Source organism: Peromyscus californicus, unplaced genomic scaffold (assembly GCF_007827085.1).
Source record: "Peromyscus californicus insignis strain IS unplaced genomic scaffold, ASM782708v3 Scaffold_16__1_contigs__length_79575227, whole genome shotgun sequence".
NCBI classification, from domain to species: domain Eukaryota; kingdom Metazoa; phylum Chordata; class Mammalia; order Rodentia; family Cricetidae; genus Peromyscus; species Peromyscus californicus.
The window spans coordinates 33,196,458-33,340,636 of record NW_026294458.1 but is presented as its reverse complement, the minus strand read 5'-3'; the positions used below and the strand labels follow the sequence as shown (position 1 = coordinate 33,340,636).

General features: G+C 40.4%; 2 protein-coding genes across 2 annotated transcripts; one reads left to right on the top strand and one right to left on the bottom strand.

Annotated features, from left to right (window-relative positions):
• Nucleotides 1-61,098: 61,098 nt before the first annotated feature.
• Ift57 (intraflagellar transport 57) lies at nt 61,099-120,760 on the bottom strand. The gene is made up of 11 exons (XM_052740840.1): nt 120,423-120,760; nt 117,938-118,100; nt 117,020-117,138; nt 112,254-112,344; nt 105,719-105,787; nt 90,939-91,061; nt 66,914-66,985; nt 65,872-66,003; nt 64,310-64,372; nt 62,598-62,664; nt 61,099-61,474 (listed from the first exon to the last, which is right to left on the bottom strand). The coding sequence occupies exons 1-11, from the start codon at nt 120,632-120,634 to the stop codon at nt 61,296-61,298; spliced, it is 1,290 nt and encodes a 429-aa protein (XP_052596800.1). The 5' UTR covers nt 120,635-120,760; the 3' UTR covers nt 61,099-61,295.
• LOC128112089 (lysine-rich coiled-coil protein 1) lies at nt 113,150-114,841 on the top strand. The gene has a single exon (XM_052740841.1). The coding sequence runs from the start codon at nt 113,499-113,501 to the stop codon at nt 114,267-114,269; it is 771 nt and encodes a 256-aa protein (XP_052596801.1). The 5' UTR covers nt 113,150-113,498; the 3' UTR covers nt 114,270-114,841.
• Nucleotides 120,761-144,179: the final 23,419 nt, after the last annotated feature.

The following is a 144,179-nucleotide window of genomic DNA, read 5'->3' as shown; positions in this document are numbered from 1 at the left end:
TCAATATCCCACTTTCACCAATAGACAGGCCATCCAGACAAAAACCAAGCAGAGAATTGTGGGAGATAACTGATGGTATAAATTAAATGGACCTAACCCGTATCTACAGAACATTTGACCCAAATACAAAAGAACCACATGGAACTTTCTCCAAAATTGACCACATACTCAGACACAAAGCAAGTTTCGACAGACAAGGAAACTGAAATAACTCCCTGCATCCCATCCAACCACCACAGATTAAAGCAGGATCTCAATAACAACAGAAACAGCAGAAAGCTTACAGACTCATGGGAACTGAACAACTCTCTACTGAACAAAAAATGGGTCAAGACAAATTGAGAAAGAAATGAAAAAGACTTTCTAGAATTGAATGAAAATGAATACATAGCATACACAAACTTATGGAAACAAAATGCAGGTGGTTCTAAGGGGCAAGTTCATATCACTAAGTGCCTACATTTAAAAAAAATGGAAGAAAAGGAAATTGAGAGACCTCATACTAACATTGTACCTGAAAGCTCTAAAAGAAAAAGAAAAAAATCACAGCCAAAAGAAGTAGACAGCAAGAAATAATCAAACTCAGGGCTGAAATCAATAAAATCAAAACAAACAAACAAATACAAGAATCAATGAAATGAAGAATTGCTTCCTCGAGAAAATCAATAAGATAAACAAAACAAACCCTTATTCAAATTAACTAAATGGTAGAGAGAGAATATCCAAATTGGCAAAGTCAGAAAGGAAAAGGAGACCATAACAACAGACACCAAAGAAATCCAGAGAATCAGATGGACATACTTTAAAACCTGTACTCCACCAAATTGGAAAATCTAAAAGAAATGGATAATTCTTTCGATAGGTACCACTTACCAAAGTTCAATAGAGATCAGAGAAGCGATTTAAACAGACCTATAAATCTTAGTGAAATAGAAATAGTCATTAAGTCTCCCAACCAAAAAAAAGCCCAGGGCCACATATTGTTTTAGTGCAGAAGGTGGGGAGGAACTGGGAGGAGTAGAGGGAGGGGAAATCATTATCAGTATATATTATCTGAGGGAAAAAACCTCTATTTTTAATAAAGGGAAAAAGACAGGGAAAAGGAAGCAGGAATTAAAAAGTAACTGAGCAAAATGGAGATAATGGAGGTAGGACTGTGACATTTCTGATGGAAACAAAAACTGTATCAAGGCTGTTTGTGTGACATTCCTTGGGATAATGGATGTGATCATCTGGGGCTGAAGAACCAATTATGATAATTAAATGGCCAGCATCCTTGAGGCAAAGTCTTCTGGGAAGCATTTTTGCAGAGTCAGCACACAGAAGCCATGCCGCAGCAGGGCCCGGGATGCCTCTTAAATCGACAGTCTGATTTGGCAGTGTGTGAGAGTCTCTCGTGCGGTACTGGTTCCAGTGGCACGGAAGCTGTAAAACTGAAATGGTCATGGAAAGAAACTGAGGCTTGGAATCATGTGGCAGGGTTAGAGTCGCTAAGGGAAGCCAGGAGACGGCACTAGTGAGGGTGAAGTCTCGCGCAACGGAGGTCTCAAGAGATTGTAGATACCAGGACTGTGGGTTACCAACAAGAACAGTGACAGATATGGAATGGCGCCATCCTGAGCCTGTGTGTGCTCTTCAGAGAGCAGAGCCAGAGAAAAAGAGCTACTCAAGCCCTTTGGAGCCAGAAGATCACGAGAAAGCCCCTGATGTCTGAAGCTGAGCCAACTATACTATTGGAATTTGGTTTTACTTAAGTGTGATTAGAACTGTCCCTGGTTCTTCCATTTTGGAACTAGAAAGTATGCAATTTAGGTTTGATTTTATAGGAACCCTCAAAGTAAGAGGCTTTGGATTTTTAAAGAAACATTGGACTTTAAAAGTGTTGAAAATTTTAAAGCCCATGAGACATTTGAAGTTGTGTTGTGTTTTATATTGTTACATTAACATGTGATCTTGGATTAAAAAAAAAAAGTAAAGGTTATAGTTTAGTGGTGACGTGTTTGTGTGTCGAGTTGACAAGGGGTAGACTTGTGATAGCTAATCTTGGTTGTCAATTTGACATACTTAGGAAGAGAGAACCTCACTTGAAGAGTTACCTCCTTCCAAGTGGCCTGTGAGCATGTCTGTGTGGTGTTCTCTAGTTTACTCATTGATGTGGTTGGGCCCAGCTCACTGTGGGTGATACCACTCCTGTGCGGGTGGTCCTGGGTTGCATAAGAAAGCTGTCTGTGCATGAACTAGAGAGATAAAACCAGAACAGTGTTCCTCTGTGGTTTCTGTGTCAGTTCCAGCTCCCAGGTTCCTGCATTGGCCTCCTGCTCTAACTTCCTGTAATTATGGACTGTAACCTGAATGAACAATTTTCTTCCCAGGTCATGGTGTTTACCACAGCAACAGGGGAGCACACTAGAACACTAAAGGTTTTTCAAATCTTGTAAGTTTTAGAAACTTCCTGGGTCTCGTACAATTTTTAATTTCATGAGTCATAGGAACCTCCTTCCTCTCTCCAGGAGGGAATGTTTATACTAAGGGGAAATGGCTGCAAGTTTCCCAGATTATAAATCCCTAGCAATGGTGAATCATTAAAGTTCTAACCCCCCTGCCTTCAATTAACCATAAAGAAAATTTCCAAACTACCTTAACCTGATAATAACATCCTCCTTATTCTAGAAGAGTTTTGTCTTAATTCTCTAGAGAATTCTGCACAGAGGGGTTCAAGTGGATCTGGATACACAGGCCTTGCTGGGTTCCTCTCCCAGCCTATAAACCAGCATGCCTATGTAATGGACCTTCATAAAACCTTTGAAGTTCAGAGAGCTTCCGGTTAACCAAACACATGGACATTAGTAGAGAGGGGCTGGAGAGGGCTTAGAAACTCATGGCCCTGTCTCCCAAACCCACCCTACACATTTATTCATTTGTATCCTTTATAGTAACACACCTGCAAATATCAGTAAATGCTTCTCCAAGTTCTGTGAGTGACTCAAACGAATTAATCAAATTCAAGGAAGAGGTATGGGAACCATCTCCCTGTTACTCAAAAGCTCAGGTAGAATAATCTTGGGGTGTGCCTGGAATCCAAAGCAGCCTTGGGAACTGAGCCCCGATCTGTGAGGCCTGATACCATTTCCAGGAAGGTGGTGTCAGAATTAAATGGGATTAGAGGACAGGATCTGGATTAGAGTGGAGCAGCTGGTGTCCACTGCCGCAGGACTGCTTGCTGCTTGGGGAAAACTTGTGTTTTGAGGTCACAGAAATTCTGTATTGACTGCGATGTGAGAATGGATGGAAGCAGGCAGTTTTCTTTTTCTTGACACAGGGGTTAAACTAAAACATGAATTTGGGGCAGGGACAAAAACATTTAAACTACAGCATCTTCTTTGATTGACTGATTGATGATTGACAGAACTACTCTCCACAATATGCATCACAGGTATTTTAACTGACACCTAGAACTCACTGTCTTATAAGGGCATCATCTTACTACACACACACACATACACACACACACACACACACACACACACACACACACACACACACACACACACACCTCTCTAATTTTTAGATAATTATTTCTAATATTAAGCCGAAATGTCTTTTCTAAAACTTGTTTTTGGCTGTCTCAGGTCTTTCTTGTAAAACCATATGGGAAAGTCTATTTCTTCCCTCTTTAAAACAGAATCTCAACTCCATTAAATCAGCTACCATAACACTAGGGTTTTCACTTTCCCATGTGAAACACAGTGTTTCCTCACTAGTTCTTCATATAAATGGAATTAATATACCTCACCATCTAGTTACCTTCTCTTACACACACTCTGTTTAACATGCATTTTTAAACTGTGGGTTGTCTTAATCAATCAGTACAGAAGGAGGAGGAGAAATGGGGTAAAATAACACCAGGGTTGTTTGATAAAACCCCAAGAAATCATAGTATTTCAAATTTACCTAAAAGTATTCTATATTTATGTATATCTTGAGGGAAGTAATGCCACTTGGGCTGATCATGTTCCCCACAAAAAAACACAGACTAACAAATACCTCAGTACCAGTCAGGAGAAACCTCCTTCCCAGTGGTTGGTCAAGGCAGTCCAAGAGACTCCCAAAACAATATGGACTATTGATGTCACCCTTGGCTGCCTCTCTGAAGCTGAAGTTAAGCCCCTGCTGATAAGAACACAGGGTTTGGATTATTTGAGCTGGATCTAACCTGAAAACTCCCTTGCTGGAATTTAGTTTCCATAGTACCAGAAAACCTATGGAAGTTGCCAATGGAGGGAAGCAATTAATAGCTATATGTAGCAGGGACACCTATGAACCACAACAAGGACCAACATGGCAAGACACCCCGAAAGGTGCCTAAGTGGCATTCACATATTGGTGATAGCCCACAGCTGTCAAATTGGACTTACGAGCACTCAACAGGGGGGAAATCATGTCTGGTACCGGAAAGCTAGCCAGCATCCTGGGTTAGTGAGAGCATGTCCTTGAGAAAAGAATCTGCTACCGCCTCTTTGCTAGACCAGAAAAGTTCCTAACTACATTCTAAACATTATTCTTATACCCACAGGTAAGTGTAGCTGCCACGCCTCATCAAAGAAGCTTTTCTTTGCAGCAGATGGAGAGACTATCACAGAAAACCACAGCTGGACACAATGCTAGATCAACACATTGTGGTTAGCCCAACCTCAAAGAATACATCTCCATCACAGCTCCTGCTTTTATGACTCAGGGAACATCATGGAAGAGGGGACAAAAAGATTGTAAGAGGCAGAATATCAGGAAATTAGCTATGAAATATTCTCTCCTAGAAATCGTTGCATAAACAAGACCAGAACAATGGCAACATCAACAGACATGCTGATGTGGAAGGGGGAAAAGTTCAAGGATCTCACCCCTAGACAAAGAATTGCAGGTAACTAATGACTGTTGAGGAGAGAGAATTAGCCTTTCTCAGGGATAGTCCCCTTATTAGTTAGCAATAAAAAATAGTCAACCCTGAGCCCATATGTACACAAAAGACTAAAACAGACTCAGAAGTTGTATTTATGTATTTGTACACACACACACACACACACACACACACACACACACACACACACACACACACATGTAATAATAATAAAGAAAAAAGGATAATTTGAAAGTTGGTGGGGATAGAAGAGTTTGGAGGAAGGATACCTGGGAGGAGCTGAAGGAGGAAAGTTATATAATTCTGTTTTAATGTAAAATGTATACAAATTAATAATGATGAAAAAATAATAAATAGGTTGTACTAGTCAGTTCTTTGTCACTTGAGGCAACTAATTAAAAACAAAAGACTTATTTTGGCTCATAGTTATGGAGATTCCAGGACAAAATTGATCCCCGCCCCCTGGCTTGGGGTTCTGTTGTAAGGGTGACACCTCATGTCAGGAATGCACGGCAAAGGACAACTTTGACCCCATGCTCCAGTAAACAGGAGGAAACAGACAGAGAGCATGGGCCTACAGTCCCATGGCCTAGTAACCTCCCAGAGGTTCTTCTTCCTAATGGTTCAGCCACTTCTCATCAATACCACCCTGGGGAGCAAGCCTTCCCTACATGGCGCATGAAAGACATCCAACATCCAAACTCTAACAAGGTTATTAAACTACTTGCATTTTTAAATATTCAAAAGTAGTTTGCTTCACCAGCACATGAAGTAAGGGCACAGCTTTGCCCCTCCCCACTTAAGTTCAAATTCTGCTAATGCCTTCTCAAATTTGTAGTAGTTTCTGTTCAAAATAATATTCCCCTTTTTGACTCTCATTGAACTTTAAATCTTCATCAAGTGAACTACTGTCAATCTGAAGCTTGCCTACCTTGTATTTAAGTAGTTGATTCTTTGAACTTGGATGCAAAACTTAACATTTAACCCTATTAAGTGTATATTGTTAATTTCATTCCATTCTTCTCCTTTTCAAGGTCTTTTGACTTAAGTTTGATTTTTTTTCAATCTAGTTTATCAGCTTTACCTCTAACTTTCCATCATGTGTAAATTTGATAGGCCAAGTTTTTTGTTTTGTGCTTTTTGTTTTTTAATGAGACAGGAACTCAATATGTTGCTCTGACTGGTCTGAAATTCACTGTGTAGACCAGGCTACCCTTGAACTCACAGGAATCTGTCTGTCTCTGCCTCCAGGGTGCTAGGATTAAAGGTGTGTGTTGCCGCACCTGGCCAGCCTGGGTGTATATTAGAATCCAAACTACTAACTGATTAAAATGTTGACAATTTTAGGAGGGTGGAGAATGACTTCACAGAAGTTCTCAAACTTGAGAGTGTTAAAGAATCACTCAGGACATGTGTTCAATATGCTTGATCCCTGAGTCTCATTTCCTGAAATTTGGATTCAGTGAGTCTGAGACGTGACTCCAGGAATGTGCATTTTTAACAAGCACCATATGCTATTCTGATGCTTTTGGTCTTAGGCCACATCCCCGAAGCATCTTCAGAAAGTTTCCTTAGGTTGAAGTGGATGATGCGCTCCCTAGTTTGAACAGGGTGCTGTGGCTTTCTGGCACAGTGTAGAATAGAGAATTACTAGTGACTGAGTGAAGGTGTGAACAAAGGAAGGAATGAATGGCAGGATGGTATGCGGCCAATAATTGAGCTATGGTTTCCAGCTTACTCGCGAAGCCAATACGATCAGCCTTGTCAATTCCTCTGTGTAATTAAACTAATTGATACCGTTAATGCTCTTCACTGGGAGAAAAATAAAGAGGGAGGTTTTGCATGACCCATGCTTCAGGAACATATGTTGTCTCTTAGTGATCACTACTTTTCCTTTCCAAGTGCTCAGAAATCACATACTGCATCTGTCGGGACTCTGAAAATTAAGCAGTGTCTTGTCTTAACCCCCAGAAACTTCCTCCAATGCTTCCTGCTTCCCTTGCAAAAAATTAGGGTGTAGGCTTAGGTGGCATTGTCTGTCCTCTTTTAGTGTGTGTGTGTGTGTGTGTGTGTGTGTATACGCGCTTCTAGAGACTAAAGCAGTGATTCTCAACTTTCCTAATGCTGTGACCCTTTAATACACTTCCCCATGTTGTGGTGACTTCAAGCATAAAATTATTTTGTTGCTACTTCATAACTGTAATTTTGCTACTGTTATGAATCATAATGTAAATATCTGATATGCGACCCCCCAAAAGGTTTGCATCCACAGGTTGAGAACCACTGGGCTAGAGGATAATCTTCGTCATTGTTCCTCAGGCACCTCACATTTCCCTTAACACAGGGTTTCTAACAGGCCTGAACTTGTCAAACAAGCCAGCAAGCCCCATGCTGGGTCACATGTGTGCACCACCATGCCTGGCTTTTTCATGGGCTCTGGTGACCAAACCAAGATCCTCATGCTGCAAGGCAAGGACTTTATCAACAAAACCATGGCCCTGTCTGTCTGATTGTCCTTACTTCTTTTTTTTTGCGGGGGAGGGGGTTTCAAGACAGGGTTTCTCTGTTTAGTCCTTGCTGTCTGGATCTTGTTCTGTAGACCAGACTGGCCTTGAACTCACAGAGATCTGCCTGCCTCTGCCTCCGGAGTGCTGGGATTAAAGGCGTGCACCACCACCGCTCGGCTGTCCATATTTCTTAATATTTCTTCAGAATAATAAGAATCTAGGGAAGAGGTACTTTAACCAGTCAGCATTTTTTAGTATCCCCCAACTATATCTTCAAAGAAATTTTAAGGATCACAAGAAAAACTCAGAAATAAGACACCGTTCTTAATCCAGATTAATGCTTGTTTGCATTTTGCCCTGCCTGTGAGGCTTTTTCCTGACCCAGTGGATCCTTGTACTTCTTCAGTCCCCTTTTAGAGAACAATTCCTCGGCCCTGTTTTCGGCCTTCCCAGATGGGCACTTGAGTTCTCAGAGTGTACTTAATTTTGTTTGCTTACTTTTTCCAGTTTTGTTTTTTAGATCAAACAGTAAAACGAAAGAGACTTTACCAAAGCCAAAGTTAAACATTGCTCCTGCAGGGAGAGTAGGGTTGTACTTAACTCTTCGCCACCAGTATGAAAGCATCTAGAGAGGGCTGATCTTAAAGGAAAAGAAGAAAGGAAGGCTGGAAGGAAGGATCTAGGCCACTGGGGAGTCAAAGGACACAGGAAAACCCTAAGGGATTTCTCCAACAAAGTCAGCTAAGGGATCTATCCCCACCTCACAGGAAGGGGCCTGCATAACTATCTCACTAGTTGAAAACAGTGGTGGGAAGAGTGGCCTGGACACAGACGGGTTGTAGACCCTAGTCCCTCAATCTGCAGGAGGAGACCCAGGTGTTGAGTCTCTCAGCTATGACACAAAGCCCCCATTTCATTCTCTGGGTGACTCTCTTCTGATTGCTTGTGGAGACACAAAAGCCCCACTCTCACCCCAGCTTGGGACAGATGTGGAAGCTTCTCCCTGAGGTTCTGGGAAGACTGCATCCCAGCTCAACTGCCCATTCTTGTCAGCCTGCCTTCTACTCTTCCTGGTTCTTGGTACTCCTGAATTTCGGGGCACCTTTCTGCGTACCCCATCTACAGGCACTGCTTTGAACTCTTGCTGCCAGTATAAATCTTTACAGCCCTGTGGTGTCCGTGCCAAGAGCACCCTCCATCCATCGTATTCCTCAGGTAACTGAGGCTCAAGAGAGTGGGCATGTAGCCGCTCCAAGGCGCTCCCGCCACGGGGAAGTGCAAGAGGCGGTCCTTCTGATTCTTTGCATCCCTCTCACCTGCCATTCACTGTGCCTCTTATTGACACGGAGACAGCAGTTGCTTCACAGGGCACTACAGAGGAGCGTCCTGAAGACCAACCGCGGGAGAGGGTTTGTTGCAGCTGTGTAAGACCGTCTGTGGGAAAGTCGGTGCTCGTCTTAGTCTTTACTCTTCCACAGAGCCTTATGGGGGAGGCGGGACTGGCATCATCAGTCCAATGCATTTCCCAGGGCTCAGCTTTCCCCTGGCAACTGGAAGCCAAGTGCCACTCACCCTCTCTACACAAGGAAAGCATATACACAGTGCCAGAATGAGAGACAGACAGGCAGGCCCCTCTTCCTCAACACAAGAGTGACCTACTTGAGTGCACATTGAGACTGAGTGATGTAGCTAAGCCGGGTGGACAGTCTAAGCACTCTACTCATTATTAACGAGCGCTTTAGGAGGTGACTTAGGCAGAAGTCTGCAAGGCCACTGTAGCCAAAGCTATATGGAGACTGAAGCAATTATTAAGACAGAGGTTGACATTTAGAGGGGAAATATTTTTTATTAGAATGAGGCTCTCACTCCAAAGGTAGGATCATGACCACCTGTCCTCACTTCCTTGAGGATTTTGCAAAAGCAGAGAACCCTTGATGAACTGGGATAGTTGGTGGCACTACAGTGAACATTATATGGCTCAGCTTTTGTGGCTTTTAACTATGGAGTGTCTTCCCCTGTATTGAAGATACTTTCTATTCTTTTCAACGGTGTTTATATGGCATTGTTCATCTAGGAAACTGCCTACTGAAACTGTAACAGGGAACAAAATAGAAAGTGAAAACTATCAGAGCTCATACTATAGCAACCACTGTTTAAACCTTCCACAGCTTCCACATGTCCCTATGTGCATGTGTGTGCATGTGTGTGTCATGAATATAAAATTGGGCAGTGCAAATACTTTTGTGGGCCATTTTCCCATCAATAAACATTCTTTAAAATCCCACTGCTAATGGTTGTATGACCTCCATTGAGGATGCTCAATACTTTAACCACTTTCCAGTTGTTCAATATTTAGGCTAATTTCCACTATGAAAGGTAATGTTGCTGTGAATATTTTTAGGACTCTAATGATTTCTTTTGGAGAAGCTTCCGGGACTTTATTGAACAAAGCCTTGGAGGTATAATTAAAAGCCACTGTATCTTATCTCTAGAGCACCTCTCTGAAGGCTGTACCTCACAGTGCAACCCCCGCTTGACTACCGCTAGTGTCTAGGTTTTCCATGTTCAGCAGCCCTAGAGTTAATAGAAGAAAATTTCTCTGCACATTCTTCATTTCTTTGTTTACTAGCACAGTTCAAACATCTTTCATCTCTTCCTCATTTGAAATTTTTTCCTAAAATTGTTTGTTCATACACTTTCCCAGAACTTTTATTGAGTTTTAAGATCTTGCTTCTCATTTGCCTAAGCTAGTTACAAACTTGCTACAATAAATCTTTTTATGACATCCTTGTTTTGAACACTTTCTTGACTGGAGTTTGGCAGACGTTTTAAAAAGTGCTGTCCCTCAAAAATGTTAACTGTTTATGGTCTTTAAAGGAGTTAAACCTGTGCACATATCTCCACTGGAGATTCCTCCTACCCACTGTTAGCTCACTAGCACTGACTGAAATTGTTTTATAATGCCTGAAAACAATATGTCACATACATATGATGAGGAGCTTGAACTTATCAGCTGCACTGTGCTGCACCCCTCCCCGCCCCGCCCCCACGTAGACCTTGATATTTCCAACATGGGACTACCATGCCACTTGTGTTGTTATTGCTCCCTCTGCTTCTAACTCCTACCCCTAGTTTTATGATGTATGTTTGTTCCTCTAATCATGCATGTGCTTTTCTTACCTTTGAGCCTCAGGGGAAAAAAAAATAAATCTTTGTAGTCTGAAGTTTTCCTTTGTCCTGCCCAGTCCCGCAGCCACTGGGGCCCAAGTAAACACACAGAGGCTTATATTATTTACAAACTGTATGGCCTAATGGCTCAGGCTTCTCGCTAGCTGGCTCTTATATCTTAAATCAACCCATTTCTATTAATCTATGTTTTGTCATGTTTTCTGTGGCTTTACCAATCTGCCGGCATCTTGCTTCTCCTTTGGCGGCTGCTGGCGGCTGTCTGCCTCTCCTTTCTCTTCCTCCTATCTTCTTGGATTTTCCTGCCTGGCTCCACCCTGCCCTGCCATAGGCCAATGAAGCTTTATTTATCAATCAATCAGAGCAACACATATTCACAGCATACAGAAAGACATTCTGCAGCAGTTCTTCACAAAAATTTATTTTTTTATCTCACTTATTTTATCTGACTTATTTTTCCCCTCTGTGGGTATAGAGTTTATCTATATTTTATAAAAAGATGTGGCTCAGTCATTTTCACCAGTGGATAATGTTTTGTTTTCTAAATATTGGTGTGCATATTCTTGGAGCCTATGGGTGAGGGTTTCTCTTGAGGCTACATGTAGGAGTAATATTACTAGATGGAAGTGTATTTGCATGATCTGTTTTACAAGCCAGGGCCAAGTAGTTTTTTCCAGTGGTTGTGCTAATTACATCCCCAACTGCAGACTTTAAGATCATGTTGCTGGGTTTCCTTGCCAATACTCTGATATTTTCAAGTATTGAAATCTGCTAGCCATTTTCACCCAGTGGATTTGCATCAAGGTTTTAGGCTTTTTTTTTTTTTGTCCAAGTTCCTGACACCTGAAAAGCAAATCTCAAGAACAAATCAAAGCCCTCTTGTTTGGCTTTTCAGTTTCTCTGTAAGGTCAGACACTTAGCAAACTATTCATACCTGTCGTGCTGAGCCTGGTGTTGGGCCCTGGGAAGAGCCAGTCACATCAGCTGGGATGAGTGAACAGTAGATTGAGTAGAAATTAAGAAGCCGGTGTTCTAGCCTGCTTCCACCCCTGACGCTCTGCAGGGCAGGCATCTAAGTCACATCACCTCTGCATCTTAGTCACAACAGAGCTGACCTCTCTCCCCTCCCGCTGTGAGAATGAACACGTTGCGTCCCCCCACTCCGCACAGCACTTTGAAATCTTTGGATGACAAGCAAGACAGAAGCGCCAAGTGTGATTGTTACCAGTGCCAGCAACACTAGAAGACAGCGTAAAAATAGGAAGCAAAGAAAATTTCCCGTTGTACAAGCTTCAGTGAGAAAATTGGCTGGTCAGAATGTCATTCCCTGTTTTGGGTTCCATAGACATTGGCATTTATAAAATTAAGAGGAAAAAAAATAATGTGCACATGCTTTTTTTTTTTTTCTTTTCCTTTTTTATTTTGGTCAGGCAGAAGTCTTGTGAGTACTCTGATTCTTGTGAGACCAGGTGAGTCACTGCTTCAGAAGGAAGGGTGATGCCTGAGGAGCTCCGGTCAAAACAGTTCTTATGGATGCCCTTCACACTCCACCTTTCATCCCAAGGTATCTAAGCCATAAAGTCTGAGAGGATGTTACAGGCTGAGGACTGGGGAGAGTTGAAGCCTTGATACTGTCAGAGAAATGGTACTTAATCTACTTGCAGCAGAAACAGATCATCCTTTGGCTGTGGCCTACTACATTCCACTTCATCTTCTTAGACCTCTTTCCTGCCCTGTATGTGAGAACATGAGAGATGCAGAGAGGAGACGTTTTTCAGCAACCTTTGATATATTGGGAACCACAGAATAAGATGAGTCATGCCCATTAATGTGAAGGCTCATTCTAAAATTGCCTTAACCGTGATTTTAGTAGCTCATATCCATCTTGCTCTGCTGCTCTAAGTGAGTTGTGATGGGCCATAATCACCTTTACTTATAAATTCGATGGGCTGTGGAGACAGTTCCAAGCCACAGAAAAGGCGTTTCCCACTCTGAGCTTGGAATCTGAAATAGGAGGTTTCATTTGATTTTTTTTCCCCTCTGCTCTAGGTCTTTACACTGGAGATTTTAAGAGTCAAAATTGCACGGAGTGGTTTGGTTGCTGCACCCTACAGAGAAGTTCAGAAAGTAAAAGGTAAGGAGGTGTAGCCTTAGGCTTGTAAGGGGGATGTGAGTGACGTGTGTCCACCCCCAGGAACTGTTCTGTGAAGTTATGAATCATAGAGTACTCGACTCCTAATTTTCACCCAGGAAGGGAAAGCTACCGAGCACTCTTGAAATGTTTTGTTCAAACGTTTCCCCCAGAGAGGGTCCTCATAATGCCTTCTAGGGTGAATGTGTGCTCTAATGGATGTAATTAAATTATTGCCATAGAATTGGTGTGGTGTGGCTCCAGTAGGAATCCTTTCCATCAGGAAACATTTCTTAGAAAAACATTGTCCACTCTGGTATCCAGTCACATGGCAAAGTGTTTATCCAATTCTTTTACCTCCTGAGGAGGTGCTTGTTCAACAGATTTGGAATCACCTCACTGAAGAAATTAGTTGAAAAATGGAATGCCAACCTGCTGGTAATTTCTTTTTCTGCCCACACCTAATAAATGGTTGAAGTGATCTTTCTCTTTAAATTGACAGATTATTTATTCCCGTGTGAGTTACAATGTTGCTTGAATCTTTTCAAAACTTGTGTGTGTGTGTGTGTGTGTGTGTGTGTGTGTGTGTGTGTGTGTGTGTTTTAAGTTTAAAACTGTTCACAGTAACCTCAAATTCAGTTTCCCTTTACCAAGTTCATCTTTATCTGATTTCTTATCAATGACAAGAAAGGAAATAATCATCCAGCCTTGTAATGTCACCGTGATGGAAGGTATGGAGAAACATAGGAAAGTGATACAATGCTAAGTGGAAAACACCCTGACAGATATCCAATGGTGTGCTGTAGTTACAAGGTCCCTCCCGAATGCATACTGACATGGGACGCTATTATAATCAGTTTTAAGGGGGTGCCAGGCTTAAAAATGTGATTGGATCACAAAGTCTTTCGCGAGTGAATTAAAACTGTTCTGTGGGAGTGGGCTTTTGATGAAAGAAAAAGACCTTCCCCCGTCTTACTCTATTGCATTCACTTACCTCGCCACCATGTTAGGACATTAGCCAAGAGAGCAACCAGATGACAGTACCTGTCCTTGGACTTCCCACCTTCCAGAGCCATAATTCCTGTCGTTCATAAATGACCCAGCCTGCAGTATTGTGTTACAGAAGCATAACACGCATGAAGGCATCATGGTTTTGGCCTTATAAGTTGTGCATGTGAGTAAACATTGAAAAGAACCCAGAGAAGAGAGAGACAGATGGCTGGTTAAGATGGCGGAAGTGTGAGAATTCCCTTCACCTTTTGTTTCCCATCAACATTCTTACACTATTGCTCGTATAATAAACATGGCTGTAAAGGTATTCAGGTAAATGCAACAGAAGATATATAACGACGCTAATAAGGTGTAGGTTACAGGTCCCTTCCTGTTCAGGGTGTTTGGTGTGAGTGCCTGGGTTGCTAAGGCTCCAGGTGGAGAGAGGAAGCCGGGTTATAATCAGCAAACGTTTCTGTGTCAGCATTTCTGGCAAAATCACTTGTAGGGATTTTTAGAAGAAAGGGACCTAATTCTCCAGCACTCCTGTAATTTGTCATGATATAATTTCTCATTCTAAGTAAATATTCAGTTTCATGTCTAATTCTGTATTTGTAATTCCGCATCTTTTTCTTAACGAGGGTTCCTATAATTGGTTCAGCATCATGTCTCACAAACTCTGAAGGTGCCTTTGGTTAGGTGGGTCATGGGAACACAGCTATGCACAGTGAACTGAAAAGCAAGCCCTGGCTCCCACCCCTGCTTTTCCTGAGTATCGCTATCGCGGGACAAAATGCTACCGTGGCCAGTGCTTCCTACCTCACCACATCCCCTGATTTCCCTGGCCTTCGAAGTGGCTTGGAGGTCTTAGTCACAAGAAAGTCGGCTGGAAACACTGGTTTAGGGGAGGGGTGCGGGGGGGGGGGGGACGGGGCGCACAGTGACATCATGTCCAGACATTCTCTTTTTCACTCTTGCCTTCATTTGAGGGGTCTCTAGCCCAAAACCTTTGGTGTAGGCAACTCAAAGAAAGAGTTTCCTTTTCTGAAAAAACCAGCTAGCCGCCACTGGTGTTATTGTAAACCTCTGGACTTGGTAGAACAAATTTAATCAAATTAGATGATAGCGGCAGAGGAAAAGAGAAAGAAAGGAACATTAGCTCCCCCCCCCACCCTGATTCCTTGTTAGTCATGCTGTGTGGTATTTGATTTAACCTCAATAACATTCTGAGGAGGGTATTATTATTTTTAATATCTAAGATTGCCAGATTTAGCAACAAAAATAGAATAAATTTGACCAAATCAATTTGAATTTCAGATAAGCATAGTTTTTTAATATATGGTTCGGATAAGCATCGTTTTTTAATATATGGGCTCCCCAAATCAGAATTGATTTGTGTCACACATTTTGCCAAGATCTCAGGTCATTATTCCCATTTGGGAGCTGATGAAACCAAAGTCCAGAGCTTCCTAAGAAGCCCAGCTGGTACTCAAGCCCAGGGCTCTGCCTTTTAAGCACAGTTTTAGTGCCCCCTCCTCATATCACGGAATTTTGTAATATCAGCTCTCCTTCACCCCTAGATAAATGAGAAATTAATTGGCCCTTAGAGGAGATCTTCCCAAGCTTTGAAAACAACAAGTGAACTCTTTGCTGAGAGAGTCCCCAGGAAATTGCATCTCAGAATTTCAACATTGCAGATAGGATTCCTGGGGAGAAAGCAACAGGGCCTCAGCTGGAGAAAACACTGAGAGTGTGTGGCTTTCAGAGGGAGAAATTCGAACAGGGGGCTGAAAGCCCTGAGCAGTTTTGTTCCTGGAAAGCAACCTCCCCTGTGGTCCTGACAGTGGGAGGGGAAAGAGGCTGGGGAGTTGTGGGTCTTCTCACCTAGGTGTTACTGGAGCCTGAGGCCCACTCACATTTCCTGTCACCTCTGACGCTGCTGATTTACCTTCTACTCCCGTTCTACACTCTGCAGAACTAATTGCCTGCCTAATTGCCAAAACTAATTGCTCTGACGCCCATTGTTCATCTGCTCCCTTCTCCTGCTTGAATCTGGGCAGACTGGCTCCCCAGAGGGAAAGGCTGGGATAATTCTTGCTTTGGGGATAGGGCGCTTCAGGCCCAGGAGTTTTTTTTTTCTTGTGGGTATTGACCAAGGAAGCATCTCCCTCACTTCAGGAAGGACAAAAGCTCTCAGCGGGGTGGAAAGGCTTCCTGTGTCAGTCATGCTGTTTTATTGTACTTCTGGGGTGTTTCTCTCTGATTGAGTGCTTAGCATTAGAGCTGGTGATTAAGGTGCCGAGACCCAGAAAGGTTGTCGCTGTTCCCAAGTCACAAACCCCTCCTTCATGGCAGGGTTGCATCTGTGACTTAATATTTCTCAATTCAGAGTCCAAGATTACTATTGTCCCATCCTGTAGTTATTAGAGTTATAGTAATAATTCTTTTACATTTCCATGCAAACATTTATTAAACCACTTTTGAGTAACATTTTCTTACTTGTAGCCAGAATATGACTCATTCACATCTATTGAGTTGTTACAGCTATTAAGCCTTTTCTAGGCATTATTCATATAATTATTTATATAATCATATAAAAAATATAAATGTCTACTTTAAGTAAGGGGAAACCGAGGCAAAGGATGGTTAATAACTTGCCGTGTGCATACCATTCTGCTTACAGCTTCTGGATTCTGATTCATGGATGAACTTGTGAAACCATTTTAGTGCTGAAGCTGGAGCAACTCAAAATTAACCAAACTGTGCAATATTATGTAGAGGCAGGAACCTTGTGTTCCCATGCTTCTATATTGCTGAAATAAATACAAACGATTACAAGACCAACTTGTAATGGACTTGAGGAGGTGTGAAGAATTTCTGCAATTTCCTGGGTAGTGGAAAATCCAGTGAATTGGGGGCGTGAGCTAGGTATACAGCCCTGTGGGTGCCTATGTGCCCCAGTTTCCTCAATTCTGAAATGAGGGGATTAGGCTCCATGGTCTGAAGACCCTGCCGGTCCGTTCTTCTCAGATGAGTGGAAGCGCACGATGTCAGAGGCTCACAGTGATCTTCACTCTATTTCTCTAGTGGCTGCAAATGAGAGTCTTATCATTTGATGAGCGGTCTTCTCCCACACTGTGATGGAAAGAATAATAAAAGCAATGACACTATAGTTTGGAATAAGCATTTTCTCATCTAGAAGAAAACGATGGCCTTTACCTACAGTAACCATCGGGAAGGATCAAAAATAACTCGTATAATTCATTGAATTTTGAGGGAAAAGAAAGTTATGATACAGGAAAAAGAGGTTTAAAAATGAAGAAAAAAGGTTTATCATTTCATTGGCTAAAAAGGACCTACTAAACAGTAGTTATGTGCACCAAGAAAGCACTATTTCTTAAGTGGCCTTCTTTTAAGCGGACCTAAAAGGGACAGTCTAGGCACATAATACGAGCATGGTGTCGGGGAGGGTTTTATTTTTTTCCCTGGAGGGGGAGGGCTGTCTTTATGAAAACCAGAGGCTTTAAAGTAAGTATTTTTGTCATTGGTTGTCCTGTCAGTAGTTTTGGGTGACTTTATGAAGTGTCTGTGACCTTTGAACTTCCAAATCATTGCCTGTAGGAGGAAGAGTGGTAAGACACAGAAGACAACCTTGGCCTCAGGAGGATGTGCCTGCAGCCTGTAGTGCTGGAGACTCAAGGAAGTGGTGTGCCTCAGAAGCTGGGGGATTTTTCCTGCTCTGTGACCTTGGGCAAGTCCAGCCCCTCCCAGGGTCTCTCGGTGCTTGTCTTCCTATATGAACTTCTGGGACTGAACCCATTTGAAGTCTCCTAGGTTACATCTGGGCTTCTAACTGTATAACAGGATAGCATTTTCTGGTTAGAGGCTGTTAGTCATCGAGGTCAAAGCCATGAAATCTCATCTTTAACACTGTTAGGTAGAAAGCGAATGTTTATATTTATGTTTGTGTTTGTGTTGTGGGAATCCTGGTAATAGAATCAGTTCTAGAGTGGTCCCACTGCCTTCCATCCTGAAGGAGAAGAGAGGCAACTTGTTTTCCACCCTTTCCTGTATTATTATGGTAGCACAAAACCCGGCCCCCTTAGAGCAGTGGGACACGCATGTAATTGTCATTTGAAACTGCTCTGTGTGCAGACAGAGGGATAATCATTCTGATCCCCACTCCCATCTCAGAGTCAAACAACACAGACAGGGTGACTGCTTGCAATCTGGAGGTTAGAAAACCAAAGTCAAGATGTCAACAGGGTTGATTTCTTCTGAGGCCTCCTTCCTTGGCTCGTCGATGCCTTCTCTGTCATCCCCTTGTCTCATCACAGTGAGTTCACTCTTAATGGGTCTGCCTTTCTGCCCCTCCCCCCCTTACTTAATAATATAGAAAGAAGTCTTTGTAGAATAGACATCCTAGCCATCTCCTTTACGTTTTTACTGTGTGCCATTCACTTTGTGCGTGTGAATGTGTGTAGGGGTGTGGGGGGTGGGAGTATGGGTACATATCATGCATGGCCTGTGGGTTGAGGTGAGAGGACAACTCATAGAAGTCTGTTCTGTATCTTCACCATGTAGGTCCCAGGAATAAAAGTCAGGTCATCAAGCTCAGTGGCAGGATGCCTTTACCTGCATCACCACACACACACACACACACACACACACACACACACACACACACACACACACACACAGAGTCTGTGAATAATGTGATAATTTTTAAAGGAGCTTGCTAGGCTGTCTAGTCTATAAAGACTACCATTCTATTTTTAGAAAAGCCATCTCACTAGCCCTAACAACCTTTTAATTTGATTACCTCCGTAAACGCCCTTTCTCCAAATTGGCTTGCATTCTAAAACACTGGAGGGCAAGGCTTTAACTTATCATTGGGAGAGCATCCAATATAACCATAACATGATTCACAAGGAAGAGACTTCCTACCGGTTTATGTTACCTGGAATCTGTCGAGAGAGCCTTCCTCTTCCTATGTGCAAAGGAGAAAACAATTCACTGCTGGCACTTTGCTCTGGCAGCAGGAAATTGCTGTAGGACACCGTTGGGGGAGCACCCGCATAATTCAGTTGTGACAGTAACTATATTTCCTCTCACAAGCCCTGGCTGAACTTCTCCATCTTGGGGATACAGCATGTTCAGCATGGCCACTGTGAGCCAAGCCCGCGCTTCCGCTGTAGGCTGGGCATGACACATGGAGCAACTGTCATCTGGTGGGAGGCAGAAGCTGCCTATCAAAGGGAAACACCTGCCATAGAAGACTCACTGAAGCCTAAGAAAATAAAGGTCAAAGACTCTGGGCTGAGCCACGACCATTCTCCACTGTTATTCCAGGGCAGAAGGCAGCTATCAATTCATAATGCTGTGAAAGAAACTAAGAAAAGCCAGGGTGGTGAGTGCTGTCCTACAGAGATAATAAGCCCTGAAGGAGGGAGTCTGAGGAGCTGGGACTGAGGGGAAGTCAGGGAACATGATTAAGGGCATTGGAGGGGTTGGATGTAATGGCCTAGGGCCTTATGCCTCTCTCTCTAATGGCATGAAACCTGAAAGTGTGTGGGAATGTGTGTTTCATATGCATGTGTACAGGGGTTGTGAAGTATGTACACCTGTTTATCTGCGTGAGTGACTGTGCGGTAGAAGGAGGAGGAAGAAAGAAAGGGAGGGAGAGAAAGAAAGTGTTAAAAGTACAACACGTTGATAAGTAGCTAAAACGTTTAATTGCTACATAGTGTTCTGAGGTCTTATTTACAGTCAACTTATCCAAACTCTAGGTTACTACACTGTAGATGTCTGTGAAACTAGTTTAGTCACACGGGGGTTCTTAATCTGAGGGCTGTTGACATGGACCCATTCCTCAAGGTCCAAGAAAAGAACTGACTTTTAATATAATTATTTCCTTTCATGATCCTATGAGTTTTATTTTTATATGTTGTAAAACATTCAAAGTAGGGATGCACAGTCTTTATCATGTTGGTTAGAAATGGCATACACATATACAAAAAAGGTTAAACATTGCTAGATCAAAATTAGTATCTTAGCCGGGCGGTGGTGGCGCACTCCTTTAATCCCAGCACTCGGGAGGCAGAGCCAGGCGGATATCTGTGAGTTCGAGGCCAGCCTGGTCTACCAAGTGAGTTCCAGGAAAGGCACAAAGCTACACAGAGAAACCTTGTCTCGAAAAACCAAAAAAAAAAAAAAAAAAAAACAAAAAAAATACAAAATTAGTATCTTAATTAGGCTGAATAGAATATGTTAAAATGAATTAAAAATGTGAATCTTGACCATAACAAGGAAAAAATGTTCTGTGCAACTTTTGTTTTAGGAATGCAAATATTTAAATGCTTATAAATATGTATATTGTATATATTCATGTGATTGTATATTTATTTCCAGTTGTAGAACATGGTAAAAAAAAATGTTTGATAGCCAGTAATCTTCAGGCTACTAGACATCAGGGCGAAGACAAATCAATCCATTGTTCCAATGATGAATCAGGACTGTGGTGAGTCTTTTCTGGGTTAGACTGAAGTGGTCTGCTCACTTTAGGCATATTCTGGCGACCACAGCCAGTAGAAGATGGCAGTATCCATCCTTGCTTTGCTAAGACCCGAGTGAATCTGAGTGCCTCTGAGACATGAGCCAGTTCCCAAGTCTGCAGAAAGTGTTAGAATCAGAGGCCCTGTTTCCTGGGTAGAGGCTCTTCCTGCTATTGCTGCCAGGAAGTACCATCTTCTGGGCAGAGACATCAATGCCACCAGAAGATGCAGAGTGAATGGCTTCTTGGGAAGGTGACAGCAAAGGAGAAAAGCCAAAAGAAGTAGAGGGTAGGGAGGTGAGATGGAGCAAGCATTCAGGCAAGGAGGAGGAGGGTCACGAGCAGGGGAAAAAGAGGAAGTGAGTAGAATAAGTAGCTGGGCTAGTTGAACTGAGAGTATAGGAGGAATCTACTGCACCATGAGGGTAGTGGTGGTAGTGGTGGGGCTGTTAACCTCCTGCATGAGTCACACCATTAGGAAGAGTGGGATATAGTAGAGTAGTACAGTGGGATATAGTAGAGTAGTACAGTGGGATAGAGTAGAGTAGTACAGTGGGATATAGTAGAGTAGTGTAGTGGGATATAGTAGAGTAGTACAGTGGGATGGAGTAGAGTAGTACAGTGGGATAGAGTAGAGTAGTACAGTGGGATATAGTAGAGTAGTACAGTGGGATATAGTAGAGTAGTACAGTGGGATAGAGTAGAGTAGTACAGTGGGATATAGTAGAGTAGTACAGTGGGATATAGTAGAGTAGTACAGTGGGATAGAGTAGAGTAGTGTAGTGGGATATAGTAGAGTAGTACAGTGGGATAGAGTAGAGTAGTACAGTGGGATAGAGTAGAGTAGTACAGTGGGATATAGTAGAGTAGTGTAGTGGGATATAGTAGAGTAGTACAGTGGGATATAGTAGAGTAGTACAGTGGGATATAGTAGAGTAGTGTAGTGGGATATAGTAGAGTAGTACAGTGGGATATAGTAGAGTAGTACAGTGGGATATAGTAGAGTAGTGTAGTGGGATATAGTAGAGTAGTACAGTGGGATATAGTAGAGTAGTACAGTGGGATATAGTAGAGTAGTACAGTGGATATAGTAGAGTAGTACAGTGGGATATAGTAGAGTAGTACAGTGGGATATAGTAGAGTAGTACAGTGGGATATAGTAGAGTAGTACAGTGGGATATAGAAGAGTAGTACAGTGGGATATAGTAGAGTAGTACAGTGGGATATAGTAGAGTAGTGTAGTGGGATATAGTAGAGTAGTACAGTGGGATAGAGTAGAGTAGTACAGTGGGATATAGTAGAGTAGTACAGTGGGATATAGTAGAGTAGTACAGTGGGATAGAGTAGAGTAGTACAGTGGGATATAGTAGAGTAGTGTAGTGGGATATAGTAGAGTAGTACAGTGGGATGGAGTAGAGTAGTACAGTGGGATAGAGTAGAGTAGTACAGTGGGATATAGTAGAGTAGTGTAGTGGGACATAGTAGAGTAGTACAGTGGGATAGAGTAGAGTAGTACAGTGGGATATAGTAGAGTAGTGTAGTGGGATATAGTAGAGTAGTACAGTGGGATAGAGTAGAGTAGTACAGTGGGATATAGTAGAGTAGTGTAGTGGGATATAGTAGAGTAGTACAGTGGGATATAGTAGAGTAGTACAGTGGGATAGAGTAGAGTAGTACAGTGGGATAGAGTAGAGTAGTACAGTGGGATATAGTAGAGTAGTACAGTGGGATAGAGTAGAGTAGTACAGTGGGATAGAGTAGAGTAGTACAGTGGGATAGAGTAGAGTAGTACAGTGGGATAGAGTAGAGTAGTACAGTGGGATAGAGTAGAGTAGTATAGTGGGATGTAGTAGAGTAGTACAGTGGGATATAGTAGAGTAGTGTAGTGGGATATAGTAGAGTAGTACAGTGGGATATAGTAGAGTAGTGCAGTGGGATGTAGTAGAGTAGTACAGTGGGATATAGTAGAGTAGTACAGTGGGATAGAGTAGAGTAGTACAGTGGGATATAGTAGAGTAGTACAGTGGGATATAGTAGAGTAGTACAGTGGGATGTAGTAGAGTAGTACAGTGGGATAGAGTAGAGTAGTACAGTGGGATGTAGTAGAGTAGTACAGTGGGATAGAGTAGAGTAGTACAGTGGGATATAGTAGAGTAGTACAGTGGGATAGAGTAGAGTAGTACAGTGGGATATAGTAGAGTAGTACAGTGGGATAGAGTAGAGTAGTACAGTGGGATGTAGTAGAGTAGTACAGTGGGATAGAGTAGAGTAGTACAGTGGGATATAGTAGAGTAGTACAGTGGGATAGAGTAGAGTAGTACAGTGGGATATAGTAGAGTAGTACAGTGGGATAGAGTAGAGTAGTACAGTGGGATGTAGTAGAGTAGTACAGTGGGATATAGTAGAGTAGTACAGTGGGATAGAGTAGAGTAGTACAGTGGGATATAGTAGAGTAGTACAGTGCGATGTAGTAGAGTAGTACAGTGGGATATAGTAGAGTAGTACAGTGGGATAGAGTAGAGTAGTACAGTGGCATATAGTAGAGTAGTACAGTGGGATATAGTAGAGTAGTACAGTGGGATATAGTAGAGTAGTACAGTGGGATATAGTAGAGTAGTGCAGTGGGATATAGTAGAGTAGTACAGTGGGATATAGTAGAGTAGTACAGTGGGATAGAGTAGAGTAGTACAGTGGGATAGAGTAGAGTAGTACAGTGGGATATAGTAGAGTAGTACAGTGGGATAGAGTAGAGTAGTACAGTGGGATATAGTAGAGTAGTGTAGTGGGATATAGTAGAGTAGTACAGTGGGATGTAGTAGAGTAGTACAGTGGGATATAGTAGAGTAGCACAGTTGGATATAGTAGAGTAGTGCAGTGGGATATAGTAGAGTAGTGTAGTGGGATATAGTAGAGTAGTGTAGTGGGATATAGTAGAGTAGTGTAGTGGGATGTAGTAGAGTAGTGTAGTGGGATGTAGTAGAGTAGTGCAGTGGGATATAGTAGAGTAGCACAGTTGGATATAGTAGAGTAGTACAGTGGGATATAGTAGAGTAGTATAGTGGGATATAGTAGAGTAGTACAGTTGGATATAGTAGAGTAGTGCAGTGGGATATAGTAGAGTAGTACAGTGGGATATAGTAGAGTAGTACAGTGGGATATAGTAGAGTAGTACAGTGGGATAGAGTAGAGTAGTACAGTGGGATATAGTAGAGTAGTACAGTGGGATATAGTAGAGTAGTACAGTGGGATATAGTAGAGTAGTACAGTGGGATATAGTAGAGTAGTACAGTGGGATATAGTAGAGTAGTGTAGTGGGATATAGTAGAGTAGTACAGTGGGATAGAGTAGAGTAGTACAGTGGGATATAGTAGAGTAGTGCAGTAGGATGTAGTAGAGTAGTATAGTGGGATAGAGTAGAGTAGTACATTGGGATGTAGTAGAGTAGTACAGTGGGATATAGTAGAGTAGTGCAGTGGGATATAGTAGAGTAGTACAGTGGGATATAGTAGAGTAGTACAGTGGGATATAGTAGAGTAGTGTAGTGGGATATAGTAGAGTAGTACAGTGGGATATAGTAGAGTAGTACAGTGGGATATAGTAGAGTAGTGCAGTAGGATGTAGTAGAGTAGTATAGTGGGATAGAGTAGAGTAGTACATTGGGATGTAGTAGAGTAGTACAGTGGGATATAGTAGAGTAGTACAGTGGGATATAGTAGAGTAGTACAGTGGGATGTAGTAGAGTAGTGCAGTGGGATATAGTAGAGTAGTACAGTGGGATATAGTAGAGTAGTACAGTGGGATGTAGTAGAGTAGTACAGTGGGATATAGTAGAGTAGTACAGTGGGATGTAGTAGAGTAGTACAGTGGGATGTAGTAGAGTAGTACAGTGGGATGTAGTAGAGTAGTGCAGTGGGATATAGTAGAGTAGTACAGTGGGATGTAGTAGAGTAGTACAGTGGGATGTAGTAGAGTAGTACAGTGGGATGTAGTAGAGTAGTACAGTGGGATAGAGTAGAGTAGTACAGTGGGATATAGTAGAGTAGTACAGTGGGATGTAGTAGAGTAGTACAGTGGGATATAGTAGAGTAGTACAGTGGGATAGAGTAGAGTAGTACAGTGGGATATAGTAGAGTAGTACAGTGGGATGTAGTAGAGTAGTACAGTGGGATGTAGTAGAGTAGTACAGTGGGATGTAGTAGAGTAGTACAGTGGGATATAGTAGAGTAGTACAGTGGGATAGAGTAGAGTAGTACAATGGGATATAGTAGAGTAGTACAGTGGGATATAGTAGAGTAGTACAGTGGGATATAGTAGAGTAGTACAGTGGGATGTAGTAGAGTAGTACAGTGGGATGTAGTAGAGTAGTACAGTGGGATATAGTAGAGTAGTACAGTGGGATAGAGTAGAGTAGTACAATGGGATATAGTAGAGTAGTACAGTGGGATATAGTAGAGTAGTACAGTGGGATATAGTAGAGTAGTACAGTGGGATGTAGTAGAGTAGTACAGTGGGATATAGTAGAGTAGCACAGTTGGATATAGTAGAGTAGTGCAGTGGGATATAGTAGAGTAGTGTAGTGGGATATAGTAGAGTAGTGTAGTGGGATATAGTAGAGTAGTGTAGTGGGATGTAGTAGAGTAGTGTAGTGGGATGTAGTAGAGTAGTGCAGTGGGATATAGTAGAGTAGCACAGTTGGATATAGTAGAGTAGTACAGTGGGATATAGTAGAGTAGTATAGTGGGATATAGTAGAGTAGTACAGTTGGATATAGTAGAGTAGTGCAGTGGGATATAGTAGAGTAGTACAGTGGGATATAGTAGAGTAGTGCAGTGGGATATAGTAGAGTAGTGTAGTGGGATATAGTAGAGTAGTACAGTGGGATATAGTAGAGTAGTGCAGTGGGATATAGTAGAGTAGTACAGTGGGATATAGTAGAGTAGTACAGTGGGATATAGTAGAGTAGTACAGTGGGATATAGTAGAGTAGTGCAGTGGGATGTAGTAGAGTAGTACAGTGGGATAGAGTAGAGTAGTACAGTGGGATATAGTAGAGTAGTACAGTGGGATATAGTAGAGTAGTACAGTGGGATATAGTAGAGTAGTGCAGTGGGATATAGTAGAGTAGTACAGTGGGATGTAGTAGAGTAGTACAGTGGGATGTAGTAGAGTAGTACAGTGGGATGTAGTAGAGTAGTGCAGTGGGATATAGTAGAGTAGTACAGTGGGATGTAGTAGAGTAGTACAGTGGGATATAGTAGAGTAGTACAGTGGGAATAGTGGGACTGGGAGAGACAAGGCTGTTCGGCTGGAAAGCTCAGCAGAAGCAAATCTTGGAATGGAGCCATGCTGCTACTATTAGAGTTGAAGGAAGGCCGGATTACGGCTGCCGGTTACTGGCTGTGGTTAACCTACTAGTACATTTTAGCTGACTCGTGATTAGTTGGTTAATTTAGGAAATGTCAGATCCATCAGAGCAGGACCCTTTTCCTTCTCATTTCCTCAGTATTCCCAGGGCCTTGGAGAGGCCTCAGCCTACATTTGAAAAGGAATTTAAATGGTCTGCTGGGAGCTGCTTTTGGAAATTACTGGAAAGAGCTGGAGAGACAGTCCTATCAGCAAAGGACATGTCACATTAGGACCCAACATCCATCCCTCAAACCCATATTAAAAAGCCAGGCATGGTGATGAACACTTTTAATCTCTCAACACTGGAGAGCAAAGACAGGTTGATCAGCAGTATTCACTGATCAGCCAGCCTAGCAGAATCAGCAAGCTACAAGCCAGTGACCCTGTCTCACAAAACAAGATGGATGACTCCTGAGGAATGACACTCAAGGTTGACTTCTGACCCTATACACAGGCTCACATACACCCGTATGTGCATACACTGGCACATGCAAGGACACACACACACACACACACACACACACACACACACACACACATAAGAAACTACTTGAAATAGTAGCAATACTAATAACTAAATTTAATATATCATGCTTAATAGTTAGAAATCAATTTCATGCATATTATCTCACTTAATCCTTACAGAATTCCATCAAATATCACTGATACGTTTTTCATTATAAAGTTGAGGATGCTGGTTTCGCGACACTCTATGACAAATGTCTGGGATTTAATCAATATCTAATATCAAAGCCGACTTAGCATTCGGCCTATTTTTGCATGTTGGATATAAAAGCTTTATGGATCTGAGGAGGTGTTTCCCCAGCAGGCTTTCTGTTACTGTAACAAAATGCCGGAGATAAAAAGATGCTGCCTCCTTATAAAGAGGAAGGATTTGGCCAGGTGGTGGTGGCACATGCCTTTAATCCCAGTGAGTTGGAGGCCAACCTGGTCTACAGAGTGATTTCCAGGATAGGCTCCAAAACTACAGAGAAACCCTGTCTTGAAAAATCGAGGGGCGGGGGAGAGGGAGAGAGAGAGAGAAAGGACTTGTTTTGGCTTACAGCTTGGAAGGTCTTTGTCCATGGTTGACTGGTTCCGATGCCTCTGGGCCTATGATGAGGCAGCATTCACAGAGGAGAGCCCATGGAGGAACAAAACCATTCACATAGGTCATGGTGGCCAGGAACTGAAGAGAAGGTGAGGACAATCCATATCCTACACTCTCCCTCCAGATCCTGCCCCAGTGATATAGAATTAACCACTTTTTAAAGTTTCACTACCCATGATTGGGGACCAACCTTTTACAACAAGAACGGGCATCGGGGCATACTTCAGGTCTAAACTAAAGCAGAAAGTGTGTATACTAGTCTGGACTCTCCACAAAGCAGGAATCTCGATGGAGTTAGGAGTGTCTGTGGAAGAGAGGTTCCCAAGTGTGAGCCACGATGGTAGTGAATCAGGTGGACAGAGATGCTTACTTGTCAATTACCTCTCAACTATAGGAGCAGAGGTAGAAGGAAGTAGAGTCTGTCTAAGAATACTGTGGGTTATGACGCAGATCTAATAATGAGATTAGTCAATACACTGAGAGTCCCAGAGAAAAGTTGTCTGCAGCTGAGTCCTGCATTAGGTAGAAAGGCCAAGGTGTGAGTCTCCACCACGACCAGTCAGTGTTGGGTCTTCCAGACACCCTGGCCTTGGTGTGAAAGCTGAGGTAGATTCTCCAGCACTGTGGCTAAAGGCCACAGCTCTTTCCCTCTCTCCTTCCTTTCTAAATTGTGTGTGTGTGTGTGTGTGTGTGTGTGTGTGTGTGTGTGTGTGTGTGTATGTGTGTGCATGAACATGAATGCAGGTGTTTAAGGGAGCCAAAGGCATTGGGCTTCCCTGGACCTGGAGTTACAGGAAGTTGTAAGCTCTCTGGTCTGGGTTCTAGGAACTAAACTAGGGTCCTCTGCTGGGTCATCACCTAATAGCACTTGTTGCAAATGAAAGGTCAGTTTTCTTGAAGGGAGGGGCAAGCGGCACATTCCCACAACATCACAGCATAGAATAGTTGTTTTGAACCATGACATTTTCTCTACAATTTCAACTGAAGTAGGTTGGTAGAATGTTGTTTTAGGTGGCATAGTATCACTTCCTAGTTTGTAAACTGGTTACCACATAGTGACTAAATGTCCCAGTTTGAAGACAGTAGCTTCCCACCTGCAGGGTTAACAGGGGAGAAAGGATTACAATTAGGATGAGCAATTAAACTTGATAGGCTGGACCAGGCCAACTGTTACAAAACAGAAATGCATCACTCCATTTGTTCAGATGCATGGCAGAGTTGGCCAATTGATCACAACACTCTTCCTTATAAGTTGTGTTGTCTGCCTCAGAATTATTCTCAACACAGTGATCCAGACAGCCACTACCCATCTATCAATGCTGACACCTGAGATGAAACCAATTTATCATCCTAACACTAGTGAAGAGGGCAAGTATAGGTCTTTGAGCAAGCGTGTGTGTGTGTGTGTGTGTGTGTGTGTGTGTGTGTGTGTGTGTGTGCATGTGTGCTAGCAAAAGTTCAAGCTTGGGGAGATATAATGAAAGCAAACACTTGAGTTTGTTGAACAATTAGAAGTTTATGTTTCCTTTTTTTTAAAGAGAATTATGCATCTGTTTGGAGGCAGAACACCTTTCTCTAGAAATAATTCTCTAATAAGGATTAGATGCAAAGTCAACAGCTAGATTTTCTTCTCACCCATACCTAACTATCAGCGAGATGCGTTTGGACCCTAAAAGCCTCAAAATTTATTGACCACAATGCACAAGAGCTTATAGGTTCAGGCTTCTAATTACAAATGCTTACAGTTCAATTACTGCCTCTTTCATAGTTGTAGAATGGTATCTGTTAGTCCAGATATTGCTTCCAGTGCTGGAGAAATCCAGCATCTCCCCCAAGGGACTTCACGAACCATATAGGATCACATAACTGTCCTGGTTTTAAAAATTAATAAAACTCTTATTTTATTTTCCAGTCTCTGTGGTAAGAGGCACTGATATAGAAAATGTTAGGAGTAGCTTTTGGATAGTTAACTGGTACATGAAGGCGCTTAGAGCTAAAAGACAGATATATTTATATTCTAGAGTAAAAATGACCCTTAGATACTTTTGAACAAGGGGAGAAAATGTTCTCTTTTCATTCTTCTACTAATTCCCACTTTCTGATAAAAAATGAACTAGACAGAAATACACGTCTCTGTGCATTTATTGGACATTATTGGACAAGGGTAGAGTCTAGAGAGAGGTGTTTTAACAAATCTTCTGTTTTGATTTTCAGTGTAGCAATGTTTTAAAATCTAATCATCAGGTAGTTTTAAGCCCAAATATTATTAGTATGTTACTATTCTTCATGTAATTTAAAAAACAATGTAACACAAACTTGAACAGAATTTAAAATTAAATGAATAACGTGTTATGCTTAAAATAGCAGAAATTGGAATCTTCATCCCACACATGACAACACTCAAAATATACAGCATATTTACTACAACTTACAGACATTCCAAAACATTTCCAGGTCTTTAAATGAGTCACATACCAACATGAACAGCCTTTTGGTGCTATGTGATCTTCGTAGAATATAGAATAAGTCCTGTGGAAACTCTGGTAATATGCTCATTTTAGATACCTTAATCTTTAGCCACACATAGTCAACCACTAGAGAGAAGCACTTCATCCTCCACAGGAAAATCCAAGACATTGTCTCCTGACATTTGCTTCACAGCACTAAAGAAAAGACATTGTGTGTGTGTGTGTGTGTGTGTGTGTGTGTGTGTGTGTGTGTGTGTGTGTATGTGTGTGTGGTGTGAGAGAGAGAGACAGAGAGATAGAGGGAGGGAGGGAAGGAGAGAGAGACAGAGAGACAGAGGGAGGGAGGGAAGGAGAGAGAGAGAGAGAGAGAGAGAGAGAGAGAGAGAGACAGAGAGAGAGAGAGAGAGAGAGAGAGAGAGAGAGACAGAGAGAGAGAGACAGAGAGAGAGAGACAGAGAGAGAGAGAGACAGAGAGTTAGTTTTGGGTTCATACACATCATAAGTAACCAGGATATATTTGAAGAAAGCACCAGTTTGAACTGAATTTTTGGGAATGGCCCTGAAGTCCTTCATAGCCTAATTTCCTTATCAGGTCAGAGTACTAACACAAAAGTCTATTTAAAACTAGGTTTTAGGTGGAGCCATTTGTTGGAAATTTCGGTCACCAAGTTGGTTCCCCTAAATGTAATTGCAGGAGCAAGGGCCTGAATCAGTTCTCGAAGCTCTTACCCATGACTAGTGTTCTTGTTCATATGTATTCTGTACCATGCGTGTCTAGAGGTTATAGAATAAAATGCAGCATATTGAAGGCACCAAAAGGCTATTTCTTTTGAATATGCATAACAACCCCCAAGCCCCAAGTCATTCTCATTTGTCTCTAATGGAAATTCATGGAGGCAGATGACTGCCTTCTCTAGGGATTAAGCCCTCCTGGAATTAATTTGAAGGAGGGACCCACAAAGTGTCAAGATACACAACTGTCCCAAAGTTTTCCATTCTGTCCCTCTATTATCCCCTGGCTAGTACTATGCATTAGCTCAGGCGTGGCATGCTGGTGTGTTGGGTGGCTTGCTTTTTGTCTCTTAGAATCATTTTACTCTCAGATAATTCATTCTATGTTCACAGGAAACATCTCTTTCCTCACCACTTCCAGTTGTATGTGTGTGGAAGGGCAGGGCATGCCAGTAGAGGCCGGTAAACAAATCTCCCCGTATCCTCTTCTTTCCTCCTGTGTGAGACAGGCTCTCTCTTTTCGTTGCTGGCCTGCAAGCTTCCAGGGATTCTCCCATCTCCACCCTTATTTCATCATAGGTGTTCTAGGATGGAAGATGTATGCTACCACTCCTGGTCTTCCATGGGTTCTGGGTCCTTGAACTCATGTCCTTGCACTTGCATGCAAACCTTTTAATTCACTAAGCCATCTCCTCAGCCTATCACTTTCAGTTTTAAAAACTTTCTTTGTTTTTCATGGTAAATGTGTATTCAACAAGGATCTTTAACATCTCTCTGTTCCTGGACTTATTGGACTGGATGGAGTTAACAAGTTAACGATGCTTGGAAATTTTTTCTCAAACAAGGTTTTCAAATGTAAGGAATGCAATGATGGTGGACAATACAAAAAGCAGCAATATAGATTCCAGCATCATTGCTGGCCCATGTAATCCTCACAGGCAGATCCAGTTTTATTTAAAGACATCCATCCACAGGTTAAAGTTGGTAAACAGAACAACATCTGTAACTAGTCTTCTAATTTCACAGGTTTTTTATTGGGTTAAAGTGAATGCTGTCCAAACTGTGAAGTGACATTGAAATCTTCCCACAGTTCCACACTGAGGCACGATAAACAGATCTTTGTGGTGCAACAGGATTGTCAGCTCTAAGTTGGATTTCCTCGAAGATGGGAGAGAGAGGGTCCTGACTCACAGAAGTGTAGCCTCACTCACAGCAGGAGGCCAAGTAGAAGCAAAATGTCTATTATGGATAGCTTGTGAACACCTTTCATTTGTCATGAAAACACCTTCCAGAACTTGCTTAATAGAGGGCACCTTTGCAGTCAATCACTCCACAAGAGTTCCGGATTGGATCAAAAAAGGACACAGGTTAAGATTAGGGTTAGAGGTTTTATATCACATCTCTGAGTGCTTATATAATTACACTGTGGTGATTTTTGAGTTGAAAGCTTGTAGATAATAAACAGAGGATTCGTTTAGTGGTTCTTCTGAAGCACTGTGGGAATCAGGACACATCGGTGCTGGCACATGCTCCTGTCAAGCAGAGGATAACGAATTTTTAGGCTGAGTCTCCAGTCACACAAATGATACAATGAGGAGCGGTCCAAGAGACAACCCGAAGGAGGACAGAATGGGAAAACTTCCAGGCACACTTGTCTTGGCCCACAACAACTGTAGACACTTCATCAGACTTTTAAAAGCCATTTCCCTCTTCCCCTTCACTTCCACTATGGAAACCAAGCTGAGTATTTATTTTCCCTGCTGAGTGGGAGTGTCAGGAAGAGCTCAGGATTAGAGGAGGCTGAGGCAACACTGTAACGTAGGTGAGATTGTTGCTGCAGTGTGCATGTTGTCTCTGTGTTTTGGCCCATCTGTACCACCAGCCACCCCACCTCTTCAGATGTAAACTCACCCACAGAAATGCTCCCGGCTCTTTAAACAGCGCCCTTGACTTGATCTCTCTCTCTCGGTGCCATCTAACATGTAATGATCCTAATATTTATTTATCCAGGGCCTTGGCTTATGGACATGAACCTGTGCTAATATTTCTAGAATTCCTATGCTCTTAATAGCATTGCTGGCAAATGGCATTTAATTTTTAAAAGGCAAATAAATCCACGACGAGACTGGTGAAATAGCAATTCCTCTAGGAAGCTTCTTCAGCCCACCTTATCTCCTGGGTTAGAGGCTGCCACTAAGGCTCCCCCACGTGTGTTTCCTGTCAGGCACATCAAAGAGATCCCTTGTGTAACTGTCCCCTCCCAATTCAGCTGTGTGCAGCCTCATGTGTATTCATGTACATAAACCATTAAACTAATTCCCGCTGCCCAGCGCTTTGACTGAATGGTTGGAGGATGTTAATAAATATCTTCGTAGAACACATGAACCATGATGAAGATCTCAGGAACTACAGCAAAGTGACGGGCTAGGGGAAAGCAAGGCGGTATTTGAAGGCCAGATGGCATTTCCTGATGCCTCCTACTTAGTTATTTTATAAGCCTCAAAAGTCCTGCTGATGAACTTCTGAAAATGCCACTTGAAAATAACAGATCTCAAGAACCCCTTAAGTGCCTCAGAAGCCCCTTCAGCGTTAGAGGTAAATGGCTAAGGAACATAACCTTGATCTGCTCTGTTTGTTCATAAGTACCTTTAATACACAGAAAATATTCCTCAAGTGTTTTGGTGTCTGTGCTTTATCCAGTGACAGAGTCTGTGCCTTATACGTTGAAACAATACCTTCTACCAAAATAGGGCATAACACAGAAACAAAAATAAAAATAAAATCTCCCCGTGGCCACAATCACAACACAAGTCTTGGTGCAGGGCAGGGGAGGACAGAGAAATATTTCAGTGGTATCTTAGGTAAATACACCTAGGCGTTTGGGCTCAGTGTGCCATAGGCACGAATCCACCTTAATAACAGGGAAGGCTCAGAGAGCTAAGTGAACTCGGAGGAAGTGAATTAGAATATGAGTGGCTAAGAACTCAGCCTCCCAGAGCATGCAGGGAAGGCTCGACTGGGTGAATATAAGAAGGAGAGGAGAGCTTGTCCCCTACCAGAGAGTATGCTACTCAATGCTCCCACGGAGTCGCGGTCTCTGGTGAGGAAGTTTGCAGTTTATGCTGGAGTTTCACTGTCTGGGACTAAGGTATGTGCTTCTAAGGAATGGCCTTCAGTCACTTTTGATCCCCAGCCTTGTTTTTTCTTTCTTCTTTCTTTCTTTCTTTCTTTCTTTCTTTCTTTCTTTCTTTCTTTCTTTCTTTCTTTCTTTCTTTCTTTCTTTTTAAATCACTTCCTCCTCCATCTTCCTATCTCTCTTTGTCTTCTTTCTTGGCTTTCTTTTAGTGCCTCAGTTGATAACTATCTACGGAAGTGGTATACCACAAAAAACGTAGTACGTAAAACTCAGCCCAAACCTTTAACTGCAGCTTTCTTTCAATCTGTTACATGTTACACACACACACACACACACACACACACACACACACACACACACACACTGTTCGGGCTAGTTTTCTTTGACGCAAGCTAGATTCTTCTGAGAGGAAGAAACCTCAATCGAGAAAATGTCTCCCTAAGATGGGTCTATAAACAAGCCCTATGGGGCATTTTCTTAATTCGTGATTCATAGGGTAGGGTCCAAACCATTGTCTGTGTCCGACCCATGAACTCTGATCTTGGGGTAGGGGGGAATATAAGAAAGCAGGCTAAGTAAAGCCCTGAGGAACAAGCCAGTAAGCCCCACTTCTGGAGAAGTAATGGCCTCTGGCCTCGGCTCCTGCCTTCAGGTTCCTGCCCGATTTTACTTGATGATGGACTGTGACAAGGAAGAATAGGCAAAATAAACCCTTTCCTTCCCAAGTCGCTTAGTTCATGGTGTTTACACACAACAATAGAAATACTAAGACACATACACACACACACACACACACACACACACACACACACACACGGATCACTTAATTTCTCCCAAGAGTCTTACTCTCTAGTAATTTCGTGTCCATGTCATTAGAATTAGTAAACAAACTCAGGTTAATTGATTTGACAGTGAAAAATTACTAGAATACAGAGCCCGAATTTTAAGTTATGCAGTCTGGTTTCAGAGTCTGTACCTTTTTTTTTTTTTCTTTTATATCTTGGGACATAACAGATACAAAGTAGGTAAAGAACAAACTTTTCCTTTTTTTCTTTTTGTGGTACTGGAGAGTGGAACCCAGACTCTGACACATGCTAGGTAGGATCTGCTACTGAGTCTCATCCCCAGAATTCAATGGTGTATTTATTGTTTGCCTTGGATAATGATGCAATGTTTTCATTGTGGTCTATACTTCTCAATTTTGAATGAGAACATTGTTTTTAAAACTATAAGATATACATGAGAACCCAGAAGCTAAGGTATTTCGACACCCAGCAGCTTCATGATGTACTTCTGAGACTGGTCTGGGCTGGGCTGATGGACAGAATGCCTGCATTCTTGGCCTGGAGAGGTTAGCCACATCGGTGTTCCTGAACGGGGGTCTAGGGTTCCAAGGATTTGGTGGGTTCCTCCAGTGCAGCATACCTCATGGCTTTCCATGGACTACTTTCCCAGGTGACTGGCCTGCTTCAGGTACTGCTACAGCTCCTGTTGCTCCTACTCTCCCATCTTTGACTTACACTGTGACTTGGAACAGGATCAGAACATTGTTATCATTTGATGTACTTCTATGACAATTTAGTGTTCTTACTTGCAGCTCTTAGAATTGATGGGGACCAATAATTTAGAATTCCTATGGGTGGGCCAGGCATGTTGGCACATGCAAATAATCCAGGCACTTGGAAGATTGAGACAGAAAGATTACCACAGGTTTGATCCCACCCTAGGATAGATATCATGTACCAGGATAGTCAGGGCTCTAATAGCATGATGCTATCTCATAATAATGATGATGATGGTGATGATGATGATGATGATGACGATGATGATGATACACAAGAGAAAGACTGCACACATGTGAACACTATGAAGAACCTTGAGCTTCACCTAAAGAGGAGATACAGAAGACATTGCACTGAGAAAGTGTTGAGGAATGGCAAATGGAGAGAAGAAACATTTTGCTTAAGAAAAACAAACTGATCATAAACCCTTCATCCTGCTCAGCACATGATTTAACAGGTGTGTGATTTATTCATTTATTCACAGACTGTCTGACTAACCATTCCATCACAGCGCTATTGTCTGCAGAGCAGAACACATTCACAGCAAGCTGCACCAGCTTCACAGAGAGGCGGAATTAGCCAATCTCTAGAAATCCTTTGTTTCCCAAAGAAAAAGAAGGTTAACATCACCAAAACAATGACCCTAAAAAAAAAAAAATTAAACATTACCTCAGTAAAGTCGCGCCCATTGTAGAATTTTGGGTCATCCCACATAGCCCGCTGTAAACAGTGCTTGATATTGAAGAGGAGAAAATAAAGCAGTATGTTATTTTCATTGACAAAACACAAGACTTTCTCCATATGCAGCCAACATCATCAGGGTCCTTCGTGGATAAGAAAGGCTTGCCTTTCCCAGGTAGCTCATCTCTTTCCTCAGGGAGTCATTGTTGGGTTTAGTTTAGTTATTGGGGTTTTGTAGAAGTTATATAAGCCTGCCTCAAGTTGCCGTGGTCAACTTGCTCCAGCTCCATCTCTTGAATTTGCTTTTCACTTGAAGGTGGGTGACTAGGAGTATTTTTGAGGTGTTTGGATGTTGATGTGCAGCCAAAGAAACTGGGGTCCAGCTGGTTTTCCTGCATGGTTTAAGGAAGAAACCTGCCCTCTCAGGTGAATTTTGCCCAGCTGATCCTGTGTTTGGACCGCACACCATATTATCCCATCCAGCTTCAAGCTGATACGTTGCCTGGGTCCTCTGCCTTTTCCTTTGGCCAGGTCCATAACTGTAAGGGACGTGATGGTTGGATGAGTGATTTTTACCCTGCCCCCAAACTCCAACGGAAGCAAGGGTTCCTGAAGAGACGCAGGACAGCAAGGAGATTGGGAATAAGGAAGAAGGGATCCTTAATGTGTACACCTGTGGGTGGGTGTGGAAAGAGCTACTTTTCAGTAGCTGTCTGACTTAAATGCATTAGATTGTCCTAATTAAGGAAATGGAAGAGCTGCATCTGACAGTGTTCCCTGTGGCCACAATATGGTTGGCACAGTGGGAACCAGGCAATCAATAAGTAAACAGACAGCGCCAGCCTGAAGACCTTTCAGAAAAGCATTTCTATGGGGGGGGGACTTAGCAGTGATTTTAGTCTCTTTAAATGTTCCTCAAGATCTTTTATATTTCAAGTGACACTGTTTTGCCTTTAAACAAGTACCCTTCACCCCATGCTTGTCTTTGGTAATGACCTGAGCTAGAGACCACTCAATATTCAACCTCTGAGTGCCTCAGCATCAGACCCGACCCAAAGAAATTCACATGCAGTAAAATGAATTTTGCTTACCAAGACAGATTCACTTTTTGCTCCCTTCAACAATCCATCAATCTAATGGGAAAAAGAAAAGCTCTCATAATAATGGGAATAGACTTCAAGGAGCATGAGCTGATATCAACACTTTGTTTATTAATGTCAATTCTATTGCTGTACATTTGATGGCAATCCAAATTTTATTTTAAACAAGTTTTCTTGTCATTCTGAATCTCTCTCTCTCTCTCTCTCTCTCTCTCTCTCTCTCTCTCTCTCTCTCTCTCTCTCTTTCTCCTGATACCACACTTTACTAGCCTACTGTTGATGATGTTACTACCAACATTATCAACATCTTAATAAGCATTTCTAGAACAGTCTAAATTTCTCTTTCAGCTGGGTTTTAGATCATGTAAAAATTTCTTAGTTGACATAATACAACCAGAAACAAAAAAATATACACCTTTAAAAATAACATAGAAGAACAAGGTATGAATGTAAAAATTGCATACTGTTATAACAGAATTTATACAATATAGGTCACTTAAAATTTGTTAATGGGTACATTGACATAAAAATTACTTACAAGATACTAGGAAATGTTTTCATGCACATATACATTATATAATGTTTAAACTGTTACAGACAAGCCTCTCTTCTCAAACATTTGTCTTTTAAGGTGAAAACTTTCAAAACCCTTTCTTCTACCTTCTTGAAGTGTATAATACATCATTGTTATCTGTACTTACCTTACTGTGCATACTATGTCTTCTTGCTTATAGATGTAATTTAGCATCCATCAATTCTTCTTGAGCTAACTATGAAACATTGGGTCTCCTCCTGTCTTGGCCTTGGGTCATACTTACTGTGTATTCTCTGAAAGCAGAGATCTGCTCTTCTTGAGTGATTGATAAAGTAGTTTCTAGACACTCAGAATCAAGCTAAAAGTTTAAATGAATCGAACCATTTAGAACTCCCAGTACTATTAGAGAGCAGTAGTGAATGTTTTGTTTCTGTTTTAGAGATAAAGGAAATTTCATTGAGGATATCTTAGTAATTTTTTCACCTGGTCTCATGGCAAGGAAGTAACAATGGTAGATAAAAATACAAGCTGTTTAGTCAGATCCTGTGCTCTGAACCAGTGTGGCATATCACCATTCATTAGGGTAAAGATGTTGAGGTGATTTCAGTCACACTTGAGAGTCCAAGTACCTTGAAAAACACCAAGGACTTACAAGTTTCAGTCACCTTCAAAAATCTGCACTCCAGTGTCTCAGAGACTCTTCAAACTAAACACACCCCAAAGTGAATGCCTATTCAGCTCTTCAAATTCACTCTTCTCCTTTGGTTTGGTTTGGTTTGGTGCCACAGTACCTTGCCCTGTAGCTCAGGCTGGCCTTGAACTTGCAATTCCCTAAACTTGCAATTGCCTTAGCCTCTCTTCCAGTCTTCTTAATTAAGTATTCTCCTATCAGCAATGGAAGCCATCTTCCATTTGGAGGTATGATCCAGACACCTAGGCACCATCACTTACCTATTCCAGAACCCCGATAAGTATGCCTGGAATCCTCTGATCATTGTCTTAAAGCAACAGCTAGCTTGGATTCCAGGAACAGCAGGGATTTCTACACTCTTCCAGCAAGAACAGTCATGTCATGGAAATAAGCATAATCCTCAAGTAATAAGGCCTTCTTCAGGACCGCCTTGCTGAACAAGAACTGAGTTAATAATCACCCAGACCATGCTTTGACCAAGAGTGTGGGACTATACATGCCTCTTGCTCTGCCATGATTCTTCCTCTATTTAAACCCGGAGTGCATGTCAGTAGCTCAAAGATGGAATTGGGGTCACCGGACCCTTTTATCTATAGTAGCCAATGTGAGCACATTAAATAAACCTTCTTTCTCTGTCTCTCACTGCTGCTTGTCTCTTTAATTGGTGGGTTAGATGAGTGGCTGAGTCCAATCTGTTAGGGTTCCTGGAGCGGGGCTTTTGTCTTTAAACACCAGTAATAATACTCAATTTCAAGGAATTCAACTTTTTTTCTGGGTCAAAAATTTCCCTTTTGACCTTCGAAACATGCTCCAAATATCTCACTGAAGAATAACCTTCCGAAAGGCACCTACAGTCCTTTTTATTTTCTCAATGGCCTTCAGCATGAGGCAGCATGAAGCAGCTAGCCTGGGTCACCATCTCCAGATTCCCAGTTTCCTGCCTTCATGTTGGGACCTACTTGGCCGGGGAGATTCTTAAGATTCTCTTCTTGTTTTACTCTTGGATTTTGTGTCTCTGCAGCTTTGGTGAGGATGGGGAAAGGTGGGTTTGATTAAGATGGGATACTATTGGTAATACTGACAGCTGGATTGATCCCTCAGTGTATGAATATCTGACCTGAAATCCAAGAGGCCTTTGAGGAAAGCATGGAGTAATAGAATTACATGTGAGCGAGAAAAGTTAGGAAGAGTGACCGTTTTCAGTGTATGTAGGGAAAATGACCCATGTGTTTCTCTTCTCTGAGACTGGTCTGGAAATCTGGATTCAAATCCAGCCCCATCCCTTTTATATACCTTTTATTGCAGCTTGAGCTAACACTAGCACAGTGATAGCTTTTATTCAAAACAATGTTAACACATTCTAAAAACAAAACAAAATGAAAAGACAGAAAACAAAAACTCTCTTCTGTATTTTCCTCTCAGTTTACTTGCTTGGCACAGCATGACACATGTCCTACACGGGCTGATCTCTAGGACCCTCCTGAGAAGGAATATTAATAGGTATCATTATGTTTGCATTCTAAGATGCACAGAGATTTTTCTGTGAATCTCAGGAACATCTGTCAACCAACAGCTGCTGCTCTATATAGCAGGTGTATGCTAGAGATTGAAAAGATTAAAAAAAAATCATATGATGTCAGCTCAGATCACAACTTGCAGCCTGTCACTCCCGCCAAATGGGTCAGTTGAGATGGAAACCACACATTGAGCAGATGTCTATTAATAATTTGGGGAAGTGTCACAATTGAAGTTTACAAAAATATAGAGGAAGGAGAGAGACGATGTGAAACCACCCAAGAGCCTCATTAATTCTTCCCCATTTTAAAGCTTTCATTCTCTCCTTGATCTTCTATAAGTATTAAATACTTCCAAGACATTTTGCTTGCATACACACACACACACACACACACACACACACACACACACACACACATATATATATATATATATATATATATATATATTTTTTTTTTTTTTTTCCTGAGACAGAATCTCACTATGTGTCCCAGGTTGGCTTTGAATTTTTGGCTATCCTCTGCCTCAAGCCCACTGAATGCTAGCATTATAATCATGTGCCCCAACCCCTAGATTTCCCAAGACTTGATGAAGATGTTTGAACAAAAGGAAGCATCTATATAAAAGTAGATGCATCAGGAGTTGGATGAACCTGCATTGTCTAGTTCACACCTTTCATTACATACATATCTGAAGAAATATACGTCCAAGGACATGATCAAGCAAGGAGAAGAATGTGTTATCTATTATTATATCTGGAGCCCAAAGCAAAGCTAGAGTCTTAAGTGCCAAGCATAGCTCATTATTCTTTCTACACTGCCCTAAAGTCATGTAAAGAGCTCCAGGCACAAGGTATGTTTAATAATATTGTCTCAAGTTCAAGTGTGCTGCCTGTGCTGTCGTCTATGGTAACCTGAGCATGCAGTATAGTGACAGACACATTCTGAGGACTTGACAAGTCTCCAGAAGGCCTACCTTCCCCCGCCCCCTCCAAAGCTTTTTTCTTTGGAGCTTCTGAAAACCTAGAGCTGACTGTCCAAGAGTCCATGTAGGTGTACCCAGTTGAATAGCATCCTTCAAATTCCTGACCATCCACAACCTATGCATGCAACTCTATTAGGAATTATGGATTTTTAAATACTTTAATCAAGTCAAAATGAAGTCCTACTGGGGTGGATATACCCAAATCCAATGTCTGGTTTCCCTCTCAGAAGGCAGCATCAAGACATATGAAGAGAAGGCCTTGTAGTATGAGAGACAGATACTGGAGTGATGTAGCTATAAGCCAGGAAACATCACAACTGTGCCCAGCCATGGGCAGCTAAGAGCAAGGAAGGATTTTTCAGCTAGAGTTATCAGAAACACACCTTAATTTTGGACTTGCAGGTTTCAGAACCGAGAGAGTAGACATCCATTGTTTCAAAACACCCAGCTTGTGGTTCCTCAGGAAATAAGAAAAGTCTGGAAACCGCATGGAAAATGAATAAAGAGCAGTTTTGCAGCAGCCTGGGGTGAATCTCTTGGATAACTCTAACCCACTTGTGTCTGACACAGCTACATGAGCGAACTCTAAGTAAAATAAACAGAATTGTTAAGGGCTTCAAGCACATGAGCATCCTGGCATGAGACGTCTTAGACATTCTAGCTCAGTTGAGCCTCCTGATGATCAAATTTCCAGCTGTCGTCATGTGACATCGAAGAACTACCCCACACACTGAAGTCAATATACTAAATTGTGAAAGGTTTTTAAAAAAAAGAATTGTTTTGATGAGAACAGCTTAGGTTCCAAAGGCTGGTTCTGAAAACAGGAAGTGGTTATTTTCGGAGGAAACGTGAAGCAGAATGGGAGAAGAGCGACAACAATGTGAGAAAAAACTAACAGTGAGAATGTATCGTCAAGTGACCATCTGGGGAGGGCAAGTTTGACTGCATCCTTCAGGGAGCCATGTTCATTCTTGTCCCCATCAAGGTCAAAGACCCTGGAGAACCCAAACTGCCCTACCCTTCAGTTATTGGTTAAGGACTATTCCAAAGATGCATAGATGGGGACTTTTTCTCTGAGGAGTAAGTGCAGAGGGTTGGACTGCAGGAAAGACACCCTCTGACAAGGGCATGAGAGATGGGCTTTGGGGGTGGATATGTACTCTAGGTAGCATGTGTAGAAATGGTGAGGGTGGGTGGGCAATATATACTGGTCGTCTTTGTAGTGTTCACATTTAACTCCAAAAGTCATTATTCTGGAAACTCATAATCCTGGGCAAATGGTATAGTTGGTCACTATAGGAAGCCATCCCAGGAGATGTAGGTAGAGCTTGATGGTATTGTCTCTAATGGATATAGAAATTTCTCCAAACTAGAAAGACACTCAGACTCCTCCAGAGGTGGCATGTAGGAGGCCACGCATGCTAGAGGTCAACAGGGAACTGAGCCCACTTTTAATAATAATAACTTGCCACCTGTGACAGGTATAGTGTAACTGTAATTCTTGCTTGATATGTGTACTTTTACTAGGTTAAAGTCAAAACCTCCCCTTTTTTTTAGAAAGAAAAGGGGAAGTGATAGGGGAGTGTTTTCCTGTATGCTGTGAAAATATGTTGCTCTGATTGGTTGATAAATAAAGCCGTTTGACCTATGGCAAGGCAACTTGGAGGCTGGTGGAAAATCTAAACAGATAGAGAGGAGGAGAAAGACAGAACAGAGGAGATGCTGCCAGGTGCTGCCATGAGAAGCAAGATGTAAAAGTGCTGGTAAGCCACAAGCCATGTGGCAAAGTATAGATTTATAGAAATGAGTTAATTTAAGATATAAGAACTAGATAACAAGAAGCCTGTCATGGCCATAGTTTAAAAAATAATATTAGCCTGTGTGTGTTTATTTGGATCCCAGTGGCTGTGGAACTGGCGGGTGAGAGAGATTTGTCCTGACCGCAGGCCAGGCGGGACACAGGAAAACTTCTAGCTACGGTATAGAAGGTTTTGCATAGCTTTAAACACTGTAGAAGGGCAGAAGGTGATAAACATCTTTTAGTTTGCCAATACAAGCATGGGTGAGGAAAGAGAAAAAAGCATTGTGCTAAGTCTAAGAGCTGGGCTAGAGTACATTACTCAACAATGTGTAGATACAACATCATCCTTAGATGCAGATGTAAAAAGAACATGAGCCTGTCCAGAAAGTGGGAGATAGAGGGAGGATGGAGAACAGGAGGAGAGGACTCAACTGTAAGAATTTGGTAAGAGGATATCTCAAGTCAGAAGGATCATTTTATGAATATTTTCTAAGAGAACAGTTTATGGGTAAAACGGTGCTGTGAGAGAGTTGCGTGTGTGTGTGTGTGTGTGTGTGTGTGTGTGTGTGTGTGTGTGTGTGTGTGTGTGTGTGTGTTTGTGTGTGTGTGTATGTGTGAAGATAATGGCTGGTGGCTTTAATGGAGGAAGGCATAGAGTCCAAGTCATCTTTGCGACAAGTAGGGAAATGTTTACTTATATCAATTTGTAAAGCTAGCATGATGGAAATAAGGCATTTGTCATTAGGAACCAAAACTCTTCAGTGACAGGAAGCCAAGGGGAAATTGTCCTAAGCATTATAGAAAAACACATGGGTTGAGGGCAACAAAAAGGCATATGTTCGTTGACTCTCAGCCTATGAAAGGAAAAGGGGTTTTTGAAATCAGGAAGGGCATTCCTAAAGGGGTAAACAAGAAGAATCCTACTTTATTTGACTCCCACGGGGAAATACATAGAAAAGTTATGCTAATAGGGCACAGCACTTACCGTGAATCTATCAAAGAGATCAGCCCAGATGGGAAACTTTCAGTTAAACTATACATATACGTATACACAGATTTACATGTATTGCAGGCATTTTCAGGTAGAGAAATCATAGTAATGGTTCCTTATGACTTTTCAGACATCCTTATTGTTGTTTTACCATCCTCTCCCCTTCTTTGTATTTATCTCCTTCCTCCTTTCCTAATTAAAGTCCCTTTGCTTCCCATTTCTCTCTCTGATCACTTATACACTGCTCTCCCCCCCGCCCCAAAGGTCTCTTTTTACTCCCCTGGTTTCTGTAATTATTCCAGGTAATAGAGTCACATCTGAGGATTTGGAGCTAGGAATGTCAGATGATCAAGAACATGCAGTGTTTGTCTTTTTGGTTCTGGGTTAACTCAATTAATATGATCTTTGCCAGCTCCATTCATTTACGTGTTAAAGTCATGATATCATTTTTCTTTTCTGCCGAATAGTATTCTGTTGCATATGTGTAGCACATTTGCATTATTCAGTCATCGTTTGAAGGACATTTAGGTTGTTTCCATTTCCTAGCTGTTGGGAATAGAATAGCAATAAACGTGGCTGAGAAAGTGTGAGGTAGGATGGTGAGACCTTTGGGCATATGGCAATGAGTAGTATATCTGGGGTAGACTGAATTTTAACTTCTTGAAGATTCTTCACATTTATTTCTAAGGAGAGTGGCTGTACCAGTTTGTAATCTGGCCAACAAATAAGGATTCCCTTTCTGCCACTTCCTCTCTAGCATGTGTTGTTCATTGTTTTGTTGATCTTAACCATTGATTGGAGTAAGGGGAAATCTCAGAGTTATTTTGATTTACATTTCTCAAATTGCTAAGGACAATCAACATTTGTTTTTGAGATATTTCTTAGTCATTTTAATTTCTTCTTTTGAGAACTCTCTGTTCCGCTCCCATGTTCTTTTATCTGAATAGGTCTTTTCTTAAATTTTGACTCTTTGTCTTTTGAGTTCTTTATATATTTGGGATATTTATCTTCTCTCAGATGTATAGCTAGTAATGATTATCTCCTATTCTGTGCTCTACCCCTTGGCTGGGTGGTGGGAAGGAGAGGAGGATCCCAGGATGTCATTGGAACACCAGCCTTGCTGAATTGGTGAGCTCCAGGTTCAGTGAGAGACTCTGTCTCAAATACTACAGTTGGAGAATGATTGAGGAAGATGCTTGACATTGACCTTTGACCTCCACATACACACACACATACATACACACACACACACACACACACACACACACACACACACACACACACACGCATGCACACACTGACACTGATGCTTTTTTGTTTCCCTCTTTGTTTTAGCTTTATGTGGTCCTGCTTGTCAGTCATTGACCTTAATCCTTGTGCAAATGGAGTCCTATTGAGAAAGTCCTTTCCTACATCTATATCATGTGGGCTACTCTCTGTGTTTTCTTCTAGCAGTTCTAGTGTGTCAAGTTTCCCATTTAGGTCTTTGGTCTATTTGGAGTTAGTTTTTGTGAAAGGTTATGCATATGAGTCTAATTTCATTTTTATGCATATAGACATCCAGTTTTCTCAGCACAATTTGTTGAAGATGTTTTCTTTTCTCTAGCATATGGTTTTGGCATCTTGGATAAATATTAAATGTCTATGGTTATATGTACTCGTGTTTAGACCTTTGATTTTTTCCTTTGTTGGTCTACATGTCTGTTTTTGTGCCAGTACCATATTATTTTTATTACTGTTAATATTAATAATAATATCATGTTATTATTATTATTATTATTATTATTATTATTATTATTATTACTATATCTTGAGATCTGGAATTGTAATCCCTCTAGCATTATTCTTTTTGCTCGGGATTGTTTTGGCTCTTTAGGTCTTTTGTGGTTCTATATAAATTTTAGAACTTTTTTTCATTATATGCTATTGCTGTTGTCTTTGATTGACCCCAGAGGTAAAAGTTAAGTCCCTGTTGCTGAGCACATCATGCACTTTGATCAAAGGACCCAGAGGACTTTGAAAGCCTTCTCCTTGAGGACTAGCTTTGATGGTTCTAGCAGACACCATGCAAAATTCCAATGCATGGAAGAAACCAATAACTCTATCCAGCTATGATGCCTATAAACCACCACAACAGTCAATATGACAAGACAACCCTAAGGGTGCAATAGTGGTATACATACCTTTGTGGTAACCAATAGCTTTCTAATTGGCTTTAAGGCTCACTTAACAAGAGGATTTTATACCTGATACTGGAAACCAGCCAATAACCCAGGGTCAGTAAAGTCATGGATCTTGGAAGATAACCACTTTATTAAACCAGTGTAATCTCTACCTACATTCTAAAGACTTATCCTAATATCCACAGATAAGTGTAGTTTCTCACCCCTCATCAGAAAAACTTCTCTTTGCAACAGATAGAGACCATTACAGAAAACCATAACTGGCCAAAATGCAGTGTTGTGGGGCCCTGTCACAACTGATACATCTACAGCACAACTCCTGCACTTAAGGCACAGAGATCATTATAAAAGAGGGAAGAAAAACTATAAGAGCCAGAGGATCAAGGAGTTTGCTATGATTTTGTGTCTTCTAGAAAGGTCAGAGAAGCTACACCTATGAAGTCTCAACATGGCTGTCTCAACATGACCTGAACAAGGGTGACATCAATAGACATGCTAGTTTGGATGGGGGAAGGCTCACAAGGCCTCAAGTCTAGACATAGAATTACAAGCAATTAAGGAACACTGAGAGTGGGAGAAACAGTCTTCCCAAAGAATTACAGGCAATTAGGAACACTGAGAGTGGGAGAAATAGTCTTCCCCAGGAAAAAGCACATCAATTGTTTACCCAATAACAAATGATCAGTTCTGAAAACATACACAAGTAACATAATAAGGACTGAGCAGGTTGTATGTTGTGGCATATTAGTGTAAGATATGTTACATTCATTTACCCTGTGTAATATTTGTTTAATGATGCAAAGATGTGTTGCATTCTTTTATGCTGCATTTGTTTAACTCTGTAAAGCTGTGTTACTCTGCCTGCCTAAAACACCTGATTGGCCTAATAAAGAGGCGAATGGCCAATAGTTAGGCAGGAGAAAGGTAAATAGAATAGAATAAAGAAAGGTAAAAAGCCCAGAGGCAAAACACAAAGAGAAATGGGATAATTTAAGTAGGTTAGAAAAGCTGACTAGAAACAAGCCAAGCTAAGGCCAGACATTTGTAAGTAAGAATAAGCCTCCATGTATTTATTTGGGAGCTGGGTGGTAGGCCCCCAAAGACTAAAAAAAAAAACCAACTACAGTTGTATTTATGTAATTAGGAACACAGGCAAACAGAAATACACATACAATTTTCATGTGTATGTATAACAAAAATTAAAATACAAAGAGGCCATGAGTTTAAAAGAGAGGAGTGAGGGGTATCTGGGAGGGGTTGGAGGGAAGAAAAGAAAGGTTGGAATGATATAATTATATTATTATCTTAAAAAAATTTAAAAATCAAGACAAATTTGGACAAACTAGTGAGTGCAACTCCATATTAAATTAATGAGAAAAAGTACTTATTATTGTTTATTCATTTTTAATTTTGTATTTTTCTTGTCTTAATTATTTTAAAGATATAAAAGCCCAATATAGGCCCAGTCTCTGCTTTTCCTAGGAGGAATCACCATTACAGGTTTCTTGTGTCCTCTCTAAGATATTGAAAATACTTACAGAACAAATATGTATTGGCTTCTTGAGGGTCAGGAAGTTTGGTGCATTTTCTTTCCTGCTGTTGTGTCCCCATGAGGAAGACATTTCCTCAGATATAGATGTCTAGTAAGCTAATGTGAAGTGACTGAAAATGTTCACTCCCAGCTTTCACTTGAGTATATTTACACTTGAATGTGCTCATGTTCCATCATTGACTTTCCGGTGCATCCTGGAGATCACTCTTAATGGTATAAGAAGATCACATTCGTCTTTTTTTTGTTTTTTTTAAGAACTGATTTGTATTCCATCATATGAATGCACCACATTCTACCCAGTCAATTTCTTATTTGTTCCTAAGTTTTTGCCATTACAAAATCACTGCAGTAAATACTTTGGTGGTGTTTGGATCATGAAGTGAAGTTCTTACACTTCAACACTAGCTTTTAAGAAGCGATGCCCTCCTACAAATGTTTCAAATGCCAGTGGTAAGGGTCTGAATCAGGTAAGCACAGATTTATCTTGCATGACATTTTTCATATGAAAGACTGTGACATATTGGAATCGGCGAGATTGCTGCCAGGATACTCAAGATCATATCCGATGATTACAACAGAAATCAAACACCCTAGCTCTTGGGTGGTCCCTGCTTGGATTACTAAGCTGGCTTTGCACAGGGTGTTTAGGTTTTAACGTCACCGTATAACACTACACTTCTGTGATTTTAATGTTTTCAAAGACATTTGGGCATCTAGGCCAATCCATAATGTTTCTTTAGTCAACTTTCCTTCATCATAGCCTTTCATCTCCGTTAGAGCGTGGGGCTTTGAGCTTATTATTTTGATCGGCCTCTGACTGTGGGGACATCAGGCTGAAATGACAGTCTCCTCTTCATTTTATCTCAGCATTTCTTCTTGCAAGGGAGAGCAAAGCCGAATCAGACATGGATGACAGTGCTAAAAACAAACAGGCTTAGAATTTTTAAGCCAGACACACACGCTATGCTTCTTTTTGTGCCTTGTTTCCAAGTGACATGGGTAGATAGAGGCACACGCCCACACCCTTGGAGGGTGCAGTGGTGAATATTAATAACAGATGTTTCCAATCTCGCTTGAGCTCCTCAGGCCTGAAGTTCTTGATAAAATTGGGTTATAGAATTACTGAGATAAAGGAGTACATTCAAACCATGACCATATTTCATTACAGACTACCTTGACAGCTGCTTTAAGCCTCTTACTCCAACACAACATCTATGAACTTTCCAATAGAGTGCATATGTATTTTTAATATTCTGCTCTAGCTTCTTATGTTCTTACTTCTGGGAACTGTGGAGTTCATTCACTCAGATGTCTTTTAGACACTCAGTCAATTCTGGTGGATGCATCAGTCTCAGGAAGAGCCAGGGTCTGCCAGCCTGGGGAGTTACATTTCTCTGACTCCACCCCAACCAACTGAATGGACTTGAGGAGGAGCCTCAGGTCCTTTCTCAGGGAATCATATCAATGACTTCACTGTAAATACAGAACATGCCCCTTGCAATTCAAGGATCAATGAGGAGTAACTTTATTACACAAATATGTTCAACAGAAAATCAATTCAAAAATTAAGATTATTATTATTGATGTCTACATAGAATATTTCTTCAAATTATAAAGGAAGTTGAGATGTTGTGAGACAAGGCCTACATGTTTAGTCCAGGACTTCCTACCTTCAACTAATCTATCTAATTTTCTACTTTGATATGTAATAATCATATGTGCTTATCTATACATACACAGTAAAATATATGTATACACATAAATATATGTATAAAATATACATACACAGGAAAATATATGTATAAAAATGCAATATGAATACAAAATCTAAGGATACCAATACTTTAGCATCAGCAGTCAGCAACAGCAGAAAGTACATTCAGAGCCAAGCATGGTGGCGTGTGCCTTTAACCCCAGCACTGGGTAGGTAGAGGCAAGTAGGTCTCTGTTGAGTTCAAGGCCAGCCTGATCTATATAGTGAGTTCCAGGCCAGCCTGGGCTACATACTGAGACCCTGTCTAAAAACTCTGGGGAAAACAAAAATGGTATTTTTGGCTTTAGTTCACATTGAACTGGGATAGCAAGGGAGAAGTTTTTCCTCTCACCTGGAAGAGTTGGGAATTGTCAAAGGACCTAGTGCCAAGCTCGAGTATATTCTGTTCCATGGCCTTTGGATGGTCTCAGGAGCCTGGTACCATGTTTCTTGTGAGAGTTCTAGGGAAACATAATGGGAAAATAACCTATTGATCTTTTTTCTTTTCTTTTTTTTCTTTCTTTTTTTTTCTTTAGTGGTTGGCTAAGTGGGGACTGATCTGGTAGGCATGGTAGAGAGTATAGTCAAATAGGCAAGTAAGAATTCCCTAGACTGCACTTAAACGCCAACAGTGCCAGGGCAGAGAATGCACAAGCATAGAGCAGGGAAGCCCAGCATGTGTATCATCCACTTTCGCTGTGTTCAGTGCTCAGAATCGCAACTGCTTCATTTCCAGGAGGCAGTAGGGAGTGGGGAGGACTGAAGTACAGAGCAGAGCCTTGCGCTGTTGGCTTGATCTGGATTTTGATGGGAATTTTTTCTTTTCTGAACGTTAGCGTGTGTGTACCAGTGCCTGTGCAATCCCAGATGGTCATGTGTAACAAGCTGACTGTGCAATCCCAGATGGTCATGTGTAACAAGCTGACGTGACTTTCTTGGGGACCTATGGGTCCTGGAGTGGTGGAGAGGAGGGGCCCCGGGACCCTGGTGATCACTGAGCACCAGGGTGACACTAAGTCTACCTGCTGTTTTCACTTATTTCCAGGAGCTGCACCTGGATCTCCAGGGACCAAGTGGGGGGCTTCTTGGCCATCGTGCAAAAGCCTGTCCCTTCCTGGGGACTGGCAGACAGGAGATGCTGTTTCTGAAATGCTTTAGCTTCTCCGTGACTTGCCAGTTCTTCTGGACTCCTTAGCGACAGGCACTGAAGGTGTGTAATGGAAACATGCTCCGAAGGCTGCGGGAGTTTCTAAACTAAACTACATAAGCTAGGTTATCAGAAGGGTGGGACTGTGAAGCAGAACTAATGATTACCCCTATAATAATGAGCACCAAGCTGCTTCTAGTAAAGAGGAAGGTGGGTCTAGTAAAGAGGAAGGTAATAGGTCGGTGATTACCATCTTTGTACTTGGGCGCTGAAGTAGAGCAGCTAAGCAACAGACCTCTCCCAAAGTGATTCTGGGGAACTGGTTTGTTCCAGTATTAGAAGGATAAGTAGTACTAAATGATTCATTGTCTTGTTTCTTTCCCTCCACGAAACGTTCCTGAACGCTAAGCAACAGGAAGGAAACTGAAGAAGGCATTTCAGTTTCCTGATTGTCTCAATTTTCTCACCCATGAAAGGGCAGAGACAAAGAACGCTTTCCCAACGTTCGGTAAACGCTGATTTGGAAACCAAAGGCTGGATTCTTTTCTCTTTCTCTTGGTGTATGGAGAAATCACCCACACCCAGTTAAATCAACCCCATTTCTGTTTGATGATAAGATCAAAGGACTAATAATCCACAATGAGTAAGATGTGTAACCTCAGGGAAGGGGGAAGAGGCCCCAGCCCTGGAGGCGGTTCCAAGGAACGCAAGTCGAAGGTTCGACTACACACCTTTTCCCATGCGACTTCCCTGTGACAGAGACAGCGAAACTCGTCTTACCGTCAAGGGGTTTTCCTTTAGAAGCTTTGTTTCAATTACAAGTCAAAGCTGAAACTAAATCTGTGATACCTAGGAAATGAGAGGAGAAGATAAAGATGGCTTAGGAAGCATACTCTCCTCACACTGTCTGCTGAAATCTAACCCTTTCCCCACACTGGCCAGTCCTTAAGAGTAGGGATTCCCAGCCCTTTTGGCCCTGTGTATTTTCTGAGCAGTTTCACTCTTAGCTCAAGATGCAGTTTCTAAAATCTATCTCTAGCCCTGGCTCCATTCTAAGTCGTAAAGTCTGGCCAACCCCTGCCACACTCAGCCACCACGGGCGCGTGTAAATGTGTGGGGCTTAACTGCTCACGTATAAGTGGTATGTGTTGGAGCCAGCCCCAGTGAGATTTTACGAAACAGCATCGATTTAAACCAAGAGGTCAGGCTATTCCTAAAGGTAGCACTTTTAGGCCAGCTACATCCCCTGGAAAGCTGCTGGTTGACAAATGGTTTATGAGGGCTGTGCATAATTTAATTTAATGAGGGAATCATACCCACCCTAATAACCCTACTTACTCCCTACTTTCCTACCGGCGCTGGGCCTGGGAAAGGCACATCTCACTTTCAACCAGCTCAGCATTTTGTAGCACGCTGACTCTAATAGCTGGTTTGTTACTGCTTAATTCAAATTCTGGAATTGCCACTTCTTGATTTTGGAGCTAATCATGACAGCCCTGAGCAGATTTGGTCTTTGCCCTGTTGGTCTCATCTAAAGAAATGGAAGCTTGGTCCAAGTTCTCATATTCCATTTTATTTTGTAGTCAAATTGTCCTACCATCTCTCATGTTAAACTATCCCACCCCAGCCTTTGATGGAAAGTATCTGCAATTGTCTTTTTTAGCATACCCGTGTGGATGCTTCCAATACACTTCAACGGCATTCACATCTCCCTTCTCACACCAAATATCCTGAATATTAGTGTGTGTGTTCCTTTTCTGTGGAGCTCCCTGTGCTGTGGGCTTTACCTAAGAGTCAATGGCAGTGGATATAGAATACAAGTGTAGTCATTCACCCCTCTCAAAAGTTCTTGGCTGCTTCTCAGTTGATACCTCTTTGGACAGCCATAATTGATGGTATTCTTCATGCCTCTCTTCCATCCCCAATCCCTCTGCCTTTTCTATGTGGGAAGATTTTCTAATTTTGACATTTCTAATTTTCTAATTTGATCTTTTTTTTTTCACCCTTAAGATTGTTGTAATGGTTCAATACATACATAAAGGTCCTTGTACAACAGTATTCACTCAATAAAAGGTAATTATAACTTGGAGAATCTTTTTACATCATAAACAATTGGAGTTACTCTTCTCCTCATGTATCACATGCGAGACACGATGGGCTTACATCCTTTGGTATTTAGCTTAGCTTCTCTGGATCGTTTTCATACGTGCAAATGGAAATAACGCCTCCCTTAGTTACACAATAAAATGGGAGACTGGATCTGTGTCGGTAAGCTTTGCGTTATTGTAACAAAATACCCGCGAAAAGCAACTTAGAGGGACGAACATTTATTTTTGCTCGGTCGGTTTCAGAGGTCTGTGGTTGTTTGATTCCGTTGCTTTGAGCCTGAGATGTGGCTGGATAATCATGGTGGAGAAGGGATCATGGATAAAGCCTCACTGTGCCCTTGAAAGAGAGAGGAGGAGAGGGAGAGAGGGAAAAAGAGAGGGCACAAGAGGCAGAGATAGAGAGAGACAGACAGAGACAGAGAAAGACAGAGAGGCCGAGACAGAAAGATAGAGACAGACACAGAGAGAGACAGAGAGAATGCCAGGGCCAAGGATGACTACAACCTTCAGAAGCTGAGCCCCATTACACTTATATCTCCAGCCAGGCCCTACCTTTTGGATTCTTGTGTCTTCCAATAGAGGTGTTAAGTTCAGACCAAGCTTTTATTTCTTTAGAAAGATTATATTTGTGTATTCTCTTGTCTCTGTCTCTGTCTCTCTGTGTATATGTGTGTGTGTGGGTGGGTGGGAAGGGGTGTCAACTTGTGCTACAAGCATGTATGTGGAGGTCAGAGGAGTTGAGTCTTTCCTTTTACCATGTGGGTCCTCAGGATTGAACTCAAGCAGTCAGGCTTGGCAGCAAGCACTGTTACTCCAGTGAGCCATCTTGCCAACTTGAGGACCAAGCATTTAGCAAACAGCTTTGAGAAGACATTTACAGTCCAAAGCATAACAACAACATAGTTAGCATGGTGCAGGGACATCATCACTGTTTCTGTTCTCGTGTCTTCTCTCGTGCTGGTTCCATTTCCTGTCACTTCTTGTCTTTCTCAATCTGAAAACTTCTAGAAGCCTCCATTCTACACATCTCTTCAACTATGTTCTGCTGCATGCAGCTCTACCATCACATTATCATAATTTACTATCCAGTGTCCATTTCCTTCTTAAACTTTTTCTGCAGGGATTCTCGACCTTCAGGTCCCCCCTTTCATCTCCCTTTTCTTCTAGTGTCCTGTTAACACCCACCCTTGTGACTCCATGATGTCCACCCACACCTTCATGACTTCATGTCTCATTGTCTGTGTGGCATATCCCTGTTTTTCCTTGCTATTGGAATCTTGCCATCCTTCAAGACTAATGTGACAACTATTTCTTTGTTTTCTTAAAGTTAGAATTATTTTCTTATCCCAGTTTCAACTACTGTTTATCTCTCTATCATGAAACTTACTATTACGAACATTTTAATTATGTGTGAGTATCTTTCCCATTGGACTGTGAGCTGCTGAAGAAAATGATTATGCTTCATTTGTATGTGGCTCCCTTAATACCTCATACTGTATCACAGCAAAGTGGTTATCTGTCAAATGTTTATTGACTCTGTACCACATATATGTACTAAGTGGCAGCTGCCTAAACCAAGAGGCTAGAAATATAACTGAAAGTAGTTTTTCTAGGTCACCAGCAAGCTCTGTGATGCTGGTGGACTGCTGAATGGTTCTCAGGGGCAGAATGAATATGATGGCTTAAATTCATCACAATATCTCTCTGAAATAAAATGTCTGGTCACGAGCAGAAGCAGGGACTAACACTTAATGACTTTCGAAGTCCAGAAAGTACATGAGAAATCAGGCCATATGCAAGACAAATGGATCAGTTAGAATAAGAAATACTGAATAAAGCCTGGTTGTGATAGTTTTTAGTCACCACACGTAAGATAGAGTCCTTAGTGAAATGTATGGTTATAGAAAAGTGGCCGTTTCCATTTTCAGGACAGTTGGGTCAGGGACGTTTCCTGTTATCAATAGGAAACTGCTGTACAATTAAATGGATCAATGATGCAGTGAACTAAATTAGGTTTTTTTATAGTCAAATAATTGGACTAGCTCTGCATTCTACATTATTTCGGTTTGTACGAGCACGATCTTTGAATCCATCGTATAGGAAGATGCCTGGACTGCTCTAACCTATTGATTTGAGAAGCAGTAAAAGGTGATAGCTGGGAAGGGCCATGAAGTAGTATCAATAAAATGGTTCAGGGGATACACATCTGATACACGGAGTGGCTTTATGTAGCCTTAATGATTTTTTTAGAACAATTTACAAATCTGGCCTAATTCAACCAATACTACAGTAATTTACCTGAAAATACGGCGCAACATACTGTTTTGCATTTCCTGTGTTTAGGCCAGGTTTATGGAACATTGTACTGCTTGTGGTCAGTGGTATGTGAGTAAACTGGCCGTTTGTCTAAAGCCCTGATTTGTAGTGCTTTTCTTTTTCTGTGGTGTAAACACTCATAGTGGGCTGGTGATAAACTATTTACAGTTACCCTGCTCCCCAAATTTCTAACTATCCAACAATGAGCTTCAAAGATGGGAGGAGCTGACTCTAGAAGACGCCTTACAAGTTAATGCACACGATGGCAAGAGACTGGACATCGTGCACTTTGGGACTACAAGCCTTTAGACCATCCCAGCATGGCCAGTCACTTTAGGAATGCTTTGTGCTTCGACTAGCGCATCTGGACTCATGGGATAGCGTCCCAGGCAGAAGCTTTTACATACGGTAAAAGAAGAGCAACTGGCCATGAGTGAAAACGTGACTCTAGCCCCTTGCAGGAGAAAACGGAGGAGCAGGGATGGCTCAAGAGCGGAGCAGAAAGTTCTTAGCTGAGATATTGTGACACGGGAAGAAGCAAGTTTGACCGTTGGCCTGAAGTTCCTGGCCTGAGTTTCTAAATGGTTTGCAATTTCTTGAAATGTTGAGGGTTTCAAGCACACATAATGAAACCTCTATGAAAAACTAAAGGGGTTCAGAGTCTTCCAAGTGGGGGAACCCATGGAAATGTTAGGACAGAGGTATGCCCGAGGATGGCAAAAGGATGTTTCACCCTTTTTTATAATCTACCTGGTGTACGACACTATTTTTGGGGTGTTTTCTGTTGCTCTCACAGAATGATACAGACTGGATAACTGAGAAACAATCAAAGCTTTTTTGGCTCATGGTTCTGACTGAGAAGTCTAAGAACATTCCTTGTACTGTTATTTGACAAGAGCCAGTATGCCGAGTCACAGCATGGCAGAAGGGCCAGTGAACACGTGCAAGACAGAAGAAATGAAGTATAGGGGGCCAGGACGCTTGACTGGTGTCTGCGGTGGGGGCAGACTTGGGGACAGCCTTTTCCTAGAGGCCTTACTAACTCCGAGTAGGTAGTTGTCAGAGTTGTTGGACACCAAAGAGCTTTAAGAAAATTGACGGTCAGGAAAAGTCCATATATTTAGTGCCAGAAGTGTTGGGGCTATAAAAATATTTTTCTTCCTAGCAAACTTGGAACTGGAATCTGGTTGGCTGGACTTCTGAGGCAGTGTTCTATGCAGAAGCTTTTGATAGAGGAGCTGGGAAAGATCACCAAGGGGCATGCGTGGAAACAGGATGTGTGATCTAGATAAAGAGTGTGGATGGGACAGTGTGAGTGGGAGGAGATGTGGACCTGAAGTTCTCCCCAGAGAGGTCGGGGGAACAAGCTGGGAGAACTACCTGGCAACAGGGAAGAGAGTAACAGACTTTGGTTTCTAAATGGGTAGCAGATTCTTTTCTCTTCTCCCTTTTTCTTTTTCTTTTCCTTTTCCTTTTTCTTTCTTTCTTTCTTTCTTTCTTTCTTTCTTTCTTTCTTTCTTTCTTTCTTTCTTTCTTTCTTTCTTTCTTTCTTTCTTTCCTTTCTCTCTCTCTCTCTCTCTCTCTTGTTTCAAACATTGTGTGTTAATTTATCTATACTACTTATTCCCCAAGGTGGGGCTACTATTAAGGCAATCCATAGGGTACATTTTAAGAAAAACAACTTTAGGTCCTCTTTAGAGGTCTCCTCATACTGAAATGTTTTGCTACTTGTAACCAGGGAGGAAAATCTTTGGATGGGTGATTCTGTAGATAATTGTATATCAGCATTAGCTGAGGAGCTTTAGAAAATCCCTGATAACCCTCCCCCAGTTAGAATAAAAACAAACCCACCCACGGCTATGAGGTACAAATTGAGAAGGGGACTTAGGCACTTAGGTATTTTCACTAATTCTTTGACAGTTCCCTACAATGTATTTTTATACACTCACTCCTCCTTCCTCAACTCCTTCTGGATCCAGCTTTTACCTCCTTACCCAACTTCATTTCTTTTTAAACCCACTGACCCCAATTTGCGTCGCCCAAACACTTTTTGATGTGGGGACATTGAGAACATGGTAGACCTAGGAGGGTCACACCATTGAAGAAAACTGATTCTTCCCCTCTGTCTTAATTACGTTCTATGTCTGTGAGGAGACACCATAACCAAGACAATTTATGGAAGAATTTATTGGGGCTTACAGTTCCTAAGGGTGAATCAGTGACCAACCATCATGGCAGGAGCAGCAGGAGCTTGGCATAGTACTGGAACAGTAGCTAGGAGCTTACATCCTGAGACAACCAACATGAGACCAAGACAGAGCCAACTGGAACGGTGTGGGCTTTTGAAACCTCAAAGCCTATCACCAGGGACAGACCACACCTCCTAATCCTTCCCAACGTTTCCACCAATAGGACCAAGGGATCAAACATGGCAGCCATTCTCACGCAAACCACCACTCCCTCCCAGAAGCTAGCAGTTGCCAATAGCTCCTTAGCTAGGGATGGGGGCATATGGGTGTTTTGATGATGCAGACAATGTGAGGACTTTCCAGCTTGTTAAAGAGAGCGCCTTGCAGGGCCGGAGAGTAGTAGCCAGGCAATAACTGCTGAGTCCTACAAAAGGGGCTATGCACAGGACCTTGAAGATATCCAAGAGCTTCTCGGAGCAACAATTTGGGCAGCAGTGGCTGTAGAGTGCAGTTTGAAAGGGTCAGTGTCTCACTTAGTGCAAGGACAGAGAATGAGGGGGACAGTCCAGGCCTGAAACAAGGTGCTAGTGGTGAGGCAGCAACTCAGGTTGGAAGTTTGGGTCTCAATTAAAAGCATGCAATTCCAGAACTCTAAAGCTTGAGACATTACGTAGACATGTTAATATGAGCATGATCATCAATGCTCTCCTCTACTGCATTTTCAATTATAAAAAAGTTTGTAAAAATGTGGATTCAAACCAATTCTACTCATTTCAGAGAGTAAATTTCTAAATAAAAAAATATAATAAACAGTTTAAGGTTTGTGGTTTGATTGTTAAGACACATGTTGAAAAAAGTGAAGCTATGATAACCGTTGCAATTTGACCACAAACAGGGCCATATAGTCTGCCTTCTAAAATTCTATTGCAATATATATATATATATATATATATATATATATATATATATATATATTTATATATATGAAGGTGGTGTTGCTAGGGACTCAGCTGATGGCCCTATGCATGATAGCCTTGCAGTTTGCCACTGAGTCACACCCCCAGTCCCCTGACGACAGTTCTTACTTGTACACAAAGTTTTAAGTAGAAGATTTGGCTTTGGAATCTTAGGTTGGCCAGTGAATACATACCCTCCATCTTTGGGCTATTGCATACAGGGAGCATGGAATGCTTGCATCCTTGACCCTGAGTCAAATCCCACTGGTGTCTCATCTTCTCACAAAGGCTATTAGAACCAATGAAGGGATGGAACAGGGAACCAGACTGCCTATGATTATTACACCTATTTATATATAGGCTTGTTCTCTGTGAATTCTTATGAAAGATGTTCTGAGACTATTAAAAAAACTAATAAAGCACTCCCTGCAAATTTAAGGAAGAGGACAATAGGGAAAAAATTGTTTTGAGTGATCAAGAATTTGTTCTGCTTGGTCAGTGAATACAATTGAAACTTTGTTTTACACAGTGAACTACAGAATTTCAATGGAAGGGCATACTGTTTTAATAAATGAATTGGGCAGTTGAATGGTGAGGCTGTGAAATCTGTGTCACCCATAAGAACTATTACTTCAGATCTGCAAGAAAGTTGAAACAGTCTAATAGATGTCTACATATCCCTTTCCCAGATTCTCAAGATGTTAACAATTTATCATAATTTCCATTGTTTCTTAGTGAAAGCTTTTAATGATTAGTTAACAATATTATGTCACAGTGATTCTTTTATATTCAGTACAATCCTAGGCACCTGCTGGGAATAGACTTGAGGGATAGAATCCAAAAACCATTCAGAAAAGAATTTTTACTGCTATGGTTTTTAATTAGCATATAAGTTGTACATATTAATGGAGTACAGTATGTGATTTCTGATTTCAACACATGAATACAATGTGCACTGAAATCAAATTAAGGTAATCGGGATTTAACTATTATGTCATGATTTATCACTTTCATCTTTCTCTGTACATGCTTAACTGCATACATACACAGACACAGACACACAACACACACACACACACACATACACACACACACACACACACACACACACACACACACACCCATTTCACTCTCTGAATCATTTAAGCTGCTGCCATGACCCTTTATACCTAAATCATTATGTGTATTATTATTAATAAATTATTTTCAATAGCCACAGCTCAAATAATCCAACTCAAGAAGTTAAGATGCAATTATCTAATTTACAAACCTTACTCAACTTTTTTCTGTTATGTCAAGACATACATTGTAGCTACAGTCCCTATATTCTCCCTGGTCCAGGGTCCAGTCTAGAACTACTGTTACATTCAGAAGTCGTCATGCCTCTGTCTCCTTTAGTCAGGACCAGTTCCTTGGTCCTTATCGCTCATCACTATCATTTTTGAAGCACACAGTCTATTTTGTACAATTCTCTCCATTGTCTGACATTCTGTTATTAGATTCAGGGTATGCATCTCCAGTAGGATTCACGTAAATGCACTCTCTTCAGGAGGAAAATGATATTTGCTCATTGGCTGGTGATGTTAACTTTGATCAACTTAATGTGAGTGGTGTGCACCAAATTTTCTAGTGAAAAACTGATGATTTTCTTTCTTTGTGTAGTATCTTTCCTACATTGAGACCATGCAGTCACTCCATTTCCCATCAAATTTCCACCCAGTAGCTCCAGCATTCATCGATGACTCTCACTCCAATTAGCTGCCGTGCTAGTGGCCAGCTGGGATGTTTCTACACCCAGCATTCATTTCACACATTCACACATCAGCCATTCAACTGTAAGAAGCTCATTCCCATCTCCTCATTTATCCACCCATTTATTTATGTCTGTATGGGCCGGTGGTCGTTCTGCAGTTATGTCATCACTATGATGCTCAAGTCGTCTCTGAACCTGGCTGTCCACTGGACATTTCCCCATCATTCTTCGAGTACTTTCTTTACGGCAGAGACAGATATTTTTTGGCACATTATGCTTTCCTTCCCAGTTTGGGAATCAGTTTTCTAAAAGGAGTAGTTTGGTTTGTTTTTTTTTTAAATTTTTTTCTAAGTAGAGAATTTAGATATCAAGGTCTAAAATCCAGGTATTGCACATACTTGCAGTTGGGCAGCCACTGCCTCTAGACCCTTGCCGAGCACATCACTAGGAAATGGGCTGGGGAGATGGTTCTGTGGGCAAACTGCTTGTGCATGCACGAACATCCCTAGCACCCAACACAAAGCCTGGTGTGGTCCAATGTGTTTGTAAACCCAGCACTGGGAGACAGTGGGGACAGGAAGATCGTTGGGGCTCACTGGCTAGTCAGGCTATTGGTGATATCCAGGCTCAGTGAGAGACTTTATCTCAAAATTAGGGTGAAGACCCATGAGGTAGATATCCAGACACCTAATGTTGACCTCTGGCGTCCACAGCTAAGACAGAACCTAGGCAGGGAAGTTCCCAGGGCCAACTGCTGTGCATCACATTTTCTGCTGGGCTCCTGCACTGAGCACAGTACAAGAGGATTTTAGACTTTCATGCTGCCTATCGCCCCACTGTGGATTAGTCCTCTTTACAAATTAAATAAACTGTCTTATTTGTCATTGTATTGATTGTCATCCTCTTGGGTGGTAGACATCAATTTTCTCTTATCCAAACTTAGAGAGTTTTAGTGAACACAAAAGATGTGCTCGTGTGTGTGTGTGTGTGTGTGTGTGTGTGTGTGTGTGTGTGTGTGTGCTTTTGTTTCTTCAAAGTACTGAAGGCTATCTCTTGCTTTGTGATGCTCTCACTAGTTTTCCTTGCCCAGGTTAAAGACTGTTCTTTTGTTTTTGCTTTTTCTAAGACAGGATCTCATGCACACCTGGCTGGCCTCAACGTACACTGTCCAAGATGTCCTTGAACTTTTTAAAAGTTTAACTTTATTTATTTATTTATCTGTGTGTGTGTGTGTGTGTGTGTGTGTGTGTGTGTGTGTGTCCGTGTGTGCATGCATGTGGACCATGGTGCTTGTGTGGAGGTTAGAGGACAACTTTTGGGACCTGGGGATAAAACTCTAGTTATCAGGTTTGGTAGCAAGTGCCTTTACCCACTGAGCCACCTTGCAGGCCCATGAGTTTGAACTTGTGACTCTCCTACCTCCACCCCGTGAGTGCTACATTACAGGCGTGAATCACCAACCGGTTTACACAGTGCTAAGGATCAAATCCAGGACTTAGTGCCTGTTAGACAAGAACTCTTGCTAACTGAGATACACCCCTGGCCCCTAAAAGCTGCTCTTCAATATTGCTTATTTGTCTGATTTAGAAATTCTAGTCCAGAAAATCGCTGAGGAAGGTTCCTAAGAAAAGAGTGCCAGTACCAGACGCTGACCCTAAGACTCATTATGGCGGGTTCCACAGAACACTGCTTAGCATAGCTAATTCCGCACAAAAGGGTAGGACGCAGACACAGGCACACTCACCGTTTCCCTCTTTCCAGCAGCTGAGCCAAACATGGCTGAATTAGTAATTAAAGAAAAGTAAAACGTTGCACATGTCAACATGGATACTGTTTTTTGTTTTTTATAGTTAAGGTGGTAATATCATATAAGTGTAGAGCTGAGGCAAGGGAAGTTTGGCTTCCTATGAAGAATTCCACCACCTATCCTCAGCTTCTCTAATACATAAGGACTAGTGGTCACTGCAGAGGGAGACCAGCTCTGGAGATCCCCAGAGGTACCAGTCCTGTGTCAGTAGTCTAGGCCATGACAGCAGCAGTGGACATGTGATACATGGGTCATATACACAAGGAATACTAACATAATGAGCTAATTAATACTAAGAGTAGGACACTGGGAATGACAGTGAAAGCTCCTTTGAACATGAGAATTTTTAAGTACTTTATTAAATACTAGATTCATTGTAATGGCTTTAGCCATCATAATCACCATGATACAATACCTGTGCAAAAATATCCACTGAACATGCTTGAGAGGTATAAATTGTGTTTGGAAATCCATGCAACATTAAAAAATAATTTGATAGAAAAAACCAATAATCAGAAGCATGAAAGCCCATATGTTTTAATAGAAGCCTATCGCTGACTCTGGGGTAACAGCCGCATGCATGTCTCTAGTCATATTGCTTTTCTCCTTCAGCTTGGACTGCAGCAGGGTGTGCTCCACAACCCCAATTCTAATGTCCATCTGAACAGTTTCTTGCTTCAGCTTGGTTAAGCTCTGCTTAATCTTCACCAAAGGAGCTGTAGAAGAAAAACAGCATGGAAGAAAAATGTTCATTTGGAGAATCCGTTTGTTAGAGACTGGCCTGACATTTCCCCCACTTTGTCTTAAGCCAGAAAGAGGGTTAAAACACAGCCAGTGACTCGTTGACATTCTCACCGCTTTGCATTGGTATTTGAAACACCTGAGACTTTCAGGATGGGAACTGGTTCAATATTTGATGCACTGAGGCTGAATTTTCTAACTGTTCTAGGAAAAGAAGCGCTAAGTGGGTATTTAAGGATGTGTTCAACATGGTTTTGTCTACAGGAACAGGGAACAGAATACTTAGAGAGGGAAGAAAGATATATTTGAGATACAAACAATGAGCCCATTGAAAACAGTGCAAGAAAATTCCCACACCCCACTCCAGATTCCCAGTCTGCATGCAGAGCATCACAGCCCCAGACAATCTGACATGAAAAGCCTGAGGTGATGACCACTGGCCTGTGTCAAACCAAACAGTTGGTAATGGAGGATAATTACTGAGAGATTAATTCTTCTCCACTTGAACCCTGCTCTGTCAGGACTTCCTGGAAGGAGGGGGAAGCCCCAAGGGCCATCACATCACTGTCCTGGTGTCATTTGGGATATTCTTAAAGTCTTTTGTACATAAAATGATGAAAACAGAATAATATATTTTTAAACACTGTTAGAAGAAAGCACTTACTTGAAATTCTCCACTCTATCTTTGAGTTATTAGCTAGAATCAATAAAAACTAAACTAGAGTAAAAAATTTTCTCAGTTGACTTATAACAAACTTAGCATTCTGAAGATCAGACATCATTTTCATACCACACCTCCCCCTTAAAACAAGTAAAAATAGATTATTATTTATTTATGTATTATTTATATCGATATGTGCGTGCACACGTGCAGGTGCGCACACGTTTGCACCTATGCGTGGACGTCGGAAGGCACAGATTTCAGGAGCTGGTTGTCTCCTTCTCTCATGGGATCTGAGACAGAACTGAGGATGCCAGGCTAAGTGGCAAGCGCCTCCACCCGTGGGCCCCGCGGCTGACGCACACAGACGTCAGCTGACTTTGTGAAGGCGATCTTGCACGTGACCCAAGGTCAGCCCGAAGGGAACGTGTACTCACTGCCGTCCGTCATGCTGCTGCCCTTCTCCTCCATTTCCTGTTTTACCTTTTCTAATTCTTCCGTAACCTTTTATTGAAAAACAACAAACAACAGCAAAAAAAAAACCTCCTGTGAGTGCTGAATATTCATAAACCTTGAAATGTTTTGAATGCTGTACTGAGGAAAATCAATTTAGATATAAAGAAATCAAACATTAAGAATATCCAAATAAAAGATAATGTACGCAGAAACACAAAGCTTTTCATTTTTTAAGAACTGCTTATAAAACACTAGCAAATTACTTTCACATTAGCTTCCTCATGCTGCGATATTATAGAATGAAAATCAAGTTGTTTGCAGTACGAAGCCCTCAAACTGTGCAATTATCACTAGCATTTACCATATTGCTCTCCAAAAATTAGTTATTAGTAAATACAATGTTACTAGAACCCCGATTTGGCTTTCTAGGGATCTTTCTTAATAGTATAGTTATTTGGAGACCATGTTACCTTTCTTGTCTAGGCCAGTAAGAAAATGCTTATATCCTATGAGGAGATACAAAAGTGCTCTAGTGCCTTCTCCAGGCCAGGAACTCTGAACTCTAGAGATGGAAGTGCTCTCACCAAGATTTCAGATGAATCTGCACTTGATATCAAGACACACCACTGCAGGCGAAATTCTACGTCAGCAGTATAATCTCTAAAATTATATAGGAAATATAATCTCTGAAATTTGAGAAGTTGTTTTTACATCATCTGGGGCTATGCTGTAATTACAGTAACTTAGTAGGCTTTATTTCTATCATGCTGGTGAGTAAAACCTTCCCAGGGAATAAAGTGCTCATCCAGGCAAAGCAAATTAATTTCTTCCAGGCACCTGAAACATCACAACTGGGGACAACTACCGACTCCAGAGGACTAAGTGGTCCCTGGACGCCCTTCCAGCGTTCATTTACCCCACATTAGTGAGTACTTTCCTTCCGAGGAATGTTTTATTTGCCTAGAAACACAACAGGACTGGAGTCTAAATATTTCTAATGTTCTACGTTAAAATAAATATTTCTGAACTGCTCTTCATAAGAGAAACTCAATTCCTCCACCAAAGCTTATGAAAACTGTGCTGCTCTGTAACTCCAGACAGTCTCAGATCTTAGTCTCATACTGGCTTCTGACATAGCTGTAAAGTCTTTGTACTTTTGAACCTTGTCATCTCCCGTGAAAAATGAGATTATGTATCAGGTCATTCTTCTCTTGTAAAACCAAGGGAACAAAATGCAATGACATTGCAAATATTTTATAAGTCCCTGAATGAAGAGGTTTCCAGTATTCTCGATGGTGGATAGAGCTGTCCTCTGGATCACACACACGATTAACAGCAATCACTGACAATAAGCTTTACATCACAAAGCGCCACATTAACACTGGCTACAGACTCCTCCCATGGTACTTTGTCTGCTCTTCTATTATTAATTACTGTGTTAAATAAAGATTAGGAAGGTTATCAATGTGCTGATAATACGAGCAAGTTTAATGATTAATTTAATTCAGCAACTTTAGCCGTCTTAAAGAAACAAGAGAAGGATAATTGGTTCACTTGTTAGGGGACTTCTAAAGCTGATGACTGCAAGTTGGGAGAGGAACTCATTGGAATCAGAAGTGTTCCGTCAGTGGATGGCTGTGCCTGGCTCGGGCCCAGCTGACAGGTGACATCATATCAGGGTGCTGGTGTGTACCTCAGACAGGAGTCTGGTCCTTTCAGTCACTCCGCCATTCCCCTGCTGGTAGCGCTCCCTTGCCTGAGGAGGAGAGAACACTGTGTTTAATGACAAATCTCCAACATGAGCAGATTACTTAAATATGACCTCTGTGTGCGCGCGGTTTCTGCACAACATTTTATGACACCCCCTTATTTGTGAATACATTTATGAAAGTGACATTTAACTGTAGCTATTTCATGTCCTTATTAATAGGGCCATGCATTTAAGTGAAGCACTATAATATGATGAACTACTGCAGCCTTCCCACGGCAGCTGAGTAACTCGAATGGGCACGGCTGACAATAAAAACTGCCCTCCACCCTTTCTAAACACTCTGGGAGGGTGACTCTCGGTCAATCAAATTTGTGTGCTATGCAAGAGAAAATTAGTTCTAAAAAGAAAAAAAAAATCAATCAAAGTAGAGTATGAAGTTCAGCAATTAATAAGGATTAATAAAGTGGATGACGGTGCAGCCAGCTAGAATATGTTCTCAGGAACTAATCTAGCAATCAATTATTCAATGCTAGTGTTAGATACACAGTGGTTTTAACCAGAGGGCATTTTTAAAGTAAAAATGCTCAGGAATTCATGTATATATAAGGGAATAATGAATTCAATGAGAATATAATAAACAGTGAAAATTATTTTTAACTCGATCTTTGAGAACTTCTGAAATTACCAGTTATCTCAAACTTATTTTCATTTTATTTCTATAAGTATTCTTTAAAATTATCATTTGCTGACAATTTCATAAGTGTCCATGCAATGCATTCTGACCATTTTTCACCCTCACTGCCTTCTCCCAGCCCCCCTACTGCTGAACCCCTTATTTGCATGTATTCTTACCAGTCTAGCTTAACCTCAGCACATACGGATTTTCCTTATACATTCCCAAGGAAAGCTATGGGATTCCATGGTTATCTTCAAAAGCTGGGGATTTTATTTTTTGATCAAAAATTCTAAAGCATTGAAAGATTGAAAACCGGTTTCATCTAATTAATTAAATTGTTTGTCTCTGAATTCATCTTGCTTTTGTGTTCCTTAGTCTGTAGCTGTACGCCATTGTGGCAAGGGCTGTTTCTTCCCTTGGGTACATGTAAATGCACACTGTTCTTCTCCTACTTTTACAGTGAATTAGGGACAGACTTAGAAATGAAACACAGCATCCTGACACTCCTTGTTCTAAGGCATGATCGCTAGCAACAAACCTGTATTTATCTAAATAAAACAAAGAGGTGTGTTTCGGGACTCCTAGGGGATAATCATTTCTATCATCTATATGAAATGGAGAGTTCTCTTGCCCCCCCCCCCCCGCCCCCCCTTGGCTTCAAGTGGGCAGAATGTATATACTTCTGTTGATGAAAAATTTTAGACATTATATATTCTTTGATCACTTTACACTTGGATACAATGTATTTAGATCATATCCACCTCAAGCTCTCCCCCTTTCCAATTTCACAATTTATGAACAAAACACGTTGTTTTAGGGATTAGGGTCATGAATTGGAATAAACCCCTGAAAAGCATTCCTAAATTACCTCACTCAGCTGGGCCTGGGCCCCACGATATTCTTGAACCAAGTGCTCAAGTTGATTGTTGATGTACTTTTCTCGGCTACCAATCTTTTCCAGAGTCCGGCTAATTTCATTATGGAGCTTGTCCAAAAATCCCTAGAAATTCCATGAGATTTTAGTAGATAAAAGAATATATAAGTTTTGCAAAACTGGTAAAAACAAGTTAAATATTCTTCAATCCACTCCACAAATGATCAGTCATGTGTGCAAAAGACGACAGTTGGAAGCTTCAACAGTAAACAAAGTTTATGATTAGAAACACTTTAATCACACCACATTTTTTTTTTTAAGGAAGCCAGATGTGATGGTTCAGTTCTGTAATCCAAGGACCCTGGAGGCTAAAGCAAGGGACCTTCACCTGGACCCTGTCTCCAGAAAAGAAGAGCCCTGGCTGTGTTAGCCACCTCTTGCCCTCATGTACACCTAAACACCTACGGCTTATGTCGTTGTAATAAGTTGTATGTAAACTTCAAAGTCAAAGTGGCTAAGGAATAATATGACTTAATGAAGTCACAGTTCAAAGCTGATAGGAATATCACAGTTATAAGGAGAGTCCCAGATCTGCAGCTTGTCTAGCCTGGGACCCATAGCCTTGCACTCAAGCTTGCTTCTTTGTGGCATTGCCTAAAGATCCCACTTCTGCCATGGAAACAAGGCTGGGAGAGCTACAAGTGCTAGCCATTGTCAGCCTGGGGTGCATGCAATATTGGGAATCGGAAGAAAGACTGATTTGTGTCTAAAACATCTACTAGATATATGTGTGTAATATGTGATATCCATATATATATATCACATATATATATAAAATACAAATGGATTATAAGAGTGTACTACCATGTCTGACTATAAATAGCTTTTATATAAGTAGCTTGATTTCCTTGGTGTAGGCACCAGGGCTGTGAAGATGTAATGTGGTATATGCAATTAATCATCTCCTGAAAGATAAGGATTATATCTGTTCTAGATGAGCAAATCCATGTTGATTTGTCTGAAGTAATTCACATACCTTGGTTTCCTTTAGAGCAGATTCAATTCCACTTTTGTGCTGGTGCATTTGGTCAACATGGATCCTCCAGTCCTGTTAGCATAAGCACACACAGGAACCAAGTGAAAGACACCACATTCCCTCCTTTCGCCTGTCTGTCGGTTAGCTGCATTCTTTATCCTCATTACTTGGTAGCTGTCCTATTTCAGGTGACGGAGGGAGTCCTATATATAGCTTGCAATCAGAGTGTAAAGAAGCATGCATAGGGCACTTTAGGATAAAAGGTCCTAAGTAAATGTAAATTATTTTATGTGTTCACAGAGTGATATCTGGTAATTTGAATACAAATTATTCCTGCACTGCTGGTGGTTAATATTTATGACTACCCATCAAAATGAAAAAATCTAATTATTAGCAAAGAAATACTTGCTTAAGCAGTAACGATTGTGTTTGTCAGAAGCGACTATCAACTCTTTACTCAAATATCATGTATCAAAGATTAGTTTGTCTCTCGGAAAGGAAAATAGGCTTTTTCTTCAGCAAGACTTCTGAATTCCATCCTTAATAAAGGAAGTCTATACTGATTACTAGAGCCCAGTGCTACTGGCTTCATTTTAAATTGATGTCAACTGTGTAGTCCCCTAAACAATACCTTCAAAATATTTCAGTTTATAGCATTATAAGTAAACACTTTAAATGACTTCAGAAATACCAATCATGAGAGGTAAATTGATGTAAGTGATGGGACTAGGCTATTCTCAATCTCATAAATCTGTTTGCATAAATTGACAGGCTTGCTTGCGTTATCTACAGAACTTTCTGAAAGAAAAAAAATGTGAATAGCTCACTCTACTGACTTTTTCACTTTGAAACATGCCAATGGCAACAGGGTGTAAAATGTCTTGGGTGCTTCAAACATACCAAATTTCAAGTTATAATGTATCTAAGCTGCAGAGACCCCAAGAAGCACCTCATCTCACACTCCTCATCCCCCAGAAAAACCAGCAGAGGCCTGGCCTCAGGAGAGGGCGCAGCCAAGGACATGTGCATAGTAGTCTAAGTTCCTGCTCAACACATACTGCCAGTTCAGGGGTAAGGGGACAACAACTGTCACGTGACACTAATGAGGATGGCAAAACTGAGAACAAAGAAGCACTGTCCTTTTCTGGATCTTTCTGCATCACTAACAAAACATCTCAAAACACAAGGGCTGGAGAGGACCTTCAAGGTAATCTCCTTACCCACTTAACAATTAGGTAGCTTAGCACTGCATTTTACAGTCCAAAGACCTCTTTAGCACCCAGGTCTGACTGTGCATGTCTGGCACAGGACAAAGTCCTTTCCACTCGGCAAGCGACACTGGAGAAGTAGGTGCAGAAGCAGGAGACGGGCACTCAGTCAGTCCAGGAATACCTCCATGGAAAGAGGGAGCCTGAGGACTGCCATATTCATTAGAACAATGGCAGCACAAACAGGACTCCAGGGCAGTGGGGGGGATCTGGGAGGAGCTCAGGAGGGAGTAAATATAATTAAAACACATGATATGAAATTATCAAAGAACAAATAACAATTTAAAAGAGACACTATGATCCAACACCTCCCAAAATTATTCGTATACCTTGGTACCCAAAAAGCTTTTAATAGTCTTAATGAATACCAAGATTAAATATTTATACATTTTTCTCTCTACCTTTCACTCTATTTCTGTCTTTGTCTGTTATTCTCCAAATAAATGTATACAGAAACACACACACATGGTCCTAATTTATTATAGTGGAAACATTTAAGGTAGTATGTGGTCTCCTTTTTCTACCCAGAATTATACACACAAATATATTTCTGTAAGCACTGACATTCAAAATATTTTGAAGTCGGCAACTTGACTCAACCATGTTAATTATGATAACTTACGTTGATATAAAACTCTACAGAAGAGGTAGAGTTTCTATGGCGCCTTAAAGCACACGTAACATCTCAATAGGATATACAAGAGGAGAAGAAGGTTAGGTTGAAAGAGTGACGCAAATAAGAAAAACATACGGAACATGTCAGTGTAGGCTGGCTCAAGTATAAAACACAGAACTCTGGAGTGGGAGGTAGAAAGGCTTGATCATGAAGAAATAAAACTGAAGGGGTGGAGTAAATCGTTTCAGGGCTTTGTTCCTAACAAGTGAGGAGTGTGGCTTTTATCACATGGACAATGGTACGCTATTAAATGTTGTTTTGAATTTTAAAGTCAAGTCTGTGTTTTGAAAAAGGACCCACTAGAAAAGCCAGATTCAGAAGACCGGTGGGAGACGAGTCAGAAGGCTGTGCAGTGGTCCAGTCGGGAGGCTGTGCAGTGGTCCAGTCGGGAGGCTGTGCAGTGGTCCAGTCGGGAGGCTGTGCAGTGGTCCAGTCGGGAGGCTGTGCAGTGGTCCAGCTAGGAGGCTGTGCAGTGGTCCAGTCGGGAGGCTGTGCAGTGGTCCAGTCGGGAGGCTGTGCAGTGGTCCAGTTGGGAGGCTGTGTAGTGGTCCAGTTTGGAGGCTATGCAGTGGTCCAGCTAGGAGGCTGTGCAGTGGTCCAGTTTGGAGGCTGTGCAGTGGTCTAGTTAGGAAGCTGTTTAATGGTCCAGCTAGGAGGCTGTGCAGTGGTCCAGTCGGGAGGCTGTGCAGTGGTCCAGCAAGGAGGCTGTGCAGTGGTCCAGTCGGGAGGCTGTGCAGTGGTCCAGTTGGGAGGCTGTGCAGTGGTCTAGTTAGGAGGCTGTGCAGTGGTCCAGCTCACAGATTTGAAAGCAAGAGAGGGATATAGCCAAGGAATTTGGTTTTGAACTTGCTAAATTTCTCTAATTTTTAAAGTACAATACTAGTCATTATTTAGAATTATCTGCCAGAAAAATCCAAATATATATCTTTTTAAAATCTCCATGGACACATTTACTGACGAACACTAATTTTAAAGAAAACAAACAAGCCTTTAAAATATTCTTATCTTTTAATCCAGACATTTTAACTCCAGAAAGTATTCCCACCCCAAACTGGAAACACACATAGATTCATGTACATATTTTCTGTTAAAGTAAACACCAGAAAATAATATTGCTAATTTTGTATCATTCATTCTACTATTACAAACAATGCACACAGTATAAAACAATTCTTATAAACTTCAAAACCAAGCAGAACTCAGCAATACACTGTTGAGAGATACACACAGGTAAATACACCCAGAAAAGTGGGAACTGCAAAGAACAGTCCACAGACTTGAGGATGGTGGTTACCATGGATGGGGAAGGAAAGGATACAGAAGAACACACAGATAACTTCAGGGTGCTCAAAACTCAAGTCAGGAAATGGGATGATTTTATTTTTGAAATCTGAAAATCTGCATTTTCATTACATATACATTAATATGTATTAAATGATAGGTTCATGTCTATTTAATGATTAGCAAAAATGTATGCTTACTAGCATACAGATAATAGAAAACACAGCCCCCAAAGACTAGGTATTTAAATTATTAAAAGTTAGTATTATATATGTTTAAGTATATATATATATTATGGTTATGCTTGTGTGTTTTTACATTAAAATATAGGTTTGAATATAGAGTAATTTAAGTTTCATTCTTATTCTTTACATTTTTCTAAGCTTTCTAGAGAATTTTTATCACATTAATTATCAGAGGAAAAAGAGAGGAAAAAAAAATTTTCATAGTTGCCCAAGCAGTTCCTGCGAAGGTTTTAACATAGTTATAATGGGAAGTAAGTGTGATTCTAACTGTGCCATTTTAAAAACATGAATATAAAGGAGGGAAGGCATACGTCTGAGAACCGACAACTGAGATAGCTGAAAGCTTTACAAAGCTTTGTGTGCTAAGAATGGAGAAGTGATGGGTTTTAATGATACGTAAGGACGTGAAGCCTACCTGGAGTCTAGAAATAAGTAACATTAAAAGGAACTATTCAACGGGGCTAGCAATTCAAACATTGGTGGAGAATGCATTAAGTTACAACCACTTTAATGTAACTTTACATATTTGAAACACAAAGGTTTGGAGAGATAAGTAGATACTGTCTTCTGATCCATTTCTCCCTTCTCTACACAGTTTAGTGAGACTTTCTGGCTGCTAATTGGAGGAATGGACTTCCCTGCTCCACTGACGGTCTTGGCTGTGCGATTCTTTTTCAGTGGAACGACAGACTGTATAGAAGTTGGGAGGGGTATCCACCTAAGAGTGCCCTTGTCCTATCTTTCAGCCAAGACAAGGAGGCTGTCTTACTCTGATGTCTTTCAGCTTGAGCTTAGGACTGAGAAATTCTCACTAGAATTAAGCGGCAGCTGACCACACATCTGCAAACGTTATCTGGAGCCAGTATGATTGCTATTGTTATGGTAAGCCACTGTGGTTTGGAGCTGTTTGTTGCAGAGGAGACAACTACATACACTTTATAGTGAGAAACACTAGGAGTCAGGTAGGCTACAGGAACTTTTCAGTGTTCTGTCTGGATAACATACTTCCAAACCTGTGGATTTTCATATGTCATATATGATTATTTTTGTGATCAAACAGACTGCCATGGAGTTTATAAGGTTGAACTATGGCCTCTTTATGTTATGTATCCAGTGAGCTGTGTGTGCTACTGGAGTCTACTGGTCTCCTAGCCTACATGCTCTGAGTCTACTGGCCACCTAGCCCATGTGCTCTGAGTCTACTGGCCACCTAGTCTACATGCTCTGAGTCTACTGGCCACCTAGTCTACATGCTCTGAGTCTACTGGCCACCTAGCCTACATGCTCTGAGTCTACTGGCCACCTAGCCTACATGCTCTGAGTTTACTGGCCTCCTAGCCTACATGCTCTGAGTTTACTGGCCTCCTAGCCTACATGCTCTGAGTTTACTGGCCACCTAGCCTACATGCTCTGAGTTTACTGGCTACCTAGCCTCTGTGTTCTGAGTTTACTGGCCACCTAGCCTCTGTGCTCTGAGTCTAATGGCCACCTAGTTTCTGTGCTCTGAGTCTACTGGCCACCTAGCCCATGTGCTCTGAGTCTACTGGACACCTAGCCTACATGCTCTGAGTTTACTGGCCACCTAGCCTCTGTGCTCTGAGTCATGGTTTAGTGTTCTTTAACCATTTATCCTGTCTGCTGAAGATTTCACTTCATTTCACAAACTTTCTCTCTCAATGGAATGGAGAGCAATAAGGATCCAGCATACCACTTTCTTCAACTTGCTTCTATTTGCAGTGTTTATGATTGAACCCTGGGCATTGAGCATGCTGAGGACTAACTATTCATCTAGAGTCCCAGTTCCTTAGGCTTGTTATCTTTCAAAATCATTTCATACAAAATCTCCTATAATTCTATCACTCGTGAGGATCAATAACAAAGGTATTCAATAACAAATATTTTCCTTCTCCTCACTCTGAATTCTTTGGCACTAAATTATATTCCAAATCTCCTCCTTCTAGAAGTGGAGAATTGTGAAGAAGTATGTCTAGCTGGTGATCTACAGAACAACATACAATCAAAATGGATGCAAGCTGGCTGCAGCTATTAGGTGGCTATGAGTGTACAAGGTTCTTATCACCTGTCTGGTCTCTTTTGCATATGCAGATTCAGTTTAGTGTATTTTTCTTTTCTGGGAGGGTGGGTAGGTGGTGGTTCCAACTCAATGACTAAAAGCTTCTCTTCGAAACTATGGGGCAAGGGACTCAAGGATTAAACCATTGAGTTAGTGTTCCTTGTATGTCTGTCGTATAAGTTGTATTAACATGTAACTCGTAAAATGTTGTAGAATATTATTTTAAGGTGTGTTACTTTTTTTTATATTGCATTTGTTTAACTCTGTGGAGCTGTGTTACTATGCCTGTCTATAACACCTGATGGTCTAATAAAGAGCTGAATGGCCAACAGTGAGGCGGGATAAAGGATAGATGGGGCTGGCAGGCAGACAGAATTAATAGAAGGAGAAATCTGGAGAGAAAGGACATAGCCAGAGAAGGAGGAGGACTCCAGGGGCCAGCCACCCAGCTACATAGCTAGCCACAGAGTAAGAGTAAGATTCACAGAAGTAAGAGAACGGGAAAAGCCCAGAGACAAAAGGTAGATGGGATAATTTAAGTTAAGGAAAACAAGCCAAGCTAAGGCCAGACATTTATAAGTAAGAAAAGCCTCTGTGTATTTATTTGGGAGCTGGGTGGCAGGCCCCACAAAAGAGTAGAAAAAAACAAACAACAGTGAAATGTCTGACTCTCCCTCCCATGTTAAATCAAGCTGGAGCTTCTGTTAGCTTTAACACAGCGTTGAAGTCTGTGACACAAAAGCCAAAGCAGGAGCCTTCTGTGTGCTGGGATGTATTCTAGGCACCACACAGTAGAACCTACTAGTTCTTGGGGTCTACTGGAAGCATTTGCTTATCCCCTCAGAGCAGGAACAGGCCCAAAACTCTGCCGTATCTTGGATCACTACTTCACAAGGACAACAATGTCACCTCTGTTCTGCCATAGGCCTCCTTTTCTCTTCTGTTTTCACTGTCTCTACACCGGATCCACTGCTGATAATTACTAGTGAAATCTCAATTCAATGAGGCTTTGCAGTTGCAGTTTAATAAATATAAGAAGTGTGTATTAGGGCTCCTATAGGCTCTATTTTAGACAGTTATCTCATTTTCCCCATTCAATTTCAATTTCTCTAGAAGTTTTCATGGTTACTGTAGTGTATAAAGGAAGAAATCCTGTACTCCAGCTCACAGGCTAGGAAACAAGCTGAGGCTGTTTGATTTTCACAGTTTATCATTAATTGAAAAGGAAACCAAATGTCCTTTTCTGTCACAGATTTTCCTTTATAAAGCAGTCACTTGCATTTTCTTATCCTGTCCCCAGTTTCAAAAAGAAAAACAGAGGTTAAAATAATAACTCCCTATTCAAACATGCACACTGAATGAAATCATTTTCCTGTTGTTTGGCTAAAGTATAGACACTGGAGAATTTTACTGCTTCTAATCTGTTCCAGATGAACAAACTAGATAACCCTGCTAGGACTATCTCTAACACAAAATAAACAACTTACAAAGATGGATTATGGGACTTTCCTACAAATAAATGAGCTTCAGTAGATATGTACATGTGTATATACATATACATAAATAAATAATACACATACACACATATACATACATATATAATACACACAGACATATGATAGACATACATGTACATATAATACACATTCACACATATGCATATCTACATACATACATAATACACGTATACACACACATATATATTCACACACACATAATACATGGGTGCACACCACATGTATGCATTTTGGTGACTCAGAAGCCTTTCTGCTGCTGCCTTGCTTTAGTGTAGATTAGGATCTCAACAGTCACAAGGGTCCTATAGTCTCTTTAAGTCTAATGAAGACAACCACAATGTTAACAAGCATTACATTTCATATATGTAAGCATTATGCTAAGAACTACTGGAATCTCAGGACATATATTTTGTCTAGAGAGTCTATTGAAATGCAGATATGAAGACTTAGCTACTTTTAAGTAGAAGCCCCGAGTCACACAGGTAAATCCATCATCAAACTCAAAACGACACTGACTATCTAACATAAATTTTCCAATGAAAAATGCACTAAGATATAACTTGAATTTTAAGAGGACAGTAGGTAATCATGACTGTAATCTTATTTGTGGTAAAATTTGCATCTTCATAGCTTCTAAAGTCTCAAGCCCTGGGGCTTGATTTCTAGGAGGCATTAGGAGGGGGTAGAAACTTGAAGTGGGGCTAGTGAAAGATGTCTGGGTCACTATGTGCAGGCCCTTGAAAAGGGTAGTGGGACCTCAGCCTCTTCTCTCTCCCATGTTCTGGCCATGAAGTGAGCTGTTACCACACTCAAATGAGCCTTTCTCTCTACCATGCTTCTGTTAGCATAAAGGCAAAGTTAACACCATTTTTTAATATTTGAAAATCTATGAGTTAATCTATATATCAACTGTCCTAAAATGAATTTAAAATGTTCACAGGATCAACAAATATAATTAAAAACATTCTCATTAGGAAATATCCAGACCCAGATGGCTTGAACAGTGAATTTTCAAACAGTTAATTAAATAGGAAATAACAATCATGTACAAAGTCTACTGCAAAGTAGAAAAAAGGAAGGGGTGGAAAGTGGGAGGAAGGAAGGGAGGGGAAGGGAGAAAGGGAGGGGAAGGAGGAGGGAGGAGAGAGAAAGAGAGAGCGCCAATTTGTTTCACGAGGCTCATATAGCATTACATTAAAACCTGACAAGGGTACCAGAAGCCAAAACCAGCCAACCAGGCAACAACAAATTATAGATCAATACCTTCTGTACCTTTTATAAAAGTTATAAATATACTAAACAAAAAAAATTACCAAATCAAATGTAGGAATGAAAGGACAATAAAAAGATAATAACTTAGTATGCTCAAGTGGAGTTTGTATTTAAATTTATTTCAAAATACAAGATTGGTTTCATACTCAAAAATTGGTACTTAAAAGAAAGGGTGACATCATCAAGTTAGGAGCTTGACATGCTTTCCTCAACACAAAATGGCCATAAATAAATAAATAGATGAAATAAAGAAATCGATCTGCTAGTCTACAAGAATATGAGGAAGATTATTGAAGTTCAGTAGCGATGTGGCAGAGATGTGGCCTTAGAAAGAAAGGGACAGAGTCCGAATCAGTCACCATGTTTCCTACTCTAATTTAAACCCTGAACCAAGAGGGACTCCACACGGCAAAACTGGGTAAACAGGAGGCCAATGTAATTTCCTACTAATACTGTGGACTCTTGAAACATTTGCTCCTTGAGAAACTTGCACTCATCCCTCAAGTTCTAGCAGAGTTTAGGGAGCAGCTGGGGACACAAGCTCCTTCAACAGCTTGGAGAAAGAGTTTAGACCATGTGTCTTCTCAAGCTGCTCTATAGAGAACCATCCTGAGACGTTAGCACCTTTGACACTAGAAAGCGGCCAGAGGGAGAGCTAGACTCAGGTACCAGGCAGCAAGTATATCTCCATTCACCTGATCACAGCTTTTGCAAAAGCTCCTCTGCAGCCCTTGAGAAACAGTGGGCACCCTCCCCCTTAGGCCACTAGTGTGGTCCAGACTATGGAGCCAACAAACACTTTGTTCCTGCTGCTAGGAACATTATCTGCCGAGGACCACCAGAATGGCCCGATCCTCCATTTAGCATGCATACATTAATATTATAGGTGCTCCATCTCTGCTCTTGAACCAACTGTATCATGCCTACCCGAACCTGTCTATCCCTCCTTTCCTCTGTGCATCCTTCACAAAGTGATGGTGATCCCAGCTTCACTGATGTGTACCATTCTGAGATCACTTAGCTGGACAGGCAATAGCACAGACTCCTGCAGCTGAGATCACTTAGATACTTGCAGGCATTGCCAACACTGATTGCAGCTAAAGAATATGGACAGTTAGTGTACTACTGTGTCCACCTGAGACACAAGTCAGTGTACCATATACAATTGATATCAAAGGACATGCTGCCAAGAGAAAGCCTTTTGCTATAAAAAGCCCTCATATGGGTTGACAGGGTCAACAGATCTGATGCACAAATAACATATGTACAGTATGGAAAAACAAGGTTAAATCATGCCTCCAAAGAAACACAAATTAACTTTCTAGCAATGGACCCTAAAGAAAACGGAATCGATGAGTTATTTGAAAAAAAAATCTAAGTGATGTCTTTAAAGGAAGTCCAGTGAAATATAAGAAATTTGGAAAGTTTAATAAAGCAAGAAAAAGAACTTTAATCTGAACAAGAAATTTAGCAAGTATAAAGAGATGACAATAAACTAAGGTATAACAGGCTGAGGAGATGGCTCAATGGGAAAGCGCTCGCTATGCAAGCCTGAGGATCTGAGTGTGGATCCTTAGCCAATGCTGTGCACATAGCACTGATCTGTAACTCCAGCGCTGGGGCTGCAGGTGTGTGAGTAGAGACAGGCAGATCACAGAGGCTTGCTGGCCAGCCAGATTAGCTGACGGAGTGAACTCCAGCTTCAGAGAAAGTCTCTGTCTCAAAGGTTGCATTCACATATGACTGCATGTCCATATTTATGTACATACACACTATTCACCATGATCAAATGAAATCTATCAAACCAGCAAGATGGCTCAGTGGGTAGAGGTTCCTGCTGTGCAAGCCAAGTCTGGTGACCAAAGTTTGATTTCTGGAACTCACGTAAGTGTGCATGGAGAAAAATCAACTCCATATAGTTGTCCTTTGACCTCCGAATGCATGCTGTGGCAAGAAAGCTCTGGGTCGTGTGGATACACACAGCAGCAGTGGTTGTCTAAACAACAGCTGCACAAAATCAAGACAGTTAGCATCCTAGCAGGGATGGGGAGGACAAGGAAGCCTCTACCCTGAGCCAAGTAGGTACTGAGAGTTGATAGCTTCTAAAAAAAGGAGAGTCAGTTTTCATCAGGGGTGTGGTCCATGGTAGGCTGATCATGCTTCAGTGAAAGTCCTCACAACCATGTGCTGTATAACCCAGTACTCAATGAGTTATTAAAAAATAAACAGGGCATGAAGTTGAAAGGGGCACATGGTGGGAGAAATCCAGAAGTTGGAGCAATGCATGAAGAAAATGTACATAATTACAACAGAATGCTTTGTAGCATTAACAGGAATGGGGCTTTGGCATCTGCAGTAATAGTGATGGAATAGAGGACATTATGTTAAGTGGAATAAACCATTGCATTAGTCAGCTTCTCATCAATTTGACAAATGACTCAAGAAAAATCAACTGAAGGGAGAAAGCATTCTTTTGCCTCATGGTTTTACTCCCTGGTTGGCTGTTTTCACTGCTTTCAGACCTGTGGCAAGGTACAAGAGTCCACTGGGGACCTTTGAACACACACACTGTGGAAGCCGAAACAACTGTTGTACATATCTGTAGTGTGTGTTGTAGTTGACTTGTTTCAGAGGGTGTGGGAAGAATCACTAGTAATGTTTCTTTGGGAAGTTCCTCTTTTCTGACTATTCTCATTGTAGAGAAACAGTCAACCATGTACACAGTGGCAAAACATGGCCACTCAGAAGGAGCACAGGTATCCTCACACCCGCCTATAATCAAATTCAAACGGGAGACCCAGAGTTCTCAAGGTAATATCTTGTTAGTTAAACAATCACACCTCTAGTTGTGTGCAGAGATTATCCTTACTGACTACTATCTGCTACTAAAGAGCCTTCACATGTTAACTAAGAACTGTCATTCATGGCTATCCCATGCTGCACTTCTTTGATATAACTACACAGCCCTTGTTGAGGGCTTACAGGCTTCAGAAAGCCATGTCCAGAGCAGAGATCTCACAAGGCAAATACTCACAGGTCAAGTTAGAAATCAGAGTTGATATCATGTGATACTGAGCAATTACTGTGGAGAACTGATGAATAAGCTTGCCGCCACTTGTTCCAGTTGGGTTGCCTGCTGTGATAAACATCAACCAAAAGCAACTCAGGGAAGGGTTCATTTCATCCTACACTTCAAGGGTTCATCAGAAAGAGAAGCCAGGGCAGGAACCCACACAGGAACGGAAGCAGAAACCATGCAGGAATGGAAGCAGAAACCATGCAGGAAGGCTGCTTATTGAATTGTTCTCTCAGGCTTATTGTGATCAGACAACCCAAGGACAGCCTTCCCAAGAGTGCCACTGCCCATTGTGAGCTGGCCCTCCCATATCCATCAACAATCACGGCAGTTCTCCACAGACCTGGCCACAGACCAATCTAATCTGGGCCATCCCTTGAGACTCTCTTTCCAGGTGACTTGGTTTTGTGTCAAGCCTCTAACAACAGTTCCACCCAAGCTTAAGAATCTGCTGATCAAAACTTAGATCTAAGACTGACATTCAACATCCTTCCAGTAAACAAACAAAAATTAGTTGTCTTCTACATTTGTAAAGAAACAAGAAACATAAATCATTTCTTTGATATAAAGAGACAGGCAAAAATAATGAGACAAAAACCACAGGAATAAAATTTTGTTCAAACATTAAGAAATTTCAAATAAAACATAGTGATAGTGAGAATGACTCTAACATGGCTGATTAGAAAAATGAGTCAAGCCAATAAAAACTACATTTTGTCGGGAGGTCCATGTGACAAATGGTTTCTGCTTCAATTCATATTTTATATTAAGCAATTCAAGGGAAACATTAAATCATACTTTACAATAATGAAATATTTAGGCAGTCTAGACATTTTAATTATAATCAATATATATTAATTCCCTGCTCTCAATCACAGGTGTCTATTTGAGGTCTGTGGGCAGTGAGGCATTGGGCTCTTGCCTTTGCAGTATTAACAAAGCATGCAGTTTTCACTGCTTATTTCCTGGTAATCAGCATTCACTGCTGATGCTTTTTAGTTACAGCTAATGGTAATCACTAAGGCACAAACATTCTTCTACTTTAATTTGTGATACATGGGACCTTTACCTGATCCAGTTCAAACATTTCTCATACTCAAGGTAAACAGAAAGGAAGACATCATCAACCATGCTTAAACAAACACTATCCAGAGTGTTCAGCAAGAGACCACAACAATAACTTAGGATCTTGTTGTTGATTAGGGAGACTGGCTTTGTCTCCACTCCTTTGCTGTATTATTCAGTATAATTTTAAGCACAATAGACCTTTCCCACCACGTGGTATATATCCATGATCCACATGCAACAAAGCAAATACAAAACCAAAATCAAACAGCTGACCTTGCAAATACAACTTCCAGGGCACAAAATTCTATCTTGTTTGAAAGAATACAACAGTCTCAAAGAATAGCCGCTTTGTGCAATCTCTTTTGAAGAATGCTTGCTATAAAAGTCCATCAGCGAGTATTTTCCCTCGTTCTGAGATGATGTGGCAGTTGAGTAATCATGCAGGCTGTTCTAAAAATGTATGTGTGTCTAGTTAATTTAGGCAGTTTATTTTGATAGCATTCACCTCTTTTTGATTATAGCAGGTGTTTCAAGGATAAATTTACTGAAAATTGTATTTTGTTTAAACAACAGCAGCATGTACATTTATGGCCCTGTTATATTAAAAAGCATTTATTGTCTGGCAGCAATAGATACAATTACAAACATTTGTGACAGTAATTGGAGCTATTACTCCTGCATGGAGCCTCATGGAGATCAACTTATTGCCACCTGTATTTACATTTGTTGCTATAATTGTAAAAGCCGACTTTTTAAATTGGGTGTCTTATTTTTCTTTAAATTACGTGAATATTTTTAATAAAAGGTCTACCAGAAAATCTCTAAGAATTATAAATGCAGTTTCTCCATTATGCAAATAGCAGGCAGAATCCTGTTTTAATAATGATCATGTACATGGAATTCATTCCTGTATTCCAACCCACAGAATACATTATATCTCTTGGCTTGTGGATACAAGAATTCTATTAATATTTTCTACCCCAAAACTAGAGAATAAGTCTTAAGAAATGTTCCCATTCCCAAACTATAACAATACATAAATATTTAGAAAAGTTAACTTTTGCTAACACTTTCTCATGCTGTATCCAAATCAGTTATAGGCACAAGGCCAAGAAAACTAGTCTCTCTATTGCTTTGGAATGAGAGAAATGCTTTCAATTGCTCCCAGGTACAGATTTGTCTGCAATAATAAAAAGAAAGAGCCTGCCCTGGTAACTTTCTGCAGGACTTGGCTTCCAATTTGAAGAGACTGAGATCTAATGCAGTAATTCCGTGGTCCCTCCAGGTTCATTTAAATGGAATTCCACCTGCTGATTAATGAAGGGCCTCTTCTGCCTCTTAGGTTTTAGCGCTCATGGTGACTGAGGAGCCCAAAGGCTCAAAACTATTGCAGTGATTTTATCCTAAGCACAATGACTCTTCCCAAAAGGTCTCCCGTTGTAAGTCACCTAAGGCAACACCTGAGCCCTTTATTTACTTTAAAACAAAATCCAATTGTGTGGAGCTGAAATTTAAAGTTTAAGATTCTTCTGACGACAGTTCAGGAAAGTCAGATGCCGCAGGACAGGAAGGTCGGTAAAAACAGTTCAGTGACTCAGAGCTTTAAAATAATTAGAAATATATGTTGTAATACTTTCAAAGCTTTCAAAAATAATCACTTCATCTAAATTCCTTGTAATGAATCTGAAGATTTACATAATTACTTGAGACACTTTGGCAAAAGGAAGGAGGTACCTACCCAACTATCTCTTAGAAAAACAAAGCAGGAAACATTTAATTATAATTTGGAAAAAATCTATTTAAGACATTAATCAAATTTTTAATTACTATATCCATGGGGCATTGAAGCATATTAGAACATTTGTTCATTCCATTAAATACCTAATATTAAATCATCATAATGTACAATCTTTTAGAAATAAGCACTGTATAAATGAAAAGCGCCTATGTTAAAATTTAGCTGAAAACTGATTTCACACTTCCTGTTTTTCCTTATTTTTGAGGAATAAAAGTAAATATTAGTAGGATTCACTTGGCTTTTACTGTGGTAAAACAAACAAAACACCATTAATTTGAAATAAAAAGGAATTTCTGTGATAAAGACTAATAGGATTGATGATTTTCAAAATATACAAATAGACCACGACAACACCAAGACACACACCAAACCAGAATTCTAATCCACCATGTGCAGCATCTGGTCCAAGAAGCCGAACCATGGGCTCTGTAGTAATTAGCTCCACACTGACCTTGGTCAGTCACTTCCAACTTGGGACAAAGCCATGTCCTCCCTGTGATGATGAGTATTACTTGTCAACTAGACAAGGGGTGGAATTATCTGGGAGATGATCATCTGGGTAAACACGTGGGGGACTGTACTGATCATGTCAATGGAGGGGAGAAGACAAGCTCACAGTGGAGAAGGTCATCTGGGTAAACACATGGGTGACTGTATTGATCATGTTAATGGAGGGGGAGAAGACAAGCTCACAGTGGAGAAGGTCATCTGGGTAAACATGTGGGTGACTGTACTGATCATGCCAACGGAGGGGAGAAGACAAGCTCACAGTAAGCTGCACCACTTCCTGGCTGGGATCCTCAACTGTGTAAGGGTAGAAAGGGAAGTAAATGGCAGCCTTCATTCATTCATTATTCTCTGCTTCTTGGCTGTCAATGAAATGTGGCCAGCAACTTCAGTTCCCGCGGCTTTGACTCTTCCCGTGTTGTACTGTACTCTTGACTAAGAGCCAAAGTGAATCCTTTCTTCCCTAAGTTGCTTTCTTCAGGGTACTTTAAAACAGCAACAGGGAACATTTACTAAGACACTGCCCTGGGGGGGACCCACTCCCACCTTTTTCCCCCAGGGTCCTCTTGAGGAGTGAGGGATAAGAGATTTAGATAGAAATATAGAGGGAAAAGAGAGACAGTAGAAACACAGGATAGCCTTGGGAGGGCCTGGATCCTTATCCACTGGCCCCTTCTGTCTCTTCTAAAGGGCTTTTTAAAGGAATGCCAAGGGGTGGAGCAAAAGACTTCCCCCCCAGCACAGCCAAGTGCAGACCCTTCCAAACACCTGGTAACCATACATATGGTCAATCCATCCCTTTATGCAGCCCTGCTGGGTAAAGCAAGCTCAGATCTCACTAGGAAGCTTCTATGGGCTCCCATACTGCTCCACCCAACCAATTGCATAAAACGGTCTGCTTCTGATCTTATACTACTGCAGATTTCCAGTCCTACCTAAACATACCTGAATCTTTCATTTATTCTCTAACAAAATCTTGTAAACTTCCCTACCAGCCTTTGAGGCTCTGTCAAACCCAAGTAAGAGATGGTGACTGAGCCCCTTGACATGAGGAGCTCTGAAAAAAACAACTCTGCTTGGTCCCATCTGAATAGTCTCCAAAGTCAAAGGTTCATTTTAAGAAATCTCAAGATGATAAAATACTCTAAAGACTCAAAGTTATCAGTAACACAGAAGGTGAAAATCTAAACAAACATTCATCCGCATCTCAGAAATACTGGGCATGTAGAATTCTTTGGACTGTCTCAACACCTTGTCAACTGAGTCACTTAAAATAAAAAAAAGTTATTCTTTTGGAATGCAAAAAATCATTTAAGTCATTTAGGAAAAGATTTCCTTTGATGATTATTTTGAAGTACCTTCACAGAAAAAGTCTCAAGAGAATTAGCTTCAAACTAGAGACTGTTCTGACTGTACATGCTGCAGCCTAAGACTGTTCTGACTGTACATGCTGCAGCCTAAGACTGTTCTGACTGTACATGCTGCAGCCTAAGACTGTCTGACTGTACATGCTGTGGCCTAGAAACTGTTCTTACTGTACATGTTGCAGCCTAGAGACTGACTGCACATGCTGTGGCAGAAGTTTTGGAGATTCCAAATCTACTTTATATTTAATCTGCATATGCTTCCTCTCTCCCACGTCACTCTTCCTCTCAAGAGTCATCTGGACAACCCGTGCCTTTCTAGGGGTCTGTATTCAGTCCTTGCGGTCCTTGTACCTGCCCACAGGTTAGCCACCCTCACTCCTATAGAATGCTGCTGTGTTCTTTCCCCACCCAGATCCCAAATCCGGTTTGATTCCAACCTGCTGAGCTGGGACAAGCTAGCTCTACTGCCTGGAAATCAGGTGAGTACTGATGGTACAGGGCAAGGACTGTCAACAGCCAGTAATGTCACCATCCCTATTTATTAACAATGTCTGGAAATCCATATAATGCATATTTCTAAAAAACAGTACAATATTAGTTATATGAATAAAATGTACAGAAATAATGGTCAGTGTGTAGTGGTTCTTTGACACTATCCTATGTGCTTTATGTATGTTCATTCATTTGGTTTTTTGTAGCTCCTTAAGGGAGGCATTAAAATAAATTTCATTTTACAGATGGAGAAATTAAGGCAGAGGGTGTTGGAGTCGCCCACTACTATAATCTATAGTCATGTGACCTGGGTTCAGAACTTCTGCTCTTAATCGTATGACACATTGTCTCTTCTCGAACAGTTAAAAGCCAGCCTTGTCATTCAGACACTATTTTCCTCATTTATAAAAGCAAATTACTTTTCTGTTCACAGTTCCGCATTTGTGGTAAAAGGTACTTGCATTTCTGAGTGGTGGAAAGGGCTAAGTTAGATAATGCACATGCAGTGCTCGGATCAGCTCCTGGCATATAGTAAATAGTAAATGTCAATTATCACAATGATATTTTATTATGCGCACAGTTATTGGGGACAAATGGAAAGACTTAGCAAAGGATAGTGACATGAACCTGGCTAGAGACTCATGTAAGACTATGGATATAATAATGTGGATGTTTATATATACTCCTTAAATGACAGAAGCTTTACTGCACATACTTTGTAAACCTTCCTGAATACTGATTAGGTACCCAAAGTAAAAGAATATAATAATAATAATAATAATAATAATAATAATAATATTTATTAGATACTGATACATTCTGTCTTAATTACTTTTTTACTTTTTTATTGCTGTGACAAAATACCATGACCAACTCAACTTATAAAAGAAAGCATGCCGGGCGGTGGTGGCGCACGCCTTTAATCCCAGCACTCGGGAGGCAGAGCCAGGCGGATCTCTGTGAGTTCAAGGCCAGCCTGGTCTCCAAAGCGAGTTCCAGGAAAGGCGCAAAGCTACAGAGAAACCCTGTCTTGAAAAACCAAAAAAAAAAAAAAAAAAAAAAAAAAAGAAAGCATTTAATTTGAGGCTCACAGTTCCAAATGGTGAGAGTCCATGACCATTATGGTGAGGAGCCTGGCAGCAGGCAGGCATCCATGATACTAGAGAAGTAGCTGAGAGCTTACACAAACATAAGGCAGAGAGAGAGAGATAACTGGGAATTGTGTGGGCTTTTGAAACCTCCAAGGCTACCCCCAGTGACACACCTCCTTCAACAAGACGACACCTCCTAATCCTTCCCAAACAGTTCCACCAACTGGTGACCATGCATTCTAAAATATGAGCATATGGGGGCCATTCTCATCCACTACATTCCACTCCCTGGCCACATCATAATGCAAAATGAATTTAATTCAACTTCCAAAGTCTCCATAGTCTTTCAGTCTTAACACAGTTTAAAATCCCAAAGTTCAAAGTTCCTTCTGAGATTCAGGGTAATTTCTTAATTGAAACCCCTGTAAAATCAAAAAGTAAATTACATACTTTTAACACACAATGTCATAGACTATACATTACCACTTCAAAAGGGAAGAGTTTGGGCCTAGAGAGCACACACTGGACTAAAGCAAGACAGAAGTCCTGCAAGGCAAGCCCCAAATCCTGCAGCTCTATTTCCAAGTCAAAGGACTTAGATTGCTCTGCTATTCCAGCTTTGTTAACTGCAACACACTACCTTCTCTGTCTGTCTGTGTGTCTGTGTGTCTGTCTGTCTGTCAGGCTGGTCCCATTCCATGTTTGCATCTCTGTTTGGCAGATATCCCATGGCTATGGCATTTCCAACATCTTGGGGTCTCCAACACAATCCAGCCTTCACTTTAACAGATTTCTACAATGGTCTCTCTGGGCCTCCTCTGTCACATGCCTGGCCTGTGCAGTTTTCCTTAACCTTGAAGGAGGACTACACAATAGCTTTACTCCTGTGTCCTTCATGACTCTAAAGCCAGAACCATGTGATTAATGCTGCCAAGTTCTGCTGCCTGCTGGGGATGGAAACTGGCCTGCTCCTTGAATTACATTTGCATGAACTTGGTTTGTTGCTGTTCTATTAGGAGTAGATAACTCCTTAGGCCTTTTCTTTTTAGAAGTTGCATGATTAGTTGGGCAGAGTCTCACCCTAAGGGTGTCAACTCCCTTTATTTCATTTCTCCCAATGTCTTTCAGCACAAGTCATGATTCCAATATTAAATTTCCTAGTGTTCTTGTTCTCCTCAAAATGTACATTTTGTATTTCTTTTTGCCCAATTGACTCTTTTTCATTGTAGATCTACACAAGAGTATTACTAATAACCACATAACAGAGTCAATGTAAGGCTGTCTTGAAATTTTTTCTGCCAGCAAAATTAGTCCCACACTCTTCAATTTAGCTTCAGGTAGATTCCTAAGACCACCTTCTTTGTTAAACTATAACAAGGATGGTTCCTAGCCTAGTTACCAATATTAGTCCCCTTGAAACCTCTTGAGCTGGGCCTCTACAGTTCACACTGCTCTCTGCAGTACTGTCTTCCAGTTCCTACTAGGATGTCCATTAAGCTCTGCATACAGCCTTCCACTGCTTCCCTAGTCCAAAGTCCCAACATCTTCCACATTTCTCTAAAAAACAGCATGGTCAGGCTGTCCCAGCAATAGCCCATTCTCTGGTAACAACTTCTGTCTTAGTTACTTTTCTATTGCTCTGCTAAGATACCATGACCAACTTATATAAGTCTAGGAGAGGTAGTTACTGCCCATAATGAGCTGGACATTTCTATCAATCATTAATCAAAAAATAGAGAATTGCTTGGCCAATCTTATGAAATAATTTTTCCAAGATATGTCTAGGTTGGTGTCAGGTAGACAAAAATCAACTAGAAAAATGAATAAACTTTAGATCTAATTCATCGCACACTCCCAGCCCCTTCCTCTTTGTAACATTACTTGTATATTACTTTCATAATTAAAAACAAAACTGAATTTAAACTATTGCTGTATATTCATTATATACAGTGATTGGTTTCACAAAGACATTTTCATCAGAATACATCAAGTTCTCTGACCATCTCAACCTCTCCTCCATATCATCTGTCTTGACCCTCCTCCTCTTCTGCTAATTTCTGTCCTTCCCCCAAACAATGTCTCTGCAATTTCCATATATGTATATATATATATATATATATATATATATATATATATATATATATATATAAAATAGTTGTGTGCATGTGTGTGTGTGGGGGCATGCATGCACGTGATACCACATCCAAAGCAACTTGAGAGGAAAGAGTTTATTTGGCTTACATTTCCACAGCACTGTTCATCATCAAAGGAAGTTAGGACAGGAACTCAAAGAGGGCAGGAACCTGGAGGAAGGAGTTGATGCAGAAGCCATGGAGGAGGGCTGCTTACTGGCTTGGGGTGCTGCTTTCTGGCTTGTTCCTCATGACTTGCACAACCTGCCTTCTTATAGAACCCATGACCATTAGCCCAAGGGTGGCCCCACCCACAATGGGCTGGACTCTTTCCCATCAATCATTAAGAAAATGCCCTACAGGCTTACCTACAGCCTGATAGTATAGAAGCAATTTCTCAATTGAGGTTCTCTCCTCTCAGATATCTCTAGCTTGTGTCAAGTTGATATAAAACTAGCCAGCGTAACAGTTTCATGTATCTATATCATGCAATATTCATCTGAGTTATTATTTTCTATTTTCCATAATATAATGATCTCCTGTAGCATCCATTTTCTTGCCAATGACACAATTTATTTATTGCTGAATAAAACTCTATTACGCATATATACACTTTCTTGGCTCATTCATTTTTTGAGGCACACCTTGGCTGCGTCTATAACCTGTATAAGTGAAAAGCCCTGTGATGCACATGGATGTGTAAGAGTCTCTGGGGTATGTTGATCTAGTATCCTTCAGGTATATGCCCAGGAGCTGTATTGTTGGGTCATATGATATAGGTTTTTTGTTTTTTGTTGTTTTGAGGAACCTTCATGCTGAGTTCCATAACGTTTCATCAGTTTATATTTCCATCAGCAGTGAATAAGGGTCCCTACCAGGCCCCAGTCTTGCTAGCGTTTGTTATTGTTTTCCTAATGATAGCCATTCTCACTGGGATGAGATAGAATCTTAATGTAGTTTTAATTGCATTTCTCTGATAGCTGAGAATGTTGTGGGTTTTTTTTTTCCTTTTGCATGCTTATTGGCCATTTGTACTTCTCTGGAGAACTGTTTGTCTTATTAGCCTATTTGTTGATTGGTGCTTTCTTTGGCAAGTTTTTGAGTTCTTTACAGATGTTAGATAACAATTCTGTGTTAGAAATACATTTTTTTCCAATCCTATAGGTTGGATAGTTTTTCCTGGCAGCTTCTTTTTTCTGATCTATAGGTTGTTTCTTCATTTGATTGTTTCCTTTGCTGTCCTGAAGCTTTTTAATTGAATTCAGATTAGCATGCAACCAGACCTTTGTCTTCAGTCAAGTACACATTATTTGTATTTTTGGCACGTATTCTTTTTCCTAATTCTGTTTTGTTTCTGCTAATATTAAAATTAGTTTCTATTCTTTGGAAATAGGCAACAGTAGCAAGTAGTACCATGTAACAGATACATGCTCCTTTAGCAAAAAACAACAACAAAAAAACCCAACCAACCGCCCCCCCCCCCAAAAAAAAAGAAATCCAAAACAAAACAAACAAAACAAAACCCAACTGCACCATTATGGAAAGGATTCAAAGTATTAGCATATGATGGAAGGAATCTATTTTTACAAATGTAATATGTAAAAAACATATTCCCAAACTAAAAGATTCCTTTGTTTTTTTAATTCTCTTCAAGAAAGCATAGAAATAAAAACTTAGCTTGAGAGGAAAAGTGGAAAATCTTTTATCCTGTGGCAGACAAATATGAAACTTATTTACTACTAATGTAAGGTCATTTAAAATAAATTTATAATGAGTTTAAATAATGAGACCCTTTATTATGTGCCTCCCAGAATCTCTAAGCTATTCAAATATTAATACGTGATAACCAGTAAAACACATTGGCTCTCCAAATATTTAATTTTTTTCCCCTCAAATATGAAATGAAATAAAAATCGTTCTAAATGTCCCAAGTAGCCTGTGTTGAGTGAAAGGTTATCGGCCAAATAAAGGCTGTGATTTGGACAGGGTCAAGAGTCAAGGACAAGGTCAAGGCAAAGTAGGATGTGTCCCTCAGCTGCAGCAACCGTCAAAGGCAGGGCATCTGAGAAGAATGAGATCACATGTATCTCAGTTACTTTTTATTCTCTTTTTAATTTTTGAGAGATGATAATCCATTTTCTATTCACTAGATTCTTAATGCTTTTAAATCACGGTATAATTTCATTTTTCTTAAGCTGAATAAATATTGACCCTAATGCTATGCTTTCCCTTTGGTACATCTGAAGAGCTCAGAAAAAAAGAGGCCGTGAAACACTGGCTATAAGGATCAAAGGACTCACCAAAGAATTCTGACAAAGCATCAAGTATCAGTAGCTTCGGTCAGTATGTTTTAACCTTAAGAACCAAAATTCAAACTAATATCCTCATATCCTAAAAAATCCCGAGAAATCAAAACATCTGCTCTTGGGGATGTTGCTCACATAATTGACTGTATAAATAAATTGGCACAGTCAATCCTCTGGAGACTAAGCTGGTAGCATGTGGTGGGAGTCAGCGTCCAATTTTAAATTAGTTAATTATTTCCCAAATCCAAAGGACACTGACTCTTCACAAATCCAGGATTCTGAGTTGGTCCACTCTAGAACCTGAACTGCACCTACTTCTGCAAAATAATATAGTGTTAGTGGCTCTGCTTACACCCTTTCTTGGTTACTTCTAGTGTGTGGAAATCAGTGACTGTAGTTAAAACACACACACAAAACCCATTAGGTTCTAAATGAGATGTCTGACTCTAAGAGTATTCTTAGAATGAAATAAACAAGTTAAATTTGCTTTCTTCTGTGATTAAACTAAACCCAACTACACAGTTATTTTAACATGTTATTATATCTAGAATCACAATAGTGACTTTTTAATTTCATAAAGAGAATTTGTTCTGACAAAAATCAAAGAACTAGAAATGGCATTTATTTTGCCAAAAAAAAAAGGAAACACATTACTTCTTTTTGAAAGGTTTGATTTCTAGCAGAGATCTAATCAGTGAAGAAATTCTTATTAATAGATAATTTACACATGACATACAAACCAAGCATTCACCTCCAATATGGTCGAATACCAGCTCTTCTCCACAATGACTGGGTAACCAGGCTTCAGGATTCTTCCACTGATCCTGACAGATTTGTCTCTCACTGTCTAATAACTCTTGAAGCCTCACCCTGTTCTCGGATGTTGCCGGAGTCTAGGCTACTTCTTAAGGGTTGGGGGACATAGCTAAAGGATGACTATTCTTCCAGACTCTCAGAAAACAGCAATCTTTGTGGAGTTCCTACTTTGCGCGTAGACATAAATCTGTGGTTTTCAGTAATGATCTTCCATAGAACTTTGTTCCCTAATTCTGAGTTTAAGTTTAGCCCCTATGGATGAAAGTCCTTCTTCAGTCCCATTACCTAGATGTCCCTTTAGTCCTTTATGCAGAGATTATTAATGTTAGTGAGAATTGAATCCTCAGCTCTCCTATGTGCTTTTGCTCACCCTAAAGTAATTACTTATAATACCATAGGCAAAAAAAAAAACCCAAAACAAAACAAAAAGCAGTACCTTGATTCAGAAGCAACTCTCTTGCTCAATTACCCAATCCTTGTCTTATTATATATTTCTTGTCTTCTTAATAATGACCTGGAATTCCTGATCCCCTTGCCTCAACCACCTTAGTGCTGGGAACACGAGCAGAAACCCTGCCCTGGGTGTTAACTTCCAGTCACCCATAGTACAGTACAGATTATCTAAGACAACATCTAGGTTACACTCAATTGTGCTAAGCAGCAAGTTCTAAAACATCTTTTAGTTCTTATCAACTGGTATCATCACAGAATTCTGGATGACCTCAAGAGAATATGATTTTCAATAAATTATATTAAAGTTATTGACAAAAACTCCTCAATCCAAGCGAAAAATTCTTTCAAAGATTTTTTTTTCTCCTCGTATTGTATTACAGTATTCATTCAATAATTTGCTAAACTCTTGTTAAGGTAAGTACAGACCAGGCAAGGAGGCACATATAATTCAACACTGGCGTTGCTGAGGCATGAAAACCACAGGCCAGCATGCTGAACACTAACCCTTCCCCCACTTCTCCCATTCTCAACCTGAAAGCACCTTCTAAGGTGGGTTCTTGGGGCAAATGTGCTCTCTCTCTGGTACCTTATTGTCAGTCCTGATCGTGACTTTCAGCTGTGGTAGTACACGTTCCACTTCTAGACTCCATTCCGCAGCATCTGTCGTAGATTCCAAAATATCTTCTTGTTTGGCAGACTCGTTTGTGTCCTAAGAAAGGAAAGATATCACAAGATTTGGAGTTTATAAAAAGAACTGGAAAAATCTTGAGGCATTTAGGCAGCACTGCACAATTTAAATCAAGGATAGTAGTGTTAAAATTATAGTGCCGTAGAAAGTCTTTTCTGTCTTCCCACCCAGGTTGCAAGAGAATTTGGTAGAATAGCAAAATAAGTATTTAAAAATGAGGTGAATATATGATCTGATCATTTTATAGTGGATAATGTTTGGGTAATATCGGACTGAACTCAATGATGATTTTACCAAATAGACATACCACTTAGGAATTTTAACTGGTATTAGCAGAGAAATACAAATACTCATGTTTGGTAAGAAAATGTTAGTTGAATTTATGATACAGAAACACAAAGCCAAAATGTGAAAGAAAAAAAGAGATACAATTTCAGACATGAAGTGTTTAGTATTTACAAACTCTATATTCATTATTAGACTGGTCTTTTGGCCAGGTCAAAGGACAGGGCACTTTAAAATGAGACATAACACAGACATGCTTCAACTCCAAAGGGGAGGGCCCTTTGGCTGCTGACCTTGAATGACAAAGTCAGTTCATGGCCATTGAATCACAGAAAGAAAATCTCCCCTCCCTCTGCTTTTCTCATTTTAGCATTACATGCTGGGAATCTAAAAATGTAGAAAATTTACACATTAATGATTTAAAAATAAAGCCCCAAGCATTAATTTTGAAGGCCGTTTTTTGCTTTAAACTCCCTTGATCAATTATAAGTGATTCTAAAGAAAAATTAAATAGTTATATATAATAAGAGATACAAGAAGCATAAATAGCTAAATACATGAACCTTATATGAATTCTAATTAAAAATAATATATAAAATATTTTAATTTTAATTTTTAAAATGTTTATTGCATCCAAGTGATTATACACGTGCGTGTGTGTGTCTGCATGCGTCTGCGTGTGTGTGTGTGTGTGTGTGTGTGTGTGTGTGTGTGTGTGTGTGTGTGTGTGTGTGTATGTCTGCTACTTGCTACTTAAGTGTGCATACGTGGAGGCCTGGCATGAGATATCTTATGCTATTGTTTTCTACTTTATTTTTATTTCTTGAAATATGTCTTTCATTGAACCTGGATCTTTTCATTTAGGTTAGGCTAGCTGGCCAGGGAGCTTTCAGAAACTATGTTTCTACCCTCCAATGCTAGGGCTATAGGTATTTGCCACCATGTCTGATCATTACGTGGATGTTGGAGATCCAAACTTAGGTCCTAATTCTTCAATAGCAAGAAACTTACCCTGTGAGCCACCTTCCCATCCCTTTGTAAAATGCCATTTATGATTGTTATATGTGTGTATTACATGGTATGTATGTGTTGATGTGCACATGTACAAGCAGGAACTCATGCATGTGTGTGTGTGCACTGTGTGTCTTCCCCCATCAATCTCCTCAGTATCTTTTGAGACAGGGTCTCTCACTGAACCTGGAGCTTACCACCCGGGAGAGACTGGCTAGTGGGCAAGTTGCAGGGATCTGTGCGTCTCTGCTCCTCAGTGCTGGGGTTACAGATGTGCATGCAGCACCTTGCTTTCATGTGGGTTTTCATGTTTGCATGGAAAGCACTTTACTGATTGGGCCATTGAGTGATAGGGTGAAGACCGTCAAGACATTGAATCCAGAAATTGCTGGACATTAGAAAATGGTTAATTCTAGAGGTATATCTTGGTATAGTGGTAATATTAAAAAAAAAAAAAAGCTCATAAGTTAGAATATATGCCAAGCTTTTACAGATGAGTTGAATGGTGTTTGAAATTCACCTTGAAATATTTTGGGACAAAAAAAAAGTAAGCTTAGGTAAAACATGATTGAAAAAATATTAACAACTTAAAAACAGGCAATGGTGCATAAGAGGCCATTATCTAATTCTAATTTTGTGATGTTTGAAATGCTCTGTAATATAAAATTCAATAATAAACAGCATGTAAACATAAAACTTTAAAAACTATGTAAATATCATAGTGAAATTACACTCTCAATGTGAATTTTATACCACTGAAAGATATTTCTTAAATGTCTACTTACAGTGTTTTGCATTTTTGTGGAAGCCTGAGGTCTCTAGTAACTGAACTCACTCTCAAGACTGTATAATGCTGACACAGTTATGCATCTCCTACCTATTACAAGTCCTGATAGACTCAGAGCCTTAAAGAGAGAATTTATTGCTTTTATACTTCTATCCCCATTATCTGAGGATAGATAACTAACGTGTGCATGCATACTTGATTATGTATATTCTGCATTTATTCAGTTCTATTCTATTTAGAAGGCCTCAAATTACTTGTTTTTTAAACTATGAAGTACCTTTTTTTTAAAAAAAAAAACTACAAGTATTTGTCACAGTAAAATGTGGACATCTAAATGAAAACAGCTCAAGACTGGATCTCGGGCACCACAGCGCCCATTTAATATTGGAGCCTTTGTTTTGAGAACTTCAGAGAATGTTGTGTGGTATAGAAAGTAAACGCAGGGCAGGACGGGAGCACTGAGCACCAGAGCTGGGAACTCGACAGGGCTGCAAGGTTCACAAGGCAGACACATGTGAAGTCTGTGGGAGCATGAGTCATGGCGGGGGCTGAGAGGCAGGGAAAGGTTCTCTATCATTTGATTTGCTCTGGCACTCATAACGCGCTTGCTCTGGGAAGGGCAGCATGTGCACATTCACCAGCACATCTGGTTACTACTCTGGCTCACAAAGGCCCCAATTCTGACTAGTTCACTTGCACCAAACAGGTTAGAGTAGCAGGGCTAATGGAAGTGAAACTGTTTGCCTTAACCACGCGAAGCTTGGGTGGGATACCCAGGTTAAGGGCCCCACATCACAATTCCACAAAGCCAGACTGAGCCAAGGGGACACGTCTTCTTAGTAGCAAGTTGGCCTGGTTCTTAATAGAATGTAGATGTTGTGGTCACTGATATAAATGTTTGAATTATGGAGGCATCATTTAAATTAAGTGAAGCCACATGTGGTAGATTGAACCCAGAGCTGGTACTAGTCAACCTCATCCCTTCATTTCTGCCTCTTCTCCTTGTTACCTTTCAAAGGCTGAATTCTAGAATGGCCAAACCTGGAAAGAAAGGACCACCTGCTGCATTTTCTTTAGGCTGGGACACAGGATTTCCATCTGTGGAAATACTCAGTTCTAGTCTTTTCCTCCAACAGTGGCCTCGCTTTGCTAAGACCCAGAATCTGAATTTGTAGGATGAAGACCAAATGCTGCGTTAGGATGCTCCAGTGCACAAGCATATACTTTAACACTGGCCCTTTAAAAAAGTCCTGTTTACTATTCCTGGCTTATTTAGTTCTCTTTTGCACTAATTTACTAACGCCTACTCCCAATGTCTTAAGATAACTTAATACAGGCACTCACACATTTTTACTCATTCAGGCCATAATATACCAGAGAAACAGCCCAGCTGCTGAAAAGAAAAGGTAACCAGAGAACCAGAGCAGCTTAGGCTTGGGAGAGCACCACTAACTTCCTCCACATCTGCTTCCATATTTGCATGTTTACTTCATAACCTTATTCCTCATTCAACATCTCTCAACATCTGTAAACATGAACTATCAAAGATAAATCATGTAAAAATTACAACACTTGGAGAAAACTGCTTCTTTTCATTTATCAAATGGTATTTTATGTGTGGCTATTAATAAAAGACAAAACTGCTGTTTTGATACGGTCAAAATGTTGGGTCCTTCTCTTGAGCAGTATTAAATAAGGTCAAGCTTGCCTCTCAGGAAACTGCATTTTCCAGTTACTGCTGTGGAAGAGACAATTAGAAGTCGGGAGACATAGGCTATCTAGTAGTTTTACTTATAATTAATTAGCTTAACCGATAATTCATTTGTTAAATTCTTAGAACATTTGAGGCAGGAATCCAGGTACTGTACTCGGTTTGGAAAGATAAAAGGCTTTAATTCCTGCCTGCAAGGGGTTTACAGCTTCTTAGGAAGGAAGCATTTGAGGTCAGCTAATGGACGTGAAATTTGGTCTCAGGTAAAAGGAGGACTAATGAAATGAGAGGTGATCCTCGCTGTGAAAGGAAGAATTGATGATAATAGTCCAAACCCTCCCATAAAGGAACCTTGGGATCAAATAGTGCGGACAAGATCAAAGTCAGTTCAGAGATCAAACATGAAATGTTAATAGTCTTCCCAGAGCCTTGTACCAGTAAGTAGTCTCTCTCTCCCAGGCAATATTAATAAGACAAGACAGTTAAACATCTAAACAGAGACTGTATTATATACATACATATATATAGACATGTATATGAATGTGTATATGTTCTCCAAATTAAAAAACATATATAATATGTACACATACTTATAAACACACAATATCCTTATAGACACACTTAAATTCGTCTGAAGAGTTTTCAATTCATACATCTATCAAGATAAACTTCAAATGGAGTTAACTGCCAAGACTAAATAGTCCTACCTAGGTGTGGGACACATGACTGCAATCTCAACACTCAGGCTGGCAACCAAAACAGAATTATGAGTCTGAGATCAGCCTGTGCTACAGAGCAAGTTCCAGACCAGCCTGGTCTATATGAGCCTTTGTCCAAAATAAAGAAATGAAATAGTCCCAAGACTTCGTGGAGGGAACAAAGCCACCTTCAGAGTCACAACGGTACATTGTACACAACACGATGGCAGATCTCAAATCTCATCTCTTATCACTTGTGTTGTAACTTTCTCCTGACCCCTCCCCACTGATCTTTAACATAAACTATGTGATTTTATACATTCCAATTTCTTAGTGTTTTATTTTTCACTTTGTTGTTTTTCGTATCATGTATTATCATGTCTAACTGTACCCGTGAGGTTAACGCTTTTCATTCATGTTTCTACTTATTACTTTGTTCTTCTTCTTCTACCTGTTGATCCATGGGGAGTTTACATAGGCAAAATAAATGAGGGAAGACTCTAGCTTTTTCTCCACATTAATAGCCTGCTTATTATTTGAATAATAATATGAATTATTATTCAACTTCTGTCACTGATTGACATCATTTCTTATATTAATTTTGCCACATATTTGGATTATTTCATGGATTCTAAACTAGTTTACTGTTCTATTTCTATGCCAGCCATTCCCACCCTAATTTACATAAAAGGCACAAACAATTCTATGTACCTTCTCCAGATTCTGAAATAGCAGGCTCTTACATAAACTGAGGGCAACGAAAGAATAAAGGGTATAATGTTTATGTCTAGACGCTGAGATGTGGAGATAGTTTCACATTTTTCCTACTGTACTATTTTGTGCTTTGTGGTGATACATTGTGTACCCTAATAAAATTTGCCTGAAGATCAGAGGACAGAACAAGCCACTGGATTAAACATAGATGCAAGGCAGTGGTGGCACATACCTTTAATCCTAGCACTCGGGAGGCAGAGATCTGTCTGGATCTCTGTGAGTTCAAAGCCACCCTGGACTACATGAGATTGACTCAGTCTAGGACAGAAACAGAGCCAGGCAGTGGTGGCACACACCTTTAATCCCAGTATTTGGGAAGCACACATGCCATTAATCCCAGCACTAGAAAGGAAGTGATGGCTGGGCAGAGAAAGGCATATAAGGCATTAGGAGACAGGAACTAGAGGCTTTTCAGGCTGAGGAGTTCTAGAAGTAAGAGGTGGCTTGTTCCTTTGTCTCTGATCTTTCAGAATTTACCCCAATATCTGGCTCAGGGGGTTTTATTAAAAGACCTATTAGAATTTGAGTTACAGTGCTTTAATTTACAGGAAACATATTCGTTTTTTAAATAATCAACATTGAAGCATTTTTCTGCCTACACATCCCATGTACATAGATTGTGGCAACAATAAAGTTTTGATCAGGCTTTGATTTGCAAATCTGGCAACTGATCACATATCTAAATAACCTTGTTCTTTCTCTTCCCCCACAGTTTCTTTTAATTCAAGGTTACGCAATTCCCTCCTCAGCTTTCAACATGTGTGACTACATTAGTATCCTCTCTCTCTCCCCGCCCCCTCCTCTCTGTATGTGTGTGTGTGTGTGTGTGTGTGTGTGTGTGTGTGTGTGTGTGTGTGTGTGTTTGTGTGTGTCTGTGTGTATGAAGGTGCCTGTGGGGGCCAGGGGTAAAATATAAGCAGTTAAAAATAAAATTTTAACTAACTTTCAAGAATAAGATGGAATATAGGTGGGCAGGCTTTAGGGTTTAAATGAGAAATGAAGAAGTGTGTTTTATGGCAATAGTGAGATTTAAATTTATCCCTATGAAGATGTACAGGATGCAGAGCAGTGAAGGAGAGAGAAAGTCAGGTGTTTACAATGACGAAAATAGCATAAGCCAGAACTCTGAAATAGGAATGAACACAGCTTGAAAAAAAATCACAATGAGACGCATGGTCAGGGACTTAGAGAGGAGAACACGGAAAATCTAGGTCACAGAATGTGCATTTGTCCTTTGGGCCGGAGAAGAGGCAGAATTACAAGTAAGGTATGATGGCTTCTTTCACTTAGCAGAGAAATACTTACTTGGTGCCTACTATCGCCACGTACTGTGCTAGTCCGGGAATAATGAAGAAAATGAAAACCTTCCCGCAGAAGTGTTCTGGTTCTGCTTCATAAAGATCTATGTGTTGTAGGTTTGTGGGCCACAGGGTTGACTGGGGTGGAGTGACAAGAAGTGTCACTGAGGAGAGAGAATCTGAGCTGAACCTTAGCAGGTAGAGCTAATGACTTAAAGACAAAGACAGAAGGGTGCCATGGAAGGGTGGGGTGGTGCTTCAGTCCCTAAAGTGCTTGCCTTGACAGCACAGAGCCTAAGTTCAACCCCCTAGAAGCCAGATAACAAAAGCCAGGCTCAGTGGCATGTGCTTTGATCTCAGCATTGGGGAGGCAGAGATGGATCCCTGGGCCTCACTGCCCAGCTCACCCAGCTTACTTGTGAGTAAACAATAACAGATCTTATCTCAAAAACCAAGATAGATAGCGTCTAAGGAATGACAGCCTAGCTCATCCTCACAGACATAGGCAAACACATGCGCGTGCGCACATACACACACACACACACACACACAAACACCATTCACCCCCCACTCACACACACACAACACTCACGCACACACACACTCACACATACACACACACACACACACACACACACACACGCACGCACACACACACACACACCACTCACCCACAAACCCACACATGTACACACACACATACACAGAGGAAAACAGAGAAAGAGTGTTAGTTACAAAAGTTGGAAAGCCAAGGAGGAAACTGGCTTAACTTGAATCATAAGGGTTTGTGAATAAAGGAACAAGGTTCTGTACATGAATGGTCACTAAACTGCAAATGGAAGCCTGGTCAGAATCTTACTGTTTCACAATCTATATACACAAACTTGGAGGCAGAAAAAAAAAAAAAGCCTCAAAAGTTAATGGAGCCAGAATAATCTTATAAAAGTCATGCACTGGTATTCAAATGTTTGAGCATGGTGACCGTATTTTGGAAGAGGGCAGGGTGGGACTTAGGGTAAGTATGGAAGACCGTTGAAACCTAACTGACTTTAAGATCAGACAGTGGTAGAGCACATGGCCTTGAGCTACAGCTGAAAGGATGAAAAGGAGACACATGTAGCATCCACATGTCATGGTGACTACATAGAAGTCTCTGGTGAACATGAATCAGTCAGATATGCATTACACCAATGTTTTCTAGGAGTGAGTCATGAGGAAGGGCTGGAGGCTGTGGGTAGAGGACTAAAAACATACTCATCTTATGGGTGCCCATCTTACACACTCAATTATACAGTAAATATTTACTCCTAGTGTTGATCAGGAAACAGTGTGTTCACTTATGTAAGAACAGTTTGCAAATGATACCTGAAAAACAAACGCATTATTTTTTAATAAATTCTCCTGTGACATTTCTGTAGGAGAAACCATATGACAGAAAATGCAGTCTAGTGGCCACCAGTCATAACCCATGTGACAGATTATGAAAGTTAAGCTATGACAGTGCCAGGGTTTTCTAATTTGCACTGAAATGCAAGCTTACTGATAGCTTGTCCCCTGTGTAGCCTTCTTACTAAAGATGACAGCAGTCGTAAGAGCCGTTTGGATCAAGGGAGTAGCTAGCGTCTTTTTAGTTCTCCTGCTGCACACACAAATGTGGTAACTGATCCCAGCCTCGAGGAAAGGTGAACACTCTTACAGACTAAGAAATAAGCAAGCACATGGTCTGTGCCAGCTCCGAGCCAGGTGCAGTCTGTCCACAAGTTAAGTTATATTAATCTCAAAAGCAGCCTGGGAGAAATTGTGTCCCCACATTACAGATAAGAAAGCAGCGTCAAGGAGAGGTTAATTAACTTGCTAGGGTCGTGTGGCTAGCAACATACAGTCAGGACTTTCATCAAAGGCTATTTTGGTCATAGCATCTACCTTTAAGGCTCAGACTTGGAGTTGAGCAAGGACCTTGAAAAGTCCTTGTTCCCTATTCTTGCTAAGTCTGCAAGGACCAAGATGGAAATAAGGATGTCTATTCAAGTGCAGATTCAAAAGCTAACTAAAGATCAAGCGAACTGTCTTTTACACCCAGCAAGAACTGCCATTTTAGCCTTCTCTGAGCAGAGGGAGGCTGAGCTTTCTTCTCTGGCCCACATTTCCTGTTCTCCGGTGGATATAAAACTGACGGGGTGGTACAGGTTAGCTGCCAGAGAAAGAAAAGCATTTACTTAGCCATAAAGTCCCATCCCAGTCAAATGTGAGGCATTTTAATCCTTCCTCTGGCAGATTACCAACCACAGACTACTTCTCTCACAACACAGACAGCCCTACCTCTCAAATCAATGATTTAGGAGAGGAGAGAAATGACTCCTTCAGGCCAGGACCAGAATCCACGGTAGACTAAGAGGCAAGCTGTGCTGTAAAGCAGCCAGGCGCTCACCATCCCCCCGCCCCCACCATACTACCCATGCTTTACAACGGAGCTCCCCTATACTACTCAGAAAGGACGTTTTGTTGAGAAAGAAGGTCTAAGGTGAAGTGAAATAACATTCAAGTTACTTGAAGGCATTCATCAGGTAACCCATCCCTATCCCTGCTTTGACTACAAGACAGCAGACCTGCCTGGATGACAGTCTAAAATTACAGTGAAGTTCGCATCCAAAGGCTTTATTTTTACTTCCTTTCAGCTTTTGCTTTTGAAGCTAAAAAGTCTCTCATTCTTGGTACAATGAGTTTTTCTTTCTTTTCTTTTTTTCTTTTTTTCTTTTTCTAAGTAATTAAAAACCAATTGTGTTTAAGGCTTTTGAGAGACTTGGTTTTATGCTGCATAACTCAGGACTGGGTTTCTAAAACCTCAAATTTAGCATCTCAAGGAAGAATAGTATCTATGGCATGTTTGAAAAAATGTTTTGAAATGAAGTGATGGGCATTTAAAAATAGACTTCAGCAGAGCACGCATAGCTCCTGCTCATTTCTGTTTCACTGGGACTGGAAAGTGACACATCTGCCTTATGCAGACAGCACAGCGTGGCTGTGATTCTGGGGGCTTTATAATGGATGGGAGTGCCGGCAAAGCCACCATGGACGTGCTGGCAGCTTTCGCACGTGACAAATGTGATGTGGAAACATAGTGACCGGCACACCTTCCTGATACTCTGCCACCACAGCTTGCCCTCCGCGTGCCCACTCTGATCTTTGAACATGCTACGGCATGCACGACCTTCAACAGGTCCTGCCCAGCCCTCAGGACTTCAGGGCACCACTGCTGTCCTCCTTCTGCAGGGGGGGGGGGGGGGGGGGGACGACGACACGACACACACTTAGTTAAATCCCAGTTTCAAGAACACTCTGAGACTGGAGAATGTGGAAATTTGTGGTCCAGCCTCAAAGCCAAGTATCAGTTCATAAAGTTCTCCTTCTAAGAAAGGCTATCTCAAAATCCAGATAATTAATCAACAGGTGAAACTTGGGAAAACCATACATCTCTCATTAATTGTGGCTGTTTCCTGAAAGGTATGCTTGGCAAGTTCACAATCAGGGCTAAGGAAGTTATATGGGAAACTTGGACAATAAGAATGGCCATAAAGACATTGTCTTAAATCTGAAAGTAAACAAATGCTCTGGGCAGTACGCCTCCTCCCAAACAAATCAACTCCACAAGCCTCAGCATGGACCACCCAGAGGAAGGGCCTTCGCTGTCCTCAGTGCTTGAGAGGTCCCCGCTGTGCTGTGATTTGCTTAGGCAGTCCTTTACGAGTTAAGTCCATGGAGGATAGTAATTCCGTACATCATATTCTTCAAGTTAGTAGGTGCAGGCTTCAATACTTTAAGAGAGTGAAGAGGGGTCGCCAGGTTTTCTATCAGGTAGGGCTTACCTACCAAGCTTCAGGGAATGAGAGAGGCAAGTGGCCTCCTGCTGTCGGCTCCTCAGGGTATCTCACACTGGAGCATGGCCTTCTAGGGCAGCCTGCTTCCAGGGACTGAGCGAGGCAGGAGGCGTGCTCTAGTGCTCCTCCCCAGGTAGTCTACACGGTATCACGATTAGAACCCCCTCGCTGTCCTTTGCAGCTTCCTGCCCTCTTCTGTTCATCACCATCATTCTAACTGAATGAGCATCTTGCCTCTAAACTCTGTTTCCATTGACTGCTTCTTGAGAACATGACCCGTGACATGTCATTTCATTGGCCTTTCTTCTTGCTCCATCTTACCAAAACTCAGGAAAACACAGACATTTTTCTAAATCCTGGAATTGCGCTACTTAGCACATTCTCAGGGTCCAGGCTTCACTACTTAATGAGAGGAAGATATATATATATATATATATATATATATATATATATATATATATATATATATATATGGAACAATTACACACACACACACACATATAGTTTTCTCTCTGTTTTTCATATGTGGTACATAGAAGCAACAACTACTATTGAAAAGATCTTTTCTCTATGGACTAAATTACACCTTGCCTACAAAATTCCATATATATTATATACTCAGCACGTGTTCATTCAGTATTATTGATTATTGAGTAGCTTCCACACACCAGGCACAGGTTTTAAAAAGGCAGTAATGAGCTCCTGCTGTAGAGGAGTGTGCATTCTGGAGATGAGACAGACAATGAACAGGACAGTAATTACTATAATAGAATACTGGGTCTCTTAAAAAAAAAAGGCAGGGTGAGAGGATAGAGAATGATGCTGGAAGCATCCACTGTTTTAAAGCCACAGGTAAAATTGGCTTGCTTTCATCGGTCCCTTCCCAGGTTTGCAGTTACATACATATTCAGTGAATTGGTTTCCTTGATGGTCTGTAGACCAGCAACCTTACTGAAGGGTATTTCTGCAGTGTTGTGAGCCCACCTGCCACATTAAATGTAAGATCTTAAATCTATATTACTAACCTACACAGCAATCTGTCTTGGGGAAAGAGCAGTCTATACGCCATTAGAAGCTGGAGTTAGTCACAGCTGTCCCAGGCAGATGGCTTTAGTGGGCAATATGATAAGCCTGCCAGGTTTCTCAAAATATGAAAGGGTTTTTCTGTCTCATTAGTACTTCATGGTTGACCATCCACAAACACCTGGTGTTCAGACTTTTTCCTCCCACGATAATGTCACATAGTTTTAATTCCAAAGGGTATATATTATGTAATCTTTGCCAAATGAGCTAATATTTAAATAATTTATAAGCACACATACAGGAGGAAAACTCTTCTTCATATAGCCTAATTTCAGTGACAAATTAAATTAAGCTACTTTTGTACTTCTCAACATTCCAATTATTTGTTCAAAGGGAATTCCACCTTCACACACTATTTACCCCATCAACAGACATCAACAACGCAAATGAGTTTCTAAGAATAACTGTGGATTCATCTCTACTTTGTTTTCCTTGTTTTAGAAGAAAGTGTCATCATCTCCAACACATACACCAAATGAATACAAGCACAACAGTGTACTTGCTCCAAGTAAGAATTACACCATATTCAAACTTTGTCAAACCTGTTATGATGTGGAAGGGGGAAGACCTGGATTTTGAAGAAATACTTTAAACGTAAGTAGTATAATGTATTAACTTTTAAAAACGTAAAGACCTTGAGGTTATAAATGTTAGTGCTTATATTTATGAAAATAAGGTAACAACTACATAAATACATCAAAAGAGTAGAAAGTATTTTAAAATAATTTGAGTACTAAAAAGTGATCTGAAAGTGTAAGGTATAAATAAATAACTTGAGTTTTTTTATTTGGACATAAATGTTAACATTATTTTACACAATCTTAACAAATCAATAAAAAATACCTTCATTCAGAGGGAAATGGGAAAATGGGGGAGGGCTTAAATTAAGAAGGAGGGATGGAAGTCAAAATAGAAGGAGAGAAAAGGAGGAGGGAACATAACACTATGAATGTGTGGTATACTGCCAAGGGAGGGAAGAAACCAATAGTCCTATGCAGCTGCGAAGCTTGTGAACCACAACAATGACCAACATAGCAATATATCCCTAAAGGTGCAGTAGTGGCACTCATATCTTGGCAGTAACCAACAGCTCTCTAGTTGGATTTACAGTCCACTCAAGGTCAGGAAGGAGATCACGCCTGGTACTGGAAACCTAGCAAACTACCAGCATAAATCCTAAGTGCATTTTTAAGTATTTATCCTTATATCCTCAGATAAATGCAGCTCCCAGCCCTCACGAAAGAAGCTTCTCTTTACAACAGACAGAGACCATCACAGAAAATCACAACCAGTCAAAATGCAGAGAACAACTGACCACAGAGTGCCAGCCCCTGTGGATACATCTACAACATCACTCCTGCACCCAAGGCTGAGGGGACACTGCAGACGAGGAGGCACACAGACCCTAAGAGCCAGAAGACCGGGAAATCTGCTGTGAGATCATGTTCTCTAGAAAGACAGGGAAGCTTCATCCACGATACTTCAATAATATGGATACCTAAACAGGACTCAAACAAGGACAACACCAACAGATATCTAAGGCAGGAAGGGAAATCTCACAGGCCTCCACCCTAGACAAAGAGCTATAGGGAGCTAAGGGATGCTGAGAGCAGAAGTTTTCGCCAGGGAGGAGCTCCCTAGTTGGTTATTCAACATTAAGTGGTCATCCCTGAAATACATTACATACATGCAACATTTAATGACTCAGAAGGCTGTATTTATGCTTATGCATGTGTGTGTGTTTGTGTGTGTGTGTAACAATAACAATTAAAAGAAGAAGAGACCAGGGATTTGAGAGGGAGCTAAGGAGGCGAGGCATGGGAGGAGCTAGAGAAAGGGGAGTAAACGGAGGTAAATAACATAATTATATTTTAATTTAAAAATAAGTTTAAAATGTGTTTGTTTATTGAAGAAGTATTTATTCAGCACTTTGTGTTTTATATCATGAGAAATAGAAAAAGGACAATTATCCTTGTAATGAAGGAACTTATAAATCAAACATATGAGGACATGGGAAAGACTGATAATGCTTTTGGATAGCATGTGATGAACATTTTCTATGTGATAGATGCTATTCTTATAATGCTTTGCATATAAGTCTTTTAATTATAGAAATCTTATGAACAGGTTAACATTTCCCAAGAAGCTTGGAATTTGCCCAAGTATCCAGTAAAGTACTGAGCTCAAGCCAGACACTTGGCAAGAGGGCCACAGTATTACATTCCATTTCAAGTTAGGACACACATATATGCACATACACACACATGCACACACACACAAGCAACACACATGGGTATATACACACATACATATGCACACATGCACACTGGTGATAATTACTGAAAATCAACAATATTAAGGCAGTAAATAGTAAGTAATAACAGAACATCTTGGGTAGCTTGAGGAAGTTTTCATATGAAACAAAAACTAGATCCAAACTTGCTTTGAGGATCCAGACATGAAAATAGAGGGCAAGTAAGACTATATTGCATACATCTTTTTTTGAGGGTATATAGGTAATACTTTATTGAAATGTAATATACATATACAATGCAAAATGCCACATGTACACTTAAAATACTCATTGGCAGTAAGTATACTCTCATAGACTATATTTATTTTGTAATCAAAATGAGGGAAAATCTGTCTTAAAGCAATGCCTGACTATGTAATAGGATTAATTTTACTTCATAGAAATACAATTTAAGCATTTTCCTACAAACAGAAATCATCCACTCCTGGTCTCCTGATCTATTTCAATGACTAATATCTTGAGAGAGAACAATTTACAGCTTTTCATAATTAAAAATGTCACCCAGAAAATATATTTGGAGTTTGCCCCAGAAGCACCATGTTGGTTTCCACACGCAGGAGGCAGCCTCACTCACCCTTCTGGATCTTTATGTTTGTTATAATTGTGTGCATAGATATATATGCATGTGTGTATGTGTGTGTGTGTGTATATATATATATGTATGTATATATATCATATAATTTTCCTATGTATAATGTTTGTACATAGGAAAACAATTTTCATAACTACTTTGCAAGAAACACACAAAATAATGCCTGGCAAACAGCTTCTTCTCATTGGATTTCCAGCAGAATACATAGGCTGATTGCTTGCTGATTCCTTGTTTAGCCAATGACACTTACCAAGCGATAGGTCTGGGCCTTTAAAACGTTGAGATCAATAAAGTTTTCTTCATTATCTGTCTCCTCTTCCTTTGAAAAATAAAAATATTTTACATTTATAAAAACTTAAATACGTATTTGTAAATATATAATATTTTAAGCTATGCTAAGCGTGCTATGACTGACTCAGTAAAGCATATTTAAAAGTCTAATAAATATGCATAAAGTAGGGCACACAATTATTAACAGCTCATACGTTCTTTGAAGTTTTGATGGTGCCATTTAAAGGACCTGTTTTTGCAGACACTGAAGGAAGGAGGGAAAAAAGAGGGAGAGGCAGGAGTAATTGCTATAATTCATGAATAAACATAAAAACAAGAGGCATATATGAAATAGTGGAGGAAGTTTACAGGAATTCTGAATAACAAGACTTAACTGAAAAAAGAAAGGAAGGCCGAAAGACACAAGCCATTTCTTTGTTCCAGGGACTAACGACATGTAGATGCACTATTTCATTTACCTGTTGGTGTCTTTGTCTGTGTCTGCATGCTACCTGTGTGCTGGGGCTCACGGGAGATAGGAGAAGGTTGGATGTTGGGTCTTTGGGAAGAGCAGCAAGTTTCTGAACCACTGAGCTATCTCCCCAGCACTTTTCACACTGTGTGTGAGCATCCTGGGTGCGCGAGCTTGTTAAGGTAATGAATAGTAGTAATGTTTGGTGTATGGCCCTCACATCCATTTCAAAGGACAATCTAGAGGGATTCCAAGCTGGCCTCCTCTGACAGCAGTTGGTTGTGGGGGTGTGGGTAGGAAGTAACCCTCTGAGATGCAATCTGCTGTATATACAGAAAACAAGCAGGAGGGTCTATTACATATAAAGCAACATGAGCTTTTCCTTCTCTTCAAATGTCATTGTGGTCACAAGCAGCATCATCAGAGAAAGCAATCTAACAAGAATATTTCAATCTTATGGACACTGGGCATCATAATAATGCCAACAAAAACTGGTCCCGAGTCATGTGATCTCATGAACAAAAACACAAGCCAGGCCAAAAGTGAGTGTCAGCTCGCAAACCTTTCTACAAGCAGACTGTTCAAAGCTGCAGTGGGAGTGTTCAGAGATAGCCCTGACCTTCAGACTTGAGATATGTGACTCAGTGGTTCTCAAAATGTGGTTCTGAGGACAGTAACATTAGGATTGCCTGGGACTTGCTGGAATGAAAATTCTAAGGTTCTATTCCAGATTTGTCCCACTGAAGTAAGACTTGAGAACTAACTGCACCCTAAGTCTTGGAGAACTGGAAAGAATCCAGACCTTACAAGACAGTATAGACACACTTGATACACTGGCTTGATATTTGTTTTTCTTGAGGTGGGGAATAACGGGGGCAGAGATGTGCAGACAACACTGATTTGTTCATGTATTAAGTCATGCACATATTTATACTTCTGAAAACTGACATAGGTGCATTCTGTGTTTGTACTACTTAACAAGCAGAGTAATTCATTGAAATGCCAATGACTCAGTGTTGTTAGGAGGAACAAGGTCACAATACTTTACCATGACCTCATCAGTATTGTTTACATGGGTGATCAGCAGATCCTTGTACTCCATTGAACACTAACATGACAAAGCTTTAATACTAGAGTGTAGCACAAACTATCATCCAGTATATGGTACTGTTTCTTTCAGACAAAATTCGCAGGTTCACAGGTTCAGGAATTAAGGAGTATACCATTACTTCTAATTAGCCACTAGGAAAATCTTTGCTTCTGGTTCCTGTGACTTTATTATTCTGTTAACCAACAGGTCTTAATTCCAAATGGAAGAACACTTCCACTAGGAGACACAATGATGAGTCTACTGAACTGCATGCTAAGAAACTAATTTGCAACTTAGGGCTCCCCACACTTCTGCATCAATAGCCAAGAGAAGAGCTACTGTGCTGACTGGTTGACTAATCTTGACTGCCAAGGGGAAATTAGGCTACCATTACAACAGATTATGACAGGGGATTTCTGGACCACAGGCATCAGTGTATCTTCTAGTACTGCCACACCCACTAATTATGGTCAATGGAAAACTATAATGACCTAATCCAGACAAGACTTTTGCTGTCCCTTTAGGAATGAAGGTTTGAATCACTGACCAGGTAAATACTGAAGGCAAAGGGAATGCAGAACGGGCGGTGAATGAAGGAGGTTATAAGTGCAAGTATAAGATTTATAACTGTGCAACTACTTATAAAATAAGGACTGCACGTCACTCATATTTCTTCCATATCTATTTGCAAATACATTTCTGTCATCCTTTTTCATAAACTATAAGATACTTTGACTGCGAGATATAGTTAAGCAGAATTATGATCCTGCTACTGCCTTTATTTGAAAATAAAATGAGATTTAAATGGTGTCAAGTTGACAAGGGATGGGAATGTAGTGGTTAGTTCTATGTGTCAATTTGATTGGCCATGGGACGCTGAGATAATTTATTGAATAGTATTCAGAATGTGTCTTTGAGGATACTTCTGGGTGAAATAAATGTTCGAAACAATAGAATTGAGTAAAGTGGGCTGTCTTTTCCAGGGTGGGTATGTCTCTACAATCTGAAAAGTCTGAACAGGAAAAGCCCACCAACAGGCTTCCCTCTCTGCCTTGCTTTCAGTCAGGACCTTGGTCTTCTGCCTGTGGTGTAAAATTCAGACAGAAACCTGCGGCATCACTCTCCTTGGGGTCTTTGCAGTCACACTGGAACTAGACCATCAGGTATCCAGGGTCTATCTTGTCAAGAGCAGACCTTGGGACTTCTCAGACTCCATAGCCAAGTGACTCAATTCCATATAAACACTTTCTCACAGCCCAGCTTATAATGCAGAGCTGCATTTCTAGTTAATCAGGAGGCTGCAGCAGTAATATCCAAAGTTTAGGGCCCTCCTAAGCTACATAGTGTGTTCAAGGGCAGCTTAACCTTGGGTGAATTAGAAACTATTTCAAACAGGTTCTGTGTTAGGAACCGGTGTTGGGGTCCAGCCCCACCCTATCAAAGGGTCCCTTGAAGTGGGGAGTGAGGAATTGAGAAATGCTAAATAGGAAATACAGAAGTAGATGAAGAAAAACGATAGAGACACAGGACAGCTTCGGGAGGGCCCTGGGTCAATGCCCGGCAGTCTTAAGTTTATTTCTAATGGGCTTTTTATATATTACAAAGGGGAGAGGCAAAAGAGCTCCCCCTTTCAAGATCAAAGCACAACATACAACCAAGTGTAGACCCTTCAAAACAACTGGTAACCACGCCTTTGGCCAAATCATTCTATTATGCCGCCCTTCTGGGCAAAGCAAGTTCAGACTTTCTGACCTTGAGTGAGGCCTTACTAGGGAGACTCTGTGGGCCCTCAGCACTGTAGCTCAGCTCAGGGGAGAATACTTACATGGTATGAGTGAGGCTTTGGCTTCAATCCAATCCCCAGCACTCCAGGGGAAAAAGTTATTTTCTCTAAAAAGTTATTTTCTCTAAAAGTGTGTGTGTAAGTGTGAGTATGTGCATCCTATCAGTTCTATTTCTTAGAGAATCCAGAACAAAAAGAATAGAACTTACTATTATGAACAGAAGACTTAAAAGGCATTCAGACATAAAGAAGTTCAGAAGAAAAAGCTTTAAAATAAGTTAGGGTTCCCCATGATTTATCTCGGTAATTCAGAAAGCACAATTTCCTGCCATTTCCTTGGTTAATTTGCGCTTTAATTCCCTTCCTGCTTGTTACTAAAGGTATGATCACATAAAGTGAGAATACTCCGCGTCACTATTAATTTTAAGAACTAATTGCCAGGGTGACTTGTTTTGATGTGGCTCGTTTGAGCTGAAGGTCCCTACTTTCTAGACGATAGGAGCCCAAGTGTCAGAAGTCATCTTCGCCATCCTGGACCCACCCCAAAGCTCTGCCAACAGGATCAGTGGGTCCCTTACGAGGTTCTGCAGGCACTAACACAGCTTTCCTTAGCAACAGTGACAGGAGACAACAGGAGAAGAAGGAGAGGGAATCTCAAAGTAATGTGAGGAGCAGGAAGAAAGGAAAGGAACACATCAAGAGGCTTGAGCCAACGCACATGAAGAGCTCCAGAGACAATTCCTCTGCGGAAGGCCTATGGTTTGGTCTTATCCTAGAAGGTCTTTCTCTCCCGGCTTGGAAGAATAGTATAAAGAGGTTGTTGTCTCGTTTATTTCCTTAACTTTATAAGCACAATAACTCCATTTTGAATTAAAAAAATTCATGGAAAAAATTAGCTAAGATTTTGAAAAGTTACACAACAGTATCCTGAGAGATTCTATAGTCAAATACTGAAACCCTGACACACATTAAGTCATGAATGGTAATCTGGGGCCGTGACACGGAGCAAAGTGAGACAGTTTGTCTTAATTTATCCCTCCTGAATGAGTGGAGTTTTTTCTTCCTTTGACTAGTACTTTTGACTGACAGCACTGAAGTTAAATATTGGTATTTAAGACCCAGGTACATTGGTATACTAGAACCTTGTACAGATCAATGCACTATTAGTTATTAAGAAGACCATGGAAATACCCAAGTGAATGGGGAAACGTTAAGAATAAATGAGGGCTTTATTTCTGAATCTGAATAGAAAGTCTATTGAACAATAAAGTCTAAACTTCTTTAAATGTCCACATTCTCTTTCCAGTTTATCTGAAGCTATGCCCCACCCGATTCCAGAAGCTCTGGTTTTCTCAGTTTCTAGGTCACACCTGGTTCCTTCCTGCCTTTGAGCTTTAGAATATGCTGAAACAGAGCTACCTACTGCCTGCACACAACAGGGTTTGACAGCTACATGAAGAATTGATGGCTGCATTTTTTTTTTGCCTTGACTTTCAAAATTTTATCATATTAAAAAATTTGTTTTAAACCAACTAGTTTTATTGTGGTCTAGTTTGAGAATCGGAGGCCAGCCTGGGCTATACAGTGAGTGTTCTGGGACAGCCTCAGATCAGAAGCTAACCTGGGCTACATAGTAAGTGTTCCAGGAGAGCCTAGGTACAGCGAGATTCAGCCTTGGGAGCTAAAAAAGTAGCAAAGACATGTAAGGCTATGTGTTTTAATATGATTAAAAGTATTCTTTATATTTCTAATAAGATATACATTAAAAAGCTTGAAAATACAAAGAAATATTAAACATGACCATCCATAATTATTCTATCCATTTATAACAAATATTAATATACTGGTATTTTTTATATATTTTACATATTTACATAGTTACAATCATGATAATAGCTAATTTTGTAAAATAAAGTACAAATTGTCATTCTCATATTACTAATGTCTGTAATTAAGTCATATTATCTACATACTATTCTATTTGGATATACTCCAATTTACTTAATGGCTACTTATTAACTTTTACTATTAGGATAATTCAACAACTAGCAACTTTGTAGCTTATACTAGTTTATTTAAGCTGAAGCATGGAATGGATTATCTACTGATTAAAAAAAAAACATGAAATCTTCAATTGGTTTGTGACAGCAAAATACTACAGAAGTTCTTTGCCCCACCATGTGTCTAGTTTAGATCACGTGGATATATTCTATAACACTCAGCTCAACCCACTTCCAGTTTGAAGAAAGAATCACTTTGAGAAATGCTCTTTGGTTTCTACTGTCTCACTAGTCTGATTACTGTAGAAAATTGGTCACTGAGCTTCATATATGGAGAGGGAATTAAACATGAAAAATGTGTAGATGGAGCCAAACAACTTAAATAATATTGGTTACTTAAAAGCATTTTAACAAAATTTCATCAGGGTAGTATTCACCCTAATTGAGAAAAATAAAGGAATTCCTTAAAAACAGGGCTGGAGGGATGGCTCAGAGGTTAAGAGCACCAACTGCTCTTCCAGAGGTCCTGAGTTCAATTCCCAGCACCCACATGGTGGCTGACAACCATCTGTAATGAGATCTGGCGCCCTCTTCTGTATACATAATAAATAAATAAATCTTTAAAAAAAAAACAAATATATTTATAGGAAGCAGAATGCACTAATTACGAATCCTTAGGGCATTCTGAAAATGTTGTGTTTTGTTATGATATTGTCTTGCTATGTAGCCTGAGTCCCTCAGCCTGCTGTGCAGTAGACACTGGCCTTGAACTGGGGACTCTCTAATCTCTGCCTCCTAAAATCTGGGGACAAGGTGTGCACAGCTCATTCAACCAAAGATGAACTGAGTGTTAGCTTTCTGTTCTAAATTCTTTGTTAGTTATGGTTTCTCAAGATCATGCTTGGTTGTTAATAAAACATGATTCATATAACTAGTGATATATATGTATATGCATATATGTGTACATATATACACATATAAACAGATTTAGAACCTCTTTTCAAATTGACTAAAGACCATGGACATTAGCTTAAGCAAAGGCCTAAAGGCCTGATAATGGCACTGAACTTAGAAACAATTAAAACACAGTCCAGAAAAATGGAGGAGGGGAATCAGGAGAGGGGAAGGGAGCCATGGGCAAGGCTGGAGGCAGCTCAGCTCCACACTTACCACAAATTCTTCATCCACTTTACTTAACGTTAATTCTGCATCATCTTCTGGAACAGTTTCCTCTTCTAATTCTTCCACTGGGTATGATGGCCTGAAATAACAACATTTATTGAATGTTAAAAAAAATTCAGTAAAAATAAAAGTCTAATGAGGAATGGTAAAGATGTTTCCATATAAGACTGTGTTCTCTTTGCTAATTGCCAGTCAATGTTTTGTTTCTTTCTGAAATTTTGAATGTTAAAAAGAGCAATGATCTACCTCTAAAAGCACATTTACAAAGACAAGTTGATACTGTATATACTGTTATCAGATACATTCATCCATAAAATATATATACTGTTAGTTATCAGGTACATACATATACGCATATAAAATGCATACTATATATATATATATATATATATATATATAATACATAATATGCATTATGTTCCAATGAACAGCAGTACTACAATTAAACTGTCAGTCTATGACTAAAACATTGGTGTTGTTTCTATTATTTGCTAGATAATACTGCAAAGATCATATTTGTAGGTTTATTACTAGGCACATCTTTTAAAATAGATTTGTCCATGTGGAATGGCTACATCAACAACTTTGTACATGTTATTGTTTTGCTGAGTACTGCCAAAATTGGCTTCTAAAGTGCGATCCTAATTTATACTCCCAAGAATAGTGAGGAATGGCATGTCTGTTTCAATATGTTCACCAATATGTGTAAAATAATCTGTGCCAATAAAACAAGTAAAAAAAATCATTGTGTTTTTTAACTGAATTTCTTTAGCATGAGAGTGATTGAACAACAACTTTATATATTTTAATTGATTACTCATTTTTTTCTCAGTGAAACACACATTTACACTCTTTGTCTTTTGTCAATTAAGAATATTAATGTTTGCTCCCCCCACCCCGCCTGCTCGGCGGCGGAGGCGGCGGCGGCGGCGGCAGCGGCGTCCCTGCCTCTCCGCCACCTCCACCGCAGCCTCTGACCCCCGGCCGGCGTTGTTGGCGGGGAGGGGGACAGTAGTTGTAGACGCCCGCCCCTGCCTCAGAGAAGGTGAATGAGTGTTGAATATTAGAAAAAGTAGATGTATTCTCTACTCCAAGATTTAGTTCCCTGATTGTTGTAGTCTTCACTTTGTGGAGCATTCGTGCTGAAATACTGAAGCAGTTAATGGTTGAATATGATCACATTTCACCATCAAGTTCTCAGCCTGATAACGAGAATCCCTTTTTGTCAACCTAATGAAGCATTCAAACAAGTCATATGACTCTTTTCAAGATGAACTTGAAGATTATATTAAAGTACAGAAAGCCAGAGGCTTAGAGCCAAAGACGTGTTTCAGAAGGATGAGAGGGGACTATTTGGAAAGCTGTGGGTACAGAGAAGAGTTTGATTCCAGGCCCAGGTATCCCATGTTTGATCAAAGACTCCCATCTGGAACCAACCATACCTACCCAAGATCATGCAGTAGTTCACAGACAGAAGACCGCTTGCCCCAGTGGTTACCAGCTCATGGAAAGCTGAGATTAGACTCTCTGAGCTACTGTCAATTTACCAGAGACGGCTTCTCAGAAAAACCAGCCCCCTTCGACCTTAGTCAGCAAGAATACAACTGTGGCTCATATAGTGTAGAATCTGTAGTTCACAAGCACCTCAGCTCAGGACACAGCACCATTGACCCTCAAGCCAGTCATAGACAAATGCACCAGAAGAGGAAAAGACATCTAGAGGAGAGCAGAGAAAAGGAGGAAGAGCGACCCAAACACGAGAGGAAAAGGAGTTCAGAGGAAATGGATTTAAACAAACACAGGAGCATCCAAAGAAAGAAAACAAAGGCAGAAACAGAAACTGTGCAGGACGGTACAGAAAAGCTTAAGAACCGAAAAGAGAGAAAAGGCCGAGATGTGTCCTCTAAGAAAGAGGACCGTAAGCGTAGAAAGGAGAAAAAGGAACAAGGCGAAGAAAGGACAGAGGAGGAGATGCTTTGGGACCAGTCTATCCTTGGATTTTGAAGCTCCTAAGTCAGGTCTCCTGAGGCTCAACTGAAATAACATCTGAGGAGCTTGGTTCTAGGCATTCATGTTCATGTCACTTTCCTATGTGGACAGAAGTTTCAACTTCTAACAAAGTGAACATGAAGAATTTAGTATGCTTGCTTTCCAACATGGAGATTACTTTCCTATTTTCTAAAAGCTTTATTAATTTTTCTTACATATGATAGAATTTCCCTTTAAGAAAAGAGTGGCTCTGCTTTGATTCACCAAATTGCTGTGGTAGTGGAATTATTTTCCCTTGGGAGATCATTTATTTAAAATTGGAGGATTAACAGACTTTGTGGAATCTGTTTCTTGGTTGGGTTTGTTTTAGTTTTGAGTCACATATTTTTATGCTCACTGGCTTTCTCTATGAAACAATTTAGATATCCTTTTGTAGATCTAACTTGCAGTATTTTCTGGGTTGGAAAGTGAAATACATTATAATAATCTTATCTTACATATAGTTTTAAAAGTTTCAGAGTCTTCACACAAAATCAGTTTATATTCTGAAAATGTTTATAATAATAAAGTATTTTAACTTCTGAAAAAAAAAAAAAAAAAAAAAAAAAAAGAATATTAATGTTTGCCTAATTTATGATGTTCCCTAGTTTCATTACTTAGAATCATGAATAGTCAAGACTGTTATAATTCTTACTGGGTAGATCTGGCAACTTTTCTGTCCAGGCCCTAGATTTACCATAATACATTTAAAGCATTCCCCTGAGCCACATCTCCTACATCTCTCTTTTAGTGTGCCTATAACTCCATTTTTCAATTCACATCACTGAAATCCACAGGTTATTTTTATATAGGTAACAAGCTTGATTCTTATTTCTAAAATCCAATTAGTGGTTCTAACATTAAGTACTGGAGAACCATTTCTCCCTTAAGATCTACTTATTTCCACATTAAAAATACCCAGACATATCTGCATTTATTTTGACAACTAGTTTTAAGAACATGTATTTCAAACCTGTTAAGACAATATAACAGGAAGAAAGGAAAGTATTATGAACCAAGTCAATATTGTATGATAAATTTCCCAATTTTTCACTAGTTGGAATTAGATAATTATCTCAAAAAACAATGTTCTTCTAAGAATAATTTCACATATGTATAAAAACAATCATTTATAAATAAGAAAGTTCTGTGAAATTTGTGTATTACATAGGTGATATAGTTCCAATATTTATTACTTTTTAACTTTCTCCGTTCTTCTTCCACGTTTATACAATTCCTACAAATTATCATAACTCATAGGCCAAGACAAAGATTTTCACTAGGAACAAAGGAAGTACAAATTGGAAAGTGGTTGAGACATTAATAGCTTGGAATGCAATAATGATATACTGGGCTACAGAGTTAGTAACAGAAAAACTAGTGCAGCACATCATGTAATTTATCTTGAAATCTAACCAACAGTACGAGGGATTGCAGAGTTATTCTTCACAATGTACTGAATGGAAATGTTTGGGGAGAAGCAAAGGAAACGGTCACACTTTAGCTTGAAAGTGAACAGATATCAGTTATTCAATATACTTCAATTCAATGGTAGTCTAAATCAATAAAGTTTTAACAATTTTTTTTAGATTAATTGTATCCCTTCCCCCTTTCCTTTCTTTCCTCCAAATTCTCCCATATATCCACCCCCTTGTTCTCTTTCAAATTCATGGCCTCTTTTTCTTTCATTGTTGTTACATATATGTGTGTATGTGTATAAATATTCTTAAATATATAAATATAACTTGTTCAGTCCACATAATCTTCCTTGCATACACACACACACGTTTTTGGAAGTTTTTAAAAGTACTTACTAAAAGAAAGTAGATTTTCACCTAAACGTAATTGCATATGTTGTATTAATATATTAACATGGAATAATACGTACCTCTCTACAGAGTTTGCTCAAATCTAAAACCAATACTGTCATATTTTTTGCATCATGTCTTTCACATTCTAATTTATCAATAATCCTAACTTTAAAAAGATGAACTGTATCTATTTTAATCATACCCTATATAAACCAATGGTTTCTGATTTTATTTATTCACCAATACTTACTGAACATATATGACAAACTGTGCTAATTACCATAGAATACATGTGATGAATGATTGGCAAAATTTGTAACAACGAATCTATACTGGTAAATAAATTATTTTAATACCATAAAATACAAACAATGTACTTTCAGGTTAGAGAGAAGCTATGGACACTGTCCAAGAGAATGTCAAGTGGCTTCTTCAGTGTAATTCTTGCCACTAAGCAAAGAAAAAAGAAAATTCCACACTTGGTACTATATTAACCTCCTTTTCTACTTAAATATGAGGCTTTTGGTTACCCTGACACACACACACACACACACACACACACACACACACACACACACACACACACACACAATGGTTGTAGGTATAAATAAACATAGGCACAAAGAGAATTGTAGAAAGCTTTTCCAAACTGGCAAGGATGTATGCAGTTACAGCTAAACCTTCAATAATTACAGACAGGGAAGAGGCACTAGGATGGATGGATGTATTTCCATATATTTCAGAACACATTTGGAAGGCATTCTGATTTTATCTAGACTTAATCTTCGGGACCACTGTCAATTTAGAGCAGTCAGCTCTTGTACAATCAGCTCTTGTCAGTTTAATTAGACAGCTCTGCACTTAAAAAAAATGTTAAGTGCATAACACCAATATTGCCTGTGAAGTAATAGTTACCTTTTCCAAGTGAAACCAATATATTTTAATGCTTCCTCAGCTAAACAGTCAAGAACATAACATACATGTTCTCCATAACCAGACTTTAATTTTGAAGGAGGAAAATCTGCAGTCCTCCCCTGAAAAGATAAAGATATTATATGTTAGGTATAGTCCAGATGTCAAGATTATTTCAGCAAAGAATCACTGGGCACATGTATAATTTTTCCATTGTTCAAATGATTTAAGAAAAAGTAATTGCTTTGCTTCTTAGACATTCATTTCTTAAGTTTCTTCAATCAATTGATACAGTTACACTAAGGAAAATACAAATACTTTATTGTTCAAAGTACCAAAATAAAAGGCAGTTATATCATAGCAAGAAGACAAAACACTAGTTAAAAAACAAAACAAAACAAAAAACCAAAAGCAACCCAAAAAGTAGTAAAAACTACTCCCATGGTAAAATATATTTTTAAACAAAGATCCAGTGACTCATTTATTAAAAATTAGCAACCTGTGTCAAAATGTCTTATTGCCTTTCCCCAGGAAAAGTCAGAAATGAAAGTACCACTGAGGACTCCTAATAAATCCAAGATCCTTTCAAAGTGCAGGATTCGGCTTTGTAAGCCTCAATCTTCCTTTGAGAGGAAGGACTAACCAATCCCCTAACTGTTCACTTTTGAGAGCTACCAAAATTAAGACAAATATTATTACTCTGGGCTAAAGATAGTCTAGAGTAACGTTTTTTAGAAGTAGAATTCATGTTGTATGTAATATTAACCATACCAGGAAAGTTTTACTTTAAAATAAATTCAAAAATCACTATATATCAGTCACTATTATCTGTCTGTCTACTATTCTGAAAGAGTCATCTCTTTTGGTTAGCATCTGTTGTTGAATTGCTAATATTGAAACCCACAGTTGAAGAATACTTACAAACGAGCGAAGCTCAAAGAGTATGTTAGATATAGTTGCATTGGGATCGTCGTATTCCTGGGGCTGCTCAAAGGGACGCCCTGTTTTGTTGATCAGCCACGCAGCAAGAGTGCAAAACATGTAGAACTGCTCACCTGGGTTGGTAGGCAGAGCAAAGTAGTGTCTGCATCAAAGCGAGGGAGGATGGGAAAGGTGAGAGAAAGCGAATCGACCAGGATTAAGCAACAGAGTCAAGTCCAAAGTTGCTAAATTTGCCCCGACTCAGCAGCCTTCACCAACGCGCTTGAACTGTCTAGGGATTCAGAGCTCACAGAGTTTTGAATCAGGATCACTGGGGCAATCACTACCGCAGACAAAATATGTGATCAAAAACCTTACAGTCAGGGAATGGAAGGCAGTGTATTTTGGAGAATAAATACATGAAACTTTTGTCAAACTCACTTAAGTGACTGATTATAAGTGAGTTCCCCCTAAAAAGGGTAATTCTGGATTATGAGAATCTTGGCATTTAAGAGACACGAATAATTTACCATGTGTTTGCTGTCTGTAACCTATCAGCTCTGTCAAACAGTTGTTTTCATTCTGCTGTGTATTCAAATCTACTCCTAAAAGTGCTGCTAGATGGTGAAAGCCAGGTCTGCCTCATTCATGGATAATCACAAGGTGGGGGAACAGAACACAGCACAGGAAGACTTCAAAAGTCCCAACTTAGATGGTCCAGGGGTAGCACAAGGGATAAGAACCCCTGCCACGTCCCCCAGGATCACAACTGCTGGATTTTTGCTAAACTTATTGTACTAAATATGCTCCAATAGGGATATGATTTATACAGAGCCATAGAGGACATAAAAGATGTAAGTAACATCACTCAAGAAAGTTGAAGCAGGGGTCTGTTCTGCTTTCTTTATGTAGCTATGACTATTACACTGATTATTATTATTATAACCAATAACATAAGAATCAGTGGTCTAATACTTCTGTTTTCTAAAACTTTTTACATCAAGAAAATAAAATGTTCTAGAAGTAAATAGAAAGCTAGGCAGTTTTAAAAGGTCATGAAGTCTTTTCAGGCATAGGCTTATAAAGAATCTACCCACCAACAACTGTGTTTTCCTTATCAACAGACACTCCTCAAGGACAGAGGAATGCACCCTGACAGATACTGTGGGCCTGTGATGATGGTTCTCAAGCACAGAGGTACATCAGAATCACCCAGAGGAGTTGAGAAAACAGTTTGTGTCCAGAACTTCTGAAAAGATAGACCTGGACAATGTCTTCCTCCATTCCTAGGTGATGCGACATGCTGGACGTGACACCTTGAACCACTGGCTAGAATACATCCACACAAATCCATGGTACAAAGTATTGTGCTCACCCTTTGAGGTTCAGTACAAGGTATCAGTAGTAACGAAAGGGCATTTTCCTTTTGTTTGACAAATGCATTTGAAAAAAAATTAACACAGTCTTATCAACACCGAACACGTTTGCCATCTATTTTATTATGATCAATTCATTTAAAATAATAATCCAATCCTAAAACATCTATTGTGGATCAGGATCAAGATGGACTTTCTTCTCTAACTTTTCTCCTTTTACAGACTAACTCAGCGTGATGGACAGTTTGCATAAAAGCCTGACTGTTCTTTCAACACAAGCGTCTGGATGAGGGCAAGAGCTGAAAACTATCAAGGGAATTTATTTGAGCCTACCTGTAAACAGTAAAGTACTCAGGTAATTCTTTTTATTTGCTTCTTACAGAATAAAACAAATACAAGCTTTAAAGGAACAGCAATAAATCACAGTTATCACTAAGCTATCATGATTACATGAGAGCGTGCTGTCTGTCACTCTAGGCAACTAATGGCACTGCCTTCCCGATATTCCCAACTTTTTCCACCACAGGAAGCACGGGACGTTAGGTTCTATAAAGGGGACCATTCCAACCTTATCGTTTCAATTGCCTTCTCCACGTTCAGTTTCTAAGAGTATTGTTGCTGCAAAAGCATTAAGTCTTTTGAACCATAGCAATTAGTACACAAGTTTACTACATAAAAAGTGCTCCTCAGTAAGGTCCTAAGTACCCACTGTTGTTAGTTTACCAAGTCTAGCAAAGGAAAACAAAAACTGGAAAGAGATCTCAATGGTAAGGGCATTCATCTCTAGAGAGCAGTTTTTCTATCCTTTTTACTATGAGTATTTTATCACCTTTAAAACAAGATATGTGTTTGGATGATGGTGCGTGTATGTTTTAAAGAACGGACAGGCTGTCTTTCCCGGGCCTCCCTGCCATTACAAAACTTGTTTACTTTCTCCACAAATGACCAAGCCTGAAAACTTCACCTCGCTCTGTGCAGAAGTTCCCTTTCTGGGCAAGGAAGGCAGAGAAAGGGAATGTGCGGATCTGAGCCCAGGGTCCTCGCCTCACCTAGGAGGAGCGTCCCCTGGGCCCAGCCAGCACCTGGCCCCAGGAGGGCAAGGCACGCACCTGGACGGGGGCTTCAGATTGCTCTTTCGGAGGAGCTCCTCCTCGTAGCGGAGCAGCTTCAGCTTCTCCACCAGGTCCTCCATCACCACGAACATGTGGTAGGCCGCGCCGGGCCCGCGCTCCACCACCGCCTCCCCTGCGCCTTCCCCGCGAGCCCGAGACACCCCATCCTCCAAGCCCGACGGCGAGATCACCGCTGCCGCGGCAGCCATCGCAGCTCAGACCCACAGAGCCAGGCGTGGGCTCGGGCCAGGATCTCCGCGGCCTCCGCCGCCAGCACCGCGTAGCCCGCACAGCCGCCACCGTTACCTGGAGACCGCAGGGCAGCCGGTCACCACGGCAACCAGACCCCGCCTCCTTCGCGCCCAGCCTGCCTCTCTAAATTCTCGCCAACCAAAGCCGGATTCCTTCCTGACGTCACGCTATGCCCGCCCCTAGCCTGGTGTGTAGCCCCGCCCCATGGGCGTGGCGATCCTTCTTCCTCCGCCTCTTTGGCGACTCTTTCCCTCGCGCCTTAAAGAGGCAGGGTCCGCGGCTGTTTAGCTCCTGCAAGCTCCGTGCAGCTCCTAGAGGAGCGCAGGATCTGGTGGTTTGTTCCTGGCTGGTGAATGAACGGACGTCTAGTTACCTGGGTAGCAATTCAAAGGACTGAAACGAAGCGGAACACAGTATTGAAGGCTACTCGCCCACTGATCCTTAGTTGTCGTAGTTGTGAAAGTCGCTGTCCTTAGTTGCACAGTACCTCAGAGATTCCAACCACAGGACTGCTTTTGTCTATTTCTTAACTGTTTATTAGGTAGTGCTAGATTTAATAGTGTATTCTAAATAAGGCTTGAGGTCTTACTATGACCCTACCTTACTTCAATGTTAGGAAACTAATTGATAGGAGGGAGGGCGAGGGGAAGGGAAGGGGCACGTGGAGGTTGAAGTGAGAAGAGTGGGTTTGGGGAAGGATTTGTAACTCCCTCACATCCTGCCTCTTCATCTGTTTCAAGACCTAAGCTCTTGGGTTCAAGTAAAATCCAACAAAATATACTATCTGGAAAGAAACGGCTGCATTGAGCGCTTATCAACATAAGGGCATTTTTGTTACTATGTCTACAGGTATTATTGACCTAGAAAATACAAAGGAGACATAACTGACCACAGGCGTGACTTATCCTTACAATTCTAAGAAAAAGAGTGCATCAGGCAGGCTTCCTGACAGTTAAAGTAGAAGTGAAGCAGAGTGGATGCTCCATCACTTCTTAAAAGATAACTCATGAGTTCGAGGCCAGCCTGGGCTACAGAGTGAGTTCCAGGAAAGGCGCAAAAGCTAAACAGAGAAACCCTGTCTCGAAAAAAAAAAAAAAATGTTTGACCTCAGAAGCAAGAGGTCAAACATTTGTTAGTTTAATCCTGTGGCTGTCAAGGGATCATTATGTCTTGTACCACACTCTAAAGAATGTAGAAGAATCACATTCTTTACATAACTGAAATCTGAAACATATTTGTAAAACTTTTGCTTTGTGATAATTAAATGAAGAATATACTTTTCATTTTAATCAGTCTTGCTTCTAATACTAATGAAGTATCCAAATGAAAAATTACTCTGTTTGTCCGATAAAAGACACACGTAGAACTACTGATTTATATAGAAAATAAACTGAAGAGAAGTCCACAGAAAATTGTATTTCTTTAAATCTTTATCTATCATCTATTTAGCTATCTCTGTATATAATGAATGTGTGTGCACGTTCATGTGTCAGTGGGAGTATTCAAATACAATGATTCACTTGTGGAGCTCAGAGGGTAACTTTCAGAATCAGTCCTCAACCACCATTTTGAGACAGGGTCTCTTGTTGCTTGTTAGGCATATACCAGGACAGCTGCCTGTGAGCTTCTAGGGAGTTCTACTGTTTCTGCCTCTCATACTGGTGGAACACAGACTCACACTATAGTGCCCATCTTTATATAGGTTCTGGGGATCTGAACTTAGGTCTACATACCTGCAGCACAGTGTTTACCCACTGAGCCATATCCACAACCTAAGAATTGCTTTTTAAATAGCATCATTTATTAGTCATGAGCCAGTGGCTGCTAGTAAAGATAAATGGGAAAATTGAGTCCACCTCTAGCCCGCTGTCAGTCAAATTAGTCTTTCATTTTCTCAACTATTCTACAACAGTGATTTCCCCAGACGCATCCACATCCAATGACCACGTGTGGAAGTTGAGAGGATTATAAGATGGATGTGAAGCTTTTTAGGAACAAAATAAGAGCCACAGTTATACAGATATATGTTTTGGGGTATTTCATTTACCAACAAGCAACCCATGGCTTTTAATGCTCCTTGAAAGGCTCTCAGATAGTAGAGATGTGTGGTTCACACCCAAGGGGTGGGGTTCACACAGAGCATGCTGCCTACATAAGATGTTCTGACATGCTTGGAAGGTTATGCAGCACAGTAGGAAATAGTCAAACACTGCTTTCTGGCTGACTTTTCAATAATGCATGTATTTTGACTTGGGGGGAAATAAAAACTCTGCTCAAATCCAGCTGCTTCCTTCCCTGACTTGGCCTGGTTTGTAAGCAGGTAAAGAATCAGTTTTCCATTGTAAATGTGGAGAGAGAGAGAGAGAGAGAGAGAGAGAGAGAGAGAGAGAGAGAGAGAGAGAGAGAGAGAGTAAAGTATAAATTATCCCCAATAATTCTGGCACATAGAGAATAAAAACAGAGAAAATCAAATTCTTCCACACACATTATGGTTTTCCATGGGGAAAAAGTAGGAAACAACACAGAAATATCATTCATATTTAAAAGGCCCAGATGTTTTCACATTTCCTTATTTACCTACAATAGTGCCAACAGCCAACAACCTTTTCCTTGATGGAGTAGTTCCCTTCATGAGAATATACACTCATATCATCTTCTGGTTCTCTCATCCACTTGGAAGCTCCACACTGTATTTTTAATAGCTTGCTTTTTTTTTCCTGCAAGACTAACTCTTTGACTTGGGGCTTAGATAGAACTTAAAGAGATCGCAGTGTGGCAGGGTGTGCAGACTTCCTGCAAAGACTTATCCTCACACCCCTTTTGACCACTAGTTGTGGCAGGCTTCAGATGATTTTATTTCTTACAAACCATCTATAAAATGGTGGGAAGTAGTTCATAAGACTTTTAAAAGCCTTTCCATGTCTGCATGCAAGCTAATCTCGGAAAACTAAGCAGAATCCCAGCCAAAAGCTGCTTTAAGCTAAATGGATTTCTCTGAAAGGTGCTTAGCAAAGCTGATAGGAAAAGGGAGAAGCTCAAAGATGGAGGGAGGCTTTTTTGGTGAGTCTCCCCAATACAGGGAATAAGCTTTGCAAGATTGGGCAGGCTTAAAAAAAAAAAACCACCTTTTTTTTTTTTTTTTTTTTTTTTTTTTTTGTTAAGTTGGCCTGTTGGGAGGGTTTTGGGTCCTGAAGGATGAGCTCCCCTGACTGTAGTAATGGTCTTATCATGGGCATAGATTAGGGGAAATTTGATTTGTTTTCTCTCCATGCACATGCTCTATTTGACTTCTCCCTTCTGCCATGAGTTGGCAAAACATGAGACCAACACGAGAAGCTATTAAACATCTGTGCTATCCTTCTGGATGTCCACGACTCCACAATCATGACCCAAAGGGATCTCATGTCTTTATAAATTTCTCAATCTCAGCTACTCGGTTATATAGCAACAGAGACCAACTAAAATCCTTTCGTTGGTTCATCATGGGTTCAGTGCCACCCACTGGGGATGCTAACAAGTAAGAAAAACACTAATCAAATTAAATACTGTAGGGCTAAAATCCTTTCCTTTTGCCTTCCTTCCTCCCTTCCTTCCTCTTCCCTCCCTCCCTCCCTCTCCTCCTTCTCCTCCTCCTCCTCCTCCTCCTCCTCCTCCTCCTCCTCCGTCTCCTCCTTTTCTTTGTCCTTTTTGGGTTCTGTGATTCGGCTGGAGAGTTAAATTACATACTAATAGCTTAACAAAAGAAAAGCACACACATTTTATTTAATAGCACCACGTGCACATGAAATCCTGCTTAGAAAAAAAGTCTTTAAGATCAAAAGCATATATACTCCCTGATTTTTTATTAATACAAAGAATGATACATTTGTAGCAAAGTGGAAAGAGAAGGAAAATGAATTCAAGCTTCGAAGGGTGATAAATTGTAGGAAAATTATTAGGAAATGTGTGCTTAAAATTAATGGAAGATGAAGGTTGTCTTAATAGATTTGTCTATACACACTCATTTCAATGGCAACTTCTAATGTCCAGTAATAAAACTATCATTCTCCTCTTAGTACAGAAAAGGAATCTTTCTCATGGGAAACCTCAGATCTGCTTTTAAGTAGTAATTGAGGCCAGAGAGAGAAAGTGTGTGTCTGATATTTTACAAGTGCCACCCACTCAAACCAATCAATATGCAACATTAGTATCTGGGCAGAAAATTTTAAATTCCTTCAGTCCAGTAAGTGCTGTGAAAATTGTAGAAAGAAAGAAAAAAGGTCATATTCAAATGTGAACACTAGAATGATTGATTGCCCTAAGCAAGATAAAAACATATAACCAGTACACTATGTACTACAGCTGGACCCTTTAACAATGTAAGCAAAGGAATCCTAAGGGTCTAGGAAGAAACTACTGAGCTGATTTTTCCATGTATCATAGCCAAACTAAAGAAAATTCCCTGGAGACAGAGAAACAAACAATAAAGTCAGTTCCAAACATGCATGAGTCTGGAAATAAATCTGTTATTTTATGGAGAAAAATTGTTAAACCCTACTGAAATCTAAGTGCATGAAACAGTTTTGGAAAATGAGAAAATTAGTATCATTGCCAAGTTTATAAACTCCATGTCATTCAAAGACTTGTGATCCAGTGCTTTATACACAAAAGTATACTTTAGAGAAATATAAGGATGGAATTACAGTAGAATATAGCAAGTTGCCTAGTAAAGGTGAAACTTCCTATTATAGGAGTAATCAGGAAATAGCCTGGGAATAGATGTGGCTTTCCATGGAAATTCAGTACACTGAAGATGTGGGGAAAGATGAACTCATTGATAAGAAGTTATGAGCTATCCATGTAGAAACAATCACATTTCAGATTCCCATCATTGAAATCCCACTTGTATTGAAGATAGCATTGTGAAGTATGTTTGATGTGTTTAGACCAGTGGTTCTCAACCTGTAGGTCAGGACCCCCTTGGCAAACCTCTGTCTCCCCAAATATTGACATTACAATTCATGACAGTAGCAAAATTACAATTTTTGAAGTAGCAATGAAAATAATTTTGTGGTCAGGGGTCACCACAGCAAGAGGAACTGTATTAAACCGTCACAGTATTAGGAAAGAACCATTGGTTTAGAGGAAGCCAGAAGATTATTAACTTCAGTGCAGGATCTTGTAAAATAAATAAGTATGAAAACTGAAAAGACAAGCTCATAATAATTTAGTTACAAAGGTATAAAATAAGACTAGGCAATCACCAAAGAAAAAAGATGCTTGCGACCCATATAGTAGAAAGATGTTTGTGATCCACATAGTGTCTGTAGATTAGTCTCTAAAGCACATAAATTGTCACTGCAAATCCATGTTTGGAAACTGTAGGTGTGATCTAGCTTCAAGTTTCCTGGACTTGACACAATGAGCAGCTTAGACTGGATAGTTTCTTGGTCTGTGTCCGTGGGTAGGAACTGTTCTGTTCTGTGGATTTTTGAAAATATAGCTGGCTACTGCCCGTTAGACTGCGGTAACAACTGCGCTGGTTTTGATGGCCCAAAATGTCTTTAGACATTGTCAAATGTTCTCTGATGGTGTGTGTGTCTAGTAGGGGCAAAGGGGGCCACTTCTGGCAGAGAGCCACCGTTTGACATGGTAAATGGCTTTTGAAGTGCTGGATGCCAACGGTTAAATGAATGCCTGGTGTGAGTGGACTGTCGGGAATAGAAAACTCACCTTCTCGAAGACAGGGCATTTTTGTTATGCAAGAATATGTTGTGCCACAAGCATTGATTTTTGTAAAGATCTGAATATTATACATCGGTGCTTGAGGATGACCTTTATGCACAGGAGATATGTCTGGGGATACTTTTACTGTTAAAGAGACTTGATTCAGTAATGCATTCAAGCTCACATTTACACAGCCTTATTCTGAAGTTTTTAGCTTGTTATTCAAATCTTATTCAGTTTACAAATGTAGATTTGTTACAGTCAAGCATAAGGAGTAATTACAACTTATACTTCTATGCAGATTTTTAAACTGTTCACAAATGTGCTGAACTTCTTTTAGTGGTGTCTGGCAAACTAATCCAGACACGGATTACTCTTCCCAGTCTGAAAGTAAAGGACGAGAGAAAGATAAATTCTATTGAGTATTCTAACACACAAACATGGACTTCAATGTAAAGCTAAGATTTTTTAATAAGTTACTCTGTTACTGCTGTGGTTTGAATGTGTGTCCTCAAAGTTACATTGCAAACTTGATCATTAGTAAAGAACTATTAGGTGATAGAGCTACTAAGGAGGTGTTTAGATGGTGGAGACAGCCTTCCACTCTGATGAATGAGTTAACGCTTATTATGGAAGAGGGTTTCCTCTGTCTCTTCATCTATAATGTACTTGCTCTTTCCTTTTCCACTATGGGCTGATTCAACCAAACGATCCTTCTAGGTGTGGGCCCCTCAATCTTGAACTTTCTAGCCTGTTGGACTATAAGAATTATTTTAATTACAGCAACATAGAACAGATTAAGACAATACATACAATAAACTTAAATCACAAGTTTATTTTTCTAATAGACCCAAAATATTATATATAGATATTTAGATATCAAATATGCACAGGTAATTATTCTACATAATCATTACTGCTATGGTTTGAGTTTTGTCATTATTATACTTAATTTTACAACTTTTGAGAAGTGAAATATGCTCAATCTGGGAAATAAACGTCATCTTAACCTGTGATTATAGAGTTTCCCATTCCGTGAGCCAAGAGTCCTGGGTCAAATGTAGAAGTGATTCTTGCCCAGAGCATCAAGCACGAATGTGCACTTTTCCATGAGTTAGGAAGGAAAATGATTTTATAACCTGTTCCCTTGGGCCTACTTCATTCGGTGGTTGTTTTCTGCTGATGAAATTCTTCTAACCCCATTAAGATCACACGCAACTGTGTCAACTAACGTTGACTCTCGAGGTGGGTTAGTATCACCCAGTTGCTTTATAAACCTTAACGCTTTGACGGGCTCAATGATTTCATTTTCTTGTGGGAAAATGACCCATGTGTGTGAATCACCGAGTATGTAACATCTGTGTAGGTTATAGGAGTGACTATTTAAGGAATTTAAGAAGGGGTGTGTGTGTGTGTGTGTGTGTGTGTGTGTGTGTGTGTGTGTGTGTGTGTGTGTGTGTGTGTTGGGGAGAAGGATGTAAGTTGGATGAGGTTTTTTTTTCAGACTTTTTTCTTTTATTGAAAATAGTTTTTTTTTCTCACATAATATGCTGTGGTTTTAATAAGAATGGCCCCCATAGGGTCATAGATTTGAGTGCTTGGTCATTAGGAATGGTGCTACTTGACAGGGATTAGAAGGTGTGACCCCTCTTTCTCTTGGTTCCTGTCTCTCTGCATGCTACCTGTGGATCCAGATGTAGAACTCTCAGTTCTTCTCCAGCACCAGGTCTGCCTGCATGCTGCCATGCTTCCCATTGTGATGATAATGGACTGAACCTCTGAACTGTAAACAAGGCCCAACTAAATATTTTCCTTTATGAGTTGCTGTGAGCCGGGTGATGGTGGGGCACACCTTTAATCCCAGCACTCAGGAGGCAGAGCCAGGTGGATCTCTGTGAGTTCGAGGCCAGCTTGGTCTACAGAGCAAGGCCCAGGACAGGCACCAAAACTACACAGAGAAACCCTGTCATGAAAAAAAATCAACCCCCCCCCCAAAAAAAAGACAAAACCAAAAAAAAAAAAAAGAGTTGCTGTGGTCATGGTGTCTCTTCACAGCAACAGAACATTTGAGGACTAAGACATAATATATTCTGATTACAGTTTCCCCTCCCTCTACTCCTCCCAGTTTCTCCCACAGCCCCTCCATTATAGATCCACCCTCTTTCTGTCTCTTATTTGACAAAAACAACAACAAAAAAATCTAAAGAATAATAATGAAATAAAATATACCATTATAAAACAAAAACATTGACATTGGACAAAACAAACCAATGAAAAGGAGTCCAAGAAAAGACGCACGAGTCAGAGACCCACTTGTTCACACACTCAGGGAGATGGATGACTTTGCAATGTACATTTAGCACTTGGCAACAGAACATAAAAGGGAATGTCGGAAGGCGAAAATTGATCCCAGAGATAGTTTTCATAGTTGGGGTGAAGATGTTCTTAAACTGGGGTAGTTGGCAACTAGAATTGTGGGAAGGGTGTTAGTTATCAAATCTTAGGGAAACAACTTTTTACCTGGTGTACGATATATTCTAGAGCATAGGTAGCACTCCAGAATTCCCCATTGCAGGAGAAGAATGCTAGCTTTTGTGGCTTTGTCCCATTGGATGCTTTGAGCTTCTCCAAGCACCTATGAATGAGGCTACTCATTGATGAGAAAGATGAAGCTGGGAAGACTTCCATGTGATGGTCTTATTAACTAGGGGAGAGCAACATGAGCCTAGTGAAAGAAGGAAGTATCAACTTTTGACCCAGCAGTTGACATTAAAGATTTATGTTAGTTTTTAATTATGTGCAAATATGTATGTCTGTATGTGGGAATGTGTACATGTGAGTGCAGATGCCCACAGCGTCCAGAAGAAGGCATCTGATCCGATGGGTACTGGGAACTGAACTTGGGTCCTCTGTAAGAGCACTACATGCGCTTAACTACTGAGCCATCTCTCCAGTTCCAATAGTTGACAATTTATTCCTACTTACTCGAAGTGCAGAGGCAGGAGGATCTCTGAGAATCAAGACCAGCCGGGTCCACATATTGTGTTCCAGGTCAGCCAGAGCTACACAGTGAGAATCTGTCTCAAATAAGAAAGGAGGGGAGGAAGTAAGGAAGGGAGGGAGGAAGAGAAGGAGGGAAGAAGGATATATGTCCACCAGAGTAGATATTCTTAGGTGTATAACAAAAAAGATGAGGTGTAAACTTCAGACAGGAGAAAGAGCACATCAAGTCCCTCTCCAAATATTCCAGCATTCACCTGACTTCCTGATGAGGCTTCTACTATTACATATGATAGTAACACTTTGATTTGATCAATATTGGGTGCTAACTAGAAGGATTGATCTGATTTGTCAGAGTATTCAAGGTTAGATAGAAACCCATTTATTTTTCAAGAGCCAGATTTAAAAGATCCAATTACTTTACAGCCTGGGACAGTGATTTGTCTTTGGGAAGAATTAATTTAAGCTGGAAAGTAAATAATAAATGCCATAGTAGAAACCCCACTTAATGGGGCTCCCTGGAGCCTAATAAAAATGTCTGGGAGATGCTATCTCAGGTGGAATTACACATCTTCATGGTTCAAACTTTCATCTCAGTGTTCAGTGTGCCAACCTTTCTGATTTCCTGATTTACCAACAATTGGCATCTTGTCTTGGGTTTTAGAATCTGTTGCCCAAACCATTACATTGTAATACAATGTTGAATTTAAATGCTTTATTTTTGTTCCTTGATCTTTAATGCCTATTGCTTTACTCTATATCTATACAGTTCACTTGGTGAATAGAAAAATGTTCTCTCATTTTGGGGAGGTGGGTATGAAAGTCCAAATTCCTATATACAGTGCACTCTGTTGCCTTTTGACATTGACAGAGTGCCATTTTCTAATACTATCTTTCATTTGAATACTGGTAACATCTTAGGCACTGGGTATGAACATAAAAGGATTCATGAACCTGGTCTCTGTGCCTAACAGTCATGCTTTATTGCGGAGTGTGGTGGCACACGCCTTAATCCCAACACTAGTTAACCATGGAGGTCTGGAGGTCTATACAGGCAGACAAAGTGACAGAGCTGGGCAGGAAGAGGAAGTGAGGTAACCGGACAGAGAGCAAACCAGATGGCAGAACAGCAAGGCATATGTGCGTGGGTAGACAGGAAGTAACTCGCATTTGGAAGCTGCAGAGTTGGTGAGGTAAGGTTAGCTGGTGGCCTTCCCTGTTTCCCTGATCTCTCTAAGGCTTTCACCCCTATATTTGGCTCCGTGTTTTTTATTTAATAAGACCATTTAGAAATTCATCTACAGTGGAGATCTATAGAGTTGGAAATTGCAACCGTACAAGTACATGAGGAGTAAGCCAATTTTGGGGGAAAGGGACCTTCGGTCATGTTTTCTTTCAACTCTCCACAAAAGCACTGGCTTCTCTTCCATTCCCCTCCTACATCTTGTGGTATGATCTCCATTAAGAGTCTCACTATGCCTTCTTGCTTCCAAAGGGGGAGAACAATTAGAGGAAATCCGTAGAAGTCGAACTTCAGAGCTAAGTTCCTGGATCTACCCTGTGTGCCCAGTGTGGGATCTGATGTCCTCCAGCCCGTGAGTGGACGTGTGTGTGTGCGCGTGCGTGCGCGCGCATATGTGTGTGTGTGTGTGTGTGTGTGTGTGTGTGTGTGTGTGTGTGTGTGTGTGTGTGTTTGAAAACTTCAGTAAAGACTCTGCCATATTCAGCCAGGTATTTCTGTAATGTAGAAACAACAAGAATCTCTTATCTAGCCACTGAGAACACAAATCGAAGTGTATTTAAGTATTCTAAAGCACTTTCTCCAAAATAGCCCCAAATCAGGAGCATAAACTCGAATCTGTCCTGGCAACTTCATAACAACTTGTCATTTTTACACAGTTTTTCTTTGGCATGCTCTATATGCCAAGCGTACACTTAAAAATTTTATAATACAGACTTCAGAGGCATGCTCATAATCTTTGCATAACATTTCTCTTCCCCATGACACCCCAGGCAGAGACACTTTCACAAGAAGAGTGTACGGCAAGTTGTATATAGATTGTGTGGCTGTCTGAGCCCCCTGAAAGATAGGAGAGCTTTCCCACTCATGGAACAAGGGTAAAGGCTTTTCCTTCACCCCACAGTTGTCAAAACAAGCTGAACACCTACCAGTTCATTCCTTTTTTTGAAATTAATGTGGAACGTTTACATTTATTTGGCCCGTTTGCAGAATTCAAGTTCCTAGTTAACTTCAGTGAATTTCTTGGCTGAGGTCTGTAAAACTGCTTTTGTTTAGTTGATTTTGCTTTGCAACTTTAAAATAAGATTAAACCGGGTGGTAGTGGCGCACGCCTTTAATCCCAGCACTAGGGAGGCAGAGGCAGGCAGATCTCTGTGAGTTTGAGGCCAGCCTGGTCTATAGAGCCAGTTCCAGGATAGCCAAGGCTGTTACACAGTGAAACCCTGTTTAAACAAAAAAAAATAAATAAATAAATAAATAAATAAATAAATAAATAGATAAATAAATAAAATAAGATTGAACGTCTGGTAGAAAGTCTACTTCTGTGTCTTCTTGATATTAAATGAAGCCACATTTATGAATATTAAAACATTTGTTGTAAATATGCTTTTAAAGAAGTTGACTCTACTACCCAGAGACATAACTTATACTATCTCTCTCTCATTTGAAATCACTGAAAAGCTGCTGAAAATTTCCCCATTTTCTATTTTTAAACTGACAGTTCATTTTAAGACAGACACTCGCTATTTCCTTTAAGGTAGCCGTGTTGAGCACGGAAACCTCACTTTACTTTTGGAAGGCAAAGACTGACTGCAAGACTCTTTACTCTACTCAGGTTCTCTGAGGAAGAAAAACACTTCCTAAATGAGGTAGAGGGAGGAGTGCTTTCCCAAGTCATATTAGAAATCCCCCAGAGGAGCTGGCTCATTCAAAGGCAACACCAGCTCCCTTTGTCAAATAAAAAGCAAAAAGGTCTTTATTCTTACTTGAAATACAATAATGACTTCCTTCTCTTTTCCCTCCAGATCTGATCCTCTTCCAGTCTTTTGTCTACATCGTTCCCAAAGTAATCTTCCTACAAATGCAAATATGGACTTGCTGCTATCACTTCATGGACCCTCTATTCAGGACAGCAAAATTCTTAGCTTGCTATATAAGCCTCCAGGGACAAATTCAGGCTTTGTGAGGCTCAGAGCTGAGGGTAGGAATCATAAGAAGAAATACAAAAGTTTGAATTCTAATTCAGGTTCTGGGCCTTAGAAAGGGCCATTGGGATGAGCCTCCCTAAGGCATCAATTTCACCAGTCTCCTGGTATACCTTCTCTGTTAAGGGAATTGCTTAATTATCTCAAATGAGCTGAGGTTAAGGGATCAATAAATAATGAGCAGGATTAAGGAATGAGTAACTGACAAGCTGAACTTGCTTGTAGCTCAGTTATCGCTGACTAAAACCAAGACAGAAGGTTGCTGAGTTTGGCTAGAGAATGTCTTCCTAACATGAAAGAAATGAATTGAGTATTTATTATAGTTACCTCGGTCGAGGAGATATAGGGTCCATCATTTTCAGACGACATTGATTTCAAATGGAGTTGACCTTCCAATTGCTTAAATAAAATTAAGTGTATCTCTCTCTACAACATAAGGTGGCAACATGCAACTCTGGTAGCTACTAACTTCCTTCACTAACCCTCCAGTCTTTGAATGAAATATTTAATAGTTTTTCTGTTCTGATGAGCCATGTTCTTGGTAACAGTTTAATGGTAGGTGGTTGGATTTGGTATCTCTCACAGCACTGTCTGGCTTATGTAGTTAACATAACTAAAATCATACCAGCAAGGGCCCTGGTTAACTCCCTCACACCAAAGGGTCTAGTTTCTACCCTTGAGTCTGGAGATGATTTAAGGAGTTGGTATGCCTATCCTGTCATCATCCATATGAAAATCATTTCTTCATTCTGTGACTCTAGTACCCCCTTTGTTTTCCCCCGCAGCCTCTTTTGAAAAGTGAGCAGTGAATTCCTGATTTCTGTGTTGTTTTTTTTTTGTTCTCTAAAGTATTTCTGCTAGCTTGGGTCCTCCAAGAAGCAGAGGCCAAAAAATGGGATTAGACACATAAGAATTTTATTAGGCTGTATGCCTAAGATAGAAAATGGAAAAAAAAATTGGCAAAGGCTAAGACAGAAGTTAGACCCTGGTACAAGAGTAGTGCCAAGAGGAGACTAAGAAGAAGGAAGGCTGGCGAGAGCAGCTTCTGTGGTGCCAGACAGTCTAATGACCTCATTTAGAGCTGGAAGCCTCGTGCATCATCCTGTATGCCCACCAAATTAATATACCTAAGTTTGGAATGTACTGTCTCCAGAAGTGAAAGAGATCTTCCCAATGTCTTAGTTCTTTCTCTACGTAGGAGATAGAAGATACAGAAATTTGTCTTTTGCAGAAGATGGGGAGATGAGTTGGCTCAGTGGGAAAGTACTTGCCTTACTGACTTGAGGAGGAGTTCCAATCCACTGTACCCACATGAAAGCAAGGCAGGTGGGCTTGGTAGCCTTTCTGTATCCCCAGCAATGGGAGCAGGGACAGGGCATCCTTGTGAGCTCCAAGTTCAGGGAGAGAGAGAGAGACCTTGCCTCAGTAAACGAAGTGGAGAGCAATGGAGGTAAAAACATCATACTGACCCCTGATCTCCACGTGCACATACATGCCCCCCCAACATGCTAGTAGCCACACATACACACACATACATGTACTGCATGTGCACTATAAATAAATAAATAAATAAATAAATAAATAAATAAATAAATAAATAAATAAATAATTGATCTTTTGCTTGGGGTGGCGATAGTCCCAGCATGCTCCCAGTCATTGAATCCTTAACATGCTACTGAGATTCATAGTGTAATCTCTCTTCCTCCATGGTGCGTTCATCTTAACACCACTTCCAGCCACCTCTTGCTCCCATTCCATCAGCATTATGTCACGTATGTGACATCCTGGAGGTTTAGAGTCCTTGGCGCTCTGTCAATATGGCTTGGCTACTTAAAATACTCAGAGGCAAATTTTTTTTTTGGTTTTTTGAGACAGGGTTTCTCCGTGTAGTTTTGGTGCCCATCCTGGGTCTCGCTCTGTACATCAGGCTGGCCTCATACTCACAGAGATCCGCCTAGCTCTGCCTCCTGAGTGCTGGGATTAAAGGTGTGCGCCACCACCGCCCGGCCTCAGACATAAAACTTTTAATGAATATTGTTGTTCATCCATGTGAATGTAAACTCTTCTGGGTTCTTTTTTTCTTTTTTACTTTCTTGGTTGAGATTGGATAGGATGCATTCCCTAGCCACCCATTGCCTGTTGTGTGTCTGAGGCCACATGAATTGATTCTATCAATCATACCATCCATAGCACAACAGCTATAATCTGCGCTGCTTCTTGGCTGAGTTTGTGCTGGTCTACAGTAACTTTCTAGACCCATCTTGTTTCTGAAGAGACTGGAGTAGCATATCAAATAACGACATGAACCATCATGGGAACCACCACTTGCCTCCTCCAACTATCTAGTGTGGCTATACCTTTTATTAGTTTATTTTACCACATCCCTCCATGAGGCAATGCATTATTTTTAATGTAGAATTTTGGAGCCATTTCTGAGGTTTCCATTGAGCTGTCCTCACTGTGAGAGCTCGCCACAGTCTCAGGACACGGTGAAGGGATCATTCTACCTGTTAATTGTCTAAATGAATGCAGGTCAAGACACGGCTGCCATGGTTGGGCAGTCTTTCCTCCTAGGTCCCATCTCTTTGTTTAGTCAGTGGGTTACAAATGGGAAAATGATTCATGGTCCGAGGACCAAACAGGTGATTATGGTTTTGTTAGGCAATCACTCTCAGCCTCCTCCATCCATTCTTGTCTTCTGGCTGTAATTTTAAACAGCATGCTTGTTATCTGCCAGTCTGTTTTGTTCCTAGACATCTATGCTGAATTAACCACCTCTACAGCTCCCCATAGGTCAAAGCTCTGCCAGTGATTGTGATAATTGCAACCACCTGGAACACACGGGCTAAGTGCTGTCATTAGGCCTGTATTACTTGAAGATCTCATCATCTTCATGGATGTTAATTAGTCTTGTGTGGATGCTTCTGGGATTATAGTCTCTGTCCTGTTGAGGGAGCACCACAGAACTTCTTAGCCCTACCTTGTCTTGATAGCTCTTATAAAGGCTGTGTGCTTGGGGCCCTCATGAGGAACATAACCGATGATCTTCCAGCTTTTTGTCATGTATCTGTTCTACATATCAGCTTTCCTTGGCCTCTTCTTTCCTTCTACTTTCTGCTAGGGCATCTAAGGTTTTTCTGTGTGGTTGAGTATTGGTCAGGCTTCTAGGAACTACACTAGCTGTTTGATTACCCATTCTAAGGTGCTTGCTTGGGTATTAAACCTGGAGTCTTAAAAAAAACTATCCCCAAGTTAATGAGTCCTTATATACTAAATTACGCATTCTGGCTGCCTTGATCAAGCACTTCCAGCATCCAACACTAGGAGTAACTCTCTGACTCCTGCTAATATAATGCTCGCTTGGATGAATGTACATTTCTTCAGATGTAGAGGGAGGCCTCTGTTGCTTTACAGCTCTCCGCCATCAGCATCCTTGATTTACACCCTTGATAACTAACACTCTTTAGCGGATACTTTCATTTACTTTTGTTTCTCTCTCCCAAGTTCTGCTTCATCTGGTTCCGAGGTATTTAAGAGGCATTCTGCCATCTGGGTTGCCTACTAACTTACATATGATTGTGTACGATTCAAGACAATAAAATTAAAAGTTCATGTGATTCGGCAAGTACCATAAGAGATAACATTCCTTTTTCTCTCATCCATATTAAATACAGGTTGATGAAAAGCAAGGATTACCCCCAAAACAAAGCCTAGGGAGCTGCTTCGGGATTCTTTTCTTTCCTCTGAGGTGGTTGATTAACATTTCAGCTCTAGCCTGACACATAATTCCAAAATAATAAAACCCAAATTTGCCTTCTGAAATGGCCTTTTCGAAATGGGAATTGGGGAGCTGAGTTCCTATCCAAAAAGCAATTAAATGGCCTTCAGCAGGTAACTTGGGGTCTCATGATAGATTCTGTGATGCATTCTAGAGCAATGCACTAACACTGAATGAGAGAGGAAGGGACAATACCACTCTGTCCTAAGGACACTGATTGTAGTTAGCCTTGTATTAGTCCCGTATTCCTTTAAAAATCTTATCAAAATATAAACGGGCGTTAGATAATGAGACAGATTAGAGTATTTCATTGCTGTCTGCATGGGAGTTAAAATGCAAAAGAAGAAGAAACAAAGGGAGGTCAATGAGATCAACCCAAATACACCTTATGACTGTGCACCGAATCAGCCTTCAATTTGTCTAATCTTCTCGTCATTTATACTTGAAGAGTCGGCTAATTTGTGATATTGTTTGGAGAATTCAGAGGTATCAGAGTGAAGCCATTTTTTTTTTCCAAAGTAAAATTAGTTGGGAAGATAAGAAAATCCACCATTTAAAATAAATTGGCTCGGGGACTCACTAAAACTCAAGACAGAGCTATATCACAAATGAAATCCTTATTGGAAACTTAGCTTTGACTTATCAGGGAAGATAAAAATCCCCATCTTAGTGGGAAAACAATAGATGTGAGTTACTTATAATTTTGATTTTTCTGGTGACAATTGGTATTGTTTGGTAACTGAAGAAACAGAGAATTTTAAAGAGAAAGATCCATTGAAATTAGAAAAAAACATTTTCATATCAATCTGCCTCTTATTGTTTACTAAAATAGGTTCACTTCGGTTTGTACAGAATCTAATGTTTGAACTCTGACCTCTCTTTCTTGAGAAGTGCTAGGATGACACATTATGTGCCTTGTGTTTTGTTATCTTTCCATAGTCAGTCTCAAATAGGGTGAAGAGACCTGCTTTCTCCACCTCCTCATCTCACACTCAGCAAGCCTAGTCAAAGAGAGACTACCACGTGGGGGCGGAGCATAGATTCCCATCGCTTTAGCATGAATGCTACTGATTTGACAACTTTAAATAATAGTGACTAGTGCAATGTATCCAGAAAGAGCCTGTTGGGTAGAAGCATCTTGATTAGAGATGGGTTTTAATCATGAAAAGAGGGGAAACAGGGCAGCTACCTCTGACTTTAATGTAGTCCATGAGAAAAAAAGAAAAGATTTGAGAATTTGGGAGATCCTTAATTTATTTGACTCTTAAGATAGTCCAGTCATTCCACGTATACTTAGAAGTATATGAGTTTACTGATTCCTTTTTTGTCAACAGTTGCTGGAAACAGTATATGTATCAGTTACTATTATGTGACTGTGACTAAACCTACCTCACATAAGCTGAAGGGAGGGATGGTTTATTTGGCCCTGGCTTTTGTGAGATTTCAGCCCATCATGGCAGGGAGGTCACACTGGTGGGACAACTCTGTCAGTGCTTGGAGCCTGTGGTAGTCCATCAAATTTTGGCAACTCTGTGAAACAGTGCCTGGGATCAGTCTGGAGTCGTCACCTTCAATTCAGAGTCCTTCTTCTAGTAATCTACTTCCACCAGTGAGACCCTAACTCCCAGGGGCCCCACCTTCCCCACAACAGTGCTAACAGCCAGGAAGCTAGGGTTCAAAACATGAGCATTTTGGGTGCACCTCAGATTTTAACTGTAAAAGCGTAATTAACGGAGAAGCCTTTTAGGTCACTAAAATAGCCTTTGGCGTTCCTTTTTGTTGTCTTTATCAGTCTTCTTAAGCATGCAGGCTAAGTGATCCTGGCTCACCCACCATCTGTTGTCTGGTTGCTTATACAGATGCCAGCTCCCCCCAACCCTTAAGGATGTTCTGACTTACACTGTTTGGATGGCGTCTGTAGAGATGTATGTTTAAAATTTCCTCAGCTAAACCCCATATGCAGCCAGGAGTTGTATCATCCTCCCAGGAAAGTACCTGCCTCTATCTAGCATCTTGCTGCTGTGGATAAGGGATCAGAACTACCATCCTGTTCAGGAATAGCGCTTCTCCTGTGATATCTTGAGATGTAAATTTTCTTCCCTTAGTGACCATTTTGCTCCGTCAATCTTGAGCTCCCCACCTTACAGTGAAACAATTTTTCCTTATGAAGGAAGACTCAAAACGAAATTAAGTGGCTCTGCCTTCTTTCAGTCTATGGCTTTTTAAAACACCGTATTCTTTGAGCAGTGGGATCTGTCTTGTCTATATTGTTATTTTCTGCAAGTCTAATTTTGACTTCCTGAGGCAGCCCGTTACTGGTTTTAGTTATAGCTAGTTCCTTGAGACTGCATTTGTCTTGTTTGTTTAGTCTGTCTCTGTACTTCTCCTTCCTTAGCTCCCAAGCTGTAGTGAAACCTCCCACAAGTCCCGGACTGCCTGTCACTATAGTAGACTATCTGACAATGGGATGCTCTAAGTAGTTTTGAAATAAACCTTCTTAGTACCTGGCACATTTTACAGTGTCCTTGACATCCTCTCCTTGGTTATAATAGATTTGGTTGTTTTTTGTTTGTTTTTTTTATTTTTTTCTTCCAGAGTTTTTATTCTCCTCCACTAATTTATGGTCAAAGTGAATTTAATTCAAGGGAAAATATACTTTTTTTCTTTTTTTAAAGAAGCATCTTAAACGTCCAGCTTCATTCTTTTCAGAAGGATTCATCAGGCAAATCGAGAACTGAGCATTTATCTTTTCCCTTCAAACTCCCTCTCCATAAAACATTGCTACATCAAAGTCAATGCAAAGGTTTATGTAAACAGAATTTTCCTATTAGTTTGTACAATAGAAAAATAATTGGAACCAACTAGCATGTGCAGTGATACATATTTAATATTCTATTGAATATATGGTGCTTACTTAGACAACATTAGAAAAGATGGTGTGGGATACTTAATGACATGAAAAAATGCTCATGCAATCACAAAGTAGGTTTGAAGATTATGTAAAGAGCACGGCAACAGCTTTCTAAAAATATATCAAAATGAATCATCGTGTTCACAACAGTTCTACTACCAGATTATTGTGGTATTTGTGCTTTTTCTTTCATTTTCTAAATACCTTATAACCATGTGGTCCTTTAAATGTAAGAAAAATATATTCAGTCGTTTTTATCACAGATACATATATCTCCATCTTTGGTTGTCTGATTGGTTAGAATTCTCTTTTATTTTTATACCTGGTCTTAAAATCTATTCAAGTTTCAGCTATCAAAGATAATGAAAAGGACAGAGGAGACGGCTGCTTGTTAAGTAATTCTGACTCCCTGCTAGCTAGCATCTGAGTCTGACTGTATGTCAGGTTAAATACTTGTGGGTTAGAATATTCAGTTCTTTATCAAATATAGGCACTATCTCACACTAACCTTAAAGAGTATTTAGTGTTTTGTAGATGCAGACACTAGGTTCATATTGTTCAAGGGCACACAGTTGGTATGGCAAAGGTTGTCTGTGACCTAGCATCTCCAATGACAAACTTATAATCTTTCCACTACAAGCCAAACTCGAATCATGTAGCAGCCTCCAACAAAATTACTAGATTACATACCACAAGAGTCTCCATTTCCTAGCCCTTCAATGAGTCATGTTTAAATTGAATTTTACTTTTCATTTTGAAATAAGTATAAATCCACATGCGCCTGTGAAAAATAGTAATGATTCAGTGTCTCTTAACCCGCCAAACTCCACAGGTAAGATTATACAAAAAGTGTTACCAGATCATCATTAAGATGCTGACGTTGATACGGTCAAGATACGAAACATATCCATCACTATGCAGCTACTTCAGCTTGCTCTTCTAGCCATATCCACTCTCCTCACTGTCCTACTTAGTCCCTGATGACTCCTGAGTTGCTCTGCTTGTATAGTATCATCAATGATGAGTGCTGTCTGAATAGAAGCATGCAGTATGTAACCTGTGGGGATCTTCGGTCTTAAAACTGAACCTTATTCTCTGGACACTCATATGTACTGTTGTATGTAGCAATTGTTGCTTCCATTTTATTGCTGAGCTGTAGTTTGCGCTATGGAAACACCACGGTTAACCCACACATGCACTAAAGGATTATCTACACTGTTTCCAGTTTGGGGCTATGATTAATGAAGCCTCTGTAGTATTACTGTATAGGTTTTTGTATAACTGTCAGTCTAGGATACATTTTTAGGGGGTAATTACTGAGTTGTATGTTCTGTTTTAAAGAAACTGGCAAAAGTATTTTTGGACACCTCTAACAGCGGTGTAGAAGTGACCCAGCTTCTTTCCATCCTTGTCCTGCTGATGTTGCCATTGGCTTTTATAGTCCTCCTTCTGGTCAGTGTATGATGGTAGCTCACATTTGCAATAATCTTGATCATATTTTCATGTACATTTTCTTATATTCTCTTGGATGAAATGTCTTCACATCATTTGCCCATTGTGTTATGCGTCCATTGCTTTTCACTGTTGAAATGTGATAGTCCAGATTCGAGTCCTTCACCAGACAAGAGGCCTACAGAGAAAAGCTTCCTTGTCCCCTCATGCAGTTCTTCTCTGCCTGAAAGTCTTACATTTTCACAAATTCCAAGTCATGATTTTTTTCCCTTTTCTGAATCATAATTTCAGTGTTGAGTCTAAGAAGTATCTATCTGCGCCAGGCGGTGGTGGTACACGCCTTTAATCCCAGCACTCGGGAGGCAGAGTCAGGCGGATCTCTGTGAGTTCGAGGCCAGCCTGGTCTACAAAGTGAGTTCCAGGAAAGGCGCAAAGCTACACAGAGAAACCCTGTCTTGAAAAACCAAAAAAAAAAAAAAAAAAAAAAAAAAAAAAAAAAAAAAAAAAAAAAGAAAGAAAGAAAAGAAATGTCTATCTGTAATACCAAAGACTTTTCTCAGGTTGTTAGCACTGAAAGTATTACAGTTTTACATCTTATACAACTATGCCTCATTTATGATAGGGTTACATGTTGAGAAAAGCATTGGGAAATTTCATCACTGTGAAAATATCAGAAGGTGTATTACATAAGCCTAGATGGTAGAACTTCTGATATACACCCAAACTCTTCAATTTAGCTTATTGCGTCATTGATATAAGTCTGTACAGCATGCTACTTCACTGAACACTGTAGGTGTTGGTAAACATCTGTGTACCTAGGCACAGGAAAAGTAGAGGAAAAACGTGGTAGAGAGGTTTAAAAAAATAGTATGCATACACAGGGCAGTTATGAAGAGTGGAGTCTCCATGACTGGAAATCATTATGAGTGAATCAGTGAGTGAATGATGTGTGAGTATAAAGCCTAGGACATTATTGTGCACAGATGTATGGACTTTATAAGCACTGTACACTTGGGCTATTCCAATCTTATAAACAAATATCCCTTTAATAATAAACTAGCTTTGGCTCACTATATATTTTTGCTTTGTAAATATTTATATTTCAACTTTTTGGCTCACAAAAGCAGTTTAAAACTGAAACACACTGTACAAGTGTGGAAAATTATTCTTTGTTGTTTTCTTATCCACAGGACTTTTCTTCTATTTAAACATTTTGATTGTTTGATTTAGAACACTTTTTAAAACTAACATAGAACTTGTTATCATAGGTTTCCACAGGGTCAGGGTTGTTGATAATTGATGTTGTTTTCTCTACCTCTTCATCTTGTCCTGGTGGGAGATCTTCTCCATTAATACCACTCAAGGAAATGCCAATGTCACCTCCTATGATGAAGGCGCTGTCTACTGGAATGTCTCCCTACAGATTTGCCTGAGACTGTTTTTAGGTGAACATTTTCTATAAACAGGAATGGTAGACTCTGGAGATTAAAAAAGTATAAAATAGTAAATGCAAAAACTGATAGCATAGTTGTTTATTACCATCGTTATCAAATATTGTGTAGTGGATGCAATTGCATGAGCTCTGTTTTTACATGACTAACCACACAATAGGCTTCTCTGTACCACCATCACTGAAAGCATGGGTACTTCAATGTGATGGTATCAATGGCCAAAAGGGATATTTCCGATTCACTATAATGCTATGGTATTCCATAGTACGAAACCTATCATTGACTGAAATACCTTTCCGCAGTGTGTGACTGCATCTAAGTCATCACATCTTGGATATTTCCAGCCCCACTGCTAGAATCAGTCACTTCTCAAAAGAACTGTGGTTATTTTTAAAGCGGTTTAGAAACAGAGACACAGCTTCTAGATGTACTTGTTGCTAAGTTATCTTTGCTCCTAGGTTCTCTCTATCAACACAATAAAGAGGCTCGTGTTATACCTATCCTTAAACTAATAAGTGCACATATGCATCTATAAATACTTTCCTATGCAAGCATATATATCTGTGCCAGTCTAAATGAGTTTGTAATCTATCTGTAACTATTGTTGGATCTATTACCACACAGATCATTCTAGCCTCTTGTCTTTGTTTGCTTGCAGACTCTCAATGAAGGAACCTGGTTCCTGTTCTTTTCCTGGTATCAGAGCTGCTTATCAGTACTGTGTGGGAAAGAACTGTACCCACAGAGTGCTGGCCTTTCTTTTGTATTCACATCAGACATTCTACTCCTTTCCTGAATTACTATCCACCCTCTTCAGTGAGGTTGTTCTATACATTACCAATACATTTAGGCTATCGACACAGTCTGCATATGACACATAGACTACTAGACCTTGTAAATATTTTTATTTGCATATGCATTTTTGTGCTATACACTTCTGTGAGTTTTACAAGTGTAACAATATGCATCTATAATCACAATTTGCAGAACTGGTGCCTAGAAAAAATGTTCAATATTTCACCCATTTAACCTTCTGCCCTTGCCTGGCAACCACTAATCACTTTAAAATCTCCATCGCTTTGTGTCTTATAACTTGCATCATACATGATGTAGATTTTCAGACTGGCTTCTTCTACTTTTTAATGTGCATATAAGAGGCGTCCATGTCTTTCTGTGGTGTGATAGTTCAGTTCTTCTTTTAATCCACGATTACTAGTGCCCTGTACAGACACATCATGGTGGTTTACCTAGTAACCTATTGAGGAGGGATTGCTTGATTTCTTTCAGCTTTTTTGCAACTGTGAATAAAGCTGCAATAAGCACTGACAAGTAGATTGTTGTGTAAACATAAATATGCAAATCATTTGGGTAAGCATCACAAGCATGATTGCTGGGTTATATGGTCAAATTATATTTAGCTTTGTAAGAGGATGCCAAACTGTTTTTCATAATGACTGTACTTTTCTGCATTCCCACCATCAACAAATAAGGGTTTGTTTTCCTCTCCATCTTCAGCAGCAGTTACTATTGTTAGTTTTTTTGCCATTGTAATTGATGTGTAGTTGTTGTATTTTAATTGTTAAAAATCAGCTGGAAGACAGGTAGCCCTTTTGGCAATTCAGGAGACTAGAAAATAGAAAGTTTTGTTCAGCTACTTATTAACAGTTGTTTGGCCTTACTGTCACTACTGAGGAATGACTTCAAGACCCACACAAGCCCATATTTCGAAACATTCCCTTAAATTCATAGTTCTCAGCTCTATCAGAATCAATGTTCCCTTATGACACATGTCTGTGATGTCAAATGAAGTTCATCATAATGTACCTAGGTATGTGGGTTTTAAATAGCAATGTGATGCTTTATTATAACATTAAAGAGAAAACTAAAATATTATAGTTAAATTGTATGTGCCAATGTTTCCCATAATATTCTAGTTATATTAAGGACAATGAAGTGGCCAGATATTAATACCTTAGTCT

Coding starts and splice junctions, on each gene's coding strand:
- Ift57 (XM_052740840.1), bottom strand. CDS start 120,634: ATGGCTGCCGCGGCAGCGGTGATCTCGCCGTCGGGCTTGGAGGATGGG. Junction 118,101..120,422: donor AATCTGAAGCCCCCGTCCAG/GTGCGTGCCTTG, acceptor GCTTTGATGCAG/ACACTACTTTGCTCTGCCTA. Junction 105,788..112,253: donor AAGTGGATGAAGAATTTGTG/GTAAGTGTGGAG, acceptor TATTTTTCAAAG/GAAGAGGAGACAGATAATGA.
- LOC128112089 (XM_052740841.1), top strand. CDS start 113,499: ATGAAGCATTCAAACAAGTCATATGACTCTTTTCAAGATGAACTTGAA.